The sequence below is a fragment of the Chrysoperla carnea genome, chromosome 3, assembly GCF_905475395.1.
Source record: "Chrysoperla carnea chromosome 3, inChrCarn1.1, whole genome shotgun sequence".
Classification (NCBI taxonomy): Eukaryota; Metazoa; Arthropoda; class Insecta; order Neuroptera; family Chrysopidae; genus Chrysoperla; species Chrysoperla carnea.
The window spans coordinates 30,357,866-30,475,153 of record NC_058339.1 but is presented as its reverse complement, the minus strand read 5'-3'; the positions used below and the strand labels follow the sequence as shown (position 1 = coordinate 30,475,153).

Genomic DNA, 117,288 nt, shown 5'->3' with positions numbered 1-117,288 from the left:
AAGAAAATTTATTTTCTCGGATAAACATTCACTAAGAATGGAATTGTCAAAGTTGGAAAGATCTTTTTGAAATTCAGTCATGAATTTGAATCTTGAGTCATAATTGTTAATTTCGAGCTACTTTTCTTAGTAACATTTTGTCAACTTATAAAAAGGAGGGTAGTTTACAAAAAAAAAAAAAGTGATACCAAATTTTTGGCTACCCTGTACATTATTTAGAAGTTTTAAATATTCTTGCATACTTTACAAATAAGCAAAATAAGACTTTTTTTCTTAAAATGCAAAATAAGTATAGTTACCTCTATCCGGGACACACTGTATATTTCTCTTTATGGTTGACTTTTTATGGATTCTAGTTTTTTTTTAAATGGAACGAAAATATAATAAAATTTTCTTTATAAATTGCTTTCTATAAAATAATACCAAATACCTTATTCTTATCAATATTACATCTTTGGCGATACTTTTGGTTAATATTTTCTATCAACTTAATTAATTGTAATTGTTCAATGGACAGATTGTGTTCACTCTTCATACTTTATGGGTTTTTTTTTAATGTTGTAAGGCCGAATTACTACAAATAAAATTTCGATTTCAACTCATTTATTTTTATAAATTATAGATGCTCAAAAACAATTTTACAACAAGTGATAAAGGATGACTAAATAAAAATGCAAATAATTTTTTATTTCAGCAAATTAACAATTTGTATTCGTTGTACAAAGTCTGACTACAAACGTTACGTACTAGAGATCTTATAGGAAGCTTAAAAAAAGCAGCATTAGTTCAAAACCTTGACAAAAGATTACACCGCTGTATTCGAAATTGTAACAACGAAAACTCAAAGCGCTGTCTTTGTGCTTTATTATTGTTACTGGGTTTGCGATTATGTTACTAATTTTGCCGTTAACATTTTTTCCCTTTTCTTGAAGATATTATATAATTAATTTGTCTCTTAAAAGGTTTATCGAAAGTGCAATGAATTAAGCTGAAATAAAGGTTGAGTATTGCCTAAAAGACATTTCAAAAAATTTTAAGAAAATTTATGGAAGAAAGTGATTAACAACTTACTTTCATATAAAATTTATCCCATACAATTATATAATTATTTAAAAAAATATTACTTTTAATTTTGAATATAACATGACAGAATTCCTACATTTCTACTACAATGTTACAATGTCAAAAACACACTAAAAATTTATTTATTTTCTGTATATATGGAAACCATTTGTTTTTTTCAAGTCAAATGATCCTTTAACAACTTGAAAACTATAAATTAGCTGAAAAAAAGTTAAAAATAAAAGTTGTAGCTAACGTAACTCTGCACATTATCTATTTTTCATTCTAGCATCAAAATTGACTGAGATATGCTACGATTATTACTTTTATATTATTATACGTAGTGTCCTAACAGTATGGAACCTCCTGGAAATCTCGCAGAGGGGAAAAGCGGGAAAAACATTTAAAAAATCATATCCGACATATTTTTTGACGGGGAATCCAATGGTGACTTTGAATTTTACCTTGAACATAGCCTTAAAGCTGCAACGAACCAAAAATCGATTTTTTCAAATGGGAATTGCTACTTTTTATTTAGGATTTGCAAAGAACATAATATTTTACGTCCAAATATGAATTTGACAATGATCTTCACGGTCATTCCAAGATCAAAGATTTTATTTCATAGGAAACTCTAAGGCAAGAGGGGCAATGCTAGCCAATAAAGGCAAGGAGATATCATGGCCAAATTAACTGGTGGTTTCCACACTTTTGAAACACCCTGCAAAGAAGCTTTGGCAAAAATAAAGTTTCTTATTAGCTTTTTCAAAGATAAAATGCCACAATGCCACATTCAATGAGCTATACCTCAAAAAGTATTATTTTTATACAAGAACGAAATATAATTAAAAATTTGTGATTTAACAACCTTTCTAGAGAGATCACATTTTGTTTATCGTACGATACCTACGATTGATGAGTGATTCAAGAAAATCTGTAAAAATTTGGCGTTAAAAATAGTTAATATGATAAAAAATATTTATCGTAAAAGAAAGCATATCTCAACGAATTTTGATACTAGAAAGTTGAAAAAAAAAAAGAAAATGTGCAGAATTACGTCAGGGACAACTTTGCATTGAAGTTTATTTCAGTTATTTTATAGATTTCAAGTTCTTAAAAGAAAACTGTTTTTTTGATTTTGATTTTTCTTTTTCCAATTTATTAAAAAATTTCACATGTAAACAACTTTGAATAATAATAATAGTAAATACCTACCTATTAGCAAATTTTAAGCGAGCTGCTAAGATTTTTAAAAATAATAATAATATATTTCCAGTAAGAAAAAATACAAAAATTTCCTACAGAGATAAAAGCTCTGGAACTCAAGATTTGAATTTCTTGTAGGTACGATAACTTTAGATAATTAATTATTAAATTAAAAGATTGTATTATAAGTATCTTAATCATTTTTTAATGTATTTTAGACTTGTGATGTAAAATAATTAAGCGTGATAAAAAAATTTAATATTTGACTAAATAAATTAGAGTAAGTGTGACTTTTTTTTATAAAATAATTATTTATTAAAATAATTATTATTTTAAGTTTCTTTAGCTCACTACTCTTATCACCTTTTGCTTATAAAATAAGATCTAACTCAAAATAATTCTTTATAATATTCTTATACACTGTATAAGTTACGTCACTTTTAAAGTGTTAACTCCTATCGTAAAATTTGATAAAGGCGCAGAAAAACCTTTTCACTTCAAAATTTATAATTAATTTACTTCAAAAAATTAAAAGGTTATATATCGAGACGTAAATGAATCGCACCAATTTATTGGAACACTAGAGTGATACCCACCCGCTTCGCTGGGTTTAAAAGTAAAGATTTATAAAGATTGCTCTCGCTTATCCCCTTTCTATAACACTTGAAATAATGGCAAGGATTGTTTTACACAGGTAAAATATATGTATGGTTTTCTATTATTTTAAATGTATAATCGTAATTATTCATTGAATATATCAGAAAAAATGGCTATGAAATAATTTATATTGACTATTTTAACAGAAATCTGTAATTTATGGTAATGGCAAATTACTACTTTTACAGAAATCTGTAATTTATGGTAATGCCAAAATTAAATTAATTTAAAATTTCTTTTTTTTTTATTAATATATCTTTATAAATTATAATTAAGTGTTATTCTGAAGTATCAGCTATATTGCTGTACAGTTTCATTAAAAACCATTTGTTAGTTTTAGCGTGAAATCGTAACAAACAAACAAACAAACAAACATTCTTACTTTCGTATTTATAATATATAGAGATTGATAATTGTTTCAATAAATTAGATACCGGTCTACATACAGAAATTGTGTTATTCGGACTGTTTTTACCCAATATTACTCTATGTATTACATAAGATAATTTATCAATATCATATTTGCAGTGTTTTTAATTAATCAATACAAAAAATAATAATTAGTAATAAACATAATTGTTTCGAATGAACATTTAAATTAAATAAAAATGAATTTGAGGAAATTTTTAATAATTTCAATGTGCTGTGTTTTATTCATATTAAATAATTCAGAATGTGCTCGAATATTATTCTTTTTGCCAATACCATCATTAAGTCATCATATTTTCTATCGACCAATTATAAAAGAATTATCTTTAAGAGGACATCAAGTAACTTGTATTACCACAGATCCAATCAATAATAAAACGCTAACAAATTTAACAGAAATTAATATTCATGATGTTGCTTATCAATCGGTAAATATTCCAAAACAATTTTTACAACAACAAACCGATCGAATTATAATCGATTTACATAATTTCGGTTTAATGATATATAAATTAATGGATGCTGTTTTAAATGATACAAAAATACAACAATTAATCCATAATGAAACAGAACATTATGATTTGTTAATTGTTGAAATGTTACGAAATGTGGCGGGCTATGCATTTAAGGAACGATTTAATTGCCCAATGATTGGTTTGGCATCGTTAAAAATGGGTATGTTATGAATTTTTTAAATTATCAAAAAAAGCTCTCATTCTCGTTTTGCATAACTTTTGGAAATTTTGGGATCAAATTTTGAGTTTTGATCAAATATTTTATAAAACTCGTTTCAACCCAATCTAAAATGATTTTTTAGTTTTTTCCTCAAAAAAATTTATCTTAAGGTACATGATTGGCTAATCAAACAAAAAAATTTTCAAGAATTAGTTTCCAGACAGACACACACACACACATAGCGGTCAAACTTATAACACCCTTTTTTTTAGTTCGGGGGTTAAAAATAGAATTTTTCTACATTTTACTGAATTTGTTTTGTTATTATTATACCATGTACATATATTTGAAATATACTTAGTACATTAAGTTTAGTCCCAAGTTTGTAACGCTTAAAAATATTGATGCTACCAACAAAATTTTGGTATAGGTGCTCATAGAATCAACTAATTAGTCCCTTTCCGGTTTTCTGTCTGTCTGTCTGTCGTCTGTCCGTCTGTCATCACGATTACTCAAAAACGAAAAGAGATATCAAGCTGAAATTTTTATAGCGTGCTATGGACGTAAAAGTTCGTAAATGAGCAACATAGGTCAATTGGGTCTTGTAAACCGTTAGAGATAGAACAAAAATTTAAATGTAAAAAATGTTGTTTATAAAAAAATAAACAACTTTGGTTTGAAACATTTGTTCGTAAACATCAATATTTACCCGTGAGAGCGCAAATTATGCGCAAATTGTATAGTATGTATGTTATGGCTATATTAGTTATATATGTGTGACATTTATGCATGTGTAATGTGACAGAGTAATCAACACTGTTTATACATGGTATTTCAACAACTAACTCAGTCAATTGTTTGTTTTTACTTGTTGTATTTTATTTTAGGTGTAAATGGTATGGATTGTGTGGGCAATCCTCCTGATCCAAATATTTATCTAGATTTTAATCATAAAGCCGGTCCAAATTTAACATTTTTTCAACGTTTGTATAATTTCTGGAAGCTATGGGTTTTACGTTATATACATTCATATGAAATTCTGACAATGCAAAATCAATTAGTAAAAAAATATTTTGGTCAAAACTATTCAGATTTAAGTGATTTAGAAAAATCAATGGACTTATTATTAACAAATTCAAATCCAATATTTCATATGGCACAGCCTCATGTACCAAATTTTATTGAAATTGGTGGATTACATCAAAGAGTCCGACACTCTTTACCCCAAGTAAGATAAGGCGATTTTTTTTATTTAATAATGTATGAATATTAAGCCCACCATTAAATTTTTTTTTAACTCGTTGCAATTCTTACATCCTTTTCTGTATTATAAACACGTATTTCATATGCAATGTTCTCATTATCAGCAAGAATAAATCAAAGAAATTACCCAAAGCCAAATCTGCCACACTTTGAACGTACGTTGCGTTGTACTTACTAATAGCGCAATCCGTAAAACTATCATTTATATCAACTGTCTTATCGATACTCAATGTAAGAAGTCAAGCACACTGTCCAAATTGGCAGGCCATTTCATCAAAATGCTCAAAAAGTTATATTAATATACATGACTTTTGTCATGTTGGTTGCTCTTACATCTGAAAATGCTGAAATAAAATACGAAATAAAACCAAAAGAACTATATTTGAGAATTTATTCCGCAATTATCTGGAGTACAAACAACAGGCGTTGCTAAGGTAATGTTTGTATACAAAGCAAAGTCGTATCTATCGAATGTACATACATTCGATAGAAACGCAATTACAATGTCATTACAATTTTGACCTTTCCTCTCGTGATGTATTCTCAGGTGATTTCGACCTTGATCTCCTTAAGTGTGACAATAAAGCTATGAAGGTTATATATTGGCTGCCCACGAAGGACAACACACTTAGGATATAGAGCCCATTGTGATACCATATATGTGTTTTACCACCTTTTCCGCTGATAATTTCTTTTATCAGCTTCTCAATTTCAGAGGCTGAGTGCACCTCCTTCATGCATATACCATGCACTACACCAGCCCATCACAAATAGCAACTAAGGCTACCCTAAGCATACCGCGGACGGAATTGATTACGCCTTAACCAACTGAGCTAATAGGGTGACGTAAAGCTATGAAAAAACCACGCAATTGATAAACGCTAAGCCTAAAATTGTATTCAAATGTATTTTTATTTTCAGGACTTAAAAGAATTTTTAGATAACTCCAAACAAGGTGTAATTTATTTTAGTTTAGGTTCAAATGTTAAAAGTGAATCTTTGCCAAAATCTAAACGGGATGAGATTTTAAAAGCTTTTGAAAAATTACCATATAACATTTTATGGAAATGGGAAAATAGTACTTTGATCGATAAACCGAAAAATGTGTACATAAAACAATGGTTACCGCAACAAGATGTACTAGATCATCCAAATGTAAAGGTATTTGTAACGCAAGGTGGTATACAATCTGTGGAAGAAGCAATTAGTAGTAAAGTACCAATGATTTGTATTCCATTTGCTGTTGATCAAATATTTAATGCTGATCGAATTGCGGAATTAGGTATAGGACGTAAAATGTTATTTGATGACATCACAACTGATTTCATGATTGAAATAATCGTTGATGTGGCACAAAATATAAGGTAAGTCTGAAACTCGAAATTTTTTATAGCCACTCGGATAATTCTCATTCGAGTTTACTTCGAAAAATAACGATTTTTTTACCTAAACATTTCCACAAAAGTATACAGATTGTGCATCGATAAAGTTAACAACAGAATTTTTTTTAAATTTTCCGGTTAAAAGTCATTTTCAAATAAGATCCTGCTTGTCGGCAAAGTAAGATTATTATCAATATAAAATTTGAACGTCTAGTAATTTGAGATTATTGCCAAAAAGCTGGTTTTTCTACGAAAATTGCATGTCTGGGAATTCTCTTTCGGTGGATTTGGATAATTTTCTTAATTCCATAAAGCTGAGTGCCCATCGCCCGATATCTTGAAAATTTTGATTTTTTAGGTGTTTGATAACGAACTTTTGCTTCTTTCGAGTGTCAGGCAAAATGAATATTGCATTTTTTTTTTCAATTTCTAAGTCGTGTATCAGCTTTTATGCAATTAAAAGTTTTCCAGGCTCATTGAAAGAGTGACAAAAATTTTCAACCGTTCTGAATTTCTATAACTATCAAATTTTTTCGTCTAGCCATAGTCCCATAAAGGTGAAGATTTGAAGTTTTGAAGTTTCGAACAGAATTGTTCCTTAAAAACTTTGTGGAAAGCAATAAATAAGGATACTCCTCAGCCTTTCAGCCTCTGAAAATAATTGAGGGGCTGATAAATGAAATTATCAGCGGAAAAGGTGTTATAAAACACATATATGGTATCACATATATATGGACTCTATAGCCTAAGTGTGTGTGTCCTTCTTGGACAATCAATATGACCTAGCCTAACCTATGTGATGGCTCATCAAATTTTCCGCACATACTATTAGCTTTTACATATCTTTTTGCATTCTTGGAAGGATAAGTATCCGATTAATTTATTTATTCACATTGTAGTTACAAAAATAATATAATAAAAGTGGCAAGTCAAATTTGGGACCAAGTAACAAAGCCTTTGGATCGTGCGGTTTGGTGGATTGAGTATGTGATACGACATGGTGGCGCTAAACATTTACGTTGCCCAGCAACGGATCTATCATGGTTTCAGTATTATTTGTTCGATGTAGTTGGATTCATCCTATTAATAATTATTCTATTAGTATTCATATTTATTTATTTAACCAAATTTATTTTAAAATTAATTTTTAGTACAAAATCCAAGCAAAAAAGAGAATAAAAATTTGTATTGGAAAATTGTAATTATTTTAATAAAAAAGCGGTGAAAACAAACAATTGACTGAGTTAATTGTTGAAATACCATGTACAGATAGTGTTGATAACTCTATCACATTACACATACATATACCTTTATATGTCACATATACATAATTGACAATCCCATATTAATACATACTTTAAAATTTGCATCTAATGTGTGCGCTTTTGAGTAAACAATGATGTTTACAAAAAAATGTTTCAAAAAAAAGTTGTTTATTGTTTAATAAGAAAGATTTTTTACATTTAAACTTTTGTTCTATCTCTAACGGTTTACAAGATTGATCCTACGGACTCAAAACCCAATTGATCTCTGTTGCTCATTTACAAACTCGACCTCATTTTTTACGTACTGAGTGCGCTGTAAAAATTTCAGCTTGATATCTTTTTTCATTTTTGAGTTATCGTGTTCACAGGCAGACGAACAACCGAAAATGGACTAATAAGATGATTCTATGAACACCTATACTAAAATTTTTTTCGTAGCATCAATATTTTTAAGTGTTACAAACTTGGGACTAAACTTAATATACTAAGTATATTTCATATATAAATGGTATAAAAACTTATTTTTAGTAAATCATGATTGCTAAACAAAACTTGAAAAGTTTTTTAATGGATTCTGGGTATAAAAGAAAGATATACTTAATACACTTATATGTCATTTAACAATATTAAAATTGACTGACATTTTTAATTTAATTATTTCAAGTGTCTCATGAGATTTACGTATTATATCATACGTCTATTAGGTATATGTACTAAAAGTACAAAAACTAATTATAATTTATATGTATTCGAGAAAATTAGTTTTAAAATAACTTTTGTTCTTAATATAACAAACTGAAGAAGTATTAAAAACCTAAGTGGGTACCTACTTGGATGTAGGTATGTAATTATTGGTATCATTTTCATACCTATCGTCATAATGTTCTCGCGAATGTGCGAAAAAGAGGAACGTGGGGTTTGTTTTAATACATTCTTTAAACGTAGATTCAATATAAATCAAAATGATTTTGTTCCCGTCAACGACTACATATTAGGTACTTTGAGTTAATCCTCGGCTCACTAATAAAAAAAACCTCTTTTTTTAGATTAATAAAGCTTCTGTTCGAAGGTAACTAACCCAATAGAACATTATGTAGTGGACAATAAAAGAGAGCGACCAAATTCACGCTGTGTCGCAGTCTCTGATCTACCACTCCGATTAAAATAGTCCGACCTACTCAAATAATCAAATATTTGCTGTACTAAATTTTACGATGATGACAGATTTCTGATGACAATTTAAAAATGAGGGACACCCGGTTGTGGGACACCCGTGTCGTTGGCACCCGGTGGGTAATTTTTTTTAATTAAAAAAATCTATCGACGTGGGCGACCCTCTGCATTAGAAGCGAGTATTGTAACCACGTGCGATAAGGAACATTGTTCCAAAAAAAAAAATTTTGAGCTGAGATATTTAGTTTTTTATACTAAGGACGTTTTCGTCTTATATTGTCAAGTTATAACATAATTCACCATCAAAATTGAAAATATATCCTTAATTAGTCGGGCACAACGGGTTTTTTGTTTTCTATAATTTATTAATGTTTTAACTTTAATTTAAATAGTTTTGTTTTAATTTCCACAGACTAGTTTTGGAAAAATCTGTGAAAACATATCTTGCATCTACCGTTTTCCCATAAGACCAATGTTAAATATGCCTACAGTGCCAACCCCCCTAAAATTTTCAGAATTGAATTAGACTTAGTCCAACTTCATATACAAAAAATCAAGCTTTTTATTTAAAATTGCCTTAGTGCTCGTACATCCTTAAATGCGAAAATAGAGAAATTTCGATAAAGTTGTTTCTAACAAACTCGGTTTGTTTTTTATGAACTAGGACGACAGATCTTAAGCCTTCTCTGTATTTTAATCTAGTATGGCAAAAGTAGATTGAAAATCTAGTTATACATAAAGGCTGGAATAAATTTTTGTGTAATCCATTTGATTTACGAAAAAGTGATTCGAACAAAAGATGTTTGCTTTTATATAAGGAACAACTTACCATTTTAAAGTATTCAGATAGTTTTTATCAGTATGGAGCTCAAGGTGGCTGTAAAATCATCCTGAATGTCAAAGCTAAAATCAAAAGTTTATAAATAAGCTCCCATTTGAGCCCAACAACCCTACAAGTTTTACAGCTTATCGATTAAAATAGCCTATAACTTATTTTGGGAGAGAGAGACCCCCTCTCTCCTACTCCCAATAGACCATAAAGCAAAAATATTAAATAGATAAAAACTAATTTTTTAATGAAATCTAGCAAAAAAAAAAATTACCTTCCCATATTCTTAGAATAATCATTACCAATTCAATTTAAAATGAAAACAGAAATAATATTAGTAGGTATAAACACATCCCTTAAAAATCTTAACCTACATTTAGTGTATAAATATTGTAACGGCCGTATAATAGGGGGTGTTAAGCACTACACGAACGATATAAAGTCCCATGCGCAGATTACTTTCATATAGCTGTTAACATTGATGTGAAGATATCCAGGCAAGTATACTGTGGTTTAACTTATTTGTCGGACTAAAATTAACTAGAAAAGTCATGAAGTATACTGTATAAAGAACCATTAAGATTATAATCATTTACGAAATTTGTTGTTTATATTTTCGAGTTCTTTTGTTTTCATTATTAGTCCCTAAAAACATCAAAAATTGAGTTCATTTGACGATAATATAAGAATTTTTCGATATATGCATTATTTTTATTAGCATTACTCGTTTGTAAAACTAGTAATCTTATTGTTTAATGAAAACGATTTTTGTAATTTTTGAGTAAAAATTACTCCATGTACCCAATTTTATCAAATTCCGAATAAAATTTTTTTTTGGGATTTTTCCTATTTTTTCAAAGGACTCTTAAGAAAATTGCAAAAAATGGAGCAAAATTTGTTTGTCTCAGATGTGCATAAAATAACATTAATAAGAGTAATTTTGAGATCAAATACATAATAATGAGCCCGTTTGAATCAGATTTTCTTGTTTATGGAAAATGAAGTTTTGCCCATGATACTCTCTGACATTATAACTTTCTATAGGCCCAATCATTAAATTAACCTGATTTTTATACTTTTTGGATCAAAATTACCCAATCTACTGAGTTTTATCAAATTCCAAAACAAAAATTTATTTCCTGATTTTTTCAAAGGGGTACGTATCACTTAAAAAAATTTCAACAAATCAAAAAATTTTTGTATCTTCAATTTCGTTAAAACTCAGTATATAAGGTAATTTTGACAAAAAAGTACAAAGATCGGGTGCATTTGTTGACTGGTCGAATAATTTCGAAGATGCGGATTAAAATCCATTCAAATATCTTAGAAACTCTACATTGTAAACTAAACAATATGAGCATGGAAAGTATAAAATTAATGGTTAGCAGAAATATGCGGATTTAAAGCGACTTATCGCGGTAAGAACGAAATTAAATACTCTTAAGTTTTTTGATTCTCACAAAGGAATCCAAAACTTGCAATTCAGTTAACAACTTGCTTATCAATTTTTCTATTCGAATCGAAATGTTTGTCTTAATTTATCTCAAACTCTAGAATAAAATACTTAGGTTAGGTTATATTGGCTGTCCACGAAGGACACTTAGGCTATAGAGCCCATTGTGATACCATATATGTGTTTTACCACCTTTCCGCTGATAATTTCATTTATCAGCTCCTCAATTTCAGAGGCTGAGTGCACCTCTTTCATGCATATATCATGCACAGCCCATCACAACTTTTAATTAGATTAATTTTTTTGCGACGGCGGGAATCGTACCCACTACCCTTAGCATACAGCGGGAGCAGTAGAAATGATTACATTGTCGTCGCTTAGATAAAGAACGAAGTCACCGATTCCACCCACATCATAAAATGTAATAGAATACTTATATTGACTTGATTTAGACACAGTGTACACCACAAAAAACAACACTCATATGTGTACTAAATATGATGGAGGTATTATGATTAGTTTTTCTACTTGATTCATTCATAACATTGGCTATATTGTGTTTACATTAACAGAGAGATGTGATGATGCAGTGACGTAGTACCGTGGTGGTGCTAGTAAGTGGTGGTCTTCTTTTCATACGGTGTACCTGCTGCTCATTCTATCAAAATAAATGGTTATTGGTGGTAGTCGTTCGTATGTGTACTGTGTGTTGTTTGTTCACCACACCAGTCGAATAGTTGTGTAAGGCAGTCTCTCACACACTTTAATACATTAAAGTGTGTTTCATTTCAAATAATATGCTTAGTTTTATACATCTTACATACTGAGTTGCAGCAAGTGTGTGGTATTTGTATAGACGAAACCGGCATTTATACTATACGTCTTCGGCTTACTCAAAAATTCAAAACAACTCAAATTTTGATGCGCAATTCAAACAATTGAATTTTAAATTTGAGAAACAATTGATTATTATTTTGTGACATAAAATAACATAAATGTGACTTCGAATTCGAAAAAAAAATTCTTTCGACAAGTGCTGTGAGGGTGAAATTTTTTTAGGGGTAAATTAACCATTTTTTTTTTGTTTGTTTAGTGTAAAATTTTTGTGTGAACGATTCAGTGATTTTGTGTTTTGTAACTATTTTTTTTTTTGATTCCATCAGCATTTTATTTTTTATTATTGTTTATATTTTTTGAAAAATATGGATTAATGTGCCAAATTGATTAAAAAAAAAAAAACTTTTTTTTTTAAAGGTAAGCAATTTTAATTTTTGTGAAATTAATTTTGAAAAGTGTTGTTAATTGTTTTCAAAATTTATTGGTTTATAATTTTCTGAAAATTGTTTTTGTTTTTATTGTTTAATCGTGTTTACATGTTATTTTGTTAAATGTCCTTAACTTTAACCTTTTGTAGGGGGAAGCATATCAAATCCTTGGGAAATTATTTCATGAAATCTCGTGTTTGATTGGTATGATAACCCTGAAATATTATTCTAATTTAGGGCATTTGTGTATGTATGTTATATAAAAGAACTAATAGGCAAACGTTCGCGTTGGTGGTAGTTTTCTAGGTCAGAATATACACAAGATAAAGGTGATTCTAATATCCTTGAAAGAATTCAGAAAAAGCGATATTAAATTAATAAATTATATATTAACACGAATGCTGTTTCGACTAGTTTATTTTAATTTTTGTTAAACAGTTCCCTAGATATCAATGGGACACGAAAAATTTCAATTGATCCCGAATTTAAAATTCGTAAACTGCCTTCTTTTTGTGTTTATAATACATATAATAAGAAAACAAATGCAAAAACCATTTTGTTCTATAGCTGGCAAAACAGAATGTCGGCACTCTGAAAAGTGAAATTTTTGTTCTTTTTTTTTGACACGACAGAATAAAATTGCAAAGTCTTCATACCTAATAAAAGTCTAATAAAATGTCATGCCTGCGTCGTAAATTATTTAATAGAAGGTAAAAAAATTAGTTTTTCGCGATTAGGTATTTCGATTTCTATTGCTCCAATGATGTTAACATAAAATTTACAAAAAATATTCGAAACATTTTTTCCAAGCTGACTCAGTTACTGACTGATATATACAAAACGCAAGATACTTCTAGACATGCTAGAACTTACGGCATTGCAACCCTCCTGGAAATCGGAAAACCCTTCCTAGAAATTACATTTTCCCGATGTTACAGGGAATCACAAGGAAATACTTTTACGATTTTTGCCTTAAGTTTCAAAGAATTCCGCATCGAATACCGAAAACTTCACCTTTCTAGCATGTCTAGAAGTCCCTTAGATTGTATCTTATATAGTATAGATCAGTGAGTGAGTTAACTTCAGCTATGAAGTTCATCGCTCCTTATCTGAAAAATGGTTGAGCGCATGAAAAAATGTTTCAAATACTTGTCGCTAATTTTATGTTAACATCATTGGAGCAATAGAATCCGAGATAATCGCTAAAAACTGTTTTTTTCGAAATTTGCCCTTGAATTAATTACTAATAACGCAGGCACGAGATTTTATAGGACTTTTAAAATTCAGATTATTATTCAAATTAACATGAGCATTTCTATTGCTTTGGCAACCCTCTTCAGTAGAAGTACTTAAACCAGGCATGGGCAAGTTATTTTAAGTCGAAGTCACCATTGTTATAATTGTATTGTGTGTCATAAACTTTATTGCGTGTCTCTTTATCCAAGTCCGAATTGCTCATTGAGGAGGAAATGAGACGGGTATCTCGACTCTTTTATCTATCTCAGTTTCTCTAATAGTCATGAGATAGGTAGAAAAAAAATGTTGTCTTTCTGTCTTAGGGGGCGTCCATAAATTACGTGAGGTGTTTTTTTAAATTTTCTGTCCCTCCCTCTCCCCTTGGTGAGATGTCGTGAGGTTTTAGTCAACCCCCTCGAATTATGCGCGTTCTCAAGAGAGACTATTGGAACCAACATGTCCATATGATTTTCAGTAAAATCATCCGCTCCTTCAACTTCGTTCTGATTTAGCCACTCCAAGCCGTTGACGCTTGCGCACAGTAACTCATTAGCTCGTCTTGTGACAATCCGTCATGGTCGTGCTTGTTTAGCTGGTGCAATGTGGGCGGCTCGCCTGTGCTCTGCAGCTCTTGTGACAGATGCAAAGTAAATACCGCATGTACTACAGCACCTTTTCTCTAAATCATCATGTACACTTGGGCAATAGAGATCATAAGGCGTGCTGATGAAATCATTCAGCGGTTGAATTGGTAGGCAGTTTCGTATTAGAAATGGAGCAAATGACTTTCCGTCATGCTCTTTAAAGTCCGGTATAATATTTTTTTGTTTCAATCAGAAAAAAAAATTGCGTGATATTTGTCGAGACCCCCCCTCTCCCCAACGTGAGATTAGATGATATTTGACTCGACCCCCTCCCCCCCTTAATCATCTCACGTAATTTATGGACGCCCCCTTACTCGTATTTTAGGTTGTCACTGGTTAGATTGTCACTGTCTTACTAGTATGTTAAGTTAGGAGTTCGATGGACTTCTCTAAGCCACCCACGTTTGCCCATGCCTGACTTAAACCCTTAAAAATAAATATAAAATAAAATTACCAAAATAAGATAAAAATTAAATTAAAACCTGAAACACAAAAAAATTTTAATATTTCATTGGTTGTTTTAGGTTGTTGCAAATCTATCTAATTTAATTTTTATGTTATTTTGGTAATTTTACTTGATTTTTATATTTATTTTAAGGTTTTAAATAATGCTACTGAAGAGGATTGCTTAAACAATCGAAACCGGTCTAGCTAATTGTCAATACTTTTATAAATCAAGCTAAATATTTTTATTGTGGGTCCTGAATTGCTTATATTTTAATTAAGCGCTTATATTTAATAAGGTTGATCCCTAATTAGACTGGGCTAGTATACCTGCACTAAAGAAATGAAATTATAAACATGTGATTATAATTAAATTGAACACTTGATACTTATAGCATATTTCAATAACATAAATAGTTTTAATTAGAATATAAAATAGAATTGAAATTCAATTATTTGTTTAATACATTTTATAAACAATTAACATTTGTTATTGTTATTTGAAAAATATACTACTTACATATAATACGTATAGGTACAATAACATAAATGTTTTGTATACAAAATAAAGTTTACTTTATTATTTTATAAAAATATGCTAAATATTTAAATTTAGTAATATTTTAAAAGGCTATAAGAGCCGACCTTTCAATTTTGGGTCTAAAATTTACCAGCATAATTTTTATACTTTACATATACAGGATTTTCAAAAAGTATTGGAACCCTGTCTATAATCGGAGGAATTAAATATCTTAAAGAAAAACAAGTGAAAACAAACAATTTACTGTCTTAATTGTTGAAATACCATGTATAGACAGTGTTGATTACGGAATCGTTTATTTTTCACGTCATGTAATTAGAGAGAGATAGCCAGCCATACATACATGTCACACATAGATGACTGGTATGTATTATATATATTATACAATGATGTTTACGAAAAAATGTTTTAAACAAAAGATGTTTATTTTTTTATAAGGAACATTTATTACATTTAAACTTTTGTTCTGTCTCTAACGGTTTACAAGATGGGTGCTACGGACCCAAGACCCAATCTATGTTCCTCCTTTACGAACTCGACCTCACTTTTTAATTTTTATAATTTTTGTATTACCAATATCAGTTACACAATTAAGACTAATCTAACGACACCTCTCAAGCTAAAATTCATCAAGGCGTTTAAGCTACAGTGCGTGCCAAAGAAATATCCATACATACATACACTCGACAAAACATAACCCTCCTTCCAGCGCAGTCGGATTGAAAAGAATTATTGTCAAAATTTTTAAAAAAATCTCATGATATCTCTTCGCTATATAAAGTCTTTGAGCGATTTTCTATCTTGATGCTATTCTTTAATTATTAAAAACGGTGATAATCATTTAATTAGAAAAAATTTTCTTTTTAAAATATTTGATTTAATTAGTACATTTAGAAAGTATTTTAAAATCATCTTTAAAACTTATTAAAAAAGAAATTTATATATGCACATTTTAATCATATCAATAATAAAAATTAATGGTTGTAAAACTAAATGATTATAGAAAAAAATTGCAATCATTCTTGTTGAACAGAATTTTTTATAAACACGAGAAATGTTTAAAAATTTGTATAAGAATTTTTAATCATCATTTATGTATAGGCCAGTCGTGGTAACTTTTTTCCGTCAGAAAATTGATAAAACCACGGCTTCATTGTTAAAAATGAGGTATTGGCGAGTAATAGGCGACAGTTTTCATTTGTTTGATGTTTTTCGATTTGTAAACGGATCGGACAAAAAATGAAGATTTTAACAAAATACGCCATTTAGAATTAGTCATGGCCATTTTTCCTCTGAGTTTTGAAGTGAAAACATCTTTAGTCGCGTTGAGCGATATTATTATAATAGTTTTTTAGTAGGGAATAAAAATTTCAGTTTGACAACATAAGTTGTTTGTATCGTCAACTCGGAAGCGACATGCATACCACGTGATATACACACTACGTGAAAACATAGGTTAGCGACCACCTTAAATTAAAAAAATTACATAATTATGCGGCGTAAGCCAATCTATTTATTGTAATTTTGCTGTGTTTGTTATATTTTAATAAATAATATTTTGATTTGAGTTGGTTGACGACCGATCACTGAACTTAGGCAACATTGGACACAGTCAGTACTTGAATGAGAGATCGCTTTAGAAAATAGAACATTATGTGCTTGCTGTTGCCTTTTTATTATTTATAATTGTTTTTTTATACCCACTGTATCTTATATAGAAAAATTCTATATACCTGCTTTCCGTATGATTATGGTCGAAAAACTCGAAAATTATTCGATGGATTGACTTGAAATTTTGAGAAGCCGTTGCATTTATACCTAAGAGTGTTTATACATATATTTGCATCCCGAAATTCTTACGGGAGCATTGTCAGTTTATCCCACAACTAAGCGTTACAGTTTCCAGAACTTTTCTGGTAAAATTACCATGGAATTATTTTACAGTGTATTAAAAATTATATGTTATTCGAGGAAATGTTGACTTATATTTGCATTTATTTATTAACCGACTTCAAACAAAAGAGGTGGAGGTTATCAATTCGACTGTATTTTTTTTATGTGTTTTACCTCAGAACTTTCTACTGAGTGAACCAATTTTGATGACTCTTTATCTATTTGAAAGCTTTTGCTTTCCGTGTGGTCCCTTTTCATTTTGGTCCAGTTTTAACAACGGCATCCATGAGAAAACCATAAAAGTCTTAAATTTGCATTAAGTATGCACATCAAGAGGACGAATAACTCAATATCACACCAACCGATTTAGATTATTCTTTTTTAGTGATAACTTACTTCAGATTCACTAAAAATCACAAAATAAAACAAAAACAACACCAACTTCAAAAGAAAAACTTTTCTAAAACAAATTAATATGCACTAAAAAGTAAAAAAATAACGATAATATAATGTAGTTAAAATTATTATTGTTATTTTTGGAGTCGGTGTCAGCCAAGCTAATGTAGCAAACTGTTCTGTCAGAGTTGTTTCCATGGCTGACACCGACTCCAAAAAAAACAATAATTTTAACTACAATATATTATCGTTATTTATTTACTTTTTAGTGCTTATTAATTTGTTTTGGAAAAGTTTTTCTTTTGAAGTCGGTTTTCTTTTTGTTAAAAGTTTTTTTTCTTTTACAATAAAATACCACAAAAACAAAAGTTGATAAATATCCTCCAAACCACTTTATAAGTCTATACGAAAACAGTAATAAATCGATTATAATAATTCATTCGACTCATTCCCTAATTTTAATATAATACAGTTATGTAATTCCAAACCGCATAAAACCCGCAAAAAGGCGTTGTTATCCCGATATTATTACTTGATGGAATATAGAATGAGGAAAAATACATGTAAATATATATCTTACGTAATATGTGAATATTTTCCTTACCGTCAATGTGGTTAATTAAATGGGATTGTTTATATAATAGACATATAAAGTGAAAAACTAGAATTTACCAACTTACGTAGAGTTATAGCTGTTGGTATAGTAATAACCAAGTGTTTTTAAACCCCGAACTTAAAAAAAGAGATGTTATAAATTTGACTGCTATGTGTGTGTGTCTGTCTGTGGCATAGTAGCGCCTAAACGGATGAACTGATTTTAATTTTTATGGTTTCGTTTGAATGGTAATTTAACAGAGAGTGTTCTTAGCTATGTTTCAATTGCGAGCTTAGGTTTATGTACCTGAAAAACCTAAAAAATTGGTGATAATCTTCAAAATAGATTCAGCTTGGAAAGGCATGTCATATAATTTTAATATATAAATAATTACTATGGAAATGAATGGTCAAATAAAACTGGCTCAATTCATTTCGAAAAGTGAAATGGTAAAAAATAATTAGGTAATTCAAAACAATAATTCAAAAGAACAAAGTCAACTCAAATAATTCAATTTCATTTAAAATATTTCCAAAAATTTGTCCCAAAAAATGATAGCTCTCTAAATATCCTTTTCATCTCATCTAATGTCCTTGACCATCACTTTGATATTGATTTAAGAAGGTGTGTTATAAGTTTAAAATGTTTATCTGTGCGTCTGTGTGTTTCTCAGTGGCATCGTAGCCCCTAAAGGCCTAAACGGTCGAACCGACTTGATTGAGAACATTTTATAGCTAAGTTTCCAAAAATCGGTTTGCAAGGAATAAATCGCATTTGTCGGGGGTTTTTTAAATTTTGTAAATTTCACTTGTTTTGATTGGGCAGTATTTGGATATTAGAAAAGGTAAGGATGTGTGGTTTGTTGTAATATATTCCTCAACACAAAGCATTTATTTTTCACAAAGCACGTTTTTTTTTTTTAAATTTTTATACTATTATTTATTTTCTACTTTTTATTTTAGCTAGCTACAAAAGCGTGTTTTTTACTTTTTAAACTATTCTATATTAATATTATGGAATTTTATTTGCGCTTCCACCATCAAAGATTTTTTGTTACTCGTTAATCCTGAAGATCCCAATGAGGATAATAGGACAAACTTATTAAATTATTGTATTGTCATCGGTCTTTGGTAAGTGCGTGAGGTTTCAATTCAATCCGACGTTTTGAAATGGATGATAATAACTTTCAAATATCCCGTTACATAGATTTGTAGATTCACTAGCTTGATACCCGCCTGCTTCACTGGGCTTACAAGTTAAAATCACCGCTTAATAACCTTCACCCCCCTTACCCTACTTATCCTCCTTCCATAACACTTGCAGTGATTGTTTTACACAGCTAAAATATATGCACAGTGTATTGTAAGAGTATATCTTTAAGAAATATTTAGTTTATGTCAGATTAAATTTGATTTCAAATTTTTTTTAAAAATATATCTTTGTAAATTATAGCTCATGTGTTATTCTGATGTATGATCTATATTCTTGTACAGTTTCATTCAAATCCGTTCGGTAGTTTTTGCGTGAAAGCGTAACAAACAAACAAACAAACATCCTTACTTTCAGATTTATAATATAAAGGGATAGGGATAGGTACATACCAAGCTAATACAAGCGTGTTAATAAATACGCTTAAACAAGTATAATGAAAATTCGTTGATTTCAAAGAATTCTTGAATTTTCAGAGATTCATGCAGAAGGGATTTGATAATTGTGCAGAGTATATGATAGTGAAAATTAAATGAATGAAAATTATTTCTTCAAACTTGCATGAAAATGATATTTTCTTAATTAAAGTTACTTTTTAATTGATATGTATTTACATTTTTACACACAACTAATTTAAAATTAATTGTTTTAATAATTATTTTAATTTTTATATTTTAAATACATTTTTTTTATTATTAACATTCAATTTAACGAAAAAACCATTCAAAAACTTGTTTTGATAATAAGTTTAAACTTTAAAATAAAAAATTAGTTATCACTTCAATTGTAAAAACAAGTGTCACATGCATGTTAAATATTGCTAAATATACGTTAGTGGCCTTTTCCGCATGTTTAAAAATTTGAAACAATATGTTATTAAGGTAGTACTATCGGTAATAGACTTTGCATTCAGAATTTAATGAAACTTGGCATAGTTGTCCATTATTATATCATAATTAACCAATTAAATTTTTTGGGGTCTTCAGAGAACTGAAAATTTGAACGTACAGTTTTGTGAAATCAAATAAAATCTATGATTTCCCATAAGGATCAATGTTAAAATATCTGTTTTTCAGTTCTTTGAAAGCCCCTAAAAATTTAACTGGTTAATTATAATATAATAATGGACAACTATGCCAAGTTTCATTAAATTCTGAATGCAAAGTCTATTATCGATAGTACTACCTTAAGTAATTTTCAATAAATTCAAACTGTAGTCATAGTCTTATATAAGAAAGAATCATAATATGTTTTGAGTAAATTGTAAAGCGGTATTTTTTTTAAAATGTTTGATCCATTACGTCATTTTTCGTATGAATAATAAGTCAGATAAAAATGAAATATGATCATTTTAATTTTTAGTATCAAGTCAGGAAAGGGTTTTAATTTTTTATGTTAAATTCCAAACGTTTTAATAACTAACTCCAATACAGTTTTATAACATAAAAATCAGGTATTCATATTACAAAAAGCACTATATATTTATATGGCCCTTTTTAACTTTGCTGTACAGGTACAGGTAGACAAATACCTGTAGGTAGTATTAGGATTCCAATGTAAAGAATGGGGATGTTTACACATGTTACAAATTCATGTAAAGTTATTTTTTACTCATAAAAGTACAGTTTTAAGAAACATAAAATAAAATTTCTCGATTTTTTGCAATTTTTTTTATGGGATACTCTTTGAAAAAATAATTAATGTCGATATTACCAATATTTTCGGAACTGAAATGGCCTCCAATTGCTCATAATTTTTTTTTAAATCTTTAATTTATGCTTTATTTGTAAGAATTCACTTATTGGTATTTATTAAATATTCTTTGAAACATAAAGTACTTTAGTGAAGACTGTTATAAATAAAGCAAATCGATGCTCTTCTAAAAAGTGATTGCTTCTAAAATGTTAATATAGTTGACAACGTCATAGTTAACATGGTTAGGTCGATCGTTGTTTTCTATACCGAATATTAATGTTAAAAATATATCGAACCCTCAGATGCTTATTAAAGGTATACTTAACAGTCTTTTTTTATTCCAGTACAAATATATTATTTCTTTATAAAACTGGGCAAAGTTTCAACAAAAAGGTTTTGTTAAATAGACTGTACTTACTGCTTATAGCTCTGATAATAAAGATATAAAGCATCCATGGGCAAACGTGGTTTAGAGAAGCCATTCAGGCTTCTGTAGCTAACATACGAGTAAGACAGTGATACCCTAACCAATGTCAACCAATAATACCCGTAAGACGAGAGACAACACTTTTTCTACCTATCTCATTACTATTATAGAAACTGAGATATGTAGGAGAGTCGTATACCTGTCTCGCTTCCTCTTCTATGAGCAATGCGGATTTACATAAAGAGATATACAATAAACTTAATGGCACGCAATAAACTTATAACAATGGTGGCTTTGACTTAAAATAACTCGCCCACGCCTGATATAGAGATAAAATAAAATAAAAATAGAGGTACATATACCTATTTTAAACTTTTAACAATAAAAAAACTTTTATTACCTTTGTAATTAAGATTTGGTTACAAATTTACAATATTTTAAAGAATTTTTTTTGGTTGTTTTAAATAACAATCGATGCGATGTTTTTTTCGTTGATAGAAGTATTGATAAAAATTATTCTATAAAAAATATATGTACTTGTAATCATAGGTTTGGTTAGGTTAGGTTAGGTTAGGTTATATTGGCTGTCCAAGAAGGACACACTTAGGCTACAAAGCCCATTGTGATACCATATATGTGTTTTATCACCTTTCCGCTCATAATTTCATTTATCAGTTTCTCAATTTCAGAGGCTGAGTGCACCTCCTTCATGTATATACCGAGCGCTACACCAGTCCATCACAACTTTTAATTAAATTAATTTTTGCGGACTTGGTTACGCCTTAACCAACTGAGCTAATAAGGGGACATAATCCAACAAGAAAACTTAATATACCTTAGTACATTTCATATACATGATATAATAGGGTATTCCACTATTTTTGAAAAAGTACTTCAAAATGTTGATTTTGCTAATAAAAAGCCACCAAAAATTTATTTCGGAAAAATACAAACGCTTTCTTGCCAAAAACTTAAATTAAATTTTAAACCTTTTTTAAACTGTCAAAAACGCGAGCATCTAATTTGATGACGTAATATCGGTATCATTATACGAAATAACACAAATAAGTTTGGCAGATATATTCATAGACAACTAATTATAATAAATATAAATTTATTATCTATGAATATATTATACCCAGCTGTCTACACTGAACTAACTGAAGGTCTATGGCTCATACCGATATGACATCACAGCAAGGCTTGCCCGCGTTTAAGGTCACGTGATATACAGTTTAAAAATTACGATTTTTAATTTTAATATTTTAAAATAAAAATGTGCTTTTATGACTCGAAATCAGAATATTTAAGTATATTTTTACATAAATTTTAGCTTTTTTCAAATTTCATAATTTATTTTTTGACTAACGATAATACCCTATTAACAGTGGCGGATTTACCAGCAGGCTGAGTAGGCTGGAGCCTAGGGCGGCAAATTTAGTTCATAAATTTTTTATTTCGATTGACAAAATTTAGAAAAAATTATAATACACACACAAAATACGAATTTCAAAAATTATAGAGGAATTAAAATATTCAACAAAAACCGAAATATAGTCCTATATACAGTGCTAAATAATAAATATCTCAAAATCTCTGCATAAACAATTGCTAAACGCTTTTGATTATAATGTAATGATCATGAATTTTTAGAATATCGCAATAGCGATTCCATATTATAGTCGAAATTTAGTTATTTTTACATATTTTCTTCACTGATAATTACTATAATTTTTTCTCCGTGTACCTAATAATTATGAGATCTCCTTACACAATTCAATCTTGATACAATATCGATGGTCTAATCATGATTGCTGCAGCAAGTTTGCAAATTGTCAAATTCTATTCCAGAAAGTTATTTCTTTATGCGTAAAAAATACTGACTAATTTTTATTAAATAAAAAACTAGTTCGATATCTTATAGAGATTCAGAATAAGTATAGTCTTTTTGTTTAAATCAATCGAATAACTGATACTTGAAATGTATCCTAATGATTTAGAAACAGACTTAGTTCAGGAATGCGTACACTTTCAAAGCTACCTTTCATCTGAAAGAATTTCAATAAAACCAATTTCTGGATCATTAAAAAGTCTGTCTTTATTCCTGCGAGATCAGAATCTAGGAAGCATTTATCCAAACTTGGATATAGTACTTCGTATGGCTCTTTGTACACCAGCGACAAATTGTTCAGGTGAAAGGAGCTTCTCTTGCTTGAAGAGAGTAAAGAACTACCTCCGATCGACTTTAAGTCAAGAAAAGCTAAACGCTTTAGCTCTCTTGTGCATAGAGTCAGAGCTAATAAACAAGATTTCGTACGACGATATAATAAATGATTTTGCGAATTCAAAGTGTCGCAAAATAGTATTGTAATGCTTTTATAATTTGACTTGAATTATAATACTAACAAATAATTAAGAAAGGATATATTTATTGTGTTGTTTTGTAACTGTAAGTGTAATAATAAATATTTATCAACGTTCGCCAAATCTAGATTTTTTGTGTAACCTTTATTCCTATTACATAAGTATTGTATAGTTTTAACACATACCTTAACTTACTTTAAAATTGGTACCTACATGTTTGAGATATTTTTTGCATAAAATATTGTTTTTTGATAATTCTTTGCTGTAAAAATAATCAAGGATCTAACACGGTACCATAGTTCTCGATGATACTAACCATACGGGAAAAGTTGATGTAATGAGGATAATGGAGCACAAATCATAAAGTTGCAATTTTATTGATAGATAATTGATATGATTGTGAACTAAGATATCAAAATTTAGAGGCGGCAAAAATTGAATAGCCTACGGGCGGCAAATCTCTAAATCCGCCACTGCCTATTAACATACCACGGTTTTAATCTACCCTGTAATAAAATCATATATTAAATCAATAGTTAGTCTTTGATGAAATAAACTATATGATGGCTGGGTTAAAAAAAAATAATGGCTACAAAGTATAGATAGATCTAGTATAAATACTTAAGTTTTAAGTGGTTTTATAATATTGTGTATGATTTAAAAGTATTATTAGTGTTTTTGTTACTCAACTCTTAAGAGTCATATCATCGTAATACTAATAACTAGACTAAACATTATTTTTTAATGCATTTTTCTACTAACAAAATGTAAATATGAAATTTTATCTGAAGTCCTTTGTAAAAATAATAGTCAATTGAATACATACTTACTTCATATAATATTTTATGTATGATATCTCAATTTATATACTTTTAGAGTGATACAAAAGTAACGGCGAGTCGAAAGTAACAAATACTCTGTAGGTTTATCTAACAGTCGAAAAAGTGTTTCATTGCCGTCAAATGATAGCCGGTGCCGTCCTCTTTATTTGCAATCCGTCGCCGCGCGCACCTGGAGCTGTCAGATTTTGTGAGAGGACAACACTTGATTTTACAAGTCAAAACTAGGATTTTTAAAGTTTACTTATTTGATATTTACGTCGTATAGTACATTTAATAAGCCAGAAAATGTGGAAAAGTGGTGTAACAGCTCCGATTTAAAAATTTTTTTGTGTACGTGTTCCTTAGTCCTCTAGCAACATTCAGCCGCGTTATAACCTTGGTATTACAAAAAAGACTGGGAAAATTAGGGTAGTTTTCCCATCCCCAAAACACTCCAAATAGTAACAGTGAAAACAAATCAATATTTCACTTCAAAAATCGTCTCCCGAGGGTTTTTGAGATCGCTGATAATTAATTCAAGGTTAAAAATCAACTGAATATGGTTGCAACTCCATTAAAACTACCCTTGAAGTGACAGAGACAAAAAATTTATTAAATTCAAAATTTTGCCTCAGAAAACGTCTCTTGTGGAGCTTTTAAATTCGCTGTTCACAAATTCAAGATCAAAAGCAATTGAGGATGGTTTCAACACCATTAAAACTACCCCTAGAAGTGTCAATGATAAGAATTTTTTTTTTTTTAAACTCTGAATTTCACCTCAGAAATTGTCTCACTATTTAACAATTTAGATCAATTTGGAAGGACTTAAAAACATCAAAGCCTTAAAAACCTCGAAAAAAACCTTTTATGAGCTAAGAAAAAGGTTTATGAAATAACCTCAACCCTCCCTGTTCATTTTCTATACATAAGTCTATATTTTCCTTAAAAATATTACTAAAAAGAGGAAGAAACAAGTGAAAACAAACAATTGACTGAGTTATTGTTGAAATACCATGTATAGGCAGTGTTGATTACTCTGTCACATTACACATACATATATGTCACACATATATAACTGATGTAGCTATAACATACATAAAATTTGCACATAATTTGTGCTCTCACGGGTAAACAGTGATGTTTACGAAAAAATGTTTCAAACAAAAGTTGTTAATTTTTTTATAAGGAACATTTTTTACATTTGAACTTTTGCTCTATCTCTAAAGGTTTACAAGATCCAATTGACCTATGTTTACGTCCTCAGCACGCTATAAAAATTTCAGCTTGATATCTTTTTTCGTTTTTGCGTAATCGTGATGACAGACGACTGACAGACAGACAAATTTTAATTTAGAGCCAATATTATAAATGTGTTTTTTCAGCATGGAACCATGAGGTTTTTACTACCGATCATACCCTTGGAAGTTACATAAAAAAATCTATTATTATGAAGATAATAAAGGCGAAAAATATTTTTTGTTTATCCGTAACACGGAAATAAATTCACATGCGATGATAATAAAAATTTTAAATGCAAAAATATTTCAATTATTTTTATATAACAGACATCACACATATATAACAAGAAATTGTATAAGAAATCTTGAAGAAGTTTATTAAAAGAGAATATATGATATGACCTTGAAAGGTGATGTAAATAAAAACAAAACACTGCATAAACAGAAACAAATGAATTATTAATTTTTTTTTATATACAGAGGATGTTCAAGATTATTTAACGAAAAAAAACAATCATAAAATGATTATTACCTCTATATTCATAGTATTAATGCTTACCACCAAGCGATTAAGCATTTTTAATCCCCTAAAACTAAAAAAAGGGATGTTATAAGTTTGACCGCTATGTGTGTGTGTCTGTGTGTTTGTCTGTCTGTGGCATCGTAGCACCTAAACGGATGAACCGATTTTAATTTTTTTGATTTCTTTTGAAAGGTAACTTAACGGAGAGTGTACTTATGTTTCAAGTGCGCGATTAGTGTTCCGTACTCGAAAAAACTAAAAAATTGCCGAAACTCTCCAAATCGATTCAGTTTGGAAAAGGCATGACACATAAGTTTAGCATATAAATAATTACTATGGAAATGAATGGTCAAATAAACCTGGCTCAATTCATTTCGAAAAGTGAAATGGTAAAATAATTAGGTAATTCCTAACAATAATTCAAAAGTCAACTCAAATATTTGAATTTCAAACAAAATATTTCCAACAATTTGTCCCAAAAAATGATAGCTCTCTTTTCATGTCATCTGATGTCCTTGACCATCACTTTGATATTGATTAAAGAAGGAGTCGAACCGGCTTGATTGAGAATATTTTATAGCTAAGTTTCCAAAAGTCGGTTTAAAAAAAATCATATTTGTCGAGGGTTTTATAATTTATATTTGTCAATTTTTTGCTATCATCTTTCAAAAAGATTGAACAATTGGGTAAACAGTATTTGGGATATTGCCTAAAATTTGGTACGAAAAACTTTTTTTCGGGACGATTTTATAGATATCTCGAAAAAATATTCAATTATAATCGTTAAATGAAGATTTTTAGATTTTCTTAATTACCCTTAATATTATTTATATTAATTATTGAACATGAAGTTTCTGAGATATCGAATATAGAAATTGATCCGGAATATCACTTCCATCATTTCCGGTATACGGTTTTCATGGGTCTTTTTTTGGTTCAAAATTACTTTGGAAAATAATTCTTATCGAAATCGAAATTTCCCAATTTTTGAATTTTTTTTTAAGGTATTGTCACTTAAGGAAACATATTTTTATGTTCTATGCATTTATATGCAAAATTGCAGTGGATACACATATCTTGTTCATCATGATCATACTTTAGGAAGTAATAAAAACCGCCGATTTCCAAACAGAATTTTCTTGTCTGTACATGGAGGTGTGTGTGTGGCATTTGCACCATAATTTTTTTTCTTCAGCACAATTTACAATTTAATTATGGAATTGTTTTAATGGATTAACATTAAAAAACAATTATTATATATTTTTGAAAATTTTATCTTTGTTTTTTTTTTATTTAGTTTCAAAGGTCGTTCCATTTTTATTGGTTTTCATACAGGTTATGTTATGCAATGGATTGTGAATTATTGTTTTCGGCTTGTTTATAGTGAATTTAGTGGGTAGAGTTTCTGAGATATCGCATTGTTTGGATTGATTTTAGTCCGTATCTCAAAAGCTATTCGACCAGTCAACAAATGCACCCGATTTTTGTATTTTTTGGGTCAAAATTACCTTATATACTGAGTTTTATTGAATTTAGAGATAAAAATTTTTTTAAGGGATACCCCTTTGAAAAAATCGAGAAAATCGGGAAAAAAATTTTGGAATTTGATGAAACTCAGTGGATAGGGTAATTTTGATCCAAAAAGTATAAAAATCTGGTTAATTTAATGATTGGATGCAGAGTTTCTGAGATATCGCAATATTTGGATAGATTTTAGTCCGTAAGTCAAAAATAATTCGACCAGTCAACAAATGCACCCGATTTTTGAACTTTTTGGGTCAAAATTACCTTATATACCGAATTTTATCGAAATTGGAGATAAAAAAATTTTGTCGATTTTTTGCAATTTTTTTAAGGGTACCCCTTTGAAAAAATCGAGAAAATTGGGAAAAAATTATTGCTATGGAATTTGATGAAACTCACTGGATGGGGTAATTTTGATCCAAAAAGTTTAAAAATCAGGTTAATTTAATGATTGGATGCAGAGTTTCTGAGATATCGCAATATTTTGATCGAATTTAGTCCGTATCTCAAAAACTATTCGACTAGTCAACAAATGCATCCGATTTTTGAACTTGGGTCAAATTTACCTTATATAGTCAGTTTTAGCGAAATTTTCAATATTTTGCAATTTTTTTAAGGGGTACCCTTTTGAAAAAAATCGAGAAAAACGCAAATACAAACTTTTGTTTTGGAAGTGGATGGGGTAATTTTGATCCAAAAAGTATAAAAATCAGATTAATTTAATGATTGGGTAAATACAGCCATTTACAGGACTATATTGTTAGTTCTTTATATGGAGAGATGTCCAGGTCTTAGAAAAAAAAAAATGGTAAGATGTTAACTGCAGTTTTTATGTTTTTTATTTCCTACAATTTTGCTTCTATTATTTGAGAAATTCTCAAAATAATATCAATTACTAACGAATCCTATACCGTTAACAGCACTAACATGATTACGAATCTTTGAGTTTTATGTCTACTAAATTTTTTGCAATCGTGCGAAAATAAAAAAAAATTCAAATTTTTTTCCGAACATATTTAATAAAGATTGACAGACATTTTAATTGAATAATTATTATTAGTCTATTATAGATATTTTATTATTATTATTTTTATTAATATTACCTAGTTCCACTCTAATTAATAATAATTAAAAGAATAATATAAAATAAAAATAATCAATCTAAGATGATCTTGAATATTTAAAAGTATGACGTTTCATTAGAGTGCTGCTAACTAAGTATAACTATAAATATACAGAGTGTTTGTTAAGTAAAATTAAACAGCTTAGTATTTCAAAGCAGTACTAACTTGCGCCTCCCTATTCAAAATAAGAAAAAATGAATCGGATCAGTATCATCTTCGTCCAAAGATGAGTTGCGTCTTTGCCTGGCGCCTTCTCGTTTCGTTTAGGCTTCATAGAGTTGTAATTCATTGCTGAAAAGCCTACCCATCATTACCATATTTTCTTTTGGATGTAATGAAAAATATACCTGCACCAGAAGTCGATGCGATCTTATACGATCTTAGCTCTGACAGGGCATATGAGATCTAGGCACAGAGTAGGTATAGTTTGTTCAACTCATCGAATTTTTATTTTTGATTATAAGTCAACATTAACTTTTTATTTATCATTTCTGTTTGTTTACTAAACTCTTTAAACTCTAAACAAATTTATTTCAAAGTCAAAGTCTTATTCGATCATAATTGACGTTTATATTAAGATACAAATGAGTAAACTATATCATATAGACAAGTAACTTGCCGAGTTAGTCTTAATTCAAAAGAGTTACAACAAAATACAAAAACCTCAGGAGTCGAACCCGTACCGGAAATCTGGTTTACTACATTTGTTTCATAACTAAAAAAGTCAATTATAATCGAAAGACTTGGACGGTAATTAAATTTGTATACAATAGTTTAGTAAACATACACAAATAATAAATGGATGTAATGGTTTTTATTTTCTATGAAATAATTTAGTAATTCCACTCAGTGGAAAATAATTGAAATGTGGGGTGGGGTGGTGACGATTTGGAATTTAATTTATGTAATCACTTCGATGAAAACTATTTTAGACTTCAAGAATACTTATAGGAAGTTTTCAAATCACCCTTACTTACGAAACACTCTGTATAATGTCTTGTCTTCACATGATTTAAATTATTAGAATTAATAAAATCACCTTGACTGCAATTATTATATATACGTTATATTTCATTAGATTGGTTATAATTCACGGTACGAAATCAAAATTGTATTTAATTTAGCGAATTATTCGGGCAATATACGAAGTCAGCTAATAACAAGTTTTATGTAATAACTACACAGTTCTAACTAGTTTTATAAACAAAAATAAATTTTTTTTCAAAGGTCTCGCTAATTTTTCGATAAAAACATACAGTATTAACTAAAAGGATATTGAACGGACGAAAGACCTTTTCAGATTACTTTGAAAAATACAAAATATATACTTTGTAAGTATATTTAGGTAATACAAATGTTTTTCGAAGATTCTGCTAATTTTGCTAGAAATAGATAGAAACATTCCTTAGAATGTACTTAAGTAGTCGCCCTATTAGCTCAGTTGGTTAAGGCGTAACCAAATCCATCCGCGTCGTATGTATAAACGTCGTAACAAAATTAATTTAATTAATAGTTGTGATGGGCTCGTGTAGTGCATGGTATATGCATGAAGGAGGTGCACTCAGCCTCTGAAAATAATTGAGGAGCTGAAAAATGAAATTATCAGCGGAAAGGTGGATGGTATCACAATAGCCTAAGTGTGTCCTTCCTGGACAGCCAATATAACCTAACCTAACCATGTACATAAGCAATAACCAGAAACATATTACGATTGGACAAACGGAAGACAGACCTCTTCAGGCTACTTCGAAAAATACAAAATTTATACTTTGTATATGTAATAAAAATTTTTTTGAAGTTTCCTCAAATTTTGTGAAAAACTTATTTTATAGATAATAATAAATGAATATACAAATGCACTTTATGATAAAATAATCGGAAGGCCTCTTTACCTCAAAAAATTCGATAAATGAAGTGATTATTTATACATAAAACCCTAAACTCACGCATTGAATCAATTTTATTCTTAACACAACCGATGTTTTCGATAAAACCTGGTAGATTAAACTAGCTTTTCATTTTAAACATGTCTATCTGCCAACACCCATTTCGTACTTGGATTGTATTTTCTATAATAAAGATTAAAAACATATTTATTTTTTTCTTTCACAATTTAATATAATTTTCTGTACTTGTTCATTTCAATGTAATTATTAATATTTTTCTCTGGATATAAAACAGTATTATTTTTTTTCTCTAAAAACATACATTCATATATGATTGACAAACCACATACCTCTAGCTGCCTATTACTTAACTTGAGCATCACTTTATGTTAAAACTAATTACACTCAATGTATATTTATTTGAAAAAAATTTTAATAGGTTTGCAAATAACTTCTTTATGCGAGTGTAAAAGAGTGTCTGTAATTTTAAACAACCAAATTTGTTCATTTACTTAATGTACCATTATCAAAAATCAAAGCAGCTCTCATTTAAGTATGACTGACCATTGTTCAGGCGGAAACTCTATTCGAATTCTTTTGCCTCTTGCCTTAGCTACAAACCAAGTCCTCAAAATGGTCGAAAATAAATTTCACTTTAAATTTTTATTGCTCAAACTTAAGGAAAATTTATGCGTAGTTTGGCTGAATATGTATTTAAAATATTGGTCTCCATCTAACTTTAAACACTTGTTTAATATAGAACCACCTTATTTGAATAAATGTGAGTATATCTTTGACTATACGTAAGGTAATCTAGAGTAGCAGCAGTACCAATTTTAATGGATTTCAATGAAACGTTTTTTCGTATTTGGATTATAAACTTCCACCAGAGAAAATTCCACCATCAGTGCAAAAGCAATAGCTCAATTTCCTTCGGCAATTAGCTAAAAATAAAAAAAAAAACCATTTCCTCATTTTTGACGTTTCAAATTTAGTTGGCTTACAAACCCTTTGAAGCTTGACATTTTTGAGACACTTTGTATAGTAATGAAATTTTCAATTAATTTCAAATTATTTGCTACATTTCATAATAAATAATTATATAATATTACTTATAAACAAAAACTATGGAGCTATAAAAAAAATCTTATCAAATATAGTAATATAATTATATTATTAAAAATATATTATATGACATTTTTTATTCATTAATATTTAGAGGGAACCTTCACGCACACGACTTAAAATCTTATATAATAAGAGAAAATATGTAGAAGACGCAAATGAAACACAGCAGAAAGGTTTATTTTTTTAAAATAAGAAAATTAGAGTTTCTACTTCATTTTCATTCGGTTCAGATTAATGTTTCATGCTGAAGGTTGATGTTTATGAACCTAAAGTTAAAGTTTGGAAGATGGGATGAATGAAATGATAATAAAAGTTAAGAATTGGATTTGAAAATTGCAAGAAATCATTAATAGTAAATATTCATGAAATTTAAATTTGGTTCAAAAAATTTTTTTCTTAACTTTATTAGCTGGACATTTCAACTAAACCATTATTTTAGTAATTAATATCTTTTTAATTACTTAAAATTAATTAATAAAGGTACAAATTCAGTGAGAGAAAATCAAATTTCCTAAACAGAAATTCAAATTTTAAAACGGACGTGACGTCATAGTATGTGGCTTGTCAGATTTGTTGACATATTGTATGGTATTCATTACTTCATATTTTGTATGGTATTACATGGAGTTATATTATTCTACGACATTTTATTAGAAAACTTAATAATAACGTGGGTAAATTCTGTATTGTAAATTCATTTTTTAAGTGTAAATTATGCATTGAACGGTCACCAATTAACAGCCACATATTAATACGTCATCAACAGAGAGCGCCAAAAAGACTGCGTTTAAACATCTAAAAATTATTCTCTATTTTAAATTTTTTTTTACACTTAATTACAGCATTTTTAAACAGTATTTATATTTTTTACTATGTTATAATGGTGTAAACAATGAATTAAAAACATAAAAAAAATACATGAATTATTCCCTATTATTCGAATAATTGCTAAAGAAAACTTTATTCAATTGATATAATTGAATTGATTTTCTTCAACATATTATATTTTCATAACGAATTCGTGAAAATTTTTATTTTTCGCGTTCTTCTACTGCTCTAATCCTCTTTTAACACCTTGTACATTTTCAGTAAATGAAATTTAATTGCACTGTTAATAGCGTATACATTATGTACTGGATTTACATCTTGGTAGTATATTATAAATTTAATTAAATCAATATCCTGAACATCTAGATAGAATCTTCCACTCGGAATATAATTTCATTACATAAATTAGGTGGTGTCTATTTAAACATATTATATAATACATCGTTCTTGGTGTAGAATAATATCAACTATCAACAGGCTTTTTCATTAAAAAGCTTTTGATATAACTATTTAAGGTTGTTATTCAAGTGGAAGGGGGTCGGCTTCATTATATCCCTTTCACTCTGCCCCATGTTAAATGCATAGAACGAAGTGTTTAGCTTCGCTTTAACAAATATTTTTATATAAACAAATATTTTTAATTTCATAGTGTCCGACAAATTCCCTGCCGCGTTTTTTCAGATCGATAGCTTAAATATGACGTTATCATGCTGATTTGAAAACGCTGCTCTTTCGAAAAAAAGTCGACAAAAGAAAGCCACTCACAAAAGGTCAAGTATGTATTAAACATTTAACAAAGCACCCTTTCTATCCCACGGTCTTATGTTTTATAACTGAGTGCAGTTTATTAATAACCCCTTAAAGAATACTGCAATAGTTTTTTGTGATGCCGTCATTTCCGGGTTCTAGTAATGAACCTTTAATTTGTGTGTTTATCTATAACAGGCATGGGCAAACGTGACTTAGAGAAGTCCCTCAGATTTCTGTAACTAAAATACGAGTAAGGCAGTGGAAACCTAACCAGTGACAACAAAAAATACGAGCAATACAGAGAGACAACATTTCTTTTTTATCTATCTCATTACTATTAGAGAAACTGAGATTGGTAGAAGAGTCGTATATACCCGTCTGGACTTGGATAAAGAGACATACAATAAAGTTTATGGCACACAATAAAGTTATGACAATGGTGACTTCGACTTAAAATAACTCGCCATGCCTGATCTATAATATATTGTAATTACCAATTTTAAACTAGTAATTTTACGATTGTTTTTCACGAAAACCATGTTAAACTTACTAGTTTAAAAATGACTTCAAATTTTAGCTTGTCTTCCCTTATTATGCGAAGAACTGACTGTCAATTTTTGGAAAGCTTGCCAATAATTATTATATTCTTCATAACAACCTTAAACAAATAATTTGTTTTAACAGTTCAAATATCTTATTGGAATGCTATTATATTACCTAGATATTCTTTTGCCTTTATTTTATTTTTAGTAGAATGTAGAAGTACTAACATAAAAATGGACTAAAGAAAAATTTTAAATAATTAAAAATTGTTCCGAAATGTGAAACCTAGGTACTCGAACCTGCTAAAGCAATGTACAGATGAAAATTTGACTGTACTCTTATAAAAGTGTTAGGTATTTTTATGAAAAAAATTTTTGCTTTTAGAAATTTTGCACTATCTAACAGTTGAAATGTAATAAATGTATTTTCGCTTGGATATATTCTTTGTACCTACAATTAGTCTGCAAAACCTTTTTTTTTCTATAAATATTTTAAAAATTTACAAACGAGGAAATATTATTTCGAAGAATAATTAAAAATAATAATAATTTATCTTTTATAAAATTTTATAAAATAATTAACATTAATATAACAATAATTATAATATTATTATATTAAATATAATTTATAAAAAAAAATTTATAAAATATAAAATTATTTTATTATTTGCATAACAAACAAAAAATTATTTTGACATTGAACTGTTGTAAGGCCATCGCGTTTGAATTGAAAAAAAAGTTTATAAATTTTATATAAATATACTACATATAATATAGAAATATGATATATTTTTCAAATTGATAAAATTAATTATTATGCGATTTTTAATTATACTAATTGGATTAATTAGTCATTTATTAGTTTTCTACCTTTTATGAGTCATTAATATAATTTCAAAATATGTACTTAACCTTCAAAATTTATGACTATAATTGTTTTTGTAGAAAGTTTGAGTCTGTCACTAGTGTATAATAAATAGGGTATTATCGTTAGTCAAAATTAAATTATGAAATTTGAAAAAAGTTAAAATTTATGTAAAAATATACTTAAATATTCTGATTTCAAGTCATAAAAGCACATTTTTCTTGTAAAATATTAAAATTAAAAATCGTAATTATTAAACTGTATATCACGTGCCCTAAAACGCGGACAAGCCCTGCTGTGATGTCATATCTGTATGAGCCATAGACCATCAATTAGTTCAGTGTAGACAGCTGTGTATATATATACATAGATAATAATCATTTATATTTATTATAATCAGATGTCTATGAATATATCTGTCAAACTTATTTGTGTTATTTTTTATAATCATACCGATATTATATTTTTGGCAAGAAAGCGTGTGTATTTTTAGCGAAATAAATTTTTGGTGGCTTTTTATTAGCGAAATCAACATTTTGAGGTACTTTTTCAAAAAAAGTAGAATACCCTATTCTAAATGGTCTTAAGCAATGTATAAATCAAAAATGGAAATATTATCACATGCTACAGAGAATTTTTTTCTTTATTAAATTACAGGAGTTATTTTATTTTAGAAACAGACAGAATTTTATTTTAGAAATTATGATTAAGGCTTTTCTTATTTATTATTCTAATACCATAAAATAACAAATTCATTCGTGTACTTATCAAGGTAAAGAAATGGATGATTTTACCAGAAGTGTCAATGACATTTTGTTTATAAATACGTCATGTGGTTTATAAATTAAACGCGTGAAAAAAACGAATATCAAAACATAATACATAAAACGTAATTCAAATAAGCAATTTATGACATTAGTTTAAATTGAAGTTCATCACATTTGGTGACTACACATACTTTTGACTGAAATAACAGTCAAAAGTACTTTTGTCCAATGAAGTTGGTCAAAAGTGGTTTTGACTGATTTTGCCCGTTGAAACTAGTGTTGGCTGGCTAAGAGTTTTGACTGTAACATATACATCTAAACGAACGTCATCTTACTGGTTTCAAAAATTACAAGGAATTAAACAATACATTGAGTAACTGAACTCAATTTAAACTATTAAACAAAAATACAATTAATTTTCATCAGTACTTAATATTTTTAAATGCTTATTGATTTTTTTAATAGCGTTTTTAGAATCGCACACTTCTCTGCCCATCTTTATACATTTAAAACAAATGAAAAAATACGTCTGCATAAAATATGATTATTAATCCGTCTACATAAAATATGAACTGAAAAGTTGAAAAGAAGTACTTATATAATCTCGAATGGTATAAAATAACCGTTATTTCTGTTGTTTTGTTTTGTATTCATTTTCCGAGTTGAAAATCTTGTAATTAATTGCAACATATTCGTCAAAAATTATCAAAGTCTATACTTAAACTCCTTCATCTAGGGTTTCGTACATTTTCATTAAAAATGCATTTACAATTAAGGCAAAAAACGGGGATTATAGCACCAATAAATAAACTTATGATTTATAGAAAATTTGTTTGTTTTGGAATTTGATAAAATTCAGTGGATGGGGTAATTTTGATCCAAAAGGTATAAAAATCTGGTTAATTTACTGATTGGATGCAGAGTTTCGGAGATATCGCAATATTTGGATTAATTTTAGTCCATATCTCAAAAACTATTCGACCAGTCAAGAAATGCAGCCTGATTTTTGTACTTTGTGGGTCAAAATTACCTTATATACTGAGTTTTATCGAAATTGAAGATACCAATTTTTTTTCGTTTTTTTGCAATTTTTTTAAGGGGTACCCCTTTGAAAAAATCGGGAAAAAAATTTTTGCTTTGAAATTTGATGAAAATCAGTGGATGGGGTAATTTTGATCCAAAAAGTATAATAATCAGGCTAATTCAATGATTGGAGGCGGCGGAAAGATGAATTAAGCTCTTTTAAATCGTCGAAAAAAGCGGTTTTTACGTTTGAAAACTCCCCCAAACTGAACAGACTTGCTTGAATCAATGATAACCAAATTTTCAAACAAAAAGCCTAAATCTTAATTTGTTTATTGACAGATACTTAAAAAAAATACACACGTTAAAATAGAAAGCGGCTGAATATAGCAGCTGGATTAAAAAAAGAGCTAATAACTCTGATCTGCTAAAACATACTTTGTAAAAACATAAAGCAATTTGACAAATTTTTGCATCCGGGAAATTCACCCCTTTTACCTTTTAAGGGTAAAGGGGGTGAATTAAGGGACAAATTAAGGGATAGCTCTGGTTTGTAACTCTAGATTGTGAATGTATTTTTATGGACACTCTATACATACGTATAAATTATCTATAAAAATAATGAACCATATAGGTATATAATACTAGATAGATAGTACTTACTATATAAAAATATAGTAACACATTATTTTCGATGTTGTAAAGGTCGAAAAGCTATATGTATTCATTCATTATGTAACGTGTAACATGAAGGTATGTATTAAAGGTATAATATAATGTTACATATGTCATCATTAGTTAAAAATAATGGTGTTCAAGTTATTTGTTTTTCTTTTTATATGCTATCTTTTTAATATTATGATGATGTTGATTTACGCGAAAAAAATAAAATATATTCAAGTTGAAATCATTATATGAACTATATACTACAGGTAATATAGAAACTCATTACTCTTGTCCATAATGCACTAAATTACAGGAGTTATTTTATTATTTATATAGGTTCAGTATCACGTTCTGAAAGTTAATGCACAAAATCCTTACAAAAATAGGCGGGGGAAGTGCCTCCATTTTAAGGAAAACCGTTTTAGGCTATATCTCCATAACCTCGCACTTTAGGCCAAAATTGGTAATAACCTTTATGGTAGATAATTAAATTACCTTTTTTTTTGTAAAGTATTTTATTTTGTATCACTAACCGTTTATGACTTATACGATTATGACGATTTACTTATTGACTATTTGCCCGATATCTCTTCTAATATTTGTTTAAAGAAGAAAATGATAAAAACTTAACTTTTAAATCTACAAATTTCCTAAAACTTATTTTTTTTAATCAATATTTATGAAGTTATAAAATACGAATAATATAATACCAATTCTTTTAATTTTTGTATTATATTAATCTTAATTTATCTTTATAAAGTTCAACGACGTTCAAAATTTTCTTTGCTATAATGCCGTCGGACATTTCGATGACAAATAATTGATTTTTTTTGAATTTCCAATCATCAAATTAAAATGAAATTATGTACCTTATTTGTTTTTGTTTATACTGTATTTTGTGTTTCGTAACTATTTACACGCTAACGCAGATTAATCATTTCTAATCTTACAAGCGACAACATCGCTCGTATGTATTGTATTACCCGTAAAACTTCTTACCTTGAAAATTAGTGATACGTAACGCGTCAAAATAGTAGATAAAATGCTTAAATTTTGTAGGTCTTTTATGACAAAACCTTTTGTGGCCTGTCAAGTGAACGATAGAACAGGGATCAGATATATGTCGTGTTAGTTAAATGAATTTACTAAAGATGAAAATTGTTATACAGGTTTTATATTGCATGTAAATAACAGTTATGACAGTCAGTCAGTGTAATGTTAGAAAACAGGGCTGGTCAGTCAGCCCTAATGTATGTACAAAAAATAAATATGATTTATTGTCAGTTATGATTGCCGTAATATTTAAATGAATTTACTAAAGCTGAAAATTGTTATATAGGATATAAATAACAGTTACGCAGTCAGTCACTTAAATGTTAGAACAGAGCTGGTCAGCCAGCTCTAATTTATGTACATTAAATAAATAAGATTCAGTTCTGATTGATCAGATCTGTTCTCACATTTAACTAACTGACTGACATAACTGTTATTTATATGCAATATACAACCTGTATAACAATTTTCAGCTTTAGTAAATGTGAGTACACAGCTACTATAACCAACCCTCATATCAGCTTTAGTAAATTACCTAGCTCTTAATCCACTAGTGTTTATTTGGTTGGTTTTTTATAATTTTATATACCTTCTGAAAGATGACCGATCGTGACCCAACACCATGAAGTATTCAAGAACTTGACATTTGCGTATAAAATTTGATAATAATAATCCATGATAACTTTTGAACTTAAGAACTAGACGGTCGTTGGCAAATTTGAACAGTTTTGTGTTCAGGGTAGCACAGCTGTTGAAGCAAGATGAGGTAAATCAGGAATAAAATTTGATTTGGCCATAAAATTTCATAAATAGAAGAATATTTAGCCGCATAAAATCATCGAACACTTATCCCGGTAAGTGTGTGGACAGTATATATTCAGGGTGGAGCAGCTTTTCTTTTACAAACGTTAACGTGTAAATAGTTTTCTCTTGTATTAATGATAATGCCAATTCATTCGTTTTGTTTGTTTGAATTCAATTTTGGTTCATATTTGTTTTGTGCTAATTACATTTTGAAATGTTGATTGTAATGTTTTGTGTTATATACTGGGATGAATACCATACACTCCACACCATATTTGGATATCAAACAGACAAAACAACATTTGCAGACTTGAACTTTTAGTTTTATTATTATAGATGCATGTGCATTTATTTATTGTAGACGAAGAATCATTAGTAAAAACTGATGTTCGTAACAGGATCAAATATTTTGATTATACATTCCACAAAAAAGAAAAAAAGCTACTCTTTTTATTCCGTTTAAATTACAGGCATGCATATTGCAGGCAAGTATACGGCTTTGAATCGCATACAAAATTGGAGCGAAAAAATATGTCTCTTGGAGAGAAAAAAACGATCTTATCAGTTTTGATAAAAAGTAGGCTTTAAGCGTGTCTTGCATTTATCATTAAAAAAAAAAAAATAAATGCTTCTTATTTTGGCTTAAAATTATTACAGATAATACGGATTCTGCCGTATAAATAAAATATAAGATTGGCTCGTATTTCGAAAATCGATCGATGCCATTTTTGACCGCAAATAGTACCTTTTGGCACAAAAAGCGGCAAACTAAGTATTTATCAAACAGTGCCCTAGGGGTATTTTTGGTTTGCTGATTACGAATCTGATGTGGTGTCCTTTTGCCAGTAATTAAAAATCAAAAATTTTGTTCTGAAGATAGTCTCTAGAAACTATTAATTAATACCTTGATATAATTGTGTAAACGTAAAATTTAGTATTTCCAACGCCAATATATAATATTTTTTCTGCCAAATGGACGATATTTGAAGACGTGACAAATTCATGTTATTTGAATTCATATTCAACGACCAAAAATAACAATTAAGGTAGTACCAGCATGAAATCACTTTTCGACAGATTTGGCCGAATTTTTTTTCTCGGGTTTATAATAGCTTTATTTATGAATTCCTAAAATTTCATAATTTTTGACCGTTTAGATCGCGAGATATTTAAAGACAAAGTTCGCGATTTTGAGGGTCATGTCCCATTTAAAGCATGTAAAATGTCCGGTCTCTCCAACTATTTTTTATGATATTATTATATATTGAAGAAAAAGTAGAAAAAAATGTTTATACAATACAATTCTAAAAAAAAAATTTAGAAATTAATTTTCACTTTCGAGATATTAATTTTGACGTAAATTGATCGAAATTGGGACGTTGGCATAATTATTTACCATTTTAAACGGTCAAAATTTCTGAAACTTTGGGAATTAATAGTAAGCATTATTAAATTCTTAAATTTAATTTTTCGTTAAATTCTGTCGAAAAAAAAATTGTACCATTGCTTTAACATAGAAACTGCAAATACCATGCTGGAACATCCTTAATGGCTTTTTTAAGCCAAAATAAACATTTCAAAAAATTTTGGGCTATATATGCTCTCCGCTGGGGCCCTATGCCTCTCTATGAATAGGTTAAGTTGGCTGAATGTATCTCGAGGTCCTCTATTCATTAAAATCGTTGCTGTTTCAAAACTTTTCACTATCAACACTTAACGTATTAACTTTTCTGCTTAGAATAAAATTAGAAACTAGAGAGTTCCCTGAATCAAACTTTTCACTTTCTCAGCTCGTTTGGAGGAAGCTATAGGAATTTACTTTTATATTTGTTTTAAGTAATGTATTTAGAGGCCACACACATCGACCATGAAATTAGTAATTTTAATTGCACTTTCATACATTAAATTTTAAAACACAATTTAAGTGGGAAGTCCATTGTTTTAAAAAATTGATTGTCAAAGATAAAATAAATTAAGCATCTCTAATTTAACCATTTAAGGTAAAATTCGAGATATTTAATATATTTTCAAATGAAGCGTGCGCAATCGAAATATCTTTACTGAGCCCCCGAAGTAAATATATTTTTTTTTGTATTTAGTGTATATACGGAATCGTGATGTTTTGGATTAGCAAAAAATGTAGATTCGCGAATACGGATCATCATTGTCAAGATCCTCGGGTAGGTATATCTTTCATGAAGAGCTGCAATGGTCAAATAAAGCTGGTTCAATTCATTTCAAAAAGTTAAGTGGTAAAATAATTAGGTAATTTAAAACAATTATTCAAAAGAACAAAGTCAACTCAAATATTTCAATTTTAATTAAGATATTTCCAAAAATTTGTCACAAAAAATGATAGCTCTCTAAGTATCCTTTTCATCTCATTTGATGTCCTTGACCATCACTTTGATATTGATTTAAGGTGGAGTGTTATAAGTTTAAAGTCTTTATCTGTGCTACTGTGTGTTTCTCAGTTTCATCTTAGCCCCTAAAAGGTCGAACCGACTCGATTGAAAATGTTATATAGCAAAGTTTCCAATTACAAGGTTCAGATCGCATTTTTCGGGGGTTTTTTAAATTTTATAAATTTCATTTGTTTCTTAAACTTTTTTTTCATGTAGAACTTACAATTTTTTTAAATGAGTCTGAGTTTTAGACGTATAACGGAGCTATTATACTTGAACTTGCAAGCATTCAAGTGTTCAAAATCTAAGCTTTTGCATTCTAAGTATATGCAAAAATGAGTTAACTTAAAGTAAAAAACGTTTTTCTATTTGAAAAAAACAATATAAACCGAAGAGAGAAAATCTTTTTTTTAATAAAACATGAGCTATCAATTTTATTCTTCTATGTTTCGTATAATTTGAGTAATGAGTCATGATAAATGTAGAAGATTTATCAAATAAGTGAAATAATAGTTTTTCTTGTATTCATAAAATCCCAACAAATTAAGACGAATAATGATGATGAAAAGATATTAATCATTTCGTATAATGATGGAAATTGTGTATAATAGAAATTGTTTTTTTTTTCTATATTCATGATGTTTAAAATAGTTTCATGATATCATAGAACAAAAAACATGGTTTTATCCATTTCATCCATTTTATTGTAAAGTTGGTTTATAAAATATTGAAGGTATTATAATTCATAATTGTCTTTTAAACTAAATATACCGGGTATATCATATTCATTATGTGTGTAGTCATGGTAGGGACAATAAAATCGACGCCAGCGCTTCCAGTGGATAATTGTGAAACTATTATAACTTGTTGCATTAAAAATTGTGAAAATAAGAGACCAAATTGCACAAATATTATTTTTCAAATGTAAATTATCGTATTTACTTATTTAAATTGGTTAGATAATATAATATTATATTTTCAATGTAAGCCATAAATGCAATCCATACAATTATATATGCATCCATACAATTATATTAATAAAGAAATGTATCGTTACCATGGAAACGCCTCCACTTAAACTCATGCACGGTGAGCATCCATACAATTATATTAATACAGAAGTATATCGTTATTATGGAAACGCCTCCACTAAAACTCATGCACGGTGCGAATATCAACTTTTTTAAGCTGTATAAACATTAAATATAAACATTACAAATATATTTTCAAAGACGCTTTATGATTACTTTAATATTTTCGATATATTTTTGATGGCTGCTCTCAATTGACAATTATTGCAGTTGTTATAGGATCAGTTCACACAACGGTAAATACCCATTTACTTGTTCAATAGCAATTTAGGAAAGGTTTATTGCATGGGAATCGAGTGATTCTTCCTATGAGAATAAAAAAGCTTTTAACGTAAAACTTCGTGTTCACATAAAGTGCACAATCCACAATAGACCATAAGCCAATAATGCAGTGAAAATTATATTATTTTTTTACATGATTTAGAATATTTGATAAATGTTAGTTTGGTTTAAAATAAATTATAAAAATAAATTGGCAGTAAGTAGTCGGTGTGGTACTGAAGTCGTGTGAGTGCGACCCACGTAGTCCACACGACTAACTTCCCATTCTTCCCAGAGACGAAAAACATCTTGTTAGCCTTCATAGATTATTCTTCGAACATGTACTGCAACTTATGCTGGAACGATCATTATCTCCACAGATGAATGATGCGTTTTGTAAACTTTTCAGATTCTGTTTATTCAGTTACTCCAGTTTTTTTATCGCCATTAAAAAACGGCTCAACTAATTCTGCTGAAAACTTTCAGTTCTTAAATACACGATTACGCGTCGAATAAGCCCAGTCACGTGTTAATGTCATAACTGATTCGCGAGATAATATAACCAAAGAATCCGAGCGAACATACGTACATACGTACACACACGGCCAAAATCGACCCCATTACATTAACTTCCTCTGGGAAGTTCATAATAAAGGATTAAACTTAGACACGAGCTTAACATAAATCAAAATCGAAGTTTTTTCGATTTTTGTGTTTATTCATGTGCATATTAACAAGCTATTGACAATACAATATGTAAGGAAATGTCAGGAAGCTTATATGTGTTGAAAAGGTTATAACAATGTCAAAAATCATAAAACTTTCACTTCGTTATGGGCTTACGGTCCACAATATAAAATAAACGTCATATAGTTTAACAATACATATGTATAGTCAATAATATTTATAGTTAATCAAATGTAATTTCAATATTTGGTGAACAAAAAGAATATTTTCTTTTCAAATTTTCCATTCTTTGTTGATAAAATAATTATCTATTTCGCATTTATTTTATTTACGTACATTATTCTGTAATGTCACTACGCAACTTTACAAAATGAATTTATGAAAATATGTGTGTAAGTTAAAATTAGATTTTTGAAATAATTTTTTATTGTATACATTAATATTCAAAAGAAATAATCCAATCCAGCTTATACAGAAATATTTTAAGAAAATTAAATGAAATTAAACTTGGTTAATAATCGCAAAATAATTATATGATTGTCCACGAAATATGTATTGGTCAAAAAGTAAAGTTTACAATCCAAGAAAACCGACTTCAAAAGAAAAACTTTTCCAAAACAAATTAATATGCACTAAAAAGTAAAGAAATAACGATAATATAATGTAGTTAAAATTATTGTTATTTTTGGAGTCGGTGTCAGTTAAGCTAATGTAGCAAAGCTCTGTCAGAGTTGTTTCCTTGGCTGACACCAACCCCAAAAATAACAATAATTTTAACTACATTATATTATCGTTATTTCATTATTTTTTAGTGCATATTAATTTGTTTTGGAAAAGTTTTTCTTTTGAAGTCGGTTTTCTTTTTGTTAAAAGTTTTTTTATTGTCACTAAAAAAGAATCATCGAAATTGGAAGGCGTGATATTGAGTTATTCGTCCTCTTGCCGTGCATACTTAATGCAAATTTAAGACTTTTATGGTTTTCTCATAGATGCCGCTATCAGATCTTCACCAAAATGAAATGGAACCACACGGAAAGCACTAGCTTTCCAATAGCTAAAGAATCATCAAAATCGGTTTACCCAGTCGAAAGTTCTGAGGTAACAAACATAAAAAATAAAAAAAATACAGTCGAATTGATAACTTCCTCCTTTTTTTTTTGAAGTCGGTTAAAAATAGTCTGGACCATATTTTTTTAGTCAACCCATTACTGAGATATTTAGAATATTTTATAAAAAATAGATTTCATTCGGTTAAAAGATGAGTGAAGGTCAACCCTAATTCGGATCTTATATAACTTATATTATTTCCTAAAATTGTTTTTGGAAATCATCTTTACGAGTAATTGATACTTCTCTAGTTCTATGCTCAGTCTATACTAGTTCTATTTTATTGAACAGTACGTACTCACTCTGCATATATGTCATTTGAGTAAAATGTATGTAAATTATTGGCGCATCATATAAAATATTCAAATCATTTTTCAGATAGTTTTTTTTATCTATCAAAGTGCTTTCTTTCTTTCTTTTGTTTAAAGTAATATTATTTATTATTTAACTTATTGTTTGTTCATATAAAACTATCAGTTCTTTTTAGGCAGTACCAATTTCTGGAAGATAAATATTTGTTCTAACAATTATAAGTATAAATCGAAAAGCAAAAACTTAAAATCACATTAGAAGAAAAAAAATACTATTTTAATTTTTTTTTACCTGGCGTGGGGCGGGGTATATCATTAACATTAAAATTTCTTTAAAATAAACTTTGTGAAAATTTAAGTTAATTTTTTTTTGTAATTAATTTTATTTGTCTTCTTGAGAAAATTTCTTTGTAACTTAACTCTTATTATTACTTATTTTAGAAGTTTTCTTTCTATGTTAAGTGTTTTTATGTGTAAATTTTCTTGTGAAATTAGTTTTTGTTAGTTTATTCATAATTAAGAGAATATGGTGAGTTTATTCTGAAAATGTTTTTAGGTAGAACATGTCATATTATTCGTTTATTTCAAAGTTTGTTAAAGTATATTGTTCGTTAAAACAAAATTTTGATGAAAAACTAGGGAAATATGAAAATTTTATGGGCATTTTTGGAGTAATTAATAAATATATACTTTTCATGAGCACTCACTTTTTAATTTGTGCCGTTACTTACTGATCTTGAAACTTTGAAATAATTGCAAAAAAACAAGAAAATCAGCTTAATTTTGTGATTGAACGAAATTTTTTGAAATATGACCGAAGTTGCCTCGGAATATTATTACCACCATATCCGATTTTAGTCGATATTGCAGAAACTACCCGTGTAAGGGACTCGAATTTTGGATTTTTTGGGTCAAAAGTACTTCTTTTAAATCGTAGACCAAAACATTTTCCTGATTTCTTTTAAAATTTCATACAAGGGTACTCTGTTTAAAAAAAACTCATAAAGAAAGTATGATTAGGAATGCGTTAGATGATTTGGCGAGCTGTTTCCCATAAGGTGTACGGCGAGATCAGTTCGGCAATTTATAATCTGCAATTTTAATCCATCGTAAAATATTCAGTTATATGTTATCGAAATTATTAATATAATTTTTTTTTTGTTACAGTTTGTCATGGTATATCAATTTACTAGCCATATTCTGTGTGTATAGGTACATTACCACAATTGAAAACGAAAAATGACCAACAATTTAAAATACGATTCAAATATCGCCATTATTTTTATTAACTTACTGCATTCAAAATTGGATCGTCAACTTCTATCGTCCGCTCAACGGGAATAGTTACTGCATTTACTAACTTTTTAAATTAGGTAAGCTTGTTTTATTTTACATGTATCCTCTTGTAGTCTAGTCAGTACAGCACTTATTTCCATCGATAATATGCGAAGAATAGATAATACATACAATTTTAAGTATTGAAACCAATTGACTCTTCATTGTTTGCATACAGAGTACAGTAAATTATAAGTCATAGATCGGCAAAAAAATAATATTATTTTAGTCGAATTACATGTTTAGTAAGATGCTGAATGCAAAATCAAAACTCATTTAAAAAACCAAAAATCAAAAATTAAATTTATTGAAGGGGTTAGCAGGGATGATACTTACCCCTGAAATTGAATTTTTTCATACTATGAATGATACTAATCCCTGAATTATCAGTTTATCTTGGTGATTTATTCTTGATGTTCTTGAAGCACGTTTTCGCGTTTCTTCTGTTTCCCACATGAGATATCACAAATTTATCAGAATTCGTTAATTTGTTGGGATGGGATCAATTTCCCAGATGCGAGGTTCCCTCTTAAGCCAATATCTTCGAATTCCTCGAATTTTCGATCTACTCAAATGAGTTTTACAAGCATACTTAACTGATTTGCTACCCATTGGAGGGTAAGGATCTATTTGAAACTGATAAAAACTCTGTTTTGTAGTTTCAAACATGTGATAATTATCTATGTAGGTATCTCTTTTTATGTTTTATTTTCATGGTTGATATAAATCCAGTGTAAACCATACATGGGCAAATGTGACTCGGAGAAATGTCAACCTATAATACGAGTGAGACAGGGAGCAACATTTATTTTCTACCTATCTCATTACTGTTAGAAAAACTGAGATAGGTAGAAGAGTCGTATACCCGTCTCGCTTCCTCCTCTATGAGCAATGCGGACTTGGATAAAGAGACACACAATGAAGTCTATGGCATACAATAAAGTTATAACAATAGTGACTTCGACTTAAAATAACTCGCCCATGCCTGTTGTAAACATTGTAAAATTATTAGCAACCAGTTAAAAATTTGCATAAGAATAGCCGTTGAGTCTTTGAGTAGTTGACATAAGTTTTGGGTAGTCCGACTAAAATAAGTAAGGACGCTATTGAGAAAACTGCGGGTAAGTACAGAGGCTTTCTATCTGCATTAGTCTTTAAAATTTTTGTGTTTACTCAAAGATTAGTAGTATACATTGAACATCGGATATTAAAGAAAATTATGTATATGATGATTGGACTATAAATCAGATTTAGGTAACCTATTTTTCGATTATTAAATTATTTTCAGTCGTTGCTTTTATACACTCGTTTCATATTATAAAATAAAGTACAAAATCTTGTATGAATACATTTTGAAAATAGCATTATTTTATAATTTACAGTGTGTGTTTATAAAAATTTGTCAAAAATATAACAACTAGTAACAATTTTGTGACAAAAATTCAGTTTTATTAGCTAACTAGTACTTTTTAGTTATAGATTAGAATATATATATTTCTATTCTAATTTATATTTTAGATTAGCTAATAATTCGGAAAATTGTATCAAACTAGCAAATTTGATTATTTTTTTCGTAGAATTTTCAGTTTGCACTTCTTTATACTTTATACTAGCAGATACAAGCTCGCTTTGCTGGAAAATTTCTTCTTTTTAAAACAAAGACGATAGATAGCACGTTATAGCCCTCAAGTATACTTTTGACTTCATCCTTATAACTTTTGTTCACATTTTTATGGATTCCAATTTTTGTAACTTTTTTGAAAATAAGTTTTGCCCATGATACTCGCTGACATCGTAACTTGTAACTTTCTATAGGTTCAATAATTAAATTAACCTGATTTTTATACTTTTTGGATCAAAATTACCCCATCATCTGAGTTTCATCAAATTCCAACACAAAAATCTTTTCCCGATTTTCTCGATTTTTTTCAAAGGGGTACACCCCTTAAAAAAATTGCAAAAAATCGAAAAAAATTTTGTATCTCCAATTTCGTTAAAACTCAGTATACAAGGTAATTTTGACCCAAAAAGTACAAAAATTGGGTTAATTTAATGATTGGATGCAGAGTTTCTGAGATATCGCAATATTTGGATCGATTTTAGTCCGTATCTTAAAAACTATTCGACCAGTCAACAAATGCACTCGATTTTTGTACTTTATGGGTCAAAATTACCTTATATAGTGAGTTTTAATGAAATTGGAGATTTAAAAAAATTTTCGATTTTTCGCAATTTTTTTAAGGGGTACCCCTTTGAAAAAATCGAGAAAATCGAAAAAAATTTTGTATCTCCAATTTCGTTAAAACTCAGTATACAAAGTAATTTTGACCCAAAAAGTACAAAAATTGGGTTAATTTAATGATTGGATGCAGAGTTTCTGAGATATCGCAATATTTGGATCGATTTTAGTCCGTATCTCAAAAACTATTCGACCAGTCAACAAATGCACTCGATTTTTGTACTTTTTGGGTCAAAATTACCTTATATACTGAGTTTTAACGAAATTGGAGATAACAAAAAATTTTCGATTTTTCGCAATTTTTTTAGGGGGTACCCCTTTGAAAAAATCGAGAAAATCGGGAAAAAATTTTTTGTTTTGGAATTTGATGAAACTCAGTGGATATATAGTTTCTAAAATAGCGTCCTAAATCGCATACGCAGGACGAATCTTAAATTGATTTCTGTCAATTTCTTAGAAAATATTTGTCCGACACAACATTTTTTTGTTCTGCAATTTTTAATTAAATACCGATTGAATTGCAAAGAATCGAATGGAAGGTGAATCGTAAAATTCGAAAAATAATTTTTTTCTTAATTTTGCTTTATTTCTAAAATAATCAATTTATAAAGTTTAATTTTTAATTTTAAGTTTTCGAAGTTTTAGAAATATCGCCTAAAATTCTGCGAGAAAAAGTATAAATAGTGCTAATTATTGATAACACACACTGTATATTATATTCATAGTATTTATTCTCTCTTAAAAGATAATATAATTTGTAGACTTGCAAAAAACTTTTGGTACAGATTGATTGAAGAGTTTTTTTATAATTTTAATTTACATAGGAATGAATATAATGTTTATTTATTGTTTATTATTTTGGTATCAGCCTTTTTCATGTTTTCTATAATAAGTTTATGGTAAATTAATAAGTTTATTTATGTACAGGCTCTACAAAAAGTAAATGACCACCTCAATAATACACATTGAATTAAAAAAAACACGACCTTTAACTTGACTTTGCGATCATGTTAAAGATTATTTTTAAATAAACTGTGTGTCACCCAAGCACAAAAAAGTGAAATATAAAATTTTGAAAATCCCGTCATAAAGCAAACCTATTACTGTGCTTCATTTTATATTTATAATTTTAGAGAACTATCTCGATTAAAGGACTCTCAAAGTACTACCAAGCTATTGCAATTTTATGTTAGTGTAATTCCTACTATTGGAGAAGTGGTAAGGATTTTACAAAAAAATTCAAACAAAAGTAAATAGAGCTAAAACTACGTGGCTACATAGAATTACGTGGTATTTTAAAAGTCAACCTTTTACTCATTACTGATAAAAGCTGTTCTTCATATTTTGTTCGAAACATTTTTTCGAAAAACGGATTCATTCAGCCCAAGTTTAAAGTCAAATTCTTTTTATTTGTATCAGAGAAGAAGCTAATGGTTCTAGAAGCTAGTAAAACATAAATTTTAAAATTTTCACTGAAAGTATTCTTTTTTTTTGAAGAATACTGAAAAAAGCAGGCATTTGTAGAACAATCTGTATAAAAAAGCCTTGCTCGTAACCGTTTCATTAATTTAATAATTAAAATAAATACCATTTGTATGTAAACACAGAATCGTCCTACAGACATCACAAACAATTCATCGCATGAAACCGTAGATGGTAGAAATGACAAATAAAATAGAGCAAAAAAATTGATGCAAGTATGAATTTAAATCAATTCAGCTTGGTATATTGTAAAATTAGATTAGTTTTGTCTTATTTTAATCTAAATTTTATATTCCTTTCGTGCCTTGGCACATTATAAATGTAGCGCTTACTTTTGATACCTACAGAATCATAGTCTTAAAAAGATGTAATATGACTTATAGACTCTCAGATTTTTTTAAGCGGATATAATTCAATATTACCGTAACATTCAAGATTTGGGTTACCAATAGGGTATGCTACTATTTTTGAAAAAGTACTTCATAATGTTGATTTTGCTAATAAAAAGCCACCAAAAATTTATTTCGGAAAAATATGCACACTTTCTTGCCAAAAACTTAAATTAAATTTTAAACCTTTTTTAAACTGTCAAAAACGCGGGTATCCAATTTGATGATGTAATATCGATATCACTATACGAAATAACACAAATAAGTTTGACGGATATATTCATAGACAACTGATTATAATAAATATAAATACTTATTATCTATGGATATATTATACCCAGCTCTCTACACTGAACTAATTGATGGTCTATGGCTCATATCGATATGACATCACAGCAAGGCTTGCCCGCGTTTTAGATCACGTGATATACAGTTGAAAAATTACGATTTTAATTTTAAAATTATAAAAGAAAAATGTGCTTTTATGACTCGAAATCAGAATATTTAAGTATATTTTTACATAAATTTTAACTTTTTTCAAATTTCATAATTTATTTTTGACTAACGATAATACCCTATTCTTCTACATCTTAAAGTAAGTACTGCACTACGTCAGCATTTATTTGAAAGTAAAAACTAAATAAAATATATTAAAAATTGTAAAATAAATATTATCACGTTCTTCTGTATATTTTTACTAGTAAACATCTCATTTGCAGTATCATAATTATGATCTATGACTATGATGAACATTTTAAGAACAATAATAATTAGCTGTATATAATTCTTAGAATATGTTATATTACAATCCAGTTAAATGTGCGACCTTGCTTGTCCACCGTGTACTCGGATCACTATTTGTATTTTATTTAGTTAAGAAGCTTCTTATTTATTACTTCGATAAAATCTATATTTATTGCGTTTAGTTTTTCTGATCAAGCATGTAGATTCTTAATAGATAGACTCTGTTAGTTCCCACACCATGTGGCTTGGTAAAACTTCTCAATATCCGCCGGAAACGAGCTACCTGGTAAAGCATATTCTTAGATTCCCTGAGTATACCAGTAAAAGGACTAACTGTCTGCTAGTTAATGGATTGATTATAGGTGATTTGACAAGACTCTTAGTTCTTATGTACGAGCCCTGTCCGAATTTAGATCACTCTTTCTGAGTAGATCTAAATGTTCTAACAGTCCGATGGTTAGTAGGTTGATTGTAGAGTGAAGATTCAATATTTTTGTTACTTCTATTTACCTGGTAAATCGGTGTCTTGGAAGATATTGGGCGTTCGGCTGCTGTAAGTGGTAAAATTTCCGAACGCAAGGCTATGAGTTCAATTGGTACTCGCTAACACCCAGTTAGAATGTCTGGCAAAAATTTTTGTATTCAACCCCTTACAGCAATCTAAGGAATATACCAAAAACGGCACACGGGTTTCTCAGCCAAATGAACATAAAACAAAAGTTATGTAGAACAAGGTCGTCAAGTGTAGAAAAATTTTCTTGATAGGAAAAAATCATGAAAAAGACAAGCTTGCGAAGTACCTATAGAAAAATTGTCTTTATTCGACCGTTCAATGTTTGCTCAAAAGGATAGTGTTTGGCATCATTGATTTTTGAATTACTTAGCATGCTGTATCCAAAATTTTTGGAGTATTACTTATTTCATTGGTTAATGGTTTCAAATTTGGATAAATATCCGCATATTTTCATTGATCGTGGCTCATAATTTCATTCAAAATATTGTTACTCTGTAAATATTTCGTTTCAATTTTTGCTTCTATTTGAATTCTAACTGTTTATTTGTATTTATTTGAAAGTTAATTAGCAAAGGAGTGAACCCCGAATGTTCAGTTTTCGATGATAGGATCTTGAAGTTTTATTTTTTCATCTCAAGCGACTGGACTAATACAATTTGTCTGAATTTCATACAGACAAATTATATTAAAATCACGACACATCTATTTTAGTTTAAAAAAATGTAAAAATTCTTCATCTATGGGAAAATTTATTTTTGTTAATTTGTTAAAATGAATTTAATCTTCATTAAATTTAATTGTATTTTTATGTAATACAGTGAATAACTCATAAGTAGATAGGATCAACTATTCGTCACTCTTTTTCTCAACTCTTTCGTCATCCTGCGTCACACTTTTTACGACTCCGTATAAATATTATTATGTGTTTTTACTTTTTGGGGGATGAAAATCGTAAAAATATATTTTTATAATTATATGATAAAAATTTTTCTGAAGCAATTAGGTCAATTTTACATATTTGATGACAAAAAATTTAAACAATATCCTATCGGGTTACCCACCGACAACCTGCACTTTTACGTTTAAGAACATGTTTTAAACGGGATGCTGCGAAAATTAATTATGCTCAAGGACAGATTTTGGCGGATCTAATATTATTATTATTAGTATATCAACTTTTCATTTGCATTTGTAAATAACCGATATTTGATCAAGTGATTCTTCCGACCTTCAAATATAGAAACAAATTGTTAAAATAAGTAGGTATAGAAACAAGAGCAGTTCTAGCAAATTTTATTGGAAAGGGCAATATAAACTTTTCATGACTATTTTCTCTCAGTTTTTGTTTCTTTCATATCATTGCCTGCTAGCAATGAATACAACTACTTTTGTTTACTTTTCAGCTTAAAATATTGCCCTAGAAATAAGTTTTTGGATAGTCGAGAAACTATTCGTCCTATCGTTAAAGGGATATTCAGTTTTCTTAAAAAAAATTTTATCCGAATCTGTGACTACAGAATTTCAACTTTATGTAAAGGATAACTAATAGAGTAGTTTAGATATATCGCGAAAATTGTTCTACGAAAAGCTTTTATTTCATATCACCATTAAACCGCTAAAGGAAGATAATATCACCCCTAATGTTTAATTTTAGTCGATATCTCAGAAAATTCTCATTTGCTTGCAATCTCAAGCTTGCAATTAGGCTGATAGACGGCCTAAATATCAACAGTTAGTACAATTGTCAAAGGGAGGATATTGTCAAACGGATTATAGTACTTTTGTTGGTATAAAAACAGGCGTAAGGTTCTCAAATTCTTTATTTTCGTCTGCAAGTATATGATCATCTGTACTCGAAAATTTAAATGCGTTCTGCGATTCCGGACATTAAGATGTCAAAGAGAGTTTAATAATAAAAAAAACTTTAATAAAAACTTTTACACTTTTTTTTTTTATTAAAAGTGAAAGCATTTAACTTAAAAAACAACTTCTAAGTGTTTTTATTGAGTGTACAATAAATAAATAATATTATCATTTTTAATTTATAAGAGCTATGCATTTTAAATTAATTCAATGATTCTTAGTTTCTTCAACAATTGTCTGTCAACATATGTCAAACAAAAATTCATACGAATTAAGCATGTGTCAGAGAAGTATGCGGAGTTACGTAGATTATATTTCGAATTTATTTAAAACTGTTTTCTGAATAAGTGAGCTTTTCGATCAAACGCTAATTAATCAAAGAAGAAGATATTGGTTAGTGACGCTATCAATCTTGGAATGCTATAACTTCTTTGTTTTTTAATCAATTTTAATTTCACTTTACAATTTTGTCATGGTATCAAGTCTAGTTTTACATTTCTATGCGTAATATGGCAAATTCGACATCAGGCATGTACCGTATTACTGTGTTCTTAAAGACGATTGATATGCCTTGTTATTGTACGAATGAGGGATAAGTCAGTGAATACGAGCATACAGAAAATTCGAGCATTTACCACCTTATATTACATTTAGTTTATCTAATATATAAAATGACATTTTACCGTTTGTGAACTGCTATTCTAGATTATTTGGAATTTTCATGAAATAAACATAGAGATATTCAGAAAATAATTTCACTGAATATGAAAAATCTTATTTATCTAAAGAAGAAATAAGTGTAGAAATAGTTTAACAACGTTATTTTAGAATATGAAATAATATTTTAATGAAACTTTACAGCATCCTAAAAATGAAATTTCATCCTAAGAAGCTACTTATTATGAGACATCTGGATATGTTTTTTAATTCAGAAAAAATAATAAATAATTTAATTTATAAATAAAATATATTTAACATATAACAACAATTTACTTTTATATAAGTAATTATTATTATAAAAGAGTAATATATACACACTCGAGTTAAAAAAATTTCTCCGCTTTTGCAATTTCTCTGTTTGAAATCAGGCAAAGAGAATTTTTTTATTATATTTTGTGCTCAAGTACTAGACAGTAGAAATTGTTATGCAAATTAAGATGAGCATTTTCGTAAGGTGTATTTCGTAAATTTATATCCCTTTCAAAATAAAATTTTCGCTAAGTTGATAAAAAAAAATTAATTTTTTAAATAAATTGAAAATGATATCATAGTACTGGCTTGTCAAATTTGTTGATATACATGGTATGGCATTAATTACTTACATTTGGTATAATATTACATTAATTTCTATTATTCTACGGCTTTTTATCAGAAAACTAATTGATAACGAGTATAAATTCTATGCTGTAAATTCAAGTGTAAATTATACATTGAACTGTCACCAACTGACAGATCACGTACTTACACATCTCAAAATTACGATGTATTTTAAATATTTTTTTACACTTAATTACAGCATTATTAAGCAGTATTTACTTTGTTATAACGGTGTAAACAATGAATTAAAAATGTTAAAAAAAAACAATGAATATTCCCTATTATACTGCAAAATCGGGGATTATCAAGGATGTTTCATTTGTACTGAACGAAATTGTACTTTTTTTTATAAATATTTATAAACTAAAAGATCTAGTTTTTTTTCTAATATAATTTTTATACTAGAATAAGTATTAATAATAATAGAATACAATTTAATAAATAGTAAAAATTAGTTTATTACTTTTCCTTTTTATTAATTATAATTGAATTATTATTATTATTATTATTACTTGTATTATTTACTTTCAATTATTTATTTATTTGTTATTTCTTAATAATTATTATTAAATGTTTTCTAATCATAATCTATTTATTTGTTTTTATGAAATGATGAAGGATAGGAGGGAGCTTTTAATCATTTTATTAAAGAAATATGTACAACAACAGTATGTGTTATAAGTTGCTTTAAATCCAGAAATTCGCATTTCTATTCTGTAGAAAAAAATTAATATATTAATATAAGAAGTTAATATATTATGTATCTGTTTTGATGATGGGTAGTTATTGCAAATAGAAATAAATTGCTTGGTAAAGAAGTATAATAATAATAATAAAGTTATATATTTTTTTTTTGTTTCGTTGGTTTCGTTCAACTTAAATGAATATAAAAATGATTGCTAGCCAATGTTCGTGATGATATTAATGCCATGAAATCCCACACCCAATATTAGTTTTCTATTTCGATTGAGTGTTCAGAGTATTCACATGATACCACTTTAAAACGTCTCTTCTACGTTTACAAATGATCAATCAACTGTAACTGGAAGTACTACTTACTTTATAATAAAATATTATTAATAACAATAATTTATAATAATAGTAATTTGTAGCGTTGACTTGTGCGAGAGTACTCGTTTACATTTATTTGAAATGTTTAAAATCACAGTAAATATCATCGATACTTAGTCATAGCGGAAAGGGCCAACACCAGTTGAGTATTGGGCCAAACTTGGAAATAAAAACTGGTATTAACATCGAATCAATGTAAATACTAGTGTGATATAAATGATTTATTGAAATTTTTCGATATCTCTATTTATTATAAATGCCAAAGTAAGCATGTTTGTTTGTTTGTTTGTTACGCTTTCACGCTAAAACTAGCGAATGGTTTTTAATGAAACTGTACAGCAATATAGCTGATATATCAGAATAACACATGAGATATAATTTATAAAGATATTAATGAAAAATAAAAAAATTTTAAAAATGAATTTAATTTTACATTACCATAAATTACAGTTTTCTGTAAAAATAGTCAATATAAAATGTTTCACGTCCATCTTCTCTGATATACTCAATGAATAATTACTATTATACATTTAAAAAAATAGAAAACCATACATATATTTTATCTGTGTAAAACAATGCTTACTATTATTCCGAGTGTTATAGAAAGGGGATAAGCGAGAGCAATCTTTATCAATCTTTACATTTAAACCCAGCGAAGCGGTTGGGTATCACTCTAGTATACCATTATTTTTGAAATATTCATTGTTAAAGATTTAGAGAATTGTAGAAGAAATACTTAGTTTCTTAACACAAATGCCATTCATTCATTGAGTGTCACTTGTTATAATTTTCTTTATGGGAAAATATTTTTCATGCTTTTAACTATTGAATATTAGTTTTCCAAAATAATCTTAAGAAAACTGGCCTTGTTACATAATAAAACATCCTTTTAAAAACACTTCAATATAGGATTAGATGTAAAATCGCAAACTTTAACAGATATATAAATATAACACTGTAAGCCGTATTGAAAAATTCTGATATACTCAATGAATAATTACTATTATACATTTAAAAAAATAGAAAACCATACATATATTTTACCTGTGTAAAACAATCCTTACTATTATTCCGAGTGTTATAGAAAGGGGATAAGCGAGAGCAATCTTTATCAATCTTTACATTTAAACCCAGCGAAGCGGTTGGGTATCACTCTAGTATACCATTATTTTTGAAATATTCATTGTTAAAGATTTAGAGAATTGTAGAAGAAATACTTAGTTTCTTAACACAAATGCCATTCCTTCATAACTTTAAATGAATTTTATGGAAAAAAAACGAGTGCCACTTGTTATAATTTTCTTTATGGGAAAATATTTTTCATGTTTTTAACTATTGGATATTAGTTTTCCAAAATAATCTTAAGAAAATTGACCATGCTACATAATAAAGCATTCTTTGAAAAACACTTCAATATAGGATTTATATGTAAAAACGCAAACTTTAACAGCTCTATAAATATAACACTGTAAGCCGTATTGAAAAATTTACCTGTTTTTAAAGAGCATGAATCATAATCGTGTATATATACAATTTAAAAACGATCCTATAAGAGAACGTGATTATTGGGAACGTCCTTCAGGTGATTGTAAACCTACAGTATTGTAAAAAAGTTTTGGTTTATTGCACGGTACATACATTTAAACCAAAAACATGCTTTGTAGTAAAGTAATGAGTTATTTTTAGCTTTACAATACCATGCAACTACAAAAATATATAATATATTGTGTGCAAGTGATTCTTATAAATTTGATAATATAGATACCGCTCTTCAATCATCAATAGTCGTCTCTGTTCATCAAAGGATGGATCTTCGTTGAACTCATAATTAAATTAAAATTTTATCTTTATATCTTCGGCAACCTTATATTTTTATGGTATTATTATAAACTTCAAGATTGTCTAAATATTTTAGATAGTTTTTTATCACACTCTCTAGAATTTTTGATATCCAATTGAAAAGGATAACCTATATGATTCATCATTTTTTCAGCCAACTTTGAACGATAAAATAATAATGAAAAGCTCGATGACTTAGGAATTTTTTGTGATTTTTGGAAACTTTGTTAATGTATTTATAAAGTTTTATTGAAATCCCTAGTATTATTCAATCCTTGCATATCTCCTTAAGTGTTCAAATTTATCTCCAGGATGTATTTCTAAAGGTTTATTAAACGCTCTATGGATACGACGTCTAGTCTTAGATTTTGATTTTGCCTTCTGTAATCATAACATCAATCAAAATCAATAAATTTTAATCACAAAATCAATCAACATTGTTTTACAGAATAACTTTTACTGATCTTGTTTTTCTTAGCGATACAAATCCAACTTAAGATATTCACTATTTTTGACCTAATTTTTAAATAGTTGGATTATTTGTCAATTCAACCTTCCATAAATTTTTATAAATAATTCAAAATACTACATCTTTTAGAATGAATACTAAAAATGTTCGTTCTCCAATTTAAATGAGTTTAAAATAGCCGTTAACTGCAGAAAATGTAAGTATACCAAATATAGGCTAAACATTTTATATAATTATTTAAATAATTAAAATAGAAAAAAATGCAGTAAAACAGGTTTTAATTACATGTACTTATTATTTACTAATTAAATATGTTATTATTATTTTTTTAATTTATTTGTAAACAAGACACATTTACAAATTTGATATTAAATACAATTTATACCCCGTGGATACAAGAATTTAGGCACTAAATAAGTATAAATAGATAATAGGCGTAAAATTGAGAAATTAGAAAAAAAGACGGAATAAGGCTGTAGCGGTTTAATAGGCTTCAAAAACTGAATTTTTTCTGCAGTTTACATTAATAAGCCAGGTTTGTTTTTTCAGGAATAAAAATTTCTAAAAATTTTTTGTGGCCCACTAAAAGTAAGAACGTGAAAAACTGCAAAATTATGGGATTTTTTTTCAGTTCATCGAAGCATTTTCTAGAAACCTAATTTGATTTCATAAATTTTTAGACTTTCATAAGGCTTGCAAGTTGAAACTACCTACAAATTTTCATATCTTTTATATTTTTGGCGAAAATGGACACCAAAGTTTTGCCCTAATTTGCCCCTGCACGAGAAAACAATGATGTTAACTAAATTTTTTTCAAACAAAAGTTGTCTATTTTGTTCTATCTCTAACGGCTTAACAAAAGCATAACAAATTTCAAGCATCATATCTCAAAAAGTATTAGACATGTGAAACTGTGGGTCAGCTTCAACTGTTTCATATTTAGATTTCTTTCAAAATGATACAGCAACTAATGACAAAAACTGATAGTTTTTGAATTGAAGTGCAAAAAATGAAAAAAGTCTCGTTTTGTAATTTTAGCTGTGTCTTTTTGTAAGATTTTACTGGCGTAAAAATATTTATATTGAAATGAAATTAATATTTGTTTTAAATTGAATTTCCACACCAAATCCCATCAGATAGAACAACATGCAAACATTTGTTAAACTATATTTAGTTTTGTAAACTAATTATGTCAATGAAAAGTGATGAAAAACAACATAGTATTATTCTAGTTATTCTTATCGATTGAACAACCCGGTAAACCTGTTAGGTCTGACGTTGAAAACTACTTTCCCTTAAATTAACAAATAAACTGTTATTTTCATTTTGTTTCACTGTTTCACAAATTAACTAGTGGTATCAAAAGTCAAGTACTTTATTGAATACTAAATATTTCTTAAACGTATATTTTTGTTGTTGTTGCTGTTATTTCAATGTTACACAGGTCTTGACCTTGACTTGGTTTTCATCATCATAATACATTTTAAACTAAGTATTTTACACAACAGACATGTACTTATGTTGCATACATGTACTTTTGTATTTCTTTCTATAGGTATAATTATTTAGTTAGTATTTTGCATGTATTTAATTATTTACTCATGCATCATATTAAAAGTAAAATCTCATTAAATAAACGTTTTTCATTTTTTAAAACACATTAGACTTTGGATTCCGTACCATTAATAAGAATTAATAAGTGCGCGTATTCGCACACGCATAAAAATAGTCCGTTATATGAACTATAACAAGAATAATGAAAAAATACTTGATTTTTCGCAAGATATATTCATAAATGGGTCTTAAAGTTTTGAATAAAATGGAACGAACAAAAATTTTCGAATAACATTTCTGCTCTAGAGAATATTACACGAAATGTAAACTCTCAGAGTATTTAATTAATTTTAGGTACTGCTAGGCGCCTAATAGGCGTCGACTAAATTGTTTTCTCAGTTCAGGGAAGAATTTTCACTGCACGGGTTTTTGAAAATCTTTAAAAGTACGCATAATATGAACGTTTAAAATTCGTTATTAAACAAAGAGGAAGATATATATTATTGACGTCACTGCCCGATATCATCATAGAATTCATCATGAAATATATATAAAACGTTGTTTTGATAAAAGGAGATGGGCAACAATCTTTGAAATCTTATAACTTCTTTGTTTTTTAATCAATTTTAATTTCACTTTCAAATTTTTGTCATGGTATCAAGTCTAGTTTTACTGGACATTTTAATTTATCTTTCAAAGGTCTATTCAACCATAACCTGAACAAAGCGCCACGTTTAAAAATAATGGCACCCTTAAGTCCTAGTCCTACTATCGATACTTTTTTTAATATTTCTATATTCCATGGCTTAAAAGTGAAATTCAAAATAAAATTTTAGCTTTAAAATTGTTTTGTAATAAAATTTGAATTCAACCCAGAACTTCCTAAACTATTTCAAACAATGGAATCAATTTGATATGAACCGATGATAAACCACAAAAAACAAAGAAAAATATTTTTATGTTATGCAAAAATATATTACTTATCAACTCAAAATGAATTGTTTTGCTACCCAGAAATAATCAAATAGTAATGAGTCAGTTATTCATATACATACACTTGCAGTGCTGTTTTGTGTTCACAGTTTTTTAGTTGCAGGTGCTATTTTATTTTTTTATAGAATAGAATATATCAGTACATTGGTCAGCAAAATTTTTCTTCTCGTACAAAGCCAAGTAAACCTAAGTATGTATACTGCGAACGAACTGTGCTTTGATATCAAAGACCGAAATAACTCCGAAGTTTGGTCTCTAAGCAGATCGAGTGTGCACCATAGGGACCAAGGAATAAAAGTGGCGGCCAGTAATACTGTGTGATGGTATTGGTTTAATAACACTATAAACATTACGGTTGTTGGAATTTTCCATCGAATGCGAAAAAAAATCATTTAAAAAAAAAACGGTTTTGCTAATTTATGGCAAACTGAGTCGATTGGGGTCTGTTGCACTTTTTGTAGTTTTACCTCCCGACCAGCAAACAAATCATAACGTGCGATAAGCAATATAGCTCCAAAACCATCGTCCGAATAAAATTATTTTGACAAGCCCGTCTATTTAGCCTTTGCTAAATGTATTATATTGTTGTTGGTGCAAAGTTAGTCTGTCTAAACCACCAGTGAAGACAAAAACAATTACGAAACGGATGGTGCATTGAATGATGTACTTATGTGATGACTGCCTCCTGCTGCATAACTTAGCCATTTGCATAAATAAATTATTATAACCTAACTCCATATACATAATGTTTTATTTGGCATGTAACAAAACATTATTTATTCAAATGTATTATTAAAATACATAACCATTTATATAGGTGTGACTTCAAATAGCTGAAGATCTACTGCCAAAAACGTCCTACTTCCGTTCGGCTTGTATATAGAGATAAATATACAATTTCCAAGAAAATTGCTTCAAATAAATGTTTTTATGATTATAATAATCTCTAAGCATTGGAAACTTTTCCGAAAGCTACATTGTTTTTGCCGTCAAAATAAATGTAATAAGTTTTTGAAATGGCCAGGCTAATATTGGTTCACCCCTAGGTGTAGATTAGATTGTTGATCATCGGGCCAAATTTGGAAACCAAGAGTGCAAGTTTTGCATTAGAGTTTCTAGTTTCTTTTAATTCATAAGTAACTTTGAATACTATCTTTTAAGTTTGAGCCACCAACAAGCAGCATCATTTGAAACACGATTTCTTATGTTAGTGACAACGTATCCCAATAACGTGAAAACTCTCCATTAATGTTGGTTGGTTTAATAGTCACTACAGCTTTGTACATTTTTTCGTTGCCCAGTAGTCAAATCACTGAAATAATTTTTTTATTTTTCTAATTATGTGAGTGTGATTGGTTTTGTCTGTAGTTTCAGCTGTCTGAATGTTTTTAGTTCAAATAATTCAATGTTGAGTTTGTGGTCCTTCTATATATATATTCTATTAAAAATCGTTCATATTTGAAATTTTAATGATGGGCGGTTTCTGAATTTATGATCATAAAAGTAGGCTCTGGCAAAAATTTTACTATTATTAAATTTAGAGTTACTGTATTTATAATTATTTTCGTACTAAGTAATATATTCGTCGTGATTTTTTGAAACTTAATAAAATTTAATTGAATTTTAAATCATTTAACACAACAGGAATTATAATATTTTTTAGTTTGTGAGTTACAAAAAAAGTGTTAAATAATATTAAGAAATGTGAACTTAAAAACAAACAAAAAATTTTTGGTGTTGAATACTTCATTATTTCAAAAATTTATTACTTATAAATTTAGGTTATTTCAAATATACGTACACTCGGGTGTAAAAAAGTGAATGCGGGCCAAATAATAGTTTTATAATTTTGTTAAAGTTTTAAACATAAGGAATTTTAATCCATTGTCGTATTGTATGTATGGTAAAGTTCACAGTAAATCCGTTTGAAATTTTTATCTCGTTTTTATTAGCTTGGTATATATCTATGTAACGGAATCTTTGAACGCGATTTTCACTCACTTCGAAACGTCGAATTGAATTGAAACTTATAAAGAACCAATGGTAATACAATAATTTAAAAAAGTTTGCCCGATTAGTAGCTGAACTAAAAAATAGAAAATAATTAATAGTTTGTATCGTAAAAAAGCGTGGGGTTCTTTTTAAGATATTTTATAATGACTTTACTTTGACCAATATCAACCCTTGTAGCTCAGTTGGTTATGGCGTAACTAATTCCGTTCGCAGTGTGCCAAGGGTAGTGGGTTCGATTCCCGCCGTCACAACACAAATTAATTTAATTACTAGTAGTGGTGGGCTGGTGTAGTGCATGGTATATGCATGAAGGAGGTGCACTCAGCCTCTGAAAATAATTGACGAGCTAATAAATGAATTTATCAGCTGAAAGATGATATAACACATATATGGTATCACAATGGACTCTATACCCTAAGTGTGTCCATCGTGGACAGCCAATATAACCTAACCTAATATCAGACAATAAATATTTACAATAATTGACAACCTATTTAAAAAAAAATTAATATAAAATAATATAAATATAATATTTATAGTATTTTATACTCTGTTGAAATTTTTATTCAATATTTACAAACCGGTATTATTAAATAACCAAAAAATAATATATTCGGTAGGTATATAAAAATTTATAAAATCTAATCACATTATATAAATTGGTACAATTGCAATTAAATATTCAATTCACGCACTTAACGTAATAAACGTTATTCTTTGTTACTGTAAAATCAGTACATACATACATGTAAAATAATCCAATAAATACATTTATTGATGAAATAAAATGTTGAATTGTTTTAAATTAAATCATTCACGTGTACCACGACTCTATTTAATTGAAATTATTAAATATTTATCACCGATCAAGATTTGATTATAGATAAAATTTAATAAAATTTTATATTTTTTAAATTTATTTTGAATAAAAAACTTCAAATTTTGTTGATAAAGAATTCGCAACATAGTCAGAAAGTAGGTCAATATAAAAATTACGAAGTCGTAAATAGAATAAAATCAATTTAGGTAGTAAAGTATGTGTAGTCGATTGGAAATAGATGATTTAGTGCGTAATATTTATTATATGTTTGTTTTATTTAACAACATCTTAATTCATGATTATTCCAGAATGAAAGGAGTCCGAAAATTTTTGAGTGTTTTAAAATATTAACTTTTTTTTACTTTTTAGGATGTTTAAAATATCCACGAAAATTGATCTGTGTAGAACACAGATTAATTTTGGAAATAAAATCCGACGTTTTTTAAACAATTCCAAAATATCTTTATTAAAATTAACTTCAACAAAAAAAAACTTGACAAAGCTAATTCAGAGGATCATCCATTTCTTACAAAATTTTCAAGAGTTATAAACCTCTCTTAGCCTCTTCCTATGTCACATTTTCAATAAGCCTTTTTCTCAAAATTTCTCGCAAATCTTAGATAACTTTTCTTAATATGATATTTATTTTGGAATATTTTCTGAAAACCGTAAAATGTGCTTTTTTTGCACACTAAGCAACACTTCAATAAAAAAAAAATGTGATCTATTATGGTACTTAATAGTCTTTTCTGAATTCCTCCAAAGTTTATTGTCTTATCGTTTTGAAACCTATCCTACCATAGCATTTTTTTCATCACTGAGGCCTCTTCCTCCTTGCACTTAGATCAAAACTCGGTGACTCGGATCGAATAGTTTGGAATGGTTTCTCATTTTCAATTATCTACTTGTCCCTTTTATTGCCAGAATTATGATTTCTAGAATGCCGCAATCAACTGTTAGTCTCTTTGATTTTTCGATTTCCAGTCCTTCTAATAAGTTGCTTGTTGAAAAAGGCTCGGGCTTCTTTATTCACATTTTAAATAATATGTAGTTTTTATACTGTTTATATAACTTTAAAGAAAATCAATGTTTAAAAATAGGTTTATTTGGCACCAAAATTATAAGTCTAAGACATAGAGAACCGAAAATAATAAGTTGAGGAAAAAGTATAAAACAAAATACACAAATTTTCTTATAACAATCAACCATAAATAAATATATTCTGTATCAATTTTAAACCTATGAATACGTAAAAAGCTTTTCCATATTATCGCGTGGGTATAAGACGTGAGTATCATAAATTAAATGATACCCAAAAGAATAATAATTGTAATAATTTTTGGTATTTTGCCAATTTTTTTTTTTAAATAATAAAATTTTCAAATAGGTGTAACCCTTATTTAGATTAGGTAGGATCGATGAAAATTAAATTAAATTTTTCCAAAATATCAGTACAAAAGCAATAGCTCCATTTCCTTCGGCAATTCCCTAATAAACCTAATCGAAAAATTTGCGAATAATAGCAGTGGAAATTTAACTTAACGCATAATAGGAGTGGAGACATTTTTCTTAGATGAATTAATGTTAGAATACAGCTACCAATTTTCACTTACTACGGGAAATATAAAAAAACTCAAATAAAAAAATACAATAATTTCCTAAAGCTTACTATCTTATTTAAGGAACATCACATATAATAAAAAATTCACTTTTTTAAGAATACAAATGCTTTCAATAAAAGTTAAATTCGAGTTTGTGATGGGCTTTTATCAATCCACCTTCATTATAAAATCGTCAACAAATTTTTGTTCAAAAAAATTCCCGTTTTATCATTATCAACTATCACCAACGATTGTAAAAATTGTAATTAAAAAAACAAAAAGTTACATAAACTATTATTCAGATCACGACCGAATTGAGAGATGAACTCAACAATATTATTTTGATGAATAAAATTATGTAAAAATAAAAACAAAGATAAAAAATATTACATACTTTTGTGCTGGTTCATTGAAATGATGAATGAATATGACGACCTTTGTATATTTTGTGAATAAATTATTTTTTTCCTTAAAATGAAGAAAAAAATTTTTTATAGAAAATTTAATGATATGGTTTATACCGGTTGTTATTTGAATAGAACTACATTGTGGAAAGTTTGAAAATGGAATTCTTCTGAATAGAAACTATATATTGAAAAGCTTTTTAAAGTTTATAATTATTTAAATTTAAAAAATACTTTTGAAGGTATCAACTTTTTTTTTACTTAAAAGTGAAAAGTAATTTTTTACTGAGCCGCATACTAGGCATTCAAAATTATTTATATTTATTTTTTTACTTCTTTGAACGTGATTTTCACCCCCTTCAAAACGTCGGATTGAATTGAAACTTAAAAAGTTTTTCCAAATATCCTGGTCAGAATCATCAGGATTAACGATTTTTTCCTTTGTAGTGTCTTGTGCCATTTACTTAGGAGTGTACTGAAGCATATATGACTTAAAAAACTAAAAAAGCAAAAATAAATAATAGTTAAAGAAAAATCCGCTTTTGAAAGTAGCTGAACTGAAAAGGAGAAAATAATAATAATAAAGTTCAACGCTTTTTTATGAACATTCAACGCTTTTTTTTATGAAAAAATGATTTTCTTCTTAATCACTCTTTTTGTTTTTATGAACTTGATAGAAATTATTTTCGACTTTTTAGTTCAGCTAGCTACAAAAGCGTGTTTTTTAAACTATTTCTTTAAGGCTCAAATGAAATGTCTCATTTATCCCTGTTATCATATTTTACGTATTCTTAAATAAGTTCTCACCATGATTTCGTTTTGAAACTAATTTCACATTCCGTTGTTTGCAGTTCCAGAAAGAAATTTCGTCCTTTTCAAATTTTACGATTTTTCCGTGAGTGATTTTTCGAAAAATTATAATTTCCTTTCACTTTTTTTCTTTTTTTTTTTTCCAAGGAACCCAAACACCTTTTATATAAAATATTTTTCTTTTAAGTGCGTTTTTAAAAAGCTCATTCATTTGAAAATATTAAAATAAACACTCTATACAGAGAAAAATATTATTGTGGTTATATTTCATATTTATTATGTGGTCTGTTTTAACTAGTATTCAAATTTAGTTTCAAAACTTGGATTTATTAACTGAGTTAATTGTTGGAATACCATGTATAGACAGTGATGATTACTCTGTCACATTACACAAACATACATGTCACACGTATAAAATTCCCATATAATACATACTATATAATTTGCGCTCTCACGGGTAAACAGTGATGTTTACGAAAAAAAATATTTCAAACAAAAGTTGTTAATTTTTGATAAGGAATATTTTTTTTACATTTAAACTTTTGTTCTATCTCTAACGGTTTACAAGGTGGGTCCTACGTACTCAAAACCCAATTGACTTATGTTGCTCATTTACGAAATCAACCTCACTTTTTATGTCCTTAGCACGGTATAAAAATTTCAGCTTGATATCGCTTTTCGTTTTTGAGTGGTCGTGATGACAGACGGACAGACAGACGACAGACATATAGACAGACAACCAGAAATGAACTAATTAGGTGATTTTATGAACACCAATACCAAAATTTTGTTCATAGTATTAATATTTTTAAGTGTTACAAACTTGAACTAAGCTTAGTATACCTTGGTATATTTCATATACATGGTATAATAACCATCCTCTTGAATCACTCTTTCTATTAGAAAAAACCGTATCAAAATCCGTTGCGTAGTTTTAAAGATCTAAGCATACATAGGATCTCCCAAATATTGTGAACGATTAATCTACTTGAAAGAATGTATTACAAAAAATTTTTCTTTACTATGAAAAAGCAAAGTTACTTTATTCTAGACATCTTTTTGCAGTTGTGTTTCCTTTCAGTTTATGTTATTGCAAGTGATTATGGGTCTTATTATTTCAGTATTCATCCAGTGTTCGATATATTACATTAATGTGTAAAATTTCAAAATCCAAGGGCAAAGTTTAGCTTAATTACTAAAGAGAAAAATAGCTTGAACATGGAAACTATCCAACCGTTATATTGTTCCTACAGACTTCATAAAAATTTGAGTAACCTGCAGATTTATATCACGTGTAACATATTATTAAAATATTGTAACCACGAGACTGCAAATATCCATAAAATTCCGGAATAATTCCATTAACAGAAATGCAAACAAAATACATTTTACATAATTTACCATAAAAATAAACAGATTTACATAATACGTCATAGCCTCTTAATAGACAATGTCGTTCCAGATCGGTGAATTTCCTCAACGTTCGAACGTTGTATATCATTAAAAACAATAGATAAAAGAGATAATCACGTCTCTAAATTAAAATCAACGAACCAAAGAATGTTAATTATTTAATAAAAAGAACTTTAAAAGAAGCTTCAAGAGTGTAGCCAAGATTATCATCTTTTAAATATATATATTATTTTTATTCTGAAAAGTATTCGAACAAGTGCCTACTCTTTAAAAATAATATTCTGCTCTTTTCAATTATAACAAGAAATTTACCAATTAACAGAATTTGAGTAATCTTTACAATAACGCTTCATCAGGTACTTGGACCTATAGACGATAATAATAGACCTATTTTAGTTCAAGCAGAAGTTGAAATAATTTTTTTTTCTCCGTTGAAACATTCTTTTTTTTATACAAATGGAAAGACCTTAATATATGTCTCATACGAATAGAAACACTATAATATACCGCTTTGAGTTCCCCTAGATATATTTTTGCCAATGTTTTATGGTTTCTGTTAGCATACCAACAGGCAAAGAACTCATTAGAAACTTTCATCTATAAATTGATTTTTTTCGAAGAAATATTCTAAATTGTATAAAATAAATCCCGCGCACATGTTCCGCTATACCGGTAAAGATTACATGGCACCTGCACAGAAACCCGGAGCGACTGTCCCAACTGCCCAGGCGTAGCGACCTGGACAGGCGACCGGAGAATTATCAAAATTCACTACTTTCTTTGAGGTTTTACGAGAATATGTAACATATTTCGGCGGAACTCGTTACTCGAGGGTTTTCGGGGCCGCTGAACACGAATATAATAAGTTTTTCTTATATAATATATAAGTTTGAAAATAAACTCGAAGTATCTGGTGCCCAGGTCGGACGAAAGGGAGAAGACCATGTGCGAAATATGTTACATATTCTCATAAACTCCAAGAGAGGTGTATACTGCCCGCCTGGATACTAGGTTCAGCGATTTTAGTTTCCAGTTTTTCATTTTTCTCTCATCCCTTTGTTCACAAAATTTGAAGATTCCCTAACGCACCTTTTTAGTGCTTTATTTCTTTGTATTTGCCTGAATAAAAATATCAATCATACCTACTACCAAAGCAATTTATCGATACACTAAAACGACTATTACCGACTATCGTCTATAAGTAAGTGATTTATTCTCCTCCTTTGGTTTGTTAAATGAAAAATAATTTGTTGAAAACTCTGAATGACCTACTGACATATATAGTTTATACATCGTTGATGTTTATTGCTCAGGTACATGAAAATCTATAGTATCTGCACGTGAAAAATTATTTTCCATTTATTTTTAGAACAGTTGAAAATCACAATACCTTTGTTGAATAGTTTATCTCGCAATAAAACAAAATATTTTTCTGAAAATTAAATTATTGTGAATTTAATAAATTTAAAACCTCTATGCATACTGAGTTCTTAAGGCGTTGGTGTCGTATGTGAAGTCCCAGAATAAGCGCCTTTGTGATTTGTGAGAGTGGTTAAAACTGAACAAAATCCCAGAAATTTAAATCATTTAGAAAAATCATGACAAAATACTAGAAAAAGTCATGGAACTCATCCGGGAAACCTCGGTCAATATATTATATTACCTTTTTCTTTATATTAAAAAAAATGTTTACATTTTTAACTGCAAAAACTATTTAAAAGGGTAAATATAAAAAAAAATAAATAAAATTTGAGATAAACATAATATTTTGACACTATAAATCGTGGCTAATTTACTGTTTTTTGACACGTTCGTTTACAATAGTATCTACATGAAAGTATAAACATTTTATGTCACAAAATTTAGTATATATCCCTGAAGAATCATTGCTCTGTATTTCCCATACATTCCTCAATTTTTAAATTGATTTCAAATCGAGCATAGGTATAATCCTCTGCGTCACAAATTTTGCACAGAGCAAATGTAAAACAGAGTGCCATACTTTTTTTTCTAAACAAATTAGCAAAGAGAAACATTCTTAATAAGAGTAATCACGACTAGCTAATTCTTACTGATGATGACTACTTGGTAGTCGAAATACATATTTATAAAATACAAAAAACTGATCTAGAAAATTGGGGCAAAAATCGAAATTTATTTCGAAATATCCTCATTCATTTATTATCTTCGATAATATTTATAATGCAATAGTAGTTATATAGCACTGCTTATCATGGAGACAAAACGATTTAATAGTGCATAGACCATATACCAGACCTACATGTTTTTTTATAATTATTTATATTTAATATCAAACTATAATAATATATAAATAATTTTATTGAATGATAAAAATTTTTGATAAGTTTAATTACTTGTTTCAAGGACAATATGTTAGTAGTTGAAATATATTATTCTAAAACATGGGGCTCATGTTAGCGCAAATATAAATACAAATATGATAATACGAAAATATACTATTGTATTGTGATTTAAAGCACAGAAACATAGGATAACATATATTATACAAGCTTGGAAGAAATAAAATTTTAGATATCTATAATGAAGTAAAATATTTATTTTTTCTTTCAGTTTTCACTCAAGCGCATAAAATTAATTGAATCTTATTTATTTACAGATATTAAACGGTTCCTCGTCCTGTCTTCTACGATTAGGTAAGTTCTTTAAGGTGTCGAAGTATGAGTTAATTGGCTTTGAAATTATTTTATATTGTCTTAAATACACTTTAACTTAAAAGTAGACTTGATACCATAACAAAATTTGAAAGTTAAAAATGGTGCAAATCGGGTGTTTCTTGCAAAACAAAAAGTTTTATATGTAATCTCTATGGCAATACCGTGCAATAACGTCATTTACGTTCATATTTTGCATACCTTTCAAAAACCAACTTCACTTTTCTGTCTCTTTTTCATTATTTTTGAATTCTTTGTAAGTTACTTGAATTTAAAAGAATTCTTCCATTCATTGGAGGTAAAACAGGTATCCTTAAAGTTCAGTTTTATTTCCTTTACAATGTCTGTTTGAGGAAATTAAAATTATTTTTTTAAACTGTCTGAAAAGTTACTTGAATTGAAAAGCATTCTCTCATCCATACCTCATGTATTATCTCCTTAAAAATAAATCCGACTCTGTTCCACCGGCACTAATTCCGCCATTATATCTACATAATGTTAAACTCAACTCAAGTAATGTAATAGACCACACAAGATGATTATAATTATTTAAAAAAAACTTCTTTCATTTCAACCCCATATAATTAAATATTTTCTACCAAATTTGTTACTCAAATATCATAATTAGTGTACCTACCTATGCCTAATGTAAATACTAATACATGATAAAAGATGAACGAGGTACTTTTTTAATTTTAGTAATTTATATTTTCTGTTTATTATACCTTGTATATATGAAATATGTATCAAGGTATACTAATTTAGTTCCAAGTTTGTAACGCTTAGAAATATCGACGATACAAACAAAATTTTGGTATATAGGTGTTCATAAAATCATCTAATTAGTCCATTTCCGTTTGTCCGTCCGTGAAATATCAAAAAGGAAGAGAGATATCAAGCTGAAAATTTTATAGCGTGCTCAGAACGTAAAAAATTTTGTCCAGAAATTTGAAAAGTATGATCCAAATTTATTTGAATTAAATCGATTTTTTCATAATACTGCCAAATTTTCTCCAATTTGTGTGGATTGTTTGTAAACCCACTAATTTTAGGTTATTCTTTTCATCTGTAATGTTAGTTTTTCGCTACAATTTAAAATTGTGTTAAAAGTTGGGATTAGGACTCCCCACATTTTTTAAACATACTATAGTGTGGTTAAAGACCAGATATTTGAAAAGCATGGCCCAAATTGGATATAATTTGGAGAAGATAGAGAAAAATTAAATTTTTTGGAAATTGATGACGTCATAAAGTTCAAAATATAGATTTTTGGATAACACAGCCTAATTTTATCCAATTTGTGTGAATTTTTTTTTGAAACCTACTAATTTTGGGTTGCTTGTTTCATCGGTAATGTTAGTTTTTCGCTACAATTCACCTATGTGCTAAAAGCTGGGACCAGGAACCCACATTCTTGAAACCTATTATTGTGAGGCTAAATTTTTCCAGAAATTTGTAAGGTATGGCTCAAATTTAGTTGGATTACATAATTAGTTCATGGAAATTGGATATAATTTGAAAGAGATAGAGCAAAGTTCGTAAATGAGCAACATAGGTCAATTAAGTCTTAGGTCCGTTTAAATTTGTAAACCTTTAGAGATAAAAGAGAAGTTAACTGGGAAAAATATTTTTTATATAAAAATAAACAACTTTGGTTTAAAACATCTTTTCGTAAGCTTTGGTGTCCATTTTCATCGAAACTATAATAGGTAGAGCGAGATGAAAATTTGTACTTAGCTTCAAGTAGTGAGCCTGAAAAATTTAAGAAAAAAAGAAAAAAAAGTTTACTAGAAGAAATTTCGATAAATTTTCAAAAACTAAGACGTATGGTGGTCGAAAGACCGTAAAAAAAACAGTTTTTTCATCTTATATAAAATATTAAAAATAATGCAAGCACTAATTCTCAACCATGTCTATACATGATATTTCAACAATTAGTTCAGTCAATTGTCTATTTTAATTTGTTTTTGTGAAATTTTGTGTTTAAATAAATAATAATGTTGTCAAATATTGAATAATAAAAGTTAATATTATATAATGGTATATAGTGAAAAGTATATATTGGTAATAAACCAACCCTTATTAATGTACGTTTTTAGGTTAGAATGTCATTTGCAGAAAATAAAAGCTCTCGGTAATTGAATTTATGTTTTTCATTTTATTAATGTTTTCATAAAATGGAATGAATGAATATTTTATAATAAAATTTTTAAACAATTTTTAATTATACGTGATTGGTTTATATTACCTTAACGTATCACACATAATTAAAGCTTTTTTTATAACCATGTATCTCTCATTTCTAAAAATACCCAATACCTTCCTTCGCTGGAACAAGATATGTAAATAAAACTAAAAGAAAAAGATCGGCAATGGCGGTTTCTTAAGGATGTATGAGCATGACAACAGTGTTTGATTTAAAGGCTCAAAATTATTTTACAGGTAGACTTTTGCTCAAAGAATATGTGGTTAAAATTTCAGCTTAGGTATCCATGCAAATTTTTAAGAAATAAATCATTGAAAATCGATATAAAATACATTGGCTCTTATGGAGGAATCTCAAAAAACGACATATTTTGAGAGTTTTTGATAATTTTCATTTGGAATGAATGAAAACAAATTAAAAAAAAACTTTTGAATAGAAAGTAAACATATAAGCAATGACATAGAAAAGTAAAAAACCAAGTGTCTCCGTCCATATAAGGGATGTAAGAGCAGGGTAGATTTAGGGTTGAAATTATTTTTAACTTATTTTCAACTTTGATGATGAATTTTAGTATATCTTTATGAATGTAGAAGAAAAATAAAAATAAAATTTTTCGATATGTGCCTTGATTTTCGAAATATTAAAAGCTGAATAATTCAACAAAATTTTCAATTTTTGATATTTTGAAAATTACGTCAGATATCGAAAAATTTTATTCTTACTTTTCGTCTTATATCGTCAAGTTATAACATAATTTATCATCAAAATTGAAAATATCAATTTTTTAAATTTGTGTCCCCACTACCGTGCTCATACATCCTTAATTAGCAATAACAATAATTGTATTCTTTTTGTTAAAGATTTTTCACAAAAAAGGTGAAGTGCTATATCACTTTTGAATCGTGTGTTTTTTTATCAATTTGGCGGTTGTTGGAAAACTTTGAAACAGTATAATTAAAACATGCATTTTTAATGAATTTTCACGTCAATTCACATCGTGCATAGTATATGGAAAGGAAAACAAATTCAGTCACAGCACTACATATAGCTGCGAAATGTTCTATAAAAGTTCTCAAGATCGCATCATATAAAATAAATTAAATTTCAATCTCATAAAACAAATTACTTCAGTTGTTAGCATGGGCTCTGTGATCCTGAACGTGTTGACAGCACATTTAGGTTATTTCCTATGTTTTCTGACCCGCAGAATCATTTTCAAACTCATACTCGCCCGGACAAATTTTTCTCATCCCCTTATTGGGTATTTCCAAAAACTGTCTTCAATCGCTCAACACAAAGATTCGTATATTTAATCTTAGGCACGAGATTCCCGAAAATTTAAAAAAAAATGAATTGTTTTTATTATTTCTAAGCACTAAATGATTTTTCACAAAAGAAATTTTGTAAAAACTTGCTAAACTTTTTAAATTATCGAGCTTTCGATCTATGTATTTCTCGAGACCCAAGGGGCTCTTAGTGGGTTAAATCATGATTATGTTATTTGACCTGTATAATCGATTTTTAATGGTTTTAGATTCGTCTGCGGACTTCATGACCAACTAGAGCTTTAAAACTGTAAGAGGTAGAAAACATGTACAAAAAATATTGGTTTTTTAAAAACAAACTGTTTTTTTGGAAAAATCTTTTAAAAAACTCCATAGATGTGCTACAATTTCAGCACTAAGTTTAATATAAACTAAATCTATAATACAGGAGTGCATGACAGATGTTATTTTTACTTATTTTTAAATATTTTTTATACATAATTTATATGGTACTAACTTCATACCCGCCCGCTTCACTGGACTTAAAAGTAAAAAACCACCACTTTATAGCCTCCACATTTCTTGATCTAAGTTATCCCCCTACCATACACTTTTTTTACGCAGCTAAAAGATATGCAAAGTTTTCAATTTTTTTAATTGTAAAATATTCATAATTCATTGAGTATATTATAATTTAGGTGGCCCTGAACTGTTTGACATTTACTATTTTTAAATTTTTACAGAAACCTTTAATTTATGGTTCAAAATGATGATTATAGATGGGCAGATCTATGATCATCATTTTGAACCATATATTAAAGATTTCTGTAAAATTTAAAAATAGTAAATGTCGGATTAAATTTAATTTTTCTTTTCTTTTTATATATATATGTATAAATTGTAGCTCATGTGTTATTCTGATGTATGAGCTTTATTACTCTACAGTTTCATTAAAAACCATTCGCTAGTTTTTGCGTGAAAGCGTAACAAACAAACATCCTTACTTTCACATTTATAATTTATATAGGTATAAAAAAAAAATATTGATTTAAAGTGGCTCGTATATTTCAGACATATTGCAAGTATATGAATATATGGCAAAATAAATTTATAACGAAGTATAAAGTCTATAAATACAAAATTTTCTATTTTCATCTTAAACATTTATTTAAAATTTATAATATTTTCACAATCAATGCTGCTTGATAAGATATGATGATGTATATGCATATATAAAATTTTGTATTTAAATATTTAATGAATCAATTAACGTTTTATAAAGATTTTGTATATTCAATTTTAAATAATTAAATATATTTCCATAGTTTGCTAATATTTACACAGATTGGACATGTTTTTATACTATATTTTATGGTAATACAGGAAGTTTTTATGTACCTAACTAAAAGATAATTAATTTTTATTATAACAAAATTAAAACTGGTTGATTTTATTACAATTATTGTAAGTACTTAGATTTTAATCTGGGCTTCTATTATGAGTCTAGTACACAGTTTTATCGATTATTTTAATTTTTTTATCTGTTATGGAAGAAAGATACAAAGTTTGGTCTATCAAATTCTTAGATTGTGAAGATATTTTAATTTTGAGGGAAGCGCAGATCATTACGTTTATTAATATCTACTCGCATTGCCCACAAAGGTGCACCCCGTTCGATCCCCGAGGAGTCCTACGTCCTTAGCTCCGCGTCACAGAAAAAATTATTACATGAGTTGAAAATATCTCAACGTATATCTCTAGCATATATGGAAGAACATGGATAGTTTTAGGAGTTTTTTTCCATTTCCAGTTTCTATGTGGGTTATGAAATTTTCGAAGTATTCTGTTAATTTAGTTTTAAGAAATTCTGCATCGAATGCAATAGCCTAGAGAAAGCTGAGGTCTAGTTGTAAGTGAAATTGAGCAAAGTTTCTGTGGTTACTTTTATCTGCCTTTTTGAGCATTAAGATAAGTCTGACTATAAAGAAATTTGAAGTTTCGTGGCTCAAGTATGGAAATTGACGATTTTACGAGTTACGATTTTCTTATTTGTGACGCCTTTACTATAACGTATATCTTAAAAGAAAGTTATTAACAACAGGAACAAACGTGGAGAAAATGACAGGAACTTTGCATTTGTTCGAAGGATTGAACAAATATAGACCAATCAAAAAATGCATAGCCCTTTCCACAATTTCAAACTTCCATCCGTTTCTTTCGACTAATCTTAGTGTCAATAACTTTCGTTTAACATACACGGCCGGCAAAAAAAGCGTCGTTTAAAAATACGTCGATAAGAGTCGAAATCGTTGCTTGTCCTATTAATGAATCAATGTTTTCATTAAGGGAGAATAATTTTCAGCCCAATTGATTAAATCAAGTAACCCTAGGATATCTTCATGGTTCCTAGGTTTTAGATTCATAATTTCTTCGATTCAGTTCCACTTTTTTCTTGAACGGTGAATTGCATAGTTATTATAATAAAAAGTATTATTGATTGAATTTTAGTATAAAATAAAAATTACATTCAAATTGAATCGTTTATATAAATTAATTTTTAACAGTACAATAAAATTGAAACATTAATTTATTTAGTAACCAATTTTATAAAATACGTGATAATATGTATAAAATTTTAAATTCTTAATGTAAATATTTTTATTTTTGTTCAATGTAAGTATTAACTTGAATTTGTTGCATTTATATAATATTCGAGTGCATTTAGATCAATTTTTAATCTTTTAACCGATTTGATTAAAACCTTCTCTTGCGGTTTCTTTTTATACTCTTGTTTGCATCCTTATAAAATAAACACACAAAATATTTAAAAAAATACTTTTTGAAACAGTTTATTTCAGCAAAATGTTTAAGCGACCATGAGTGAGACAGAATTACTTGGCTTGCTTCAGGCTTAAAATATGCCGATAATTATTTATAAATTATCAGTCGCAAGACTCCGAATGACTGACGATAGACCATGACGTGTAGATGAGGACAATGGTAAACCTAATCATCTCGGACGCTAGGCCAGATATTAAGGATTGGCGCTATTTGTCAATTTGTGACAGGCTAAGTTTAAATGGAGTTCAGATTTCGGTTAAGTATCTTAAAAAATGTAACACATCACCCTGTATGACTGTGCAAAATTTCAAATCGATATTCCTATAAATAACGAAAATATGAGGGTGTCTTCATCTTAAATGCAACACACTGTGTGTTTGTATTATGGTACGATAACATGCGAAAGTAATCATGTTTAGTGTTCTCTAGAGTTTGTTGGATCTTAAACCTTAATCAGGCACTGCGTGAAAGAATTCATCAAAAACGATTAAAGTAAAATTGCATAAATCCACTCGGGTAATCAAACTTAAATAGAATATAATTTTTTTTAAGTTGATATCTTTTAAGGTATGTTTATATTTTATTGTTAACAATAACTATATTCTAAATTTTTAAAGTATATTAATTACATGAAGAGTCATTTTACATCTATAAGAATACCTATTATTTAATAATATGTCATATAGTTATTGTTTTCAATCTTGTAAATTGATATTGAGTTTTATTCGGATATTTATGCTTTGCAATTAAATAACTTACCAATCTGAATAATGAATGGTATGCGTGTGGTATTCCAATATTACAATATATGCCTATTCGTACCGTGTGTGAGTTTTATTGGAGGCGTTTCCATGGTAACGATACACTACTTTAATTATAGAATTGTATGGATGCATATATAATTGTATGGATTGCATTTATGACTTACATTGGGAATTTAATATTATTTGAAAAATAATATTTGTGCAATTTGATTTCTTATTTTCACAATTTTTAATGCATTAAGTTTAATTAATTACTTAGTGTTTTTCAATAATTTTAATTTGACATTTTCTTTAACATTAACATGTAAAGGAACTTTTTCACTGGAAGCGCTGGCATCGTTTTTATTGTCCCTACCATGACTACGCACACAACGAATAAATTGAGAACAATATTCATTCTAAATTTATATTCAAATATGTATGTCCCATTTTGCTCCCCTTAAGGATTGAATTGCTTTAGCTAAGCGAATTCCCTCACAGATTGAAAAAATAATACATTCATCTTAAAATAGAATAGATGTGTGCGTCATCTTTTCCAATTTGAAAATTTCTCAGTTTAAAAACTGATGATTAATATAAAACAAGAAAGAGTTGAAATATACAAGAATAAATATTGAATGATAAAATTAATGTCTGTATAAGTTTAGTAATTATTAAATTAATCGTAGATAATCTTTATGTAAACATTTATTACTAAGTTGTTCATACATACATAGTAAGGTACATGTAAAGGTATAGTGATTACAAAAATTGTTGGTCCTTAGCACAGGATATGGCCGAAAAATTAAATTGAGTGGGGAGCTTTATTTAATATCCAATAATAATTATTCATCATCGTTAAACTAATAATAATTTGTAAAGTAAAAATTTTTTACGAAAAGAATATAACTTGAGTTTTAAATAATTTTAAATAAAATGACGACACTAGATATTTATTTTGAATTTAATACAATTTTGAGATTCAAATGTACCTATTAAGCCAATAACTTGACACTTTTAAAAAATTAATTGGTTAGACCGATCGATTGCTTTAGCAATTTTCTTGTCTAGCTTTTTTTTGCTAAAAACTGGTTTTTCTTTACGAGCATGTGTACAATTTCATGGTACTTTAAAATCTTTTTTTGCATTTCACGTGTTTTGCCGGAAGTAGATCGAAAATTTTATTTTTCAAATCCACGATATTTTACTTTTCTTTTCGAATTTATATTGGACATGGATTCGTATATTGTTTTATATTATTTTATTTTAGTACCCGTGCCATGTTTTTGATTTTTATTATATTTTTCGTCGGCTAAAATAATAAATAAAATGATATTTTAAATATTTATTTTATGATTATAATTTATTTTATATGTACTTAAGTATAGTTGTATATTATCTAACCAGAAGTTAAGTAAGTACCTGTATTTTATTAAATAAATACACAAAAATTCGTTTTTTTATTTTTTTATTGTTATTATTTTGTAGAAATAAACGTTTAAAGTTTAATTATGAATGGTTTTTATCGAAATGTTAAATGACAACAGATACTGTCGTCATTAAAAAAATTTATATGAAACAGTCTCATAAAATCATTATAAATACAATGCGTTCGAAAAAATTGATAAATTTTTTAACTAGAAAGCAAACTAAATAAATACAGGCAGGGCACATATTTTGAGAGGCAGGGACATTTTAAAGCTGGCGAGCTTGCTAGAAATGGCACAATGCTGCCGGGCATAAGTATCAATAGACATCCGGGAGTTCCATTTGCGAGCTGCAAGTTGCCCCTCAAAGAACATATTTTAAAAAAGGCAAATCTTAGATGGAGGGAGGAACGTACGAAAGTGTATCGATCGTAGCAGCATTGATCGTACAATTATTATTACCATAAATAAAGGATACTTTTATTGTTTATAACGCTTTCGATTATAAGTACATTCCCCGAAAACTTATGGTAGATAGTTATTTTTATTGAACTAAAAAAATGTTTCCTAGAATAATATACATATGGCAAAACAACGTTTGCCGGGTCAGCTAGTTGTAAATAAAGAAAAGTTTGTATAACAAAAAATCCAAAACCACATTTACTCTCTCGATTGGATCCACTTTTCTTAACTTATGATAAAGTTTTTTTAAATTTTATCACCGTTAATAATTTTAGTAAATATTTTTATCTTTTTGAATCTGAATTTCTGGAGATCGAATAATATTTCTAACATCTACAATAATTTGTATTTCAAATCATAAGAGCATCGTTGGTTCAGTGGTAGAATGCTCGCCTGCCACGCGGGCGGCCCGGGTTCGATTCCCGGACGATGCATTTATTTTGTTTTTCAATCTTTGGAGAAATTTCTTATGATCAGCATTGTAATCAACACGGAAGGAGGAATCATTTTATCTATGGGCGGAATTTCCAATAATAATGGGTATTTTCTTCAAAAAAGAGAGGGAGTGGCTTGTTGTTATATATATAAAATATTATAATATAACCTTATTTATCATCTGGAAAACAGATCGGTCAGCTAATGGAAAATAAATAAGTTTTAATTACATTGATTGTAATAAATATTCTCCATGGTTATTATTCTATGAACATATTTATGAATAATCAAAATTTAAAGTGCAATAACTACTTTTATCACACAAACAAAAACTTATGTTGCAGGTTGTTTTGAAATAAGCATAGACAGTATAAAAAAATTTTATGGTGTTTATAAAATGTCAAAAGGTTATTTTGTTTAATTTAAGACAAAAATGTCTGAACATTGATGATTTCATATTTATTATGAAAAGAGAATTAACTATAGTATATCCTAGCTAGTTATCTCATTAAAATTATACAGTGTTTCTTAATTTTAATTACAACTCACAGTTCAAACTTTAAAATAACAAACTTTAATTATATCTAATCATGGTGGACATAATCCAATAACAGGCTATTAGTTGTGCTAAAGCGAGACGAAACAACACCAGAGAGACATGGTTCTTCTATTTGTCTCGACTAGTAATATTTTTCTATCGTCTTACCTTATCCTGTTTCTATCTTTTAATGTTTTCTATTATTTCGTTTAAAATTTTTTTTGTATTCTAATAAAAATCAAAATTATTAATCTATAAATCGGTTTTAAGAACCAATAAAGATTGATTGAAAAAACTATCAACTGTCTCTCAAATATTATACGCCTATCGAAAAACTTTGCTGTCTTCGATTGACAATAAGATCATTTTTTCGTGTAATTTTGACTTAAAAATACAAATAAAAATAACTGCACGATTTATCGATTGGATGGTTAGTTTCTGTGTTTTCGACTATAATCGTAATTATAATAATTTGGGTGATATTCCGAAATTTCTTCAGAAAGTAATCGTGTCTATGGATTCTTTAGAGTAGTTAGAACCTCAAAAAACATACAAATTCATTTCATTTGACGATTAAATGACAATTAAACAATTACATATCTCTAAAATCATCATAAGCGATCACTAAAAAATTACTCACTCAATCGTTAAAGAAACCCATTTTTTTTTATTTTTTGGGTCAATATTACCCTTTATTCCACATTTGAGTGCATTTTTAAATATGAATAAATCGCCGATATTGCGGAGAATTTTCAGTCGATATCGCAACTACTTTTTATTAAAACATTTTCTTATTTTTTTCACGTGAACCGAAGGACTAGTGTTAGTTGACAACGAATTAAATTTAAAAGTAAGACCATGAACAATAAAATTATTATTACCTATAAAAATTTCTCTTGGATTTAATTTAATTTTTGATGCTCATGTTAGTTAAAATCTGTTATAATTGAAAATTATATACTAATTTGCATTAATCAAAATAAATTAAATTTTGATTGATCAAGGTTACGTTAATAATACGACTTTAATTCAGTACATGTAATACACGTACAAAATACAAGTATAAATCCTTAGTTGACCTTATTTAATTGTGACTATAAATTATATGACATGTATTTTCGTCTAATTGTTTTAATTACTCTATTACTCAAAGTGTTGTAACTACATTATAAACACTGATAACTGGAATTTCTTTTCCATGACACAATTTTTTCTTATTACAGTGACTTCGGCCGCGTTTTTTTCCTCAAATAACTGAAACTTTCTACCACTTTAGGCGTCGAACCCCGAAACAACCTCGTTAGGCAATGAGTTTCAATAAAATATGAAACACGTCTTCTATCAATTCTGTTAAAGAACGTTTATGAAAAATTTGAAGTAAATTGGACCAAGAGACCGGCCGCGTTTTTTTCCTTAAATAACTGAAACTTTCTACCCCTTTAGGCTTCGAACTCCGGAACAACCTCGCTAGGCGATGAGTTTCAATTAAATATGGAACACGTCTTCCATCAATTCTGTTAAAGAACGTTTATGAAAAATTGTGATGTAAATTAGACCAAGGGACCACGCTATCCCATACAAACTTTGTTCTCGTTTTTCAGCCCCTTATGAGTAGAATTTCGTAAAACTATTTTTTATCGGATCCACAGAACACTCTCCATGTTTCAGGTCTCTACCTTCAGGATCAGCAGCTTAGGCTGTGTGTTGATTCGTCAATCAGTCTGACAGTCATTCAAGACAAAGCGTTTTATATGTATAGAGTATAGGTTGAAATCTAGTCAAATATTTTTAAAAAAAAGTAGCCGATTCTATATCAGTTCTTAATGGAGATGAGCTATGAGCCATCTTAGTAACCTAGACAAGGTTAGCCTTGTGATAACATCGTATATTTACGTCGTTTCAAGCTTGGGTGTTAAATATTGGCGTACATCTGCGTTTGTCGTCTATAGAGGAGTTGCTTGAATTCTTAAGTTTTAATCCCATTTGTTCAAAAATGGGACACAATTATAGAAAACGGAGATATTATTGTAAACGATATCTGACGGCTATTATCGAAAAAACAGATTCGGAAATATATCTCCCAAAAACATTTGATATTGATTTATTTTTGAGATTGATAAGTTTTGGAGTTTCTGCAAAATAATTCAAAAAAGTACGCTGGCCTTATACCTATTCCTGCCTTGTCTATTGTAAAATAAATTAAATTTTAAGCATGACGTATTACGAAAAGGATCAACCACTATAACTGAAAAACCACTGCAGTTGACCTTAATTAGATATCTCCCTTAGATTGTTCGTATGACAACATTTTATATCAAAGAATGATTATTTACTAATCAGAGAAATGTTTAATATATGCTACCTAAATGTGTAACATACAATGTAGGGTTCTAAACACAATGAACATATCCTGATAATAGATGATTTCAAAGGTAGGAAGCAAAAATCGAATACAATAGATTTTTATTTCTTGTATTACAAACAACTTCCCCTATGAATTCGTTTCTATCTAATTAAGACAGATTGCCTACTATTATTCTTGTTATATTGATTGAATGAGTTATAAAAAAAAGGTAAGGAAAAAGATTTTAATTAAATGTCTATCATAATCGAAATAGAAAAAGCAGGCTTATATAAAAATTCTCATAAAATTACATTTTAAAAAATTATAAAAATTTAGATAAACTGGGATTGACTAAATGATTTATCAATTTTGATTTTAACTGTGTGTGAAAAATCGTTGGTCAAAATCGAGTTTCCAACTTTTGGACACTTACAAACTTCTGGCTGTTTTGTCTCAATTACTAAGCTTGATAAATCCTCAAAAGTTTTTTTACGTGTTACGCTGTGGTTAATTTTCTTTTAACATAAACGACAGATCGTCTTAATTACTAAGCTTGATCAATCCTTAAGTCAGATAAAAAATCTTAAAAGGCAGAAGAAATTTTTAAAATAAAAAATAGCTTTATTTAATTAAACAAGGCCGCGTATTTATGTATCTTATCCATGCGGTTTATAAGCCTGACTCACACCACCAATTACATGAGGTAGTTTGGTTTTGTAATATTCTTTAAATAATATCTATCTTATTATCAATTATGCTTAATTAGCAGTTTATTATTATTTCAATAATGTTTTTAGAAAATTTTCCAATATATTTAATAATAATTACTTCAAAAATTTTCCTTTATTTTTATATCCTATTCGATAGATTTTGTTAATTTTTTTTTATTAACGTATTAATATTTCACTCCTGAAATCCGCCATTTTGTTTTGTTTTTTCAAACATTTATTTATGAACATTTAGATTTTTGAGCCGAATATAATAATACCTCAAATGTTGAAATCCATTGAACCGTTTGGAAGATACGAGGTAATAAAGAAATTTACATACAAGATACGAGCGAAAAACATAACCGCTCCTTGACAGTCGAGTAAAAATGAACGAATGAATTATTTAGAATACATATTAGATGTTTAATGATTAATATACGGAGGTTAATTGATTAATGACCTTTCGTTTTATGTTTCATTTAATTTCATAAAATGAGTAGTTAGTACAAAGAATTTAATATGATTAAATAATATAAAAATTAATTTATTGATTTTCATTTTATTTTACAATTGTAATGAACGAAAACTTATTGGAGGAAAATGTTAAATTTACTTCCGAAATTGTACATTACGTCTCAGTAACCGTTAATAATTTAAGTTATTCACTCTAATTATATTTAGCTTACATTCCTTTTACGCTTCGTAAATTATTTAAAACTTTTAGTGTTCTTAATAAATTGGTGGCAGTATTTGAGTTACTGATTTTATGACTCATAATAGACTTAAGGTGGTTGTCTTTGTACAATACTGTAAAAATAGTGTACTACATCATACAGCAGTGGTATGTACGTAGTATTAATTTTAACATGCTTTTAACTCAACTGTCCATTTATCACGTATTCTGTATGATAATAGCATGATAATAAACATCTGTAATTCTGTATACATATAATAGATATCTCTCTTACACTACTTATACTCTAAATATAATTGTTTCTGTCAACAAAATTTTTAAAAAACTTTCAGTAATTATATCTCAAGAATGAAACTGTCAATAGTTTTGGTTTTTTTTAAACTCACATGCACAATATCATGAATGTTCAATTAGTTTTTTGAAAATATCTTAAATCTAATTTTTTTCTAGAATTAAAAAAATTTGTTAAAAACATAACAAAACGCAACCTTTTCTATGCTCTCCATGTTAATTATCCGAACTTTAATTGTATTCAACTCGAGTTAAAGACGGTCAATCGAATTCAAACTTTTTTGGTTAATGTTTTATTATATTCCTAATAAGTATACACAAATTTAGAATTTTCTGTCGATATGCCCATAGCAAGACAACTACTTTATAAATTGATAGCAGTATTCGAGTTACTGATTTTATGACTCATATAACTCAGAATGGCTCATAATAGACTTAATAAAACCTGGAATTACTTTTTATAAATTATAAGGGTTATTGCACTACAAGTGATCACTACAATTTTTTTCTAATGTGTCTGTTCATAAAATTAATTACTTTAATTTTAAACTATTAAATATGTATAAATGTACATATAGACGAATAAATAATATTGCCCCTCAAAAATTATTATCAAATCAGTCATGTGATTGTAGAAAATAATTAATTAAATTCATTTGAAAGTATAATTATTAAAATTTTTAATTACTAATATTTGAATTCAATATGAAATTGATTTTTAATATTCTTATTATTTTAATACCAAATTAAAGAAATGTCGTCGTATTATCGAAGTGTCTAATATCGAAACGGGAAATTATGAAGACCTAAAAAAATAACATTATCTTCAGACATTGATTTTCGTTTCAATTTTTGATTATGAATTCTATTAAATCTTGAAATTAGACGAAAATTAAGAGTAGTTTTAGAAATAATTTTTTTATACTCAGAAAGGATGCGTTCAAATAATAATCCTCAGTCAAATATTTTTACCTATTTTTAACCCCCGAACTAAGAAAAGGGGTGTTATATATAAGTTTGACCGCTATGTGTGTGTGTCTGTGGCATCGTAGCGCCTAAACGAATGAATCGATTTTAATTTTTTTAGTTTCATTTGAAAGGTTCATCATACACTTCGATAACTCAAGAAAAGTAGTAACGCAGTATTTCGTAATAAATCATACTCGCAGCTTGGCTCGTGTTGGAGCTACGGGACGCGCAGATAATGAACAATAAATATATCACAAATAAGGCGATAATAAACCCATAAAAACTTATGTGTAATAAACAATACGCAATAATTTTTATATGTTACTAGGAAAGTAGTGAGATTAAAAATTGTTAAATAATATTATAATGGTTATAAAAAGAATCTACAATGAAATATTTTTATAAATAAATATATTTATTGTTTTAATTATCATATTTTTCTCTGTTTAAATGTCTCTCTGTATTTTATTTAAATTAATATATTATTTAATTATATAAGATACATTTTATAATTACAGAAATAATATACGTTTTATATTAATAATCACATCTATATTATAAATTATATACAGTATATGTAATATATCATTAGTATTCTGTCTGATTCAAACGACGTACGATTCTGTCTCATTCTCATGCCGGAATTGTATTTTACTTAATTAAACCTATCTATTGCTTGAAACTTCTACACCCTAATGTGGTTGAATATAGAATATGGCCGCGAAAATCGCACGAAAAATGTGAACGAACACACAAAGCAATACACACACATACAAGCTCATCTTTACAAATGGTAAGAGATAGAAAAAAATTTATATCACTACATTTTCGAACTATTGGAAGTACGTGTCTCATCGCACGTTATCGTTCTGATTTGTTTGCTGGTTGGGAGGTAAAACAAAAAAAAGTGGAACAAAAAAACGACACCAAAAACCTACCATTTTCATCTAGGTTACCTAGGAAACTGCAACTGTTTTAATCGTTTTAGTTTGTCTTGAATTTTGCGAAAATGCCAAAAAATTATAATTACCAATTTGTATTTTTTGTCAAAATTGTATGTTTTATTATAATAATAAATAACAATAGGGTTTAACCTCTGTTTCTCTGACATATACGCCTATAACAGAGGCCACCCACGTCATTATTTGTTAATCTTTATTTATTTAGTTACAAACATATTTATCATTACAATTTGATGTGGGTGGAGTCGGTTACTTCGTTCTTATCTAAGCGACGACAACGTGATCAATTCTGCCTGGATTCGAACCCGCAACCTAAGTCTAAATGGTCCACGCTTTAGACCGCTCGGCCATTTAGGCTCTATTATGTTTTATTATTTAAATAAATCGAGTTGTGAAAGTTATCAGAAGTTAAAGATGACAGAGATAATTTAAAGTAAGTACAATAAAATTTTTATATCATGTCATAATAAATATCTTGTTCAAACCAAACGTAATGTACGCACATATTGGGTTGACTACTAAATCAGAAGTTTTTCGAATTTTTTAAATTAATATTACAATTATTAAATCAAACAAGAATTTGACTTTTAAAATTAATATCCTAAATTTTCAGAAAAATGTAATGTACCAAGGTATGAAAGGAATGTAGTTCTTACCGGGTGTCCCACGACACTTCTTGTTCTTTTCTTTACAAAGTAACAAAGAACTTTTGTTTGTTCATTTGTTCGAAACATTTGTCACCCAAATTTCTTTCAATTAACCCCTTAAGCTTTAATCTCTATTTTCAGAATTCAAAAGCACAAACTATTTATCATTTCCGTTAAAAAGCTTTTTAATTCTTTAAAATATGTATCGCTATTTAAAATTCTTTAATGAATAGAATTAATAAACAATACTCTTATTGAAATACCAATTCAAATTGTGATCAATAGTATCCTAACTCCCGACTAAAAAGAGGGGCGTTCTAAGTTTAACGTGTCTGTTTGTGACATCTGATAGACACACAATGAAGCTGAATACTAATCTTTTAAAACACAACCTGTAACAATTAGTCATCATAAAACAATTAGGTCCTCCACTTATTCATATTATTTACAGTTGTATTATTATATAATTTAATTAAAACTTATTAAATCAATAATTAAAGCGTTACTTACTTTAAATATTAGCATAAGGAAAATTTTTTAAATAACTCTTTTTAATTGAAAACAAGAAATTACACAATTCTAAAGATACGGTTTACATAATGTATTCCATTTTATCAAACTCAATGTCAAAAAAAAAAGTTTTATAAAAAAAATGTTCTAAAATTAAAAAGAAAAAAGAGATGCGCCCAATGAGTAACCCAAAGCGTTTCGCCCAAGGATTAATTTTTTATTAGTCTTCAAATCAAATTTCAAAAAATAAAAATGCTCCGAGAATCTAAACTTCTCACAAATTGAAATGCATTATTATAAATTTTTCCTATAATTGAAACAGGTGCTAAAAAATGGACGAATATGAATTATCATTTTTTGAAATCTTAAACTTAATAATTTTTGACTTGAAAAATTTCTACAATCCCTGATTGCCATGACAACACTTCAAGTCTTAGAGTAAATTGGAGTATCGAATTTTAAGTTCACTTCTTTATCCATAAATTGAGCCCTGGTAAAGTCCAGAAGGCCTAACCATAATTAGAGTTCAATATCTATAAATATTATGTATTTTGACCAAAGCAAAAAAATTTCGCGGTGGGAGGGGGGCGGTTATTCCAGCATAAATGTAACCAGCCAGTATTTTAAATATTAAAATAAGAGTTAAAGGAATAATTTTTACTTAGTGGTTGCATTTTGTTATGAATCATAATTTAACAAAACGAATGTTAAATAAAAGGGATTATTATTTTACTTAGAAATAAAAATAATCAAATATAACACAAATCTTTCATTATCGTCGTAATTTAGTCATAATTTTAAGTTTATACATATTTTTTTTTTAACATATAAACAAATCATTTCTTGATAATTAAAATAATTTTGTTTAATTCATGTAAACATATAATGTGATTCATTTTAAGTTATTGAGTGTCTCAACGCATGTTGTTTATATTATAATTTTTAAACAACCACAAACAAATCTGTAGCGCGGGAAATATTCACGTTTTTATCACCCATAAAAAAATGGTTTGTGGAAGTATAAATAACAAGTCAAATTTACAAAATTTAAAAAAACCCCCGACAAATGCGATTTATTCTTTTTAAACCGATTTTTGGAAACTTTGCTATAAAATGTTCTCATTCGAGTCGGTTCGACCGTTTAAGAGCTACGATGCCACTGAGAAACACACGGACGAACAGATAAACACTTTAAACTTATAACACAGCTCCTTCTTAGATCAATATCAAAGTGATGGTCAAGGACATTAGATGAGATGAAAAGGATACTTAGAGAGCTATCATTTTTTGGGACAAATTTTTGGAAATATTTTAATTGAAGTTGAAATATTTGAGTTGACTTTGATCTTTTGAATTATTGTTTTAAATTACCTAATTATTTTACCATTTCATAAAAAAATTTTATCAATAAGTATAAAGCTTTATAATCATTTAAAAATTAAGAACTTTCTCAGTCTCATTATTTAACAATTTAAATAAAACTGTGCATAAAAAAACTCAATAATAACCGCAAAACTTAAACCTTTCTAAGTGTTATTACTATAATATTACATGTGATTCACATATAATGTCATAGTCATAACACTTAAAAAATACGTATTCACATGCATTTTTTTTTTTTTATATGAAAATGAAAATGATACCAAAAATTAAAAAATTTATTTATCAATTAATTACTCTTTTATGCGTCTTCTGTTATACCATGCATATATGTAATATGCAAGGTATACTATAAGTTTAGTCCCATGTTTGTAACGCTTAAAAATATTGATGCCACGCACAAAATTTTGCTATAGGTGTTCATAGAATCACCTAATCAATCCATTTCCGGTTGTCCGACCGTCCGTCCGTCTGTGGACACGATAACTCTTGGGTCCGTAGGATCCATCTTGTAAACCGTTAGAGATAGAACAAAAGTTTAAATGTAAAAAATGTTCATTATCAAAAAATAAACAACTTTTGCTTGAAACATTTTTTCGTAAACATCACTGTTTACCCGTGAGGGCGCCAATTAGGCGGAAATTTTATAATATGTACTATACTTGATTATCAGTTATGTATGTGTCACATGTTTGTATGTGTAATGTGATAAAGAAATCAACACTGACTATACATGGTATTTCAACAATTAATTCTGTCAATTGTTTGTTTTCACTTGTTAAAAATTAATATTGATTCTTTTTACGGTTTATGAGGAATCTGCTGTTTTTTGGTAAAAACACTGACTTTGATGGTTAATTTCTCACAAACCGTGCAGAGAATCAATATGAATTTTTCACAAAATACGTATAAAAGGGTGATTAAATTTTCATTTTTACGAAATCGAAATACCTTAATTTCAAGTTAACAAAACAAAAAAGCAAACTTGAAATATATAGTTTTATACTTAGGAATTTTGTAACATTTGACTTGTTGCTATTAAGTGTATATGTGTATATGATATTATTAAATCTTACTGATAAGAAATACAAAAGTTCATTTGTATATAATTCTTCAATAAAATTCTGATAGTGTTTTCATTGAATAAAATTAACAATAATTTAATTTATGAAATTGATAACGGATTTTATTTTTAGTTTTAACGTCCGGTTGGTCGTTATATACTATATACACGCAATTTATAAATTTTAAACGATTTTTATACGGCTACCTGTTGTGTCAAGTCATGATATACAAGATATTTAGGGGCTAGACCAGTATTTGCCTAATAAATTTAAATATTGTATTCATTGTAAGAATCAAGTTGCTGTACTTACAGTCGATAAGAAACGTACTATGTAATAATCAAAAAATTAAGAAATAATCGATATTACTTCCTCTGTCACTGGCCAATGTAGACTAATTTTGATAAGAGTTTGTTTTTGTAATCGTACTATATTAACCGTAGTAACAAAATACCATTGTCATTAAAGTTTAATTTATGGTATTTTTTTACCCGACTGTCAAGAAGTTTCTTTATTACTTCGTTTCTTCCATATGGCACAATGAATTATTATAATTGTCTGAAAAACATAAATGTTCTTAGATAGGTGTTTGAAAAAATAAAACAAAATGGCGAATTTTTGAGGCGAAAGAGTAATACGTTAATAAAAAAATTAATAAAATCTATCTAGTAGGGTATCAAAATAAAGGAAATTAAAAAGAAATTACAAAATTATATTTATAAATTATATGTTTAAATTTAATTATGAATAACAAATTGGTTTAAAATTATAATATAGTATAATAAGAGTGTTTTTTCCGCCGCTTCCACCAAAAAATTTCGTACAGATACAATATTATAAATGGATATGAGATAGCAATACTTTATTACAATTGTGCCAAAATATGTAATATAGAGTTATAGGTCAAGTATATAAAAACCTCTTAATAAAAATAAATGTTTTGCATTAAATTGTATTGCAACGGTTTTAAAAATTTGACGCTAGTACTGTTTTAGGAGACATTTAAATGAGTAAGTTAGTTATCAGTAAAGCACTGCGGAAATATTTGAAATATACAATATACAAAAAATAAAAAATGTTACAAAACATAAATGATTTCATCTTTCATCCTCCATTGTAAGTAAAAACCACATAAAAATTTTTATTAGTCGTGATGATAAAATAAATAAAAATTTTATAACACACATAATTTATATTTTATACATTCATACGTATTTACTGGATGTAAAATAAAAAGTGGCAAATTTTCTAAGAGTACCTGCATAATGTGTCTTTGTACTGGATCAGGCATGGGCGAGTTATTTTAAGTCAAAGCCACCATTGTTATAGCTTTATTGGGTGCCATAAACTTTATTGTATGTCCCTTTATCCAAGTCCGCATTGCTCATAGATGAGGAAGTGAGACGGGTATACGACTCGTCTACCTATCTCAGTTTCTCTTGTAATAATGAGATAGGTAAAAAAAAAAATTTGTCTCTCAGCCGTACTCATATTTTTAGTTGTCACTGGTTAGATTGTCACTGTCTTACTCGTATTTTAGATACAGAAGTATGAGTGTCTTCTGTAATTAACATACGAGTAAGACAGTGATACCCTAACCAGTGTCAACCATAAATACGAGTAGTTTTTTCTACCTATCTCATTACTACTAGAGAAACTAGAATAGGAACAAGAGTCGTATACCAGTCTCGCTTCCTCCTCTATGAGCAATGTATACTAGCATAAAGAGACACACAATAAAGTTTATGGCACACAATAAATTTATAACAATGGTGACTTTGACTTAAAATAACTCGTCCATGCCTGATTTAAATACTTTGGAAGCATTAACATTTTTATCATTATGCTAATATCCTTATGTATTTATTAACTTTGGTTGAATGCCATTTCCACATAAGAATTCTGCCGGGACCTTTCAATTGTTTATTAATGTTTCTGATAAATGTCACATTGAACAAAACAGGAAACGTTGATTTTTTAACACATCGATATTTTTGTTAAATTCTTTCGCTGTTTATGTTTTAAATTTATTATTTGACCACCAACATTGTATTATCTGATTTTGTCTGGTTGTCGCCATGTTTGAGACGACAAGACCATTCTGTATTAACGAAGGCATAAACAACATTATTATATAAAACGCTAACAAGAAAAATTGTACGCATGGCATTGTTTACATAGTTTATACTATTTATTAAAATAGGTTTCTTTAATAACAATGAAAGAACAAAGCCTTATTTATACTCAAAAAAAAGTATATAAAAACAACATCCCACATAAAAATATAATGTTTTTATACTTCAAAAATGTATTTCTCATATCTGAAACATTTTAATTTAATTTAATTATGTTTATGTCAACAAAATGCTTAGAAATAATATACTTCTTATATTGGGTCTTTCAATAAGAGGTCATTTACAATTTAAGGTAGTACTATCGAAAATAGACTTTGCATTCAGAATTTAATGAAACTTGGCATAGTTGTCCATTATTTTATCATAAACCAGTTACATTTTAAGGGGCCTTCAGAGGACTTGGCTTTTATAAACCCACCTACTTTATCGTTTGACCTTCTAGAAAGGTCACATATTCAATATAGTTGAAATAAGATAAAAGATGTGCTTCGACTAATAAAAATGTTTCAATCGTTTTTTTTAACATTGCAGCAAAATTACATGTGACCTACAATGCAAATTATTTTCAAAACATTTTTATTTAATATGATAAAATGCATGGTAGAATTAGATAAGGTATGCACTTGCGCAGTTAGGGGTAAGGTGGGGTCATTCTCTCGCACACGGTACCCAGTCACCGCCATGTTGATTATTTGTTTGACTTGTTTCATCGAATCATCTTAATAATATTTATAAAAAATTATGCCAAAAAAAAAAAAAATTCATTGTACGGCACGATTTTTCCATTACTAAATTCAAGGATTGTTCACACAAATTTATTCAAGTTTTTTGCAACATTTGAATCAGAAAGCGAGAACAAGCTAAGATGGCGACGACTGAGTACGTGCGCGAACTGAACCAAAATTCCTCCTCCATCGAACATTCCTTGTTTAATTCTACCATGCTTAAATGCATTTATTTGAAGTACTCTATTTCAACTTTTTTTAAACAGAATTACCCATGACTACTATATTGGATGTGGTTACCAGTTCATAGTAAAAATTGATTAATTTCTGTGGTAAACATACAGAGAAAAAAAATTATACGTGCATCTATCATTCAAAGCGTAAATTTCATACATTTTACGAATTTTTATTCGAAATACTAGTTCTATAAACAATGTTGGTAATACTTTGTTTTTTTAATTACCATTTTTTATTAAAAACTAATAAAAATATCATTTTCAAAACGCTTTTCTAATCGTGGCATGTTAAATATCAAGTTGATGGTGCAATGTATCCTGAGATATTAAAGGTAAAAGGTAACAAAAGTCAGTCTTCTGAGAATATCACGTTTTCTTCGCCTCCTCTTTTTGTTTTCTTTTGAGGTTGACTCCTTTTTTGACTAAGATAAGTGAATTAAATGGTAATTTTAAAATAAAATGGTTTATTTAACAATTTTTATGTATTGATAAAATTAATAGTGCTCTATTGATAAGTATACATTTTTGAAATTTCCTTTTTTGAATGAAAAATCTGTTATGAATTATTAATAGATGGATAATAATAATATCGTGTACTTCGTAAAAAAAATTGTAAGTTATTTTAATTATGTACGATCTGATAATTCAATTTCATTTCTATTTAACTAAGCGTGATAAATTTTTTTTTTCTTTATAAAATCTTAATTTAAAATAAGTGAGTATATATACAATAAATAATTAGTTTATTACGATTTATTTTATTTTTATATAAACATCAAAAAGATTTAACAACTTATAAAGAAAGTCGATATCGCTTATAACGATGAATTTGCTAGGTCTTGAACAGGTGTGTATCCAGTCTTTGATCCAAATACAGGAGGTAATACATTACAAGATTAATCTTGAACCATAGAACTCTAAAAGTTTGGTATAATCTCATACTTAACCTACAAAATATATGTGATAAGTTCATTTCGAGAGGGGAGAAGCTTTTGATCCATGCTCGTTTCGAATATGAATACAGTGGACATATTGGTTACAGTGATCGACTTTTATTACAGTTATAGTCATCTAAAATCATTTACTAAGTTGTTTGCTTTTAAGGTAGTTGGGTCATTTAAACAAAATCTTAACAAATTTTCAAAACTTTTAATATAACGCTGTTAAAATTTAATTATAATTCACCGCGCCTAACATAATTGCAATTAAAAATGACATTTTTAACACACGTAGCATAGGAGATGCATGAGAAAATGGCTTCTTTTTAATTTTTTCCAGTGAAGGAAACTTACCGTTGTGAAAAAAAAAACTAAAATTTGAAAGAATAGGTATTATAGTTAGAATCATTAAAAATAAAAAATATAATTTATCACCGTTTAGTTTCCCTAAGAAATTAAATTAAATATTACATTTAGAGTAATATTTTTAATGGTGCGGTGCATGTGTATATTAATTGTATTGTATTTGATTGTAATAGTGTACAGTACAGTAAGCAGTAAAAAACTTAGTTGTATGCAGTGTAGTTGTATAGGTATGTATACGTATAGAATATGTAATAAGATTGTAGGGATAGAACTACTTACAGTATGTAGTCTTTGCCTTCATATAATTTCTGTCTCTTAGACAGCAATATCTGTCGAGAAATTAAAGAATAAGTCAAGGTACATTATATCATCCTTGGTAGTCAATTCAATCCTTCATACGATCATAAAAAATTTCACATGGAGCGATTATTATAAATAATTTGCATTATACACTTAAATAAATTATATGCATTTATTATATTGAAGTAGGTAACTTCTCAATTATAATGATTTATAAAAAGGGGCATGATTTGATCGATTATTCCCCTCACATCCTGCATGTTTTCAGTGGCCTATATATTATTAGCTAAAAGACTTTCTGTCTTAATTCATTATGAAGTGTATAAAATACCTTAAGTTAACCTCGATTAGCAATTAATTATTATCGATGATATGTCACAAAAAAAATTATTGAACAATTGCATGAAACTCAATAGGTTGATAAGATCTTTCATTGGATACAATAATATTATATGTAATTGCTTTTCTAATAGTCTACAGGATGCGGAGCATTTTAAATCCTCCCTTTTGTTTACAATTTTATGGATTTTAATTTTTCGGTGCGGAGCTCTAAATTTTTGGAAAATGAATTTTTGCTCATGATACTCGCTAACATTGTAACTTCCTAAAAGTAAAATTAACCTGATTTTTATACTTTTTGGATCAAAATTACCCCATCCACTGAGATTCATCAAATTCCAAAACAAAATTTTTTTTTCGATTTTTTCAAAGGGATACCCTTAAAAAAATTGCAAAAAATCGAAAATTTTTTTAAATCTCCAATTACGATAAAACTCAGTATATAAGGTAATTATGACCCAAAAGGTACAAAAAACGGGTGCATTTGTTGACTGGTCGAATAGTTTTTGAGATACGGACTAAAATTGATCAAAATTTTGCGATATCTCAGAAACTCTTCATCCAATCATTAAATTAACCTGATTTTTATACTTTTTGGATCAAAATAACCCCATCTACCGAGTTTCATCAAATTCCAAAACAAAAATTTTTATGTGCGTTTTTGTCGATTTTTTCAAAGGGGTACCCCTTAAAAAAATTTAAAAAAATCGAAAATTTTTTTTAATCTCCAATTTCGATAAAATTATATAAGGCAATTTGACCCAGAAAGTACAAAAATCGGGTGCAAATTGGAAGTGGTGTGCATCATAAGCTCCACACTCACTAGAAGGGCTTTGTGTTTTTCTGTAACGATTTTCCCTTTCACCCAGTATATGTAATTATTTTTTTCATTGAAATATTCAATAGAATAAGAAGATATTCTTTAAAAAAAAACATATACTAAATACATCATACATATAATTCTATTATTCAAATAGAATAATATTGCCATTTGCCAAGGATTCCTATTCTTAATGATTGAACGATTAAGAATAATTTTTTTTTTACATTTATCTTTTTCAATTGTAACTATATAATTATTATTTGAAATAATTACAATACAAACATATAAATCAAAAATAATAATTTCTGAAATATATGAGTATGCATTCATCATCGAATGGATACAATAGCAGGTTATGTTTTTATTTTTATACCTTATCATGAATTTACTGACTGATAAGAGACTATAGTAAGCGTGACGGTAGTTATTAACTATGTAAGTCAGCATACACACAGTCTCAACTAAAAATATTAACTTTCTGCTAGAAAGATGAGATCATTTTGTACAAACAAACGAAATTTACAAAATTTAAAAAACACCCGACAAAGGCGATTTATTCCTTGTAAATCGAATTTTGGAAACTTTGCTATAACATGTTCTCAATCGAGTCGGTTCGACCAGGTTTATTTGACCATTCATTTCCATAGTAATTATTTATATGTCATGCCTTTTCCAAACTGAATCGATTTTGAAGATCATCGCCAATTTTTGATGATCTTTAAGCACATTATGGTGTGAACGAAGGTACATTATGAATCGAGTATCGATCACACATCATGTACCATGGTTCACACGTTTTTATTCCCTGATATCTTAAAGTTCATTTACCGTTAATTAATGTGTTAATATAATAATGTACTGAATTATATATGGTTATTAGTATAACCTCTAAAAGTCATATCCACCACGACTTATTTCAAGTAAACATTTTAATAATATTACGTATAATGTTTTTTTGTTGCAAAAGTTGTCGCCCAAATATAATGGTCACGTTTTTATCAGACTGTAAATTAAATTTCAGTCAATTGGAACAATTTTTAATTTTTTTGGAACCATACAAGAGCTGCGTGGTTTGCAAAACTAATTATATTAGAGCACACTTATAATATTATACCCCACTGCAAAATATACATTTTTAACCCCCGAACTAAAAAAGGGGTGTTATATAATTGACTGCTATGTGTGTCTGACTGTCTATGTGTCTGTCTGTATGTGGCATCGTAGCGTCTAAACGGATGAACCGATTTTGATTTTTTTTGGTTTTGTTTGAAATTTAATTTAATGAAGAGTGTTCTTAGTTATATTAGCGTTCTTAGATCTAAGAGTTTTCTTAAGTGCGAATTAAGGGTTCCGTACCCGAAAAAATTGTTTCCCAAAATATATATACACCAGCAACTAATAAGGTATTATCGTTAGTCAAAAATAAATCATGAAATTTGAAAAAAGTTAAAATTTATGTAAAAATATACTTAAATATTCTGATTTCGATGCATAAAAGCACATTTTTCTTTTAAAACATTAAAATTAAAAATCATAATTTTTAACTGTGTATCACGTGACCTAAAACGCGGGCAAGCCCTGCTGTGATGTCATAGCGGTATGAGTCATAGACCACCAGTTAGTTCAGTGAAGACAGCTGGGTATAATATATACATAGATAATAAGTATTTATATTTATTATAATCAGATGTCTATGAATATATCTGTCAAAATTATTTGTGTTATTTCGTATAGTGATATCCATATTACGTCATCAAATTGGATGCCCGCGTTTTTGACAGTTTAAAAAAGGTTTAAAATTTAATTTAAGTTTTTGGCACGAAAGCTTGTGTATTTTTCCGAAATAAATTTTTGGTGGCTTTTTATTAGCAAAATCAACATTTTGAAGTACTTTTTCAAAAATAGTGGAATACCCTATTATAACATATAATAGGAGATTATTTTACTAATGACTAATATATTATGAAATTATAAATATTTCCGCAAGGAACGGTTCTGTAACCAATGTGCAATGTCTTTGAAAACTTTCGGATCGCGTAAAAATTATACTTATATCGTTATAGTATAAAAATATTCTCTGTACATTTTATTTTATATTTATGTATTACAGTTTTTACTGTGATTTACTTCAACAAATATTATAATACCTACACTTGTATATTATTAAAAGGCGTCTACACTCGCTAAACCATTTAGTTACTCCGTCATAGTAAAATACTATACCATAATAATATTCTTAACAATAACAATATATTCTCTATTATTTTTATAAAATTTAATGAGTATATTTTCTCACAAAATTTCCTCACATCCTCCGCCACGACAACAAACAATTTTTTTTTTATTACGTCTAGAAGTATATAATATGTACACTTAAAAATCATTATATTGTGAGAAATATTTTCAATTTAATCTAACTTAATATATTTTTATAAAAAAAAAATTTATATTATTTAATATAATTACGTAAAATTTAATTATTACCTATTTTTATTATTATATTTATTAAGATTTTTATATATTTTATAACTGCATTTATTGGATAATTAATAGTATATAATTAAAAATTTGTTGTGAAATACTCATATGACATCCATATGTGCAGATTTTAAGGTTTTTCCTTTGTCATTCTTCGAAAAAAATAGAGGAGTTAGTATGATGATTATTTATGAATAGGTAGATGTTTTTGATATTCTAATCGAGTTAAGGATTGGTGAAAAAGATCAAGATTTGACTTTTTTGTACGTATAGCCGTCAAAGCTAGTTGCAAGTAGCTCTACGGTATTTAAATAAGGCTTTTACTTCCGTCAGTTGAGGAGCTAAATACCCTTACGCTCTTTTTACTTAGATTGGTTTTTTAGATTAATAGAAGGCCATTCATAACAATTTATAAAAACAACCAAGATAAAAGCCATCAAAGATTTTTTTGTGTCTCTTTCTAGCAAAACAAAAAGCAAGGAGTTCTTATGGTAAATATGGTATATATGTCCAATATATCTGCCTAATTAGTAGTTTAAAATGCTTGTATCGTCGGTATTTCTAAGCCGATTAAATTTTAATTTCTTTTTTTGGCATCTATTTTATAGTATTTTCATATTTTGTTTCGAAATGCGAAAAAGAATTTCATTAATATTCTCCATTGAGAACTAGCAAATACGTCTTTCTTCTATAGATTGTCTGCATGATCACTTATTCCATTTCAATTGCGTTTGATGTACGACAGATATAAGAGAGTAATTGAAAAAAAATACAAGATTTCAAATACAAGATGGTATAGAAGCAGATACTGTAGTAGTACAGTATTGAATAGGGCTATCTACCAGAAGTATTGTAATATTGCCAACCAGTATGGGCCAACGCCTATACTGCATTGACTCGTCCGCCAAAAATATTGCTAATAGTACTATTCCCTCAATGATTAAATCAGTGTGGCATTTACATCGATAGTGACATAGATAGATCCACATAAAATTTCGTATCGTGTACTTTTAATTTTAGGTACTTAAATCTTATAATAATAATGTGCTTTTTAATAAGGTTCTATAATTAAGGCAAGTTTAAAATTAGAATTTCCACTTAATTATATCGTCTAAAATTAATACCCTATTCACGTGATATTTAATAGTTAAACTAAAAAAATATACGTGCTCACGTTTTCAATCAACGATAATTTTTTTCTCATTGATATTGCATATTAAGTATATACCCAGTGTTTCATAAATTAGAACAAACAACCGAACAGTGAGGATAGGTTACGTTATATTGACTTTCCACTCATAGGAACCATTGCTTTCCGCTGAAAATTGCAGCTCCTCAATTATTTTGACAGGCTGGGTAAATCTCCTTTATACATTTAACATAAGCCAATTGCAACTGCTCATTAAATTAATTTTTGTTGTGTTGTAATGGTGAGAATCGAACACGCCACCCTAGGCATACCGCGTACGGAATTGGTAACGTTGAACCAATTGAATCGCTAAGATTGACATCCGAAATACAAAATCGAAAATTTGTTTTAGGAATCTTGTGATCTTAAAACTTTAATGTTTTAACCGTTTGTTCCTCTGATAAAAATGCGTACCAGTTTAATTGAACGCCCGTTAAAATTTATTCAATTTCACTAACTCAAGGTTAAAAAAAAAACTATTTTTTAAGTCATGCAAATCAAAATATTTTAATTACTTTTGATAAATATTTAGAAAATGTATTAGTTTTCAAATGAATTGATTCTAAAAATAACTTCGATAAATGTATATACAGGGTAAGCCATTCTAATCTATGCATCTGAATATCTCGCACTTAAAAAATGAATTATTTCGGTTAATTGCAATAAGGACATATTTTTAGGTTGTATTTTCTTCGAAAACTGACGATATTCAAAAAGAGTGGTTTAGATGAAAATGTTCTTCTCAAACTCTACACTTTTTGTTCAGGTCATTTTTTAATAGGGGCAGCTCTGGCGAGATATTCAGATGTAAAGAAATTAAGAGAAATAATGTCTTAATTCGAATTTAAATTAAATTCGTCGAATCGTGAAATAAATTGGAATTTTTTTTAAGCATAGGTTGTAGCTTTAATTGCTTATAGGTAACGTCTCCACATTTAGTGTCCATTTCAGTTTTAAATCATAGTAAGAGCCGAAACTTGACATTAGACGAAAACTAATACGTAAATAATTGCACGTTTATGAAATTGCGAATAACTTTGGGCCCAAAATTTTGTAAGGTACTATTCCGGATATCTTTATTTTAACGAAATAATTATTTAAAGTGACTAGACAGTTCATATAATATCTGCATATTTGAAACAATATGCTTGCACAAGTTTCATTGCACGCATAAACTATACACTTACTATAAAGGCTAATTCACATTGAAATTAGCACTTTCTTATACTTGATCTATAAAGTGAACGGCCTATGGATAGTTAAAACGGCGAATGGAATTAGAAACTCTCAATAACTTTAGGCATGTTTGAATTTATTAAAAATCGATCAAAACTACTAAAAATTTAACAATTTTTATTACAATCTGTAAGTTTTATTCAAAAAATCTCTACAATATTTGTATTGTGGATTCAAAACCACAATATTTGTGTTGTGGATACATTACCTTCAAACGTGTGATCAAATTTTCATGGAAAATTGCTGATTAAAGTTGTTGAGCCACTACAGGTGTTAAAAATACGCTCGTTACTCAAACAAAATAAATTATATCCTTATTTCTATGTCAACTATTGTTTTCGATACGAAAGTAGATACGTTGATCATCAACCTTGGGATATTCTTTTTAGAAATTCTTTGAACTCTTAGCAGTGAAATAAACAATAGCTCAAAAATTAACCACAAGATATCCCACTATTTTTAAGGGGTAAAAACCTCATATTATTAATTATTTGCACCATTTTCATAGAGTTTTAACTGTTACGATCATATTTTGAACTTTGCAGTAACATATATAGCTACCTTTAACTAGACAAAATTATAATTACATAATTAAAATTAAAATAATAACAATTTTTTGTTTTTAAAGTATTGAATTTTAAAAATTAAAAAAAAAATTTAGATGTTTAAAAACGCATAGAATAATTTTTGTTTTATAAAAAAATTATATATGTATAAATAATAATTATTAAAATTTATTAAAAACTAAAAAAGTATGTAACAAAAATTCAAAAGTTTGTTTTATTTATACTAAAGTTGTAGAATTTCGTGTACATTTCAACTACAATAGTTTTAAATAATGTTAAATTGTGATTATAATATTTTGTGTTTCCATTGTTTCCAGGTTCGGGAATGTGCATATCATGCAAAAAAATATGGACAGCATTACATGTCCTAGGGAGTGTTATTTATGTATCAACGGGCGCGGTCCAGATTGTAATTGGAATATTTTTTGTGATATCCATACCAATATTTAGTTTAAGTTCAAATATATGGGCTGGCTCATGGGTAAGTTTGTAAATTTTTGATAATATTTTATTTTTTAAATTTGAACGGACTCTGACATTCGCAAATAACAATTAAAATTGCTATATATTGATAACTTTGCAAACTAAACATATAAATGATATAATTTTAAAATTTATAAAAAGGATACCTAACGAAACAGTAAAAAGACAAAATACACCCCAGTGTTTTAATAAAACATAGTAGAATATATTAAATTTCGATTTTGCCCCAATTTCCTAGATCAATTTTTCTTCTTGTTTCTTCTGGACGGATTCACTGTTTCAGTAATTCAATATTGTTTTGATAAAAAGCTTTATCGTAATCTCGATGGTATCATAAGCTTCATTATGACTTCTGAATTAATGACAGGAAAATATAAAAGGGAAAGAAAAATATGGTCTACTGGATTCCTATACAATTTTAAATGCTTTTTTGTGTGGTTTAAGATGGGGAATATTTTGCAGCCTTTTCAAAATCACATATTTTACTGTCCCACCCTATATCATGTATAATTAAAATTAATAATTATTTATAGTTGTTATATTCTTTTGTTTACAGAACGTTTTAGTTGGAATCTGTGGCGGAATGTTTGCATGTTTTGGAAAACAAACAGCGGGCCGTCAAGAAATGTTACTATATTTAATAGTCGCAGTAATAATCGTAAACACGGTAAATGCGGCTATATGTGAATGGCATTTCTTGATGGCCAATGTTGGAGATGCATTCGCGGACATAACTACAGCATTACTACTAGGGAAGAATAGTACTTCAGAATTATTACCAGACGAGAAGAATAATTTTATTAATAATAGTAATAATATATATTATGGTAATTATTCCTTACATTTTTTACTTTTTTTATTACATTATTCACAGGGTTGACTTAATATTTTTGGTACTTATTCGGTGACCCAAAATCAACATAAAAATTTCTATAAACATGGGCTTTTCTCAAGCTCTGGGCTATCTTTATTCCCGTAACGTTTTATTATAGGATCCATGTTTATAGGGATTTTTATGTTTACGTAAGGTATGAATTCGCGGACGCTAAATAAACATAGAAGTTGGGATTAAACTTAGTATACCTTGATATATTTCATACATGCATGGTATAAAAAATTGAGAAGATATCTCGAAAAGTATAAATCGTCAAATGAGCTAGATTATTTTGTTTTTCGGGGATCAATTACTCTGAATAAATATCTAAATCCCTAAGACTCGAAAAATTGGTTGAGAACAGCAAATTTCTGAGGTATTGATGAGGTAAAGATTATCTAAAAAAAGCATTCGAAATCTAGATTTGAAATGTATTTCAAGCCTAACAGTCTCTTATATTTTTTCTTTTAAGGGGTGAAAATTATACTTAGGTACATTTTTTTAAAGCTGGCATAACATTTAGCTTTCTTGTGTTAATATTAACTGCGTTTAATTGAACTGGCCGTTCAGTATATCTCGGGTAGTATCTGAACACCATGCGTCTTAAAGATAAAACAGATTCAGATCTGGTTAGCCGAGCGCAGCCTTTGTGCTACGGTCATTTTGTTATCTTTATTTGATAGAAACAATCTACAATCAAAGTAAAGCACCTGTGGTTTCTTGTTCCTAGCATAAGATACGATATAAAACGTCTATCTTTTAATAATTAAAATTTAAAATTATTATCCTTTGTATAAGATTTTCTATTAAATTAAAAAAAATTGTGTATTTTTTCTTCGTTGTGGTAACAACATTAGGCTATCTCCAACTGTTCTCCAGATTGCGTTTTTATTATATTCTACTTACTGTGAAATCGTAATCATAATGAAAATATTATAGTATATATAGTCAAAAGTAATTACAAGTATGATACACAAGTTGCATATAAAAACAACAAGATTTATTTATAAAGTTGATTTTAATATGAACAGATTGTTGCGATTTATTCATGGACTAAAGTGAACTAAAAATAAATTGTTATAACTAAGAACCCGCTTTTATTAAAATATTATACAAATGAGTTAATTGTTGAAATACTCTATGTAGAAAGTGATGAATGTCAGTGCTTACATTATTTTTAATAAATTAGGAGAGTTTAAAAAAGCAACTCAATTATGGCGGTCTTTCGGTCGCCATTTGTTTTACTTTTCGAAAATTCCGAAAATTTTTGGAAATATTTTCTAGAACTGATCTTTGTTTTTAGAGAATCTTGCACAATACCACTAATTCCCTCCCTATCTTTTATAGTTTTATAGAAAATGACTACCAAAGTTTTGTTTGAGTTATCGTGATTAACTGTCGTGATGACTAACAGAAATTAATTCGGTGATTTTATGAACATCTATACCCAAATTTTTTTCTACGCGTTGCAAAGTTGGGACTTAAAATTAGGATACCTTTATATATTTCATATATACAGGGTATAAAAAGTACAAATAAAGTTTTGAATGAGAAATTTTTAAATAAAGAAAAGTTTCCCAATTTTTATATTTAAGGCTGGAATAATTATAACAAAGCATCTTTAAGCGCCTTTAATCTTCGTTTACTTTTTATATTTAGTTTGTACTCTTTAGTCCACATTCCAATATAAGCCAGTGTTTCTTAATTTTATATCAAAAAATTAACTTACTTAATTATTCAACTTTAATAATATTTTTCACACCGTTAACACCACAGAATCGCGCAAAAGGATATGGGAAGTTTGAATTGAATAATGACTTGGGGTTTTGAAGAAGACTTTTTGAATATAAGTTGAATAGACCGTCTTAAGATCAGCAAAAACTTAACGATTTGATTTTCTATATTAAATCCTACGCTCTTAATGTTTAAAACAATAATGTTCAAAAGCGTCAAAAATGAAACGACAGCGTAAGCTTGGCTTTACAAACTAGGTTAATATTATTAACATTGAACTAAAAGAAGGTATGAGAACAACCCTTTTATACAAAAAAAAAAGATGGTGTAGCTTCGAAACTGTAAAAGAAAATAACTTCATTTGTTTAGTGATCATTTTTCTTTTTTGAATGACTAATTTTATCCTTCTATATCCCAACTATATCCTTAAAAAACCAGGGATTTAGTTGTACATTTAAGTTTTTACGCCAAATAATATATTATTTTGACTACCATATGTTTATGTGCTAATGGAAGTTTTACAATTAAGAACATTTTTAGAATAACCAAATGAAATCAATTTTATTTCTTTTGCAATTATTTCAGTTCTTTCTTAGTACTAGAAATATCACCAATGGTTTACCAAGAAAACATTACGCCGATTTTATTATCTGAAGGCGTCTTTAGAAACCCTCCGTAGGAAAATAATTGTAAAGTTCATATCTTATAGTATGACACTAACACTACTGCCTCTCTAGGGATTATTATTTTTCAATGCTTTTTCAATTTCCTGTTGAATAATCGTACGTGAAAATATTGACATTGTGTCACTAGAATGAATTTAATGTAAATGTATAGACTACATAGAAGTTCCGTCCCATTACTCAAATAAACTTCTGAATCTTCTGATAATATTGTTTTGGCAAATAACATCTGTATTAGACGGTTCGTAAACGAACGTTCTTGTGGTACCAAAAAATTATTTTAGTCGAGGTTACAACAGGAGGCGTTTTGAAAATATAAACTCCCTTCCACGAGCCTCTATACGTTTTATGGTACCGGATATTACAGAACACTGACAGGGAAACAATCATGTCAAACGCTTCGGCCTAGTAATACAACACTATTGAAGAAGCTGTCACATTGAGGCGGAGGAAGAAACGATGGCTCATCTCTTTTGTCACTGCCCAGCTCTTGCAATTAGATCAGCCACTCTTTGATGATCTTCAAATGGTTCAAGGAAGTTGGAATAATATGCGCCTTGGTTCTCTCTTTTAAAAACGCCTTAAATACAGTAACAATTTCCTTAAAAACATCTCGTCTCATATCGTATTAATTATACCTTACGAATACATTAGAAGTTACACGCCATTTGCTAAAACGAAATTGTTGTACTTACTATGTTTTGTGACGAAACTTACCTACTCCGAGTATGTGAACCTTATTCTATTTGCCAAACTATATACCTTGAAAGTTTTTTGTAGCCTAGCAATGATATGTACACACATGAGTTGATACCGAGTTTAATTTAATAAAAAAAAATATATAGAGTGACTACAAAAAAATCTAATGCAGTTTTGCATTTAGTATGCATATGAATGCTGTCTACCGTTTCTCTTTCTGAAAAGTTAGTTTTCTTGCCCTGAAAACGTTTGTCATATATTGCATAAAAGGATTTATATATTTTTTTTATATGGTGTCTTTGTGGTCAAACAAAGATTGTTTTAAAGCTATCTATTTTTTTCTCTGATTCTTTTAATATTCGAAATATAAGACGCTATATACCTTGTATGTAGCTTATTTCTGAGCCTATAGATAGGCAACCCTTCAAATACAGATTAATGAAAAGTTTTCTAGAAATTTAAATTCCGAATGTATTCTTATTGTTTGAAGAAACGTAAATTTTCAATAAAAAAATACTGATTTTTTATTATTTAAAAACTATTCAAATTGATAACTATGTAGTAGCAATACATGGTGGGAGCTCCGTAAAGCTTTATGTCGTAAAGCTATTAACATAGAAATATATATTTTGTCTTGTTTTCGACGCTTCCAACTAACTGTTCATATCGTTTCAAAAAAAGAAAGTTAACCCAATCAAAAAAGAACCGAGAACGTTTATTTCAGAGAATTGTAAATCAAACCGAATAGAATGCTCAGGAACAGAATTCTACAATCGAGAGCCTAATTCAATCTTAACAGATGTTTCTCCCCAACTAAATCAGTGTAAGTTTATAATATAAATGTATAATAAATAAAATAATATAAAATTTTAGTCCATATAAATTTTTGTTTGACAATATAAATAAAATAAATTATTCATGTTTATGTTACAAATAGTTTGTGTGGCATGGTGTGTCACATTATACAAATGACACTTTTAGCACAAACTATAAATATTTTAGTAATGTATATAGTACTAGCCATTACCCGTCAGCTTTTTTGGGTAGTTCCAGCAAAGAAGTATCTTTTGTCCCTCATAAGACCTTCTTGACACTTAACTTCCTTTCCTTAACACAGAAGGTTTAAATTGACTTCGGTAATTTAGATACTTTATGTTTGTACTCTTAAAAGAATATGGAAGAGGGAGAAACTTTTGGCATGGCTTCGGTTTTTCCTTCAGAGTTTGCTACGCTTGTACTATGGTATTTGACTATTTGCAGTCCTAAAAATACAGGTTAGGGCATAGAACTGTGCGATTTTGAAGCATTTGAGAAAATTACATAAATTATATTTAAAAGAATTATAAATGATACTTATGAAAAAAAAAGGTATAACGAGTTTAAAAAACAACTCTAAGATTTGAAGTCTTCCGTAAGATTTGAACCACCTATTGCTGGGTCCTTTTTTCATGGGTACCACTTTCTTTATTTACTTAAAACTTCAATTTATGTTATTTTCTTAAATGTTTTTTTATGTATTTTAAGATGGTAAAAGAGTAAATAATGACGTGTTTTTGTTTTCTAACGTTTTCAAAATTTCACATTTCTCTACCCAACCCTGTTTATAATATATCTACATTCTCGGTGCTTAAGAGAGGGTTGAGCCAACTAGACATTCTTCGGTCGGGCTTTGGCCTTAGCTTTCTCTTTCTATGCTTGCCTTCAAGCTTACGCTTCTGGGAAGTATCGCATAGAACTATAAGCTCGACTGGCAAATATATTTTTGGAATTAGTCAATTTGACTTTCACGATTACAAGCAGACGCACCAATGATTATATTATATATAAAGAATATGTACTAATGCTGTATAGCAAGTAAAATTACTAGCATTATAGATGAATATAAACTATTATTCGGTACGTAGTAGTTTAAACTGTGAACTGTATGTGTTACATAGAAGTTTCTAACTCTTCGTATAAAAAAAATACCATATAGAACTAAATATAATGGGAGCTGGATATAGTAGTCATACATACTTAAAGACGTGACATATATTTCAATTAGATTTTCTCAAATATACAAAATCTATTTGATAAATTATTTGACTAAATTTTGTTTTTAGATAGGTCAATATTGGATTAAGAGCCATCCCAAAAAAAATTCATTGAATTTACTGAAGCTGATAATTTGAAGATTTGTTATAGTAGTTGTGTACACACACATACTGCGGTTAATCAAGCGAGCGATAGAACATGGGTCAGATATATTCTATCGAAAAAGTTAAGTTTTACGTGGTACTAAAATGAATTTACTAAAGCTGAAAATTGTTATACAGCTTGTATATTGCATATAGATAACAGTTATGACAGTCAGTCATTTAAACGTTAGAACAGGGCTGGTCAGTTAGCCCTTTTTGTGAACAATAAATAAATAAGATTCATTTATGATTTCCGTGGTATTTACATGAATTTAATAAAACTGAAAATTGTAATTAATATTAATATCTCATATTTGGAGATAATTTTCTAGAAAATAATCGATTGTTTTGAAACACCCAAGTTGCAAATCAAACCACCCCCCTCCCCAATATAATTTCAACAGAATTATTGTAAATACTATGGTTTCCTAATACGTTTAAGCCCATAATCGTATCTCTATTTAAGAAAAAAAATTAAAAGAAGATGTAGTAGATTTTAAAATATTTATATACTTCAACATATTCCTTTAATAAATAGTACGTTACCAAATGCTGTAATGTTCGTGAGAAAGATCTTATGAATGATACTAGTAAAGTTAAATAGAAGTGTTCGCAACATGCAGTCAAGATCCTTTTTTTTTTCGAATGAATGAAAGAAGAAATAGTATCAACCTCCTTCGGGTTATAAAGGAAACATGTCAATCAGAAGACATTCACATATCCACATACACCGAATCAACAACCACCTCTTTGACTTCTAAAGAATAACAACATGTTTTGAATAAACCAAGTGGTATAAAAAAATAACATTCTGTATTTAGGTATAAGGCAGCTTAAAACTTAATACAAAGGTTATTTGTTAAGGTACCATCCTGGTTGCATCACTGTTCAAATAAACAAAACTTAAAATCAGAATATAATTTCCGCTTAATTTTTCATGTAAACTTTAGGTGCCATATATCCTGTGTTTTATTAGCGAATTTCCTCCGAAAGAAATAGAAGCTACTAGGTACTTATACTAATGATGGAATTTTGAAAAAATTTCTTCAAATGTTCCTACCTAATAGATGTCAAAAATGACCAACGTTTATGTATCTGTACCCTCTCTAGCGGTTATAATTTAAGCCCAATTTGAATAAAATTTGGTATCAAGAAGGGTTTTGGTATTTGAAAGGTCAAGTTCGTTAATGAAAATAAATATTACATTTTTATTGTGATACCTTTTAAAATTTAATTATGGTGAAAGCAGTGGAAACGTGCGATCCCACTTATTTGAAGATTTCTTGACAAAATCTTACCTATAGTGGAAAATCTTACTTATTTTTTTAAAGTTTTCCAAGCCGATTAGAAGTATTGTTTTTTTTTTTCAGACACTCGGTTTTATAAGATATTATACTTATTTAAAGATTGTCTGTTGTACCATATAACAGAAGCATCCTTGTCGTTTAGATTTCCCCAAGACATGTTGTTATATATTTTTTTCTTTTTCGTTTAATTCAGAGAAAATATTTATTATTACAGTTGCCTTTCTGAATGAAAACATGAATAGAAAAACTTTATAATAATTTCAAATATTTACAATATCTCTATTATAAAGTTTATTTTACAGATATTATACAGGAACGTATTTGAGATGAAAAACGAATAACGTAAAGATTGGAAATCTTTTTCGTCTATAAAAAAATCCATAGAGATGTTTGCCAAATAAATTCGTCTCTTTCTTCAGCTTCTTAACTTTCGTGATATTGTCCGATTACTACATGCCATGCTAGATTCAATAAATGCACGAATCTCTTCCTAAGAAGTGTCGATATGTCATTAAATTTAATCTTACTCTTTGCCTCCTTATACATGCGTATTTCCGGATATTTAATTAGTATTGCATGCAAAGATGTAATAACAAAAAATAATTCTAACACAATAGATGCGTTTAAAACCAATAAACGCACTGTTTACGAGCAAAAATAGTATTAACACGCAATTTTTATTGCGTGTGGACCAACATTATTTCTAAGTTAATGAGATATGAAAATATTGAGAGAAAGTTTACATTTATTCATTCGTTTACGAGGAGAAATAAAATCTGTTGCTTGAGGGAAGAATGCATTAAATTACTCAAAAGAAAAATTATATTTATTTTATTTGGCATATAAATCATGAAATCCTTCAACTAATTTTCAAAGAAATTTTACTATGTTGAAAAATGTTGGAAATTTATGCTCCGGTTAGGTTCCAGGCTCCGGTCTCATACCTTGCATTCAATATCACAAAAACGGGATCACAGCCAGTGTTGCCAACTCTTCGAACTTATAGGTAGATACCAACTCTAGGTACTACCTAGCAAGGAAAAACTACCAACTTTTTAAATTAATAAAAAATTAAAAATTTTGATAAAATTTCGTGAAAATGCTTATAACTATGCCTAATAATATTATGTTTCTTTGTTTTTCATCGACGATTTTATTGCTCTTTCATTAATAAAACACTTACAGAAGAAAAATTCTAAATTGTTTAATCAAAATATGCGATGAAGAATTTAATTTTGGTACCAGGCGACTAAAACTGGAAAAAGCTCCCTACAGTGGATTACGAAGAGTAAAAGAAATATAAAATTTACAAACTTTTAAGCAGATTTTGGTGAAATTTCCCACCTTTTTGAATCATACCTACCACATAGACAGATAATCTAGAGATAATCATCCTTAACAAAGTTTTTTGAATGGCTCTTCGTGGTAAAATGATGAAAGTTCTGATGGATCATACGACTTATCCCGAATATATGACGCCACTTGCAGATCGTGCATACATGGAGTAACATAAAACAAAATTCACTCCTGAGCCATATTAGTCAGTGGTTAAAAGAAAATTTACTAAAATTATAACGCCTAGAAACTTGGATATCCACCTGCAATGCGAAAACTATCCATAACAGAACAGTTTTGAGAAATTCGCATAGCCAAGTCACTGTTTTTGACACAGTCTTAAATACATTAAATTGAAAAACTCCTTTCCTTCTAAAGAAAAGATTGAAAGATACTCGTGGGCTGTGAATGCAATTTCCGTACGTAATTCCCTCCCACCAATTATAATTTTATTATTAATTTTATGTCATTAATTGAATTAAATAAAATCTTTATTTACTCCCCGTTTTTTTTTTATTTACATTTTATAAATTATTAGATAAAAGTGAATCTGTTATTTAAAATGTAGGTTAAAAAAAATAAAAACTTATTTCTCTATTATTGTGAGAAAATTAATAATAATTACGATAATATTAATTAATAATTCTCGTTGTATTTAAATACAATACTTACAATTATCACATCATACTAATGTAAAAATTCTGTACGCACAACGAAGCGAAAATATTTTCAACTTAAAAGTCATGAATACCATGTTATAGAAAGCAAAATTTACTTTAGTATAAAGTGGGTCATTTTCACCCTTTAAAATATTGTGCATCTCCGCAGACCTCATAAAATTCCAACTTTAGTGTCCTCCTCTAGAGCCTGCATAATGGAAGCTATTATTAATTTATTCAATAATAGCCCTTTTTGAAGGTATTATGGTATTATTCAGAATACCATTTTCAAAGGGATCTAATATATCCAGCCCACTTAAGTCCGGATATTCATATAAATATGATATTAATTAATTAATTTTTATGACATTTTGTTATAAATAGTATATTGCAGAAAATTGCGAAGTTAGAAAAAATGATAAACTTTGGAAGGGTTTATCTCGGAAACTATTGTGTCAACAGAGACGATTTTAGTCTCATGTTATAGAAAATTTAGTCTACTTTTAAAATTATTTTCACGGGTTTTTTCGATTTTTGACAAAGTTGCGTTCGTCGCTCGAGGTCACAAACTTTGATTATTCATTGGGACAACATCTCAAACAAGTCTGCTAAAAATCAGAACTACCGAATTTGATGCAGACTACTCCGTACTTTCAAACGGCAAAGTTACTGTATTATAAATCATACTCAAATTTTTTAATTGATTATTTTTTAAGTCCATTGTCTGTACTATACCAAACTTGCCTTTAACATAATAATGTAATCTTGTGTTAATTTAACAATGGTATGTTATAATTTTTTTTTTCTTAATATTTATTTAAAATTTGTTTGTTTGTTTATCTTCCAGTTGTACTCACTACACGTATTTGTGCAGCCGTTGTGATTATTACAGCGTTTGTTGATAGTCAATTTACATATTGTTCAATACAAAGTCAAAATCGATCTCAAACTGCCAAAGCGAAGAAGAATAAAGGATCACATGAACAAGTGTCTGATATAGAGTATATTATTCCTAGGGTATGTACATTAATTTTATTCTTATTTTTAAACAGGAAATACCTTTGCAAGTGAATTAAACACTTGTGATCTGAAAATAATAAGTGTTGTTTTTCATTTATTTCGGTTTATCTTTATTCAAACATATGGCTTAATAGATAAGAAATACTGGGCCCAAAACTGATTCCTTGGGCACACCGTAGAAATACCGTAGAATTTATTGTCAGAAACTCTCAAATTGTCAGGGCACTTTCAATTACCATTCGACAGACTTCTAACATAAGATGGGGTTAAAAAGGAAGATAAAAATAATCACGTAATTTTTACTTCCTCATGTGCTCACGGTCTTCTTTGAACAATTTTTTTTTTGTTTCAGCCAAAAAAGAATACAGCACCAAAATCAAATAAAAATATATATAATGCATACGCTCAATCATGGGTATTCGATGCCGATGCAACAGTCTCAACAAACAATTCTGAAAATAGTCCATATCTAAAATTGGATGATGTTATTGATAATAACGATTCAACAACTTTAAGTGTTCCAACACCGACCAAACAAAGTTTAAAATATGATATTATTACACGTAACGGTTCAATAACAAGTAGCGCACTAGCATTCGAAGACACAGATAACATATTAAAAACACCCGTTGTACATATAGAAGAAGCGTCCGATGATAGTAATAGTAATAACACAAACGTTGGCGGTGGTGTTCGAAAATTGAGTGCAATGAAAAGTTTCTCACGGACACCATCACCAAATGTATTATCCGCAAGCTCGTCACAAGTGAGTCTTGTTGTAGTCACACCACAAATATATGAGTGCTTAGAACGATTAACGGAACCATCGGTGTATCGATCACGTTTAAGTACAGCGATTAGTGAACGGGATATACAACAACGATGTATATCACCAGTATCATGTAAATCACCAGGTCATCCAGATTCTCGGTCACCAATCGGTGGTGAAAAAGTACAATATGCATCGTTAATGCAAGAATTACAGCAACAGTTTATGAATAAAAAAGATAAATTAAAACATCAAACATCGTCACCCCCAAGTGGGGATCATAGTGTTACTGTATCAGATAAGAGTAGTCGCCAAGAGGAGTCATCATCACGTACCACAACTGACCCGAAGAGTAATAGTGATGCAGAGTTCTCAAAAGAATTAGAAGCTGCGTTGCAACTTATACAAGATTTAGAAAGTCCAAATACAACGATTGAAACACCTTCGGAAGAACCACCGCCGTATCGTATACAAAAAACATCAAATGTATGGCACCAACGTGGAGCACTAAACGTAGATAATAATTGTACTATAACTGATGATAATACAAGTGAAAGTGATGAAAAAACATTAAGTGCAATTGGTTCATTAGCTGAGCTAACATCACCAATGACAGAATGTTTTCCATCCGATGTGCTACATACATTTAAACCACAATTACATGGTAAGAGCACATCAGTGATTAGCATATTAAACACTGATTCACAAAGTACTTCAGGATATAGTTCACCAACATTCCATAATTTTAATGGGTCGAATAATATAATTAATAACAATACACATCAATTATCAAATTCATCATCCATAAATGGTAGTACAAATGATTTGGGTAATAAATTAGCATGTTCAATATTAAATACAAAAACAGCAACGATAATATCATTACGACGACCAATCAATAATAATTTAATCAATAATGATCATTCAAAACGTAAGTCAATTACTTTAGTCAATATTAATTCAAATGATGAAATGATTGTAAATGAATGTTGTATACGTTCAAAAATACCACCAAAACCACCAATCAGACAAGATAGTATACCAAATAATATTGCAACGATAACAGATAAACCAAATATTAGTTATGTAGAAAAAGCTCAAACTATAGATCGTATTTCTAGAATTAATAATAATAATAATAATCATGATCTGATGAAAAATAGTTGTGGCAGTTTAAATAGGTTAGGAAATTTAGGAATCAATCATAATAATAGTTCAACATCATTATGGAATGTTAAGTCATTATTAAGAAAGAAGAAAATTCATGTACCACCATTGCCACCTGAATTAGAAGGTGCTATTATCAAATCTGAAAGCTTAGCATATTTAAGTGATGATGAATTGCTTGCTAGACATGAACGTAACAGGCAAATACAACGGGTAAGCGTATAATCAATTTTTTTTAACATAAGTAATTCTTGATTCGGGCTAATATAAAGGAGGCTGTTTTAATTGGTTACTAACACGCATTTGCATGGTATTTCTAAGGACGTTTGATACTTATTAGTAAACATAAATTAATTCTAAGGATAATACATCTTAGTAAACAAAAAAATTAATGTAAAAAAGTACATGCGTTGTCTTTGGACACCCAGTTAGATTGAAGTTCCTTTCGCTGTATATTATGTATTAAATTACAGGCATAATGTAATAAATTAACAACGTTTGGAGGTAATTACATGAAAAAATCATTACAAACCTACAATTTTTCCTTTTAAATTAATGATACGCATAACATGATCCGGATAACGTAGTGAGTAATGCATCCTAAATTTTGTTACGGTCAAAGTCTTACACTTTTCCGGCCTTGCTCTCATCCGCAGAGTCTTAACGAGCGATAAAGAACTTTGTTCCACAAATTTGATACATGGAGATAACTTTCAATTTCTTTAATCAGTGCTTTTACTTTTTACATCTAGTTTTATTTGTACGCTTATTTTATTTACATAAATTATGGCAACACACAAAGCAAAAAAAATACAAAGAAATTATTTTATGGGCCCAATTTCTATTTTAATTTTTTTTAAAGAAAATAATAGTAACAACGTAAATTGATACGGGCTCTGCTAAAATATGGGAAATTTCTTCTTCTTGTCAGATCACTTACCTCAAAATGTATCAAACGACCTTGAATAAACTATCTAAAGAAAATTTTTTCTAAAAAATAACTATAGATAACTAAAATAAATTTCTATACTAGAGATCCTATAAAACTAGAAATTGTGATACATGTTACATCAGTCCCACTATTCTTTCATTGGGATCTAATCCAGAGGAATTTTATGGTTTAAGCGACCTTAATGCTCTAATCTCGAAATTAAATACTGTAGTTAAAATGGTAAAATTTATTTGCCGATTATTCTATCAGAATTTTATCTAACCGCACGCTTCTATTCTAATATAGTAATCGACAATTCAAGATTTCGCATTTTTTCGATAATATTTCGCATTTTTGGCTTGAGGCTTGCAAAATATTTCTATTTCCAGTGTAAATTCTTTTTACAACAAAAGACTAGAGTTTGCGTGTCGTAACGGAGTTTGATTCAGATTAGTTCGAAGTTCCACGACGATATGCTATGCATCAATGTATAAAACCAACGCTCAAAATTCTTCAAATTTCCTCAAAAATATTGAACTTTAATTAGTCTCTAGTATATTCTAAGAATCTAAGGCTTATTTATTTCTTTTCTTCACACACGCAGTTTTATTTACTTTTTTTAATTTATTTTCTGAAAACCTTTTACTTTAAAAATTAAATTTGACTAAAGTTTATCATCCTTTAACACAATGCTTTTTTACTAACGGCTTTGCTTTAACCAAGCAAGATTTATTTTTTAACCAATTTTTTTGAAGATTTGAAGATGAATTTTCTTGGAGCTTTTGTTTAAAAAAAAAAAAAGGTGTTATTCAAATTTTAAAGTGTTTTGCACAATTCTACTAATTTTAAAAATGGTGGTGGTTTTAAATAAGTATAAATTCTAAATACTTTCAATTACAGTACTTGATCGATGACAGATTAATATACTTTTCCCTTCGAGGAAAAATCTTATCAAAATTATTAGTTTGAATTATTTTCAAAGAATAAAGGATAAAAATTAATCAGTCATTGTATTAGTTATTGAATAAAAATATTTTCTGTTTTAATTATCAATTTTTTCTGTGGCCTTAACAGCACATTGAACAACGGGTGCATCAACAGCTTACTGGACAAATACCATCAGAATCGCATTGCTAAATGGAAAATCCGTAAAGCGCATATCATATCAAGTCACAATATCAATTATTTTTTTAATAATGTTTAATAATTAATTTATATATATTTTTTTTTTTTTTCCTCTTTTTGAAATTGTAATTTATAGTTAGTGATAATAATTATATTTGTAAATAAGAATATTGAATTGAACAAAAATTGTTAAAATTATGTAAAAATATGTATAAAAAAATATATCTTTATTTCTTTATCGTTTTTATTTTTAATTATATTTAGATAAGTCTACAACAACAAAAATATGGTTTAAACAAATCAAAGAACACGCGAGGTTTTTTTAAAGTTTATTAAATTTCCCATTGCTGTCACGCTGTTCATTATTTCATATCGCTGCCATGAAATTTTCCTGTTATCTCTTGTATATTTCTATAAGAATTTCCAAAAATTGAGT

General features: G+C 28.4%; 2 protein-coding genes and 1 non-coding gene across 5 annotated transcripts; all 3 read left to right on the top strand.

Annotated features, from left to right (window-relative positions):
- Positions 1-3,581: 3,581 nt before the first annotated feature.
- Positions 3,582-9,579, top strand: LOC123295979 (UDP-glycosyltransferase UGT5-like; the record flags this gene model as incomplete). Its single annotated transcript, XM_044877440.1, has 6 exons — positions 3,582-4,029; positions 4,917-5,257; positions 6,214-6,656; positions 7,574-7,775; positions 8,986-9,008; positions 9,525-9,579. Coding segments are annotated over 6 exons (1,512 nt in total), but the record flags the coding sequence as incomplete, so codon positions are not given.
- Positions 9,580-46,665: 37,086 nt separating this feature from the next.
- On the top strand, positions 46,666-116,901 carry LOC123295694. Of its 3 annotated transcripts, XM_044877118.1 has the most exons (8): positions 46,666-46,880; positions 71,016-71,052; positions 102,207-102,370; positions 102,929-103,199; positions 112,688-112,857; positions 113,213-114,293; positions 114,348-114,560; positions 116,802-116,882. In XM_044877118.1, exons 3-8 carry the CDS (start codon positions 102,215-102,217, stop codon positions 116,807-116,809), a joined length of 1,899 nt encoding a protein of 632 aa, XP_044733053.1. In that variant the 5' UTR covers positions 46,666-46,880; positions 71,016-71,052; positions 102,207-102,214; the 3' UTR covers positions 116,810-116,882. The 3 variants fall into 3 exon arrangements, with proteins under 3 accessions (XP_044733053.1, XP_044733054.1, XP_044733051.1); XM_044877119.1 differs by lacking the exon at positions 114,348-114,560 and having other exon boundaries at positions 116,802-116,901; XM_044877116.1 differs by having other exon boundaries at positions 113,213-114,560.
- Positions 80,378-80,448, top strand: Trnag-gcc. Its single transcript has one exon. It is a non-coding gene; the product is annotated as a tRNA-Gly (tRNA).
- Positions 116,902-117,288: the final 387 nt, after the last annotated feature.

What these genes read in the sequence shown, in the direction of transcription:
- LOC123295694 (XM_044877116.1), top strand. Translation starts at nt 102,215, where the DNA reads ATGTGCATATCATGCAAAAAAATATGGACAGCATTACATGTCCTAGGG. An exon ending in TAGTAATAATATATATTATG is followed by an intron (nt 103,200 to 112,687) that starts GTAATTATTCCT and finishes TTTATCTTCCAG; the next exon opens with TTGTACTCACTACACGTATT. An exon ending in TAGAGTATATTATTCCTAGG is followed by an intron (nt 112,858 to 113,212) that starts GTATGTACATTA and finishes TTTTTGTTTCAG; the next exon opens with CCAAAAAAGAATACAGCACC.